A 135955-nucleotide genomic window follows, 5' to 3' on the forward strand; every position below is an offset into this window, starting at 1 on the left:
TGGATGTAAGCAATTATAGGCAACCATACGTCCTTCAACAATGAGAAAAACCCATACAGTATAGTCAGCTATAAAAACAATTCAATTGAGAAATTTTGACTCAAAAGTAGTTAAACATATGAGGATACTATGCAAGTAGGAAAGACCTCATAGGACAGAAAACAAGAGGATAATTGTGGTCACAAAAGCTACTGAACCAGGGATCTCAGAGGTAAATAAACCATGGAAATTTTAGTAGTCATCACAAATTGATTGATCATTTCAATTAGCTACTATAAAAAGAAATGATGTTGGACTTGTTTCTCATGTCTTAACAGTATGTTCCTCTTTTTATTTTCAACTATTACCAGTTGGACTGTTGGGACTCATGACAGATGATGTATACAGAGCTGCAACTGCCTACCCTTTCACACCACCTAGATCCACTCCTGCTTTTTATAGACATTCATCTTGTCAATAGTTATAACTTCAGTATTTTGTGTTAACCTCAATACTTGTTAATTTTTATTCTTGGGTTAGTCTGCCCTATGATTTGCATCTATGGAATGCTTATTATGTGTTCTTATTCCATTTTATTTTCAACAAATTGTCTGTGTTCAAAGCCAACATGTGGCTATCTGAAACAATTACATGTACAAACCCCAAAAAATAACAAAAACCATCCAGAAGAGAATAGGTAAAATCAGGAAATGTTTTTGGCTCACCTGGCCCCAAAGGTCATGTGAGCTACTTCCATCAATTTTCAATTTCTTCCAAAATTTATCTTTTTAATAAAAATCTTCTCTGACACTGTTCAATGGACAGAAACTATGCAAAGTTTGTCTGCTTCATCTGTAGAACGTCAACTATGAAGTTTGTGACTTTCGTCTAAATTGATTAACCAACATAACCACTCTTGACTAAAAATTCGTAAGGGTTCCGCGGAACCCAGTGTCTCGCCTACTTTTTCTGTTAATCGCAGGCTCAATAAAAATATTCCACTTGATACTATCTTTTGATTATAAGAAGCTTCTGTCCAAGTTTGGTAAAAATCCAGGACAGTTTATGAATCTAATAAATGTTTAAAAACTTTAAACTGCAGACTGAATGTAATGTTAACTGGAAGAAAACAAAATTTCCTTCTAGATACTAGCATTTGATCATAAACAAGCTTCTGTCCAAGTTTGGTACAAATCCAAAATAGTATAAGAAAGTTATTAAAATTTTAAAAACTTTAACCACAGAGTGAATGTGTTGTTTCCTGGTAGAAAATCCAAGTCCATTTAAAAGTAAAATGCAGAAAAAATGTATTTATTTTGTTACAAAATTTCCTTCTAGATACTAGCTTTTGATCATAAACAAGCTTCTGTCCAAGTTTGGTACAAATCCAAAATAGTATAAAAAAGTTATTAAAATTTTAAAAACTTTAACCACAGAGTGAATGTGTTGTTTCCTGGCAGAAAATCTAAGTCCATTTAAAAATAAAATAAGGAAAAAATGGATTTATTTTTTTACAAAATTTACTTCTGGATACTATCTTATGATCATAAACAAGCTTCTGTCCAAGTTTGGTACATACCCAGGATAGTTTAAGAAAGTTATTAGAATTTTAAAAACTTTAACCACAGAATGAATGTAATATTTCCCGGCAGAAAAATGTATGTTAAGGTAAAAATAAAATAAATAAATAGCTTTATTATAAATATATTACAAATCACTTTAATATACAAAAAGAAAAGGCTATCAAATATCCAAGCCAAAACAAGATGTTCCATTACAAGCTAGTGTCAGAAGACTGGATTTTTTCTTATCCTATTCTTCCAATCTTTCAAGCATCTTTCTATGTTAAGCTGATATATAAACTGTCAAGACTTGGGTAGCACATCTTCACTGTTAGGAATGGACTTAGATCAGTAGATTCATACAAAAAGTTCCATATAAAATTGTGTGTTCTTAACATTCTTCTGGTTCTAATCTTGCTAGCATGTCATCTATATGTCTGTAAAAAAAGAAGACAACTAAATGTATACTCATTATTTGACAAATAAGTGATTTTTATATTATTGTCATGGAAAATAAACATGTAGATATTCAGTACATAAAGATCTATATGAAAAAAAATATTCAAATTTTCATCATTATTTTGTGAAATTTGCTGTTTAACAGATTGAAATTATTTTCGAAAATCATATGAAATATTGGTCAGTTAAAAAACTGTATGCATAACTAAATGATTTAATTTTGTTCATTTATTTTCAAACTAAGTAATAAATTTGTGTAATGTCTTTCAATCTATTGGTTTGTTGTGTTTTTGGGTTTCTCAGCCTTGCAGTCTCATTGATGTACATTCCACATCCATTTTTTTCCAAATTTTCTAAATAATGTGAAATTTCCCATTAAGAGTTTGTTTTACCTGAGTTGTTCCTCATACTGTGCCCTCTGTTGTCGTAACATGTGTAATAACTGGTCATCAGGGTATTCTCCATCTGACTCATAAGAATCATCTGAAATAGACATTGTTCAAACATCACATCAAATTTAGTTTTATTGGATTAATTTTAAATGAGAAAATTATGAGATAGATATAAGAAGATGTTGCATGAGTGTCAATTAGACAACTCTCCATCCAAGTCACAATTTGTAAAAGTAAACCATTATAGGTCAAAGTACGGACTTCAAATTATGAGATGTTTTTATTAATGCAAAATATGACAAAAATCAAACTGTTACAATAATATGACTTTCAGTTGATTTTTTACTAGTAGAAAATTAATACTTCAAATACACATATGAATAGGCATTGCATGGATTAATTTTGCGTAATTGTCAATTATTAACAATTTTAAATGCATTCATTAAGTTTGGGATTTACAGTCTCTTAAAAGTGTAAAATTTGCTGCAGTATACAACCCCCACCCAATCAAATATTATTAATATTCTGAATTCCCATGACTGAACAAAAATATAAATTTTCAAAGATGTACATATTTTCAGCTGATTTATCCTTAAAATGTGAGTTTTTTTTTCTCTAACTACCACTACTGATATTAATGAAAGTTGATGAAACATCATAAACATTGAAATATTCTAGAGTTGCATGAAACCAAGATATTCTTCATGATGGGGAAAAGAAAGGACATATACATTTTCTGAAGATTTATTTTGTGCCAGTTCTAACTATCATTTCAAAATGTTTAATAATATAAAATATTTCTTAAACCCTTCAAGACGGGTCTTAGTTATAAAATTTGCATGCAACGCAGTCAACCCTAAAAATTATACTTGTATGTATACACAAATTATTTTGACCTTTTACCCTAAAAATAGTGCCTTAGCCTCCCCTTTCAAATTATAGCTGGACCCCAGATCAATTACCTGTGTTTTCTTTTTTCTGTTGTTGACTGTCTGCTGTAAATTTTGGGTGTCGAGGAGGAGAAGAAATCTCACTGTCAATACTGGATAACACAGTACTGGTTGATATATTGAATAACCTGTCTTTAACAACCTGGAAACAATTTAATCTAATATCATGAATCTTGTAAATTTACTAAAATATGAATGTAATTGCATACAGTAGTTGTCTTATGTTTTTGTCCTTCGGGATATTGAGTTTTAGTAGACTTTGGAAAATTTAGAACTTAATATTTTGAAAAGACAAAGGTCTATTGTTGAACACTGTATGTTTTTATCATTTGGTTGCTGTCAATGAATGTATACCCTACATGTTGTTTTTTCCCCAATATATGTTCATGCATAAACATATTGAATTAAAGGAAAGTAATATTCAAATTTGTTTTTAGTTACTATAAAGAAGCTTTAGAGCAAATATTCTTTACTTCTCTATTAAGTCCTTTGAACGTAGTTCTGTCAAATTATAGGTGTTAAATTCAAGATTTTGAAAACAATGCCTATGCATTTTAACTTAGTCTAGTGTTATCTCTAAATTCTGGGTAAAATTCAGGTCTTTGTACTTCCCTGGTTTTAGAGTTTCAAAGTTACTGTCATAATTTTCTCTCTTGAATTAATTTACTGACATGCTTTAGAATTCATCCATTCTGATGAAACTAAGATATAATACATCATATTCAGTTACTTCATTGTATGCACAAACAGCACTACTCCATAGTATTCTAAAATAAAAGAAGCATAATAAATTTGTTAATAGTTGAGTTAATCAAATATAATATCATGATAAAGTGATAATTTACCTGTCCAATGGCGTTATCCACTACAGGCTTGGAGTGTGTTGGTTTCCCTGACTTTTTCAAAATTGGAATATTTCTGTCATCCTCTTTTGGAATACTTTTGTCATCGTCTGTAATTATTTTCCTTTTCACTTTTGACTCACTTTCCTTTTGAATTTGAATTCTGACATTCTGTTTACCTTCCTTATCCACTAACTTATTACTTTTATCAGTTTCAAAAGAATCATAATCTTCATCAGTCACATGTTTCTTACTCTGTTCATCATCACATGACCTACTTGCCCTACTTTCACTTTCTACTTTCTCTTCTATATCGGGTCTTTCAGCTTGTAAAAACTTATATCTATCACTATCTATTTCTTTATCTTTTTCTGAGACTTTACTGTCAGTTTTTGTAAATTTTGAATTACTTCCTGCTGAATTTGCTTCATGGTCTCTCCTAAAATCATTCGGTGATCGTTGGTGAGTTGTATGACCTTGATGAGAACATGGCAACAAGTCACATGTTAAATGAAAATGAGGTTCTATTTCATCAGCACCTTTATGGGGAAGCATTGGACTAGCAATAGGAAATGGTTTCTCTGGATCGGCTGGCATATCATGGGAATGCTAAAATAATCCAAAAATATTTTATATAAAATACTTTCATAAATAATCTAATAAGTAATAAACTTCTCTAAGCCATTTTAAGTCTCTTTCTTTGTATAAAACTGAGAGAAAAAATAATGTCGTTTAAAAAATTCATCCATATTTATTCATTTGAACATAATGATTGAACAAAATTTAGAAACATATCAATGATCATCATAATTTTTTTAAATTTTCAATTAATTTATTTTATGACATGTGAGATCAAGTACCTGTATTTGACCTTTGGCTTGTGGAGCAGGAGTAAACTGGACAGTTCCAGATGAAAAATGTGAATCACTTGTGTATCTTACATTAGAATTTTTATATTCATCAGTTGGCAGACTTGTTTGTCCACCTCTCCCAGATAATCTTTGCTTGAATTCATCTAGCTTCTGATCGATCTCTTTCTGATATATAAAATTATTATGTCAGTTAAAATACAGTAAAATAATTTTATTCTATTAATATTTGTAAAAAGGAATAATAATTTAGATTATTACACATGAATTCTCAGCAATCTGGTCTTGACATACCATTGGTTATCAATATACAAAATTTAAAGTGGATAGTGTGTTTATCAACAAGAGCCTCCAAAAACCCTTGAAAATTATTTCAGGAGTGAAATTGACAGCTGTGGGCTTTGTTAAGATTTTTTGTTGTGTGATTAAATGATTTTAAACACACAAGGTGTTTTAAGGTGGTACCAAACACCTTGACTAAAATTAATTTGGCTTGTTTAAATTTTCATAAAATTTTGACAAAATATTTACTTTGACCCTTTGACAAAAATATAAAAATTTCAAAAAACTTGAACCACACACTTTATCGGAAAAATTTCATTGGATATATAGCAGTTTGACAAACACTAAGTTTGATCATTGAGAAGCTTAATATTTCCTTAACAATAGAACGTGAATAAAACATTCAGCTGAATTTTACAGAGTTATCTCCCAGCAGTGTTATGTACCACCTTAAATTTCAACAAGAGTGCACATGCTGAAATGTCTCGCCTACTATACTGACCATTGATTTTATTGATTGATTGATTGTTGGTTGCTTAACGTCCAGTGGCAAATATTTCGTGCATATTCAGGACGACCATTGATTTTATGTTGATAGTCCTGCATATAAAGTTTTACTACAAGTATCACAATAATATTTATGATCCAAGAAAATGAGATCAATGTCAGATAAACCAAGCCAGAAATACATGTACACTTTTAATACAATCATTCCATACACAGAATATAGATGACGTATTGCTTATAGTATAAAAGAAACAGACCAAACCATGGAAATTCTATATTGACTAATGAACCATGAAAATGAAGTCAATGTCAGATGAACCCCACCAGACAGAAATGTACACATTAAAATCATTCCATGCATCAAATATAGTTGACCTATTGCTTATAGTATCTAAGAAACGAAGTTAACCAGGAAAACTGAACATTGACCAAAGAACCATGAAAATGAGGTGAAGGTCAGATGATACCTGCCAGACAGACATATACACCTTACAATCATTCCATACACCAAATTTAGTTGACCTATTGCTTAAATTTAAGAAAAACAGACCAAAACACAAAAACTTACATTGAGCAATGAACCGTGAAAATGAGGTCAAGGTCAAATAAAACCTGACAGACTGACATGTACATCGTAAAATATTTCCATACACCAAATATAGTTGACCTACTGCATACAGTATTAGAAAAACAGACCAAAACACAAACACTTAACATTGAGCAATGACCGTGAAAATGAGGTCAAGGTAAAAAAAAAAACTGCCAGACTGAAAGTATATCGTAAAATATTTCCATACACCAAATATAGTTAATCTATTGCATACAGTATAAGAAAAACAGACCAAAACACAAAACTAAACTATAACCATTGAACCATGAAAATGACGTCAAGGTCAGATGACACCTGCCAGTTGGACATGTACACCTTACAATCATTACATACACCAAATATAGTAGACCTATTGCTTATAGTATCTGAGATATGGACTTGACCACGAAAACCTAACCTAGTTCACTGATCCATGAAATGAGGTCGAGGTCAAGTGAAAACTGTCTGACAGGCATGAGGACCTTGCAAGGTACGCATTTACCAAATATGGTTATCCTATTACTCATTATAAGAGAAAAATTAATATTACAAAAAATCTGAACTTTTTTTTCAAGTAGTCACTGAACCATGAAAACAACGTCAAGGACAAAGGACATATGACAGACGGAAACTTCATATCATAAGGCATCTATATACAAAGTATGAAGCATCCAGGTCTTCTACCTTCTTAAATATTTAACTTTTAAGAAGTTAGTTAACGCCGCCAACCTGCCGCCGGATTACTATCTTTATGTCGAGCTTTTCTGCGACAAAAGTCGCAGGCTCGACAAAAACCGACCTGTAGTGTTATTTGATTTCACTTTGAAATGAGGCAATTGTCTATATGTGTTTTATGTGTCTCATGAATCTAATACTGTACTTTTCTATGAAAAACAGACGAAATGATATTTCAACCAAAATAAAAAAGCTAATAAAAGCACTATGCTTACTGACTAACTCACTAACATGATGTTTTAATCAGATGTGGGTTAATTAACTGAACATCACTAACAAAAGAACAAAACTTAGTAATCACATAAGTGTGCTATTTTTGGGGAGGACCTTATTTTAAGAACAACCAACAGTTTACAAATTAAAAATGTCTAAAGTGAATGCTGGTATACAACATTAACCCTTCCTTATTTCATTCTCTTCTTACCTGTCCAGGTGATTTATCGTTATAACCAAATTTGACAGCAGGAGTTTTTGAAGCATTATCTCTGGCCTGTTCCACCTTCCTCTTCAGTCTCCATTGATAGAGAACATCCTCCTCAGGTCCACTAGGTTGTCTCCCTTGTGGCTTAGGAATTTGATAAGATGGCTTCTCTTGTTTATCTTTAAACAAAAGTAACATATAAGTTATTGCACTTGTCTAATGTGGAAAGGCAATATGTTTTAACTAGGGATGTCAACGAGTACTCAAGTACTCGAGTATCGCTCGGTAGTACCGAGTATCGATTACCAAAATGATACTCAACTAATCGGTTTCCTGTTAGAATGTAGTTACTTTCTTAAATTTAAACAAAAAATATTTTTATTGAGAGTGCCCCCAGGGAAATCATATATTAATCAAAATTAATAAAAATTAAAATAAGATTTGAATGTTTGCTTTTGACTGTCATTTAGAATTCCTTCAAACAGAGGTACATGTAGGATATATGAGCAAGAGCATTTTTCCAAAGCTTACACTTTAAGCTAATCTTAGTCACTCCCCCACCTTTGTACCGTCATAGCATATATTTTCATCAGCAGGACTGTAAGTTACATAACAAATTTGAGAAATCGCTATGTCCCAGAAAAAGTTTACAGGATAATATTTTTAGATAAGAACAAATTTGTTACACCCTGTGTCGACCCTCAGAAAATGATTAATTGCATCAGTAAGTTCTAATCATCACTCCTTTGTTGATCATTAAATGTGTTTTTTTACGGTTCCCAAATATTGTTGTTTCAGTAATAATTTTTGTATAGATTTTAATTCATTACTTGATTAGATTATTACCAGTTTACATAATTAGTAAATGTATGTAGTAAATACAAATGAGCTATTAATTATGGTATAAAATTCCTTGGACTATTATCTAGTCCTAGGTAACAATGTTGAGGGTTTTACGATCCCAAGACAACGACCCACAAGACACATATAATGGGTATAATTTTGTGTTTCCATTTTGTAAATATTTTACCGAGCAAGTACTCGAATATCGCTCGGTAAATCCAACAAGTAATCGAGTAGTAAATCTTCACAGAGTTGACATCCCTAGTTTTAACAGAGTAACTGATGAAAGTAACATAATAATCTCTTAATAAATGGACTGGAATATCAACATTTCAACAGACACATGGAAAAGAAAGATTATAGTTAGGATGGATGTACAAATGACAATAATAAAAAAAAATCAAAGAGCTGAAAGCTCTGAGGAAAAATGACGCCACTGTCTCTAATATTGTGATATTTTTTATGCAAGTCTTGATTTTCACATACCGTAATAAGTTTAACATTGCAACATGTCTCGTAAGCATATAATTGATATTCGTATATGTGTCTGTTTTTTCAGTACAAATGAATAGGTCAAGACTACCTGAATGATCTACAGTATCCAATTACTACTGGCTGTTTTTTTTGTATAAATAAATAGGTCAAGACTACCGGAATGATTTACAATATCCAATGACTACTGGTTGTTCTTTTGTACTAATAAAAAGGTCAAGACTATTTGAATGATCTACAATATCCAATGACTAATGGCTGTTCTTTTGTACATATAAATAAAGACTACCTGAATGATCTAAAGTATTCTAAGTAATGTGATTTTTTTGTTGCAATTACATTTTTCTAAATCAAGAATATAGACTACTAGTATCCTTTTCAAACCAAATGATTATGAAGAGCCTGTTGTTAGCAAGCTCTTATACCCCACATACTCATTAAATAAGTTACTAGTGACCTAGTTATTTCTGTTACTTGAAGCAAATTATATTTCTGTATATTTAGACAATAGTATAATATTGTTTTACTAGTTTTATTTCACCTTGAAGATTAGACAAATAGGGATTCATTCTTTAACCATATATCATAGTCAGTTAGTTTTTGATTTTGCACTACCACACCACCTTTCATGTCTTTCAGGTCAAATGTCTGTCTCCATTTAAGTTAATGACATTGAACAATCATGGTATTAAACACAATTTCAATAGTGATAATGCTGTTCTCGTGGGTCACCATATATTCAACTTGGGTAGCATTCCAGTTATTGAAATTTGTGTCAGATTAGAACAATGATCTAGATCTTTAGGAATGGATCTTATAATGCCCATTGTTATATTATAGTTCGTGTCTGTGTGAGTTACATTTTAATGTTGTGTTTTTGTTGTGTCGTTGTTCTCCTCTTATATTTGATGCGTTTCCCTCAGATTTTGTCTGTAACCCGGATTTGTTTTAAGCTCTATCGATTTATGAGTTTCGAACAGCGGTATACTACTGTTGCCTTTATTTAATATGGAGCCATAGTATGGGACCCCTACACGGTAACAAAAAAAAACAAGCTTGAAGGGATACAATGTCAAGCGGCAAAATCTATCACCAGAGATTACAAGTCAAAAGAGGATGGACGAGATACGTCTCTAAAATGCTTGCTGAACTGGAACTACAGCAAGATCTCCAGACAAGACGAACAAAGCGTTGAAGCCAGAAGTTAATATTTATGTAAAAAGTAGTTGAGGGGCTGCTTCCCGCTATTGAACCATACTGTCATTCTATAATATCATTGCGTAAGTATTTCTGTATTTGCCTTGTTATAGGTCCATGTCTTGGGTGTATTGGTCTGAGGCGAAGCGGAAGGCCAATACTACTGGCCGAGGACCAATAATAAGGCCAATACAGAAATACACGTAATAGTATCTTTATTAATTAACTACAGTGTTACAATATTTTTTTTATTTCATTTCACAAGAGATAAACATTTTTACCTTGAAGTGGAACTATCCAAATCTCAATTTCCTTTTATAAGATGCAATATGTAATGATTCGGTGCCGTGTGACTGCTGGCCGAGAACCAATAATAAGGCCAATACAGAAATACACGTAATAGAAATCGCGTAATAGTATCTTTATTAATTAACTACAGTGTTACAATATTTTTTTTATTTCATTTCACAAGAGATAAACATTTTTACCTTGAAGTGGAACTATCCAAATCTCAGTTTCTTTTTACAAGATGCAATATCTAATGATTCGGTGCCGTTTGAAGTATCTTCAGCCTTTTCTCATCTGATGAATTTTTCTACCCTTTCCAGTCACTATAAAGTGTTACAACTTTAATTTAGACACAACACATAAATAGCAATTGGAAAGGTACTGCCATTGCATGTGTAATGCAAATATATTTAAAAAAAATTTAGAACTATTTTGTCTAGCGATTGCTGATAATTGGAAGGGAAAAAGTCCAACACCATAACAAAACGGATCTATTTATCATGTATACATACCGATTGTTTACGACTGTAAGACATGTGCATAAAAGTGAAAGCTCGAATAAATATGCAAAATATAACAAAGGGATAGCTCCAAATACCATTTTATAACAAAAAACATATGGACAGGTCAAGATATCTTTTTGGTAAATAAAATAAAGTATGTAAACTGGTTCCCGTCCGACTACAACACTTTGTTCGAGTGTAGCGTGATACAAGCAGATTCCAGTTAGTATGTAAAATAGTAAATATGAAACCGAGTGCGGTAGGCGGAGGCAATAATCGACTTCCGTAAGTTCTGGTCAATGGTATCGGAAACATGCCGCTGATAGCGTCATTTTCCAAAAAATCTAGGAATCAAAGACTATATCTAAAGAACAGTGCTATTTTTTGCTGTTAATCATCTTGAGAGTTGCTGGAAGGTCTTATGAAGAAGTGGACAGTTTCATATCTTACAGGACATTCAAGATATTCAAGACAACCATAATGCTGTGTTTACTTTTTGACAAGTACTATTCAGAACTTTATGACATGAATAAATACACACCATATCATTTCTTTTCCATTCCCTTGTGTTGATTGTAGTAAGACTGTAGTGACATATTATCATAGCAGCATAGGCCAAAGTAATTAATATTTGTTTGTGGGGTACTTATTTTCCTGGATTTTGAGGTCAGAGTTGAACCCAGAATTTTAGTGTTTAGGATTCAACTAAATACAAATTTCTAACAGATTTGTATGAAGAATTTGTTAAAACCACAAAATCAAGTATGTAGGAAAAAACATACTTCCCTAAATCGGCAAAAATCTTTGTGCAGTTTTCAACAAAACCTTCAAATAGTTTAATATAATGTGTATTTACTTTTATTTGTGGGGATCAATTTCTACTGGTTTCATACTTAATGTTGATAAACTGGGTTCCCTGTGTAGCCAAAAATGAGTCTAGTAAATCCATGAATTAAAACACCTATGTGGTTGAGGTTGGTGGTGGAAGAAAATATTTAGAATTTGATATAGAAATTTAATCAGTTACAATAAATCTTACCCCATTTTCTTGCAAAAGAGGGTCTATATGGTTGCTCTTCTACACTAGATATAGTAGTGCTGAAGGACTGAGAACTACCAAGTCCATCTGTACTAACAATAGGATCTGAAGAAGCTACACTGCTGGCACTGAAATTCATTAAAAAATACAACTGGCTACTTTTAACAGTATTTCAAAAGTATCCTAATTTTATAAGTTTGCCTCTTCATTTTAGACTGCTATCAGTACCAAAAAAATGAAAATTTTATGTTTTTTTTTAATACATGTACATGTCTACTTAGCTCCAGATAAGAATTCACAAATTGGGGGTTTTACCCACCATTTTTTTACTTAATTGGGTGATAAAGTTTTTTAATTGCATTATCAATTCCAATTCACCCCTCAAGCAAATATCAAATTGGGTTTTTCACCACCAAGCTCCTTAATGTATTGGGTTTTTTCATCAACACAATATTGAATATTTAGGCATGTTATAATCACATTATATCAACCCCAGATGAGTTTCCATCTTAAATGTGTTTCTTTCTTTGTAATTGTGCTTAGCTGTTTTATTTGGTTTATTCACTGAATAGCAATTGTACGTTTAATTTGTGTCCCGTTTTAAACGTTCTGTCAGTTTTGTATTTTCTCAAAACTTATGTAAACTGCAGCTGGTGTCACTAGTTGGACAGTAACTAATTGCCTTTCTAGATCCCATATGATCACCCTACAGTTTATAGTTGGGGTAGGTGTGGCTTATATTGTTATGTAATATATGTGAAATTTAGGTGCTGTAAGAAAGTTTTGCCAGTCCTTTCACCTATTTGCCAGATCTACTTTTTAATAAAAATAAAAAGTAGTTCCCAGATTTAAGATTAACCCCAAAACCTGGAGATTTATAGGGTGGTTTAATGATGGAGACCACATTCAACTTAAATTTACAAATAATTCTGCAACATCAAGTAAATAAATGACAATGTTATACTGCACTTGCCAATAAGACAACTATCTTAAGCATCCAGAACAATTAGACCAAAACAAAGAAAGTGTCAAGCTGCATAATTTGACGTAAAAAACGGATATGTGTATTCATTCATCAACTAAAATGAAAAAAAAAATAATATATAAACTGTTTTTGTTTAATTCAATTTACATAAATCTGGGTTAAGTTGTCCCTTATCAGAACTTTTGGTTTCCGATGCTTTCCAACTTCATATCATGTCATAATTGATTTGGCCTTTCACTTTTTCCAACTGATTTCGTTTTTGACGAAACCCCGTGTTTATCGTTCTATAGCAATGTTCTCGTACCTTCAAACACGCCCGTGCGTTCAATGGACGCTTCCTAAAATCACTATCTGAGTCTTGTTATCATCATAACTTTCCCTCAGCTATCAAAAAGAAGCCGAAAACATGCTTCCATTCAATATTTTTATCGGACATTTACTTTCGTTTTAATTCATTGTATGTTATGATAAATCCCGGGCAATTCGAAAAAATATGACAGCATGTCACACGCTTATCGGATAAACGCCGAGAAGATCGAAATGTTTTCATAAACACGTGTACCTTTTGAGCAACGGAAATTCCAACACGGACACATTACAGCTACTTGATGCAGGGCTCTATTTTAAGAACGAAAGGACATTTCCAATTATAAATTATAAAAATAGATTTACGCGACGACTGTAATCAGACAAGGGTAAATAACGCAAACGATAGCGAATAAAAGCGTTAAGAACTCATGGTTTTGGCATATAATTGGGTTTTCCTTTGAATTAATTGGGTTATTGAACCCTGCAATGGGCAATTGCATTGGGTTTTTAATTATTTGTATTGCGTGATCACGCAAATACGCAGCTTATCTGGAGCTCTGGATTATAATTATAGTACATTTTATAATTAAAACTATCATGTTTGACTTAATGAAATGATAGTATGATGAAATATTTTCAACTGTTGCCAACAAAGAAACGAAAATAATAATGAGGTACATTTTTTTTTGTCAAATATAATTATTTCTTAACAAGCTTAAAATGCAGCTTTTTGTCCTGAATATGTGAAAATTAAGCAGTGTCAGCAGCCCAAAAATGTCAAATTTTTGAAAATTCTTTAAATTGTTTGATTCTTTAGGTACATGTTCTTGTAGCTAGGGCAAACATACCTGAGGTCATATACATTGCCTATTTGTTCCCTAAAAAATTTGGATTACCAAGCTAAGTGACCTTTTTCCCTTCTTCCCGGAAATTCAAAATGGAACACTGCATGATGTTAAGCCAAGACTAATTTTGGTAAATTTGGTATAACCCCAAGAATCAGTCAGATCAAAATTTAAAATAGAAGTTGCACAACTTTATATCATATGAATCTGTGCAAGTTTGGTTTCATTCTGTCAAGCCATTTTCAAGGAAATGTTGATTTAAATGGTGTGATGCAGATGGCACAAGAAGACAGAAGTGATCCCTATGTGAGGCTACAGCTTACATATCATTTAACATTAGAATGACACTCAAATTTCCTGACATAATTACAACATTTATTTTCAGACATGTATTTTTCTAGTCAAATGTTTTTATACCCTTTTTAAAAAAAAGATTATGTTTTATAATTACATGAAAATATGTAAATACTAGGGATGTTAATGAGTACTCGAGTATTCGAGTATCGCTCGGTAGTACAGAGTATCGAATATCAAAACTTTACTTGACTAATCGGTTTTCTGTTAGAATATTGCTGTCTTCTTTATATAAAATAGATCTTCTTTGAACCTCTTTCCGAAAATTAAATAGGCATCACTGATTAACTAGTAAATAAAATACATTTTGTTTCGAATGCTGTGCTAAATTATCATTAAACATGCCTAAGAAAATATGTGGGTTTTACCTAGGCTAACACTTTAAACTAAATATGTCTTATCCATTCCGTCACATCAGTTACGTTAGACCAAATATTTTCGTCTGCAAGACATTAATATACAGAGTTGCAAAACCGACTGCCCCCAATAACAGTTGACAAGAAAAATGAATGTTTCTAAATAAAATAAATCCGTTGCATCCTCTGGCGACCCTCAGTGAATAATTAAACTTCTAATCCTTCTGCCTTTGTAAACATTATACAATTATAGCCTTTGTAGGAGGTCGATACAAGGATATATTGACCTGAAAGAAGTATATTGACTGAGGACGAAGTCCGAGGTCGATATACTTCTTTGGGTCGATATATCCTGTATTGACCTCATAAATAGGCTATAATTATTATATTATTAATTTCCGACCATATTTGTATCAAAATCGTCATTTGATCTTGTTGTAATTTTATAGATATGATATTGTCTCCTAGACAATAACAACAGATTAGTTGTTATTTCATTTACTTTTTTGATGTTTTTTTTTACATGTTATGTATTTGAAGATTTTTTTTCTTCAAATAATCGATCATAGATATTTTTTTATAAAACTTTTAACAATATCATGAAATTCATTACATGACGTCACAAAGTATATCGGTTTTTAGATATTCTAAAAGTAACCGTGCAATATGCTTTTTGCTATCCGCCGTTTTCTCTCTACCTTCGAAAATATAGTTTAACATGTGACTATCCCTGAACGAATCAAATTAGTTAAAATATACGAATTAATAATATTACCAAATACTATTGTTTGATATGGTTTTTCCTTGTTATAATTTTTAAATAGGTGTTCATTAAATTATATTAATTAGATTATTATTTTTTTACTTAATTAGACTAAGTACTTGCAGGTAATGAGCTATTAATTTTGGTATGTAATTTCTTGTCCCAGATACTTATGTAGATGGTTTTTCTTCTATTGAACAACCCACAGAATGTAAAATACGTATTTTTGTGTTTCCGTTTTATAGATATATTCCCGAGCGAGTACTCCAGTATCGCTCATTACCAACGAGTACTCGATTAGTAATTGTTTACCGAGTTGACATCCCTAGTAAATACTAATAATGCTATATACTACCTATCAAGAAGTCTATCAGCTTTCTCCTGTAACAATTTAGTTGTATCATCTAATGCATGTGGAGCTAAGTCCTGAAAAATGAAAAACAATAGCAATTCAAATGATTTGTCTGTAAATTATCTACCTGTCTAACACTTACCCCTTCAGGACTAACTATTTTGCTTGCATTATGCAGGTGTTCATTTTATACAGGTTACATTACTAAATAAATTTCTTCGATGTCATGAATCATGAATCATGATAAATGATTTTAGTTTAGAAAATTTTATGGTTTGCACAGGGTAAGGTAAAGTAGTTTCAGTGTATTTTTTATGTTTCTTCAAAAATTTTATACAGCCAACCAATAATTGGTATTGTTGAACATCGACCCAAAAATAAATTAAAACGACAAACTAAAGGCTCCCTTGAGCCTGAACTGCTCACCTATTTTTTGTTGTTGCAACACATATATATCGACCAGCTAAACTGATCACTGACCATATGGCTAAGGGCTGTTCCAAAATTGATTTATATTATGGGTGGTGAAGTTCTAAAAAAGTGCCTACCCACTGTTTACAAGTCACAGAGTATAATTTTTGAAAAGTTAAAATTTCCATATATTTACCTTTAACTCTGGTTTCTTGTAACCAAATCCTTTATCATGACCTTTGTATGGGCTTATAGGAGAATGTGGGGTAAATCGTCTTGTTTTTTTAGCACCAGGGCTGTCTTCTTTTGGTGTTGAGCTGTCAGTATAGGATCTATCTGATAACCACCAAAAATCTCTTTGAGCAGAAGATGAGGCCTTCTGTCTCTCCTCACGACTCATTGGCTGTCCTGAACGGAATCTCTCAATATATCTGTAATTCAAATTTAAGGTAAAAGCAATTTATTCATATAAATTCAGATAAAAGATCATGCTTATGCAAATTGAGAAATTAAAAAACATTACTTTGTTGAGCTGTCCACATCTCTTGAAAGGCAGAATCAAACATTTGTGTTTAACAGATTTTTTACAGGAAATTTTGTTTTAAAAGAGTGTTTTCTGTTTTTGACAACTTGTATTGATGGTTTTTCTTGTCTTATTGATGTCTATCTGACATCCCCTTTTATTCATATGAAAACAGAAATTATATAAACAAAGAATATAAAAAAAAGATGTGGTATGATTGCCAATGGCAATGAGACAACTCACCACTAGAGACCAAAGGATGTAGAAGTTAACTATAGATCACCATGCAGCCTTTAACAAAGACCCATACCACATATAAAAGGCCACAAATGACAAATGTAACAATTCAAACGAGAAAATTAACGGCAAAATATGTTCACGCTTGTACATTTTTATAACACCTACTTTTGTAAAGTTGATGAACTGTCTTGTCTCATATTTCCATTCTGCGACATAAGGTTAGATTTTCTTTTGTCTGCTGGAGGATCCCTCTCTGGAAACTGCAATGTTTTCTTTAAATCACCATATCTATCTCCACTATTTTGAAATATAATGTTGTTCAAAGGGTGATCTTCATCTGTTATACTGAAATATTGAACAAACATATTCAGACTTTGCATTCATTCACCACTATATACAGGGTTCTCACTAAGATGAGTCCATGAGCCTTAAACTTATTAGAATAAGACTGGACTCATCAAAAGATGCAGCAAAATTATGTCAGCAGAGTCAAATGATTATCATTTCATTACAAAAATTGAATTGTCTTGTCGAGTTGTTCCTTATTTTCTTTTGAATAGATATAAGAAGATGTGGTATGAGTGACAATGAGACAACTCTCCATCAAAGTCAAAATTTATAAAAGTAAACCATTACAGGTCAAAGTACGGTCTTCAACACGGAGCCTTGGCTCACACCGAACAGCAAGCTATAAAGGGCCCCAAAAGAACAGACTTAAATAATGAGTAAAGAAAAGAAGGCAGTGAAATTTGGACTGGCATTGTAAAACAATTCATTTTTTACTTTAAATTATATATATGCAATGTTTAACACTTGGCAAATAAAAAAATGCCATAGAAATTTCTTACAGACAAATGGACGGGCAAACAGATAGACAGAGATAAAACAGTATACCCCTTCCTTGGGAGCAAGATATAAAAATCCTAAAAAATAAGGTAGAGATACCTGGTAGGTGATTGAGTCAATAATCACTCTTAATGGTTATTATGCTGATGGCTGTCAGTGATCAACTCTGAAATTTCTCTCACAGTGACGTATATTAAATAATTATTATATATCACTTTGCTGTGAATCAAAGCATTATCACACAAAATCTGCAGCAATTGCTCTGTTCCACAGAGATTCTCTCAACTTTTTTTCAATGAACGCTTATTGAACACTGGAATTTAACTTTGTTTCCCTAATTGAAACTTAATCTCATTCTACCGATGGAACAGGATAATAAGACTCTGCAACTGGAACCATTAAAAGTATTTTCAGTACCTCTTTTGAGAAATTAATTCTTAGAATCCTACAATATTTCCAAAGGAGGCTGTGAATTTGATGTGTCAAATACTTTAAAGTTGATATTTGTAGCTTAACATACCACATTTACGAGTAAGAGCAAGGACATGCAGCTAGGAGAATAAGAAATCCATGTATGGTGACACAACTGAGTGTTACTGTGTAAACTAGTTCATGTATATAAAAAGTCTTACTGGAGAAGTCAGTCTAGAACAAAGTAGAAAGCAAGATATATTCTATGCAATATATACATCAATGGTGTCCTCCTGAATAATTATGTAATAATGTTCTTGTATTTCAATGAATTTTAAGATGAAGCTTATTTTGATGCTTAAGTTTAATTTTTTTCTATTCTTTATCTTCTTAAGCTTCCTGTGTGTCTGTGATCATAGTTATATGCATCATTGTTCACATTTACTATACACTAAATTTACCTTAATGGCCTGTCTGTGCTTGGCCATGATTCATCAAAATGTGAGGAACCAGATTCATTCTGGTTTGCTTTTGGGGTGAATGAGTTACCTCCCTTTAAAAATAGTTCATCATTATAACTCAGTCTTTCCTCTTCATTACGTTTCCTGGTACTTGATCTAATTGGACTGATAGCTGTCTGAAAGTAAAAATACAACACAAAATATATTTTTATCAAATTATGCATTAAACTGAAACAAGTATCAACAATCACATATAGGAACTTTTATTTGATTTTCTAAGATGGAACTTTTTTATATAACAACCTGCACTTATCAATGTTAAAATAATCAGTGTTAAACTTAAAATTAAAAAATGTTAAGGATGCTGCAAAACTAAACCTTTTTTCATAGTCCTTCCCCTGAATATTTTTAATTATTTTAAAAATAACCCACTTAAAATATTTGTGTAAATAACAAAATATAGATACATAATCATGATAATTGAAAGTTCATGTCTGACAAAATAATTAGTGTAAAACTCTGAATTAATCCAAAATATTTTGTTTGCCAAAAACTTTTGATTCACACTCCTTACAAGTTACATATGAACACTATTTAAAAAAGAAATAATCATCTTAAAATGTTAATGTAAACAGCTGAATATAAATACATGCATCACTAAAAATTTATAATTTTGATTACTAGAAAATAAGTGCTAATCATGAAGTTGCAAATTTGTCTTATTTATCATTAATAGTATGAAAATAAGTTATGTCTGTTCTTAATAGGTATTTTGGCAACTTATATCTAACCGCCTCAAAGGACTCTTGCTCGCCTCATGTGTCTTTGGTTATGGAAAACAGGTCTTTCTGCAGACTAGCATGTGAAAATGAAGCTCAGCATGTCAGTCTAGTACAAAGGTTTTATATTCATATCATCATCATTAACATGTTCTGGTGCTGATATTCATGTAATACTTGCAACTGGATGCTAAACACTATGTTAAAATTCAATTGATCTATCCATCAATATTGTTATATCTTAATATAATAAACTGTTATCACAGAGATATGTCTCGCCTTTTTGTAATTTTTATAATGCAAATGTTGAAATTAAAATAGCAATACTTTAACATGTAAGTTATGCAAATATTCAAAGTCGATGAACCATGATTGAAGGTACATGGGTAAACAATCTCCATGGAATGAGATGTGCCAATGCTAATACAACTGCATACCAAATACCATTGACTAATTATAAGTTGTTCCCTTTGAACAAACCTAAACACAAACATTAACTTGTAAACTATGTAAAAGTTTCAAAGTCAATGAACTATGATTAGGGGTAGGGCTATATAATCTCCATGGAAACGATACTTGCAAATGCCAATAAATTTGCATACCAAATATCATTGACTTAACATTAGCAGTTCATCTTAAATTGATCTAATCACAAACTAATACATGTAAACTAAGCAAAAGTTTCAAAGTAAATAGACCATGACTGAGGGGGCGGGGCCAAGTTTTCTCCATGGAAATGAGATGTGCTAATGCTTATACAACTGAACACCAATTAACATTGGCCTACCACTAATGGTTCCCCTTGAACTGACCTAATTGCAAACTAATACATGTAAACTTAGCAAAATTTTCAAAGTCTATAGACCATGACTAAGGGGGCAGGGCCAAATAATCTCCATGGAAATGAGATATGCCAATGCTTATACAACTGCATACCAAATATCATTGACCTACCACTAGTGGTTCCCCATAAATTGACCTAATCACAAACTAATACATGTAAACTATGAAAAGTTTCAAAGTCAATAGACCTTGACTGAGGGGGCAGGGCCAAATAATCTCCATGGTAATGAGATGTGCCAATGCTAATACAACTGCATACCAAATATCATTGACCTACCACTAGTGGTTCACCATGAACTAGACCTAATCACAAACTAATACATTGTTGATGCTGCCGCCGCTGACGCCAGAAACAGCATACCTATGTCTCGCTTTTTGACTCCGTCAAGGCGAGACAAAAATTAGGAGATGTGGTATGATTGCCAATGAGACGACTATCCACTAAAGTTCAAATGAAGTGGATGTAAGCAATTAATGTCTTTTTGTGATATTGGGAATTTGTAGTTGATGGTAGCTTTTTGCTTGTCTCTGTTTAATTCACATTTTTTTAGACTCACACTGATATAGCTTGGCTTTTTGTAGAGACACCTGTGTTTTGTTGAAGACTGTGAGTTCACCTCAAGTGACTCAAGCTGTATTTTTTTTTGTGTTGTTGGGTCGCTGCCTAATTTACATACATCCCAATTTAAAGTATTCATGCTTTAAGTGATTATTACAAGTAAATACAAATATGATACACACTCATGCATCACTATATATACATTTAATAAACTTTATAAACAATTGCAAGAAGGTATACTAAATAAATATATATATATTATATTGATCTAACAGACATGACTGAAGTTATAGAAAATTACACAATAAGACAAAAACTCTGAACTCAAGTCCATTGCCCTGATTTAGGTCTCTACCTGCAAAATATATTACCTTAACTATTTATAACATATAAATGCTAAACAAACGCCAAGATCAATAAATGTGAATTATGAGAATAAACTGTTGACACAGAGATATGTCTTGCATTTTGTAAATTTGATGGTATGATGCAAATGTTGAAATTAAAATGGCAATATTTAAACATGTCAACTACGTAAATCATTCAAAGTCAATGAATCAATGAATCATGACTGAAGGTGCTAGCCCAAGAAATTTGAAATGCCAATGCTTAAAAAACTGCATACCAAATACCATTGACTTATCATATGTGGTTCCATTTAAACTAACATAAACACAAACTTCAACTTGTAATCTATATATGTAAAAATTTCAGAGTCAATGAACCAATGTGAGGGGGTGGGGCCATATAATTTCCATGGAAATGAGACTTGCCAATGCCAATACAACTGCATACCAAATATCATTGACTTAACATTAGTCCTTTATCCCAAACTGATCTAATCATCACATCACAAACATTAACATTGTAAATAACCCAAAACATTCAGTCAACAAACCATGACTAAAGGGAGAGCCAAAAAATCTCCATGGAAATTAGATGTGCCAATGCTTATACAACTGCATATATATACTAATTTAGTAAATATCATTGACCTACCACTAATGGTTCCCCTTAAACATGTTAAACTGACCTAATCACAAACTAATACTGTACATGTAAACTAAGCAAAAGTTTCAAAGTCAATAGACCATGACGGAGGTGGTGGAGAAAAATAATCTCCATGGAAATGAGATGTGCCAATGCTAACACAACTGCATACCAAATATCATTGACCTACAACTAGTGGTTCCCCATAAACTTGACCTTATCACAAACTAATACATTGTTGACACAGCTGCTGACAACACCATGCCTATTTAAAGTTTTGCTTTTTCAACGCGAGACAAAAATGTACATGTGGAAGCAGACAGGAAACAGACAAATACTTCAATTTTATGCCCACTTCTTCCGTTCTGCATAATTTAGAGATAATTTGTGTATCTAAATATTATATTAATAATTTACAGGAGTAATTTCAATCCTAAAAAAGTTTATTATTAGGTAAAACCTTTTGCTCATTAGACTTTCTAATCTAACTTGAGTGTCAAATGTATATTTGAAAAATTATTCCTACCTTTTTCTGGTTTTCAGAGAGATTTTTCTTTTCTGTTGGATAGTAATGTGCTTTAGGAGGTGGATCAACATAAAATGGATCTCTGTATAGTAAAAAAATAAATAATGCAAAAGTAAGTTCACTATCATTGATCTACATACTGAATACCTCAAAACAGTCATTCTAATACTTGATTTATATACTCATTTAAAAGCATAGCATATGTGATTAAAACACTTATGACATGTACATGTATGACTATTCTAAGAAGTTTGCAGCTACAAAAGTCTTGCTTTCCTATAACCTTTGTATGTCTGTACATATACATTATGTAATTATAATTAATATTTATTGTGTGTATCTCTATACCAATGTAATTTGGTTTGTTGAGAAATAAAGATATATATAAAGACAAATAATTAATTTTGTTCTAGGAAAGACCATTTACACAATGTATTACAGCTACTGGTATTCTGAGTAAGAGAGTGAACCAATAAAGCAAATCAAATATAAATTGTATGAATAGACAAATAAACAATCTATATATTATAACATGTATAAGTTAAATTATAAGCCTAATTCTAACATGACGTTCTTCAAACGCTTTGAGTACACACCCGTGGTAAAATATGAATATATTGTTTGGGCTGTTCCGATCGTACTCCCGCGTCATATGCTTTTTTATGAATGAGCTACCCGACGTCATAGAACGATGACGTAAGAATATAAGCATTTTACGGGAAAATACACGCTTGTAAACCAGAAAATCATCACAACAAGGAAACGTAAACAAACGATGCTTAAATGTGTTATATAAGCCATTTTTTGTATACATATAACAGTACAATTATCATTTAGATTCATCCAAACCTATCTAAATATGTTATTGTAAATAGTTTAAGAATGTCATTTATTCAGTTTGCTCCGGTCTTTTACGTCAATTTGATAGTGCGTTTATTTATGGGAACGGCAAAAAATGCCTTCATCTAGAGCGCTTCCATCCAAAACAATTGCCGTATTTGTCCTATTAGAATCGAAATAATTCATGGGGGCTTGAATATATCGCGATTTTACCACGGGTTGTTCCTTTATGCCGATATTTTACCCCTCGCTATCGCTCAGGGTAAAATATTTGTCATAAAGGGCCAACCCGTGGTAAAATCACGATATATTCAAGCCCCCATGAATTATTTCTTAATTATTGAATTCCACAATAACATATACATTGTCGTGCTCTATGCTTTTGCATTATTTTTAAAAATGTGTTTGTGTACAATACCTATAATATGCTATGAGGAGATTGATCTGAACAATGTAAATAACTCAACCCAGAGACAACTTGGGCCAATACTACTTTAAGTACTTGGTCACCAATAATGACAACTTATATAATTTAAGTATCAAAAGAGGTTTTGGACTATTTAAAGGATTATAAATGATTAAATGTTATATTTTACATGGAGGTATCATTTAAATGTTGCTGAATTTGCAAAACATTATCAAAATTTTGTGTTTGAATTTGAATATATACTTATCTTTATTAATTTATTATAAAAATTAATTTAAGCAAACAAATTATGAGGTTGAATTTGGTTTTTTTATTTTTGGGATTTGTTATTTACTAATTTTTTTAACCTAAAGTATATATATATGTCAATAGGTCCTTTAAAGTCAACTTGGACCATCTATAATGCTGACTCTGACAGAGTTTGGGCTATTTAAATGATAAAATTTTATATTTCACATCAAAGTTTCATTTATACCTTGCTGCATTTGCAAATGAAATGCTGTGCCAAAAATATTTGGTTTAATGTAAATTCTAATTTTAACATCATCAGGGTGGTTCGATGTTTTAAATCTTTATTTATTCATTAAACAAACTAAATCTATCCATTAACTTAATTCATTATTTTTTATTTTTGTTTATTATAATCTCATTGAATTTACCTTATAATTAAACTAAATGAATTGGAAATTATTTATCTAATGAAAAAAGATACCTATAAAATTGAGAATGGAAATGGGGAATGTGTCAAAGAGACAACAACCCGACCATAGAGCAGACAACAGCCGAAGGTCACCAATGGGTCTTCAATGCAGCGAGAAACTTGTGGTTTTTTAGAAAGGAGCCAAGACTGGCTCCCAGAATATGAACCAGCACACAATAAATTGAATTATGTGAATATGATAAAACTGTTGGGCTAAAGACGTCAAACGCTATCCGTCATAAATTACCCGAAAAATAAAACAAAAGATAGGGTATATCAGGGTAGCGACTGACGTCTGACTAAATAGAAGAATGGGGCTGAATGTGAAATACTACTTTTTGATAAATATTCCTAAAGTAATGAACATAGAGAAGTTCTCGCTCGGACACACACTCCATAATCTAGTATATTATAAGAGTATAAACCTTTGTATATTATAAGAGCATAAATCTATGTATATATTAGTGATTATTTCATTTTAAAATTGAAATATGCTTTTGACTACTAACACAGCACTTTAAAATAATTGAGGATGTAATATATATCCAGCTTAAGGAAATCTGCCAAAAAAAACAATGGTTGAGTACATATATACAGCTTTCAAACAGCAGAAATAAAAATAAATCTAGGAAGCATCATACAATTTTCAACAATAGACAGATGCAGGTCTACACAAAATGTCAAGCTCTAATTAATTGTCCTGAGTCCAAAAGTTGTGATCTTGAATTGTCTATATAAACAGTCCAAATTCTCTTTAAAGTTGATACAAGTTGTCTTTTTTCGTTGTAGACACTCATGTAATAATTCATATACAGTGGGGTATAATCAAAATGGGCATCAAAACTATCACTTTCAGTTTTTGCATTGTAGACAGACCTAGTTGTCTTATGGCCAAGTTGTCTTGCGATTGGCAGAATATCACGTATACAGATACAACACGCAAAATAAATATTTTAGAGTCACCAGTGTTTTTGACATTCTTCCTCTATAAAAGCAGTTCTCTGTAGAATTTCATGTAAAAATAAGTAAACACATAATTTTTTTCACTAGAAATGAAACATTTAATGGTTATTTTTAAGTGGTTTTGATATTTTAAGCGTTTTTGGTGTGATTTAAGATATTATTGGACAGTAGACCTAATTCCATGAATTCTTCTGTCTGAATATAGGGTATACGTATATTTCTTGATCTTCATTTCCTTTTTACTATTTTTTAGTGTGCGATATATCTACATCTATATAGCAAAAAAAAAAATAGTAAAAAGCAAATGAAGATCTAGAAATATATGTTATATAGAGACAGAAGAATTCGGTCTAATTGGACAGATGAGTGGACGTCCAACCATGAATAAGTGGTCCAAATATATATGAGTTCCTACGGTAGTCTTTCAAAAATGATCCAATTTGTAATTATCAATATCATTAAATGGGTACCAGTCAAATTGACACCTGGTCAATTAGGCACCTATAGAAAAAGCCAAATGGGCACAGTCAAATGGACACCTATTTAAAGTCATTACGGCATTTGATAGTTCAACTCGCACCTAAAACTATTTTTAAAGTTTTCTTTCCTTTTTATTTGAGAATAGTTTTTCTTTTTTTTTATATATATTTTTTTTGCAAAACTTACAATTTCAGAGGTTCATTTTGTACATCGTTAATTACCCAGCCGTCATGGCAGTGGCACATGTAATTAAGCAGAAAGAATACACAATAAACAATAATCAGTTGGCTTTCTGTTTGAAGTTTTCTCAATATTCAATTGGGTATTGACCTAAATATATGTAAAAATTTAGGCAAAAATAAATTAAAAAATTTACTGAAAAAACAGCTCAAATTAAATTCTCAAAATGATTGGGAGAAAATGCGAGATTTTTATTTACAGAATCAAGGCAAATTGGACACTTATTTTTCATTCAAGAGGTCATTTGACTATGAAAATTATTTAGATTTAAAGCACCCCCAAAAACATTTGTTAACAAAAAACAGACTCAGCAATCAATGTTTAAGAATAGAAACTGGCAGACATGAACGTTTTATCAGTGTATGTGGTAAATATGAAATATTACCTCGACATGAGAGGATATGTTTATATTAGAATTCAAATTCTATTGAAAATGAAATGCACTTTCTTCTGGAATGCCCTCTTTACAATAACCTCAGAAGAGATATGACTGATTATATAAAAAAATACCCCAGTTCAGTTAATTTAAAAAGAAATGATCTTTTTACATGGATCACGAGTAATGAAGATAGCAGTTTTTTATCTATTTTATGTGCATCCCTTGATAAAGGCCTGCAACTTAGAAAATCAGAAAATTAGTTAGATAGCAAAATTATCTCCCCTTGACCACTGACCCTTTCCTCATGCATTTGAACTATTATTTTATGTTTCTTTAATCACTATGTAATGTTTATGTTATGTTGTTATTAATGTTATGCTCTTAATGGGCCCTTTAATTTGAAAAAAAAAAATATTGTATTGTATTGTATTAATAATGTTTTGATTGGTTTTTACTTTAAAAACTTATGAACTTATATCAATTACAAACAATATAAAAAAGAAGACGTGGTATGATTGCAAATGAGACAACTCTCCACAAGAGACCAAATGACACAGATATTAACAACTATAGGTCACCGTACGGCCTTCAACAATGAGCAAAGCCCATACCTCACAGTCAGCTATAACCCGTTTGTTGTTTAAAATTTTCAGGTAGTTTTTTATCTTTCATAATTAAAATAAATGGGGAATGTGTATTTGTCCATGGGACACAGATGATGCCCCCGCTTGCATATACTGTTAAAGAGGGACATAACTCAAGAACTGTAAAAGTGACGCTACCCAAATTAGTACTTGATCTGAGTTTTGTGGTAAGAAGCATTGTGTATAAGTTTCATAACATTTGGTTGAGGCAAACTAAAGTTAGCGAGAGAAACAAAAAATTCAGCAATTTTGATATTTGTAAAGGAGCATAACTCTAGAACGGTAAAATTGACGCCACCAAAATTCAAACTTGATCTGTGTTTTGTGGTAATTAGCATTGTGTATCAGTTTCATGTCATTTGGTTGAGGCAAACTAAAGTTAGAGAACAGAAACTAATTTTGGGACATACAGACGGACAAGGGTAAAAGTTAATGCCCCCTCCGATACGGCTGGGGCATAAAAAAGTAAAGATAGGAACCATTACAGAAGCTGTTGTTTAATCCACAGATGAGGATAAAAACTACTTTAATCATTGTAATTTGAATTGGGTTTTTTTTCTGCATTTCCTGTCTACTTGTATAAAATGAATAACGTTGGCACCAATCTTGAAGCCATGTTTACTAGTAATGTGCAGTTGTCATGAAATAGACGTTCCTTTATGATATAAGTTCCAATAGGAACAGATATTACAGTCCCTTTGTTTATAACAAAGTTTCCATTGGAACTTCTCTTACGTGCAACAAATATATGTTGACACCTCGAGTGAAAATATTTAAAAATATCATGATAAATGGAATCTACGATAATTTACTTGCAAAACATAATATTAATTGCAGGGGTGCTGAAAAAACTACCTCGGATGCCAAATTAACCTGGTCATGAATTGACTAGGTGCCGAATTGACTTGAACGGGTGCCGAAGTGACTAGAATACCCATTGAATCATGAAAATTTATTTTTGTCAATTTGAGAAGTTTTTATATTTTCTCTGAAAGTGACAGACAAGTTTCAACAAGATAAAATGAAATATTTTCACATCAATAGTGTAGTGTTTGTGTTAAGAGTCAATGCTTTTAAAAGGAAATAATGCAAAATTAGATGTCTAAACCTTTTCAGAGTAGGCCTCGGCTGAGAAATCATGTCAAGTGGACTTCCAGTTTGAACATCTCTCTATTTCGCCGCCATCTGTAAACAAAGTGAGGATTTCTAAAAATTCCAAATCTAATCGTAAAACGAACAATATGTTTTTGAAATATATTTCACTAGTTCTTTATAAATGTTGTTGAAATCCCGAATAAATATTAAATTCGGCTTTTCAATACAATTTAAATGAATAAATACCAAATCTAATTCAAAATATTGGTATATATATTTGGATTTCGTTTTCTTAGACGAAGAGCATTAAAATGGCTGCGAAAGGAAAAGGCAAAACACAGGAGCAAATAGTTGCTGGTTTTCAGGAATTAAGACAACAACAAAGAGCAGTTGCTAGCAAAATATCAGAGCTAAATGTAGATTTAAAGGAACACGAGTTAGTTCTCCATAATTATTACTATAAAGCTTGTATTTTAACCACGTGTTTGGTTGAAAAGGGGGAGACAACCTTTTTTTTTTAGAAATGCCTGGAGATCATGTTTACACTTGATAGCAACTATCATCACAAAATGTGGTGTTATCTTGTTATTGACATCAAATGAAGATTTAGTTTTCTTGTCTAAAGATCTGCTTAATTCTATAGCAGTTAAGGATATGAATAAAATTGTACTACTGTAGGTGTAATACCACCATTGATTTTCCCCTATTAGTCTTTGTTAAATTTGCACTTTTCAAAAAATTGTGCAGAATTTATCTTTGTTTCAAATAAAGAAATACTTGGCATGAGTAAAGTTTGATCCTGTCCAGTACTATAGAAAAAATTTCACATAACATTTCATTGCATATAAGAAAATAACCATCACTGGAAGTTAACCAATCAAATTTTCCCCCTTTTTTAACCTGTATACAAGCTTTAGTAACCATGTAACCTCAAGTTTCCAAAATATTCTATAGAAACCCCAAATAAAAAAATAATGGTGCTTTGAAATACCCAAGATATATGTTTATGACCCAGAAATGTTTTACTGCAATGAAATGTATGATCAATTACCTACAACTGTCAAATTCAAGGGAATATTTTTTTTCGACCTATTTTCGTATGCAACCGGATGTGACGTACTATGATTTGGTGGTATTACACCTAAAGAAGACTTTTTTGTTAAATAAACTGAATGTGACTTTTTTCCTTTGTTATACTGGTTATTTCAAGCATTCCTGTCAAGTTTTGTCATAATCAGTTCAATAGTTTGAGAAAAATCTAGTATAATGTAAGACGACATCTGCAGCGATTCGAGCTAAATTTCTTCGAAAAATCCAAACCAAGCCGCATCATGATAGAATATAGTGTGGACCAATAAATGATCAAATATTTATCTCATCTGCCTACAAACAGTTGAATATGATACAAAAGATGACTTTAGGATGATAAATACTACCAATGGACCTCTTTGTCTTCCTTATAAGGTCTCTTTTGGTCCATTTATACCTCTCATTTCCTCAAAATTTCTACTTTATAGGCCAATAAATAAAAATTTTGGGGTAACTTTCACTCATTTATGATAGAAATGTTATAATAAATGATTAATTGAAGTATTCAAGCTGAATGAACTATCCGTATAAAAGTTTACTGTCTCCAAGGAGGTTTCAATAAGTCCTTACGTAAAACTTAAATTTACGCCGCGTTCCAGAGAGGGACATAAAAAGCTTCTCTTTTGGTGAATAATTTGTTGTTACTGCTTTAAAAATAATTTCATTTACTTAAAACTATATATTTATTAAAGTATTTCTTAGGAAAAATTTTCTAGTATAGCAGAATATAAGAAAGAAGGAGAAAAAGCTCCCCAAAACTCTAAGTATGGCTTATTCTGTCAACTAATATTCATGGTAAAGTCCTATTTCAAGGAAATTTTCTCATAAAATGTGTTTTGGAGACTCAATCCACTCAGAATATTTCATTATTAGTAATATTTCACTTAAATAGCAAGAAATTTTAACACATGAGAGTACTCACAAGGTCAAAGGTGCATGTACAGCTTCCTATATTAGGTGTAATACCACCATTGATTTTCCCCTATTAGTCTTTGTTAAATTTGCACTTTTCAAAAAATTGTGCAGAATTTATCTTTGTTTCAAATAAAGAAATACTTGGCATGAGTAAAGTTTGATCCTGTCCAGTACTATAGAAAAAATTTCACATAACATTTCATTGCATATAAGAAAATAACCATCACTGGAAGTTAACCAATCAAATTTTCCCCCTTTTTTAACCTGTATACAAGCTTTAGTAACCATGTAACCTCAAGTTTCCAAAATATTCTATAGAAACCCCAAATAAAAAAATAATGGTGCTTTGAAATACCCAAGATATATGTTTATGACCCAGAAATGTTTTACTGCAATGAAATGTAGGATCAATTACCTACAACTGTCAAATTCAAGGGAATATTTTTTTTCGACCTATTTTCGTATGCAACCGGATGTGACGTACTATGATTTGGTGGTATTACACCTGTAGTGAAGATAATTCAGATTCTCAATAGACAATAGACGTATTTACACTTGTATGCAAATTTGTCCGCCATTACTTAAAATCACACAAGTTCCCGTCAAATTTGACATCACAATTTTAAATATTTGACGTCATAATTAAAAATTGATTGTTGCTTGACGTCAAAAATTTATTTGGAGACCGATCTAAGATCATTCTGAGACAAAATTCAGCTAAATACGAAAAGTGTAAATACAAATATACCTTTATTCTGAACCATATTCTTATTTGGCCTCACACAGATTCTCTTATCATATTCCACTAAGGAAGAGCTATAAAGTTAAGAGTTATCACACTTCAAACCAGCATGGACATGTGCAGTGGTTAATCTAAGCTCTAGCCTTTTTTTTTTAATTCATTCCTCCTTTTAAGTTTTGCTCAGTTTACTAACACTTTTGTACATTACAGGGCGTACAAAACACCTTAATGCTATTTGTCCACCATTACTGGACTTCACAGGGTTTGACACTAACTAAATGTATGTACTAGCCTGCAGGGCTAGTGAAATTATTATTCTACTAGTCCTCTTGTCAATTCACTAGCCCTCCAAATGCTGAAGGCACTTGGACGGTCATGCCACCAGCACGATCATATCTAGGAGGGTCTGGGGCATGCCCCCCCCCCCCAGAAAATTTTGATACAAATGAAGCTAAATCCTGTGTTCTGGAGCATTTCCAGAGGGTTTTGAACATGTTTTGTTTCATGAAATTTCACTGGTTTGCTAATAAAAAATACCCAAAAAAAAAAAATATTTTCATATTTTAATCATCTACATGTATATTAAGAATGTGTTCAACTTATTTTGAAGACCCCTTTAGATCATTACTTCATCATCATCCTCATTTTAATGATCATTACTACTAGTGTCTTTAATGAAGATGGATAAGTAAGGGATCTAAAAAAACACCCACAAAAGAGGAAAGGTTTGCCCTTGCTGTTTTTTGTCATAATTCTTCATGGACTCCTTCTTTTCCCTTGTTGTTTGTCAGTTTATTTTTTTTTTGTCCTTGTTTTTTGTCACAATTCTTCATGGACTCCTTCTTTTCCCTTTTTGTATGTCAGTTTTTTTTTTTTTTTTGCAGGACAAGATTTTATTCCTAAAAATCTGCATATTTTTACCAGAGACCAAGGATTTGTATAGTATACAAATCCTTGCAGAGACCTTTAATTTTGTATATATGACAATAATTCAGTGATATTGTTTGCCTCAAATTACATTAGAAATACAGCTTTTTCCCCTGGAGAAAATTCCCAATTACTAAACAAAATGGCTTAAAATTCCTCACAATAAGTTGTACATTTTTGCCAAACAGTGATGGTATCAGTAGTAATGTATGTAAATTTCGTATTCATGTTATTATTTTGATATTATGAAAGCACTTTTGAGATCCAGGTTTCTGATTAGAATCATCACATCGTTTGTAACACACTTGGTTTTCAATGTATTAAGTACCATCATTGTTTCCGTTTCTTTCCCCTTCCTCAAAAGTACCTTTCATGTTAAAAATGTCTTGACAATCATGGCTCCAAAATGAGATGAAATTGATAATAAAGAATAGAATTTAGTGATATGTATCATTTTTACTCTTTTCAATAACTTTTTAACTTCAGAACAATGATTTTTTTTGTATGAAAGTTCTTTGTTTTAAATATTGGATGTATCTCAGCTTCTGTACCAACTCATGATTTGATAACTGGTCTGGAACTTAATGTAATGACTTTGAAGTGGGTAGTAAATTTTGGTCAAAACCTTAATTTGAAGTAACATGTACATGTCAAAGTCATTTGGGGTTGAAAAATGATTAAAATATTTCTTTTTATACCACCAAGTTCACTTTGAAAGAGTACTCTGACATCAGACATGTTCATGATGTTGTATCTCAGTCTTCTGTGATTTAAGCACATTTTTGAAATAATACATATAAATTTAAGGCAGTGGATATTCTTCTGGCTAGCTGGAAAAATAGCAAAAAATGTCTATCCTTCCGGGCACCTGGAAGAATAGCTTTTCTCTGCTATTATGCTATAAGTCTGGCCATACATAAGAATGAATAATGAATATGGCCTTCGTTAGTGGTTATTCATGTTATTGTAGCATCCAATGGAGAATGTAGTGGCAAAAAATTTATCTCGCATGCAATCACTGAGAATTGGACTATTCATTTTTTGCACATTCTCCGAGCAGACGTTACTGGTAATAAACTCAAGATAAAACGTTCTGGAAAATAGTAATAATGAATAAAAAAAAAAAAATTAAAACAGAATTATTATTGGAATAAACTTTCCATGTATCAACTTCGATTTATTTTTCTACTGGCTGTTCTATGGAACATGCTGATTCCCCGTAAATATAAACAGCTTGGCAAATGAGATAAAAAGAAGAATATCAACATCGATTGATATGCAACAAATACACTTTTGTGTAACTAATAGTTTTGACAAAAAATTGTGCAAAAAAGTTAACATTCATTCACTAAAACAAAATCAATATGCAAATAAAATCATGAAAATTACTTCATAGTATACAGCATATTCAGAATTTTTTTTATGCTAAGGGAATGGGAAGGGGGCAAAAGTGTCTCTCCTTTTTTTCTTCCTGCAAGGTTAGGAGTCAGACCACTGATTTATGGCTTCAATGGACATCTACATATGTATGATTCTTAAAGAAGATCCTGAATTTGTCATTTCCTTGAAGTTTGGTTCCAACGAAGTCATCAAATGATTTTGCACGATTTTTTTATTCAAAATGTGCGATGATTTTTAACACATAGAAAATAAGAGAAAAGGATAGGCACATGTAAACTGCCACCAAAGTAAGATTGTGTTTACGATAGCAAAAACATAATATTTTTATACGACTGCAAAAAAAAATTTTTGGATCGTATAATGGTATGATGTCGTCGTCGTCTGAAGACACACTGGTTTGCGGACAATAACTTTAATTTAAGTGAATGGATCTCTATGAAATTTTTTAAGAAGGTTCAATACCACAAAAGGAAGGTTGGGATTGATTTTGGGGATGATGGTCCCAACTGTTTAGGAATTAGGGGCCCAAAAGGGGCCCAAAACAAGCATTTTTCTAGTTTCAGGATAATAACTTGTGTATAAGTATTTCGATTGCTCAGAAATTGTACCACAATGTTTAATACCACAAGTATAAGGTTGGGATTTATTTTAGGGGTTATGGGGCCAACAGTTTAGGAATTAAGGGCCAAAAAGGGGCCAAAAACTAGCATTTTTCTTGTTTCCAGACAATAACTTGTGTGTAAGTGTATGGATCTCTCTGACATTGTACCACAAGGTTCCATATAACAAAGGAAAGGCTGTGATTGAGTTTGGGGTTAATTGCCCCAAACATGTAGGAATTAGGGGCCAAAAAAAGGCCAAAAACAAGCAATTTTCTAGTTTCCAGACAATATGGATCTCTCTGAAATTGTACTACAATGTTCCATACTACAAAGGAAAGGCTGGGATTGAGTTTTGGGGTTATTGCTCCAAGGGGGGTTTCAAAAAGTTGGGGGGGGGGGGATTTTTTTCCAATTTTTTTAAGGGATTCATATTTTTTTTTCAAATTTTTTTCAAATTTCGAATTTTTTGAAAAGTTTCAAGAAGAAATCTTCAATTGCACGGTATTGCGCAATAGATTTGAAAGATCTTTGAACACATTTATTTTGTGTCAGAAACCTATATTATGTCAAAAATTTGATCACAATCCAAATTCAGACAGTATCAAGCTTGAATATTGTGTCCAAATTTGCCCAACTGTTCAGGGTTCGACCTCTGCGGTCATATCAGGCTGCGCTCAGCAAAGCATTTTATTTTTTAATTGAGACCATAAATAAAACTTAATAAAAAAAGGATGGGTTCAAATCTCACCACTTCTCCCTCTCAGTTTCAAAAAGAGAAGTCACTTCTCCCTATGATTCTGAAGTAGTGTGAGCCCTGCCCCAACCCTGGTCTTCTATTCCCAGTCCAGGCATATATAAGTGCATGTTCATAGATCTCTGTTGTAGTAGAACTTAGAAATAATTCGTCCAAGTATATTTTTTTTTAATTGTTTTCCTGTGAATTGTTGTTATGCGTTTTGCCTCCATTGATACGTGAGTCATGGAGTAAATCAGCAATTTCAGTTTGATTTCACACTTTTTGTAATATTAGAAACACTTAACAAGTGATATAATTTGTGAAAAGACAATTAATAAATTACACTATCGTTCATGAATCACGGTACTCAGTAATTCAATAAATTACACCATCGTTCATGAATCCTGGTACTCAGTAATCCTCTCTGTTTACGTGCACACGCTAAAGTTCTGGAGTATGTCCTATAGAAATTTATTTAAAAGCAGTCACAAGTCAGGAGCCTCTGGCCTTTGTTAGTCTTGTATCATTTTTATACGACCGCAAAAAAATTTTTGTGGTCGTATATTGGTATGACGTTGGCGTAGTCGTCGTCGGCGTCCGTTGTCGTCGTCTGGCGTCGTCCGGCGTCGTCCGAAGACACATTGGTTTTCGCACTCTAACTTTAGTTTAAGTGAATGGATCTCTATGAAATTTTACCACAAGGTTCAATACCACAAAAGGAAGGTTGGGATTGATTTTGGGGGTTATGGTACTAACAGTAAAGGAATTAGGGGCCAAAAATAAGCATTTTTGTAACTTCCAGACATAACTTGTGTGTTAGTGTATGGATCTCTCTGACATTGTACCACAAGGTTCCATATCACAAAAGGAATGCTGGGATTGATTTTGGGGGTAATTGCCTCAACATTTTAGGAATTAGGGGCCAAAAAAGGGGCAAAAAACAAGCATTTTTCTAGTTTCATGACAATAACTTGTGTGTAAGTATATGGATCTTTCTGAAATTGTACTACAAGGTTCCATATCACAAAAGGAAAGCTGGAATTGAGTTTGGGGGTAATTGCCGAAACGTTTAGGAATTGGGGGCCAATAAGGGGCCAAAAATAAGCATTTTTCTAGTTTCAGGACAATAACTTGTGTGTAAGTGTATGGATCTTTCTGAAATTGTACTACAAGGTTCCATATCACAAAGGGAAAGCTGGGTTTGAGTTTGGGGGTAATTGCCCTAAATGTTTAGGAATTTGGGGCCAAAAAGGGCCCAAAAAACACATTTTTATATGCCCGTTTACGGGACGTATTATGGTATACCTCTGTCCGTCCGTCCGTCTGTCCGTCCGTCGTCAACATGTCGGACATTAACTCATAAACGCTTTAACCAATTTGCATAAAACTTTGGTGAATTGTTTATATCTATTGACGTGAGCTCCCTTTCGTTTTTTATAAATTTTGAATATTACGTTTCTGAGTTATGGGGTTTTATTCATTAAAAAAAGGGGGATTTTCCAGTTTTCGGACAATAACTCAAGAATGCTTTCACCAACTTGCAAGAAATTGTGGTGAATTGTTTATATCTATTGACATGAGCTCCCTTTTGATTTTTATAAATTTTAGATTTTACGTTTCCGAGTTACAGGGTTTTATTCATAAAAAAGGGGGATTTTCCAGTTTTCTGACAAAAACTCAAAAATGCTTTCAGCAGTTCTTATGAAACTATGGTGAATTGTTTATATCTATTTAAGTAAGCTCCCTTTAGAATTTTATAAATTTTACATTTTACATTTCTGAGTTATGGGGTTTTATTCATTAAAAGAGGGGGGATTTTCAAGTTTTCGGACAATAACTCAAAAATGCTGTCAGCAATTCTCATGAAACTTTGGTGAATTGTTTATATCTATTGATGTAAGCTCCCTTTTGATTTTCATAAATTTCTAATATGACATTGAGAATTAATTGAACTTTATTTGTTTATAGTCTGACAACAGATTTACTAAGTATTGCGCAACAGCACAGTGTATTGCACAACAGCAAGAAATCTTTAATTGAATATAAATTCAATTCATATAAACAATTTCAAGTTCTTTGACTACATTTATTCAGAAACCTGTAATATGTCAAATATTTAATTACAATCCAAATTCAGACCTGTATCAAGCTTGAATATTGTGTCCATTTTTGCCCCAACTGTTCAGGGTTGGACCTCTGCGGGCGTATCCAGCTGCGCTCAGCGAAGCAGTTTATTCTAAATTCCAGACAATAACTTGTGTTCAAGTGTATGGATCTCTCTGAAATTGTACTGCAAGGTACCATACCACAAAGTGAAGGCTGGGATTGAGTTTGGGGGTGATGAATCATTAGGGGGTTCAAAAAATTTGGGGGGGGGGGATTTTTTTTTTTCCTTTTTTTTCTTTTTTTCCTTTTTTTTTTCTTTTAAAATTTTCCTTTAAAGTTGGTTATTTCTGATTTATATTTAAAAGCAAATAATAATAATATGGTAGGAGATACACACCAAACAGGATGTGTAAATTATTATATAGTAAGTATTGTGCAATAGCAAGAAATTTTCAATTGCACAGTATTGCACAATAGCAAGAAATCTTCAATTGCACAGTATTGCGCAATAGCAAGAAATTTTCAATTGCACAGTATAGCGCAATAGCAAGAAATATTCAATAGCACAATATTGCGCATTAGCAAGAAATTGTCAATTGTACAGTATTGCGCAATAGCAAGAAATATTTAATTGCACAGTATTGTGCAAAAGAACTTCGTATACCGGTAATTGCTTATTTCTTGACCAATTTCAATGGGGTTTTATTCTTGAATTCTTGGGGTTCTATAATATGCTGAATCTAACCGTGTATTTAGTTTTTGGATTTTGGGCCCCGTTTTTAAATTGGTCCACATTGAGGTCCAAAGGGTCCAAAAATTAAACACTGTTTGATTTCATCAAAAATTGAATTATTGGGGTTCTTTGATATGCCGAATCTAACCGTGTATTTAGATTCTTAATTTCTGGTTCCATTTTCAAATTGGTCTACATTAAGGTCCAAAGGGTCCAAAATTAAACTTAGTTTGATTTTAACAAAAATTGAATTCTTAGGGTTCTTTGATATGCTGAATCTAAACATGTATTTAGATTTTTTATTATGGGCCCAGTTTTCAAGTTGGTCCAAATCGGGGTCCAAAATTAAACTTTGTTTGATTTCAACAAAAATTGAATATATGGGGTTGTTTGATATGCTGAATCTAACCATGTATTTAGATTTTTGATTTTTGGGCCCCGTTATCAACTTTGTCCACATTGAGGTCAAAAGGGTCCAAAATTAAACTTTGTTTGATTTCATCAAAAATTGAATTCTTGGGGTTCTTTGATATGCTGAATCTAATCATGTATTTAGATTTTGGATATTGGACCATAATAGGTGAATGTCCAATTTAAAATTTTTAAGTACTTAGACCACATTCATTCTGTGTCAGAAACCTATGCTGTGTCAAATATTTAATCACAATCCAAATGCAAAGCTGTATCAAGCTTGAATGTTGTGTCCATACTTGGCCCAACTGTTCAGGGTTCGACCTCTGCGGTCGTATCAAGCTGCGCCCTGCGGAGCATTTTATTAATTTTAGTTTCTTGTGTATAATTTGGAGTTTAGTATGACGTCCATTATCACTGAACTAGTATACATATTTGTTTAGGGGCCAGCTGAAGGACGCCTCCGGGTGCAGGGGTTTCTCGCTGCATTGAAGACCCATTGGTGGCCTTCGGTTGTTGTCTGCTCTATGGTCGGGTTGTTGTCTCTTTGACACATTCCCCATTTCCATTCTCAATTTTACATTCTCTCTAATTTTCTTTAGGACAACTTTAAAGATAAATCATGATCTCAAAATCTCAAAACGGCCATTGCATACACACGTTTGCAATCGGACACCTCATCCGGGATGCTTTCCACGCCACATGATACTTCTGTTGATATTGAACATTTGTGCATCCGAAAACGGATGGTCGGAAAAATAGAGATATTTAGCTATTCTTCCAGCTAGCCGGAACAAAAGACACTCAGTATATTTACATGCATTTTTTATTATTAATTGTTTTGGCTTTTAACTAGCTGTCAGTAACTGCGAGTACTCTCAAATCGTACTTTCTTGTTTATTTGACCTGTTGATACTAATTGTATTGCTTTTTTGTTATTTAATGTTAATCAGGGTTATATCTGGTCTATACACCAGCTTTGATAAGTGTTTGGTATAACTATAAATTTTCACTACGTACTATGAACATCAAAATTATTTATTTTGTAAAAATATTTCGTTTCTCTATTGGTACTGTACATGTATACCTAACAACAAAATTATTTTCATTTACCTGCGTTTAAAGTTATTGCAAATGGCTGATATTTTTGTTCGATCATATTGTTTTTCTTTAATTGTTTAACATTTCTTACCGATATATAACATGTTACTTTTATTATTCTTCCCTTAGTTTATTTATTTTGTATTTACATTGTGTCATAGGTCAAATTTATTTGTTCAGTGTATGTTCAATGGTGTTAATATGTCCTTTGATTGAGTTAAGCTATTTCAGTTGATATTTTATAGTGTGTCTTTCTATGTTGTGATGTTACACTATTTTTTCAGAAAAAGGGTGAAGGTTTGGTACCATTAAAACGTTTAAACCCGCTGCATTTGTTTGCACCTGTCCTAAGTCAGGAATCTGATTTTCAGTAGTTGTCGTTTGTTGATGTGGTTCATAAGTGTTTCTCGTTTCTTGTTTTTTATATAGATTAGACTGTAGGTTTTCCCGTTTGAATGGTTTTACACTAGTAATTTTTTGGGGCCCTTTATAGCTTACTGTTCGGTGTGAGCCAAGGCTCCGTGTTGGAAGACCGTACTGTGACCTATAATGGTTTACTTTTATAAATTTTGACTTGGATGGAGAGTTGTCTCATTGGCACTCATACCACATCTTCTTATATCTATATAGTATAAAAAATTTGATCAAAATGTATTCGATGAAAAATTTTAATATTTATTTATATTTTTTTCAGAATAGTAATAGATACATTAAAAGAAACAGAATCTAGTAGAAAATGTTTCAGGATGGTAGGAGGAGTTTTAGTAGAACATACAGTAGAAGGTGTATTACCTGCATTAACTAATCATAAAGAACAGGTGAGTATATAAATAATATAGTTCATAATTGACATTAGAGTGGTACTAGTTTGATGATATACACTGAATCAAGCTAATTTTTCTCTCGTTTCAATTACGGTAAAAATGATGTAAATATTAGAATGGCAGACATTGAGAAAATATTTGTTAAAGATATTTACCACAAATACAAATCACACTTTTGGTAAGAAATAAAAAGTGAATCACATATAAAAATAAAATTGAGAATGGAAATGGGGAATGTGTCAAAGAGACAACAACCCGACCAAAGAGCAGAAAACAGCCCAAGGCCACCAATGGGTCTTCAACAAAGCGAGAAAATCGAGCACCCAGGCTTCAGCTGGCCCATAAACAAAAATGTGTACTAGTTCAGTGAAAATGGAAGTCACACTAAACTCCGAAACATATAAATAAACTAAGATTAAAAAAAACATAATAGACTAACAAAGGCCAGAGGCTCCTGACTTGGCACATATATATATTTGCAAATTGAGTATATTGTGAATTAAATATGTCCTTAAGAACAGTGTTTATTTTCAACTCTTATTTTTTTATTTCTTTTCAGTTAAATAAAATGGTAGAAACTTTAACGAAACAGTTGGAGACGAAAGGAATAGAAATAAATAAATATAGAGAAGAATATAATTTACAAATAAAAGGAGAAGATTCAAGGGGACAAGATAAGCAAGAAAAAGATGTTAAAACAACAGGAGGTGTGTTAGTGGCAAAGGAGACATAGCCAACTATTCATTTGATTGTTCTATTTATTGATAAAAATTTTCTTATGTTTGTACAAAAGATCTAAGACAGTGCTAAATATTCTAAACAAATTAGTGATTTATGAGGTAAAAATGTGTTCAAGGCATAATTAATGTAGCTATTTTTCTGACATCTTTATTTTTCATTTGAACAAAATTTTCTTCTTTACTTATAATGTACATTTTATTATGAAAGAACAAATTCATTTAAGCTCAGAAGGTCACAGACTTCAATTGTCCATCTTGGTTTTACAATTGTAATCATTTAAAAGTATTATTGAAAGTTCATTACCTGTTATAAGATATAAACAATAAATATTATGCTCCCTTGGCTTCTATTTTAATCTTGTAACTTAGAACCTGGTAAGAACGATAAAATATTTGTCAATGATCTCTCATTAATAAATTAACTAAAAGAGCCAATTGTTGATCCGTAGTGCAATAGGAAGACAGAATAATGTGACCATTTAGGAACGATTTTCATTTTGCCCCTTCTACTCAGTTGAATTGCTAGAAGTAAGAATGTGCAGAGTCCAAAAAAATCTGTTATACAGTGTTCTTATTTATATTACAAAGCTTGCATTTGTTTCATTTTGTACCTATGCTATTTTGTTATGTTGAAATACAATGTATTGTGAATGTGTTTTGTATGAAACATTAATAAATCTATATCATTTTTTAGTTATTTGTGTGCATGAAAAATCTTAAAAGTACAGCATAAATCAAAGAATGAGCTCAATACTAAGTTCATTATTGATTGATTGATTGTTTGTTACTTGTTTAATGTCTAGTGGCAAATATTTCATGCTCATGCAGGACAGAGAACAAATTATCAATTAATACATTATGTGGTTCTAGAAGGTAGGTCGCCATGGGTGAATGGATGGAAAATTGGACTGCCACAGGAATATAAGGGTATGTAGAATAGGAATAAAAATTTTGCAATAATCACCTACAAACAAGTACTATACCTTTGATAAACTGGTTACTGTAAAGTCAATAATTAATGCATACATTTATTATTGAAAATCCTTGACCACTGGCACAAATGTGACATTTCATTTTCACATCAAATCATGTTTTTTGAGGGGATGAAGCAATTAGATTTTGAATTGGATTGATTGATGGATTGTTGGTTGCTTAACATCCAGTGGCAAATATTTCATGCATGTTCAGGATGAGAACAAATTAACAATAAATACAATAGGTAGGTGCGGTAATAGAGGTCAACTGGGTTGATGTTGGGAAAATTTGGACTGCCACTGGAAAATATATGGTATATATGATAGGGACAGAAATTTAGCCTTGCAACAGGCCATCTATGGACCCCTCAAAGAGGTGTTGCAAGGGTTCTTAACGTGCAGAGAGTGTGACACTCTCTCTACACGAGGCATCTGATTTAATGTCCCCATTCTGACCGGACGTGGCTGCGTACTTGATACATCCCTCACAGCCAAACGAACACCCCACTTTGGCAAGGGTTTTTCTGCTGGTCGGAAGAAGACCTGTAGTGACCATATTTCTATTCCCCAGTCACCCTTGGGAGTTTTGAATTGGAGATAAATATATTAAATACTTTGTTCTGAGATGACAAACTTAGCCTATCTTGTAGACCATCTAAATTTATGGCTAAACTTCACAAAGACAACAATCCTCCTGATGGATGAACAATCAATTCCTGCTGATGTTTAATGATTTTAACTTGTATTTGTCATGATTTACTACAAGCACTCTTAGATAATTAAAACCACCTCAACACGTCATTCTTTTGTAATATTGGTTATAATGTTTTGTCCTCGTTAAAGGGACTTTTTATACGGCCGCAAAAAATTTTGCGGTTGTATGTTGGTATCACGTCGTCGTTGTCAGCGTCCTCCAAAGACATTTGGTTTCCGGACAATAACTTGAGTAAATGTAAATAGAAATCTATGAAATTTAAATACAAGGTTTAAAACCACAAATGGAAGGTTGGGATTGATTTTGGGGGTTATAGTCCTAACAGTTTAGGAATTGGGGGCCAAAAAGGGGCCCAAATAAGCATTTTTATACGACCGCATAAAATTTTTTGGGATCGTATGATGTTGTCGTCGTCGTCCGAAGACACATTGATTTCCGGACAATAACTCAAGTTTAAGTGAATGGATCTCTATGAAATATTTTAAGAAGGTTCAAACTTCAATAGCATAAAAGGAAGGTTGGGATTGATTTTGGGGATGATGGTCCCAACCGTTTAGGAATTAAGGGGCCAAAAACAAGCATTTTTCTAGTTTCAGAATAATAAATTGTGTATAAGTATTTTGATTGCTCTGAAATTGTACCACAATGTTTAATACCACAAGTAAAAGGTTGGGATTCATTTTGGGGGTTATGGGGCCAACAGTGTAGGAATTAAGGGCCAAAAACAAGCATTTTTCTAGTTTCCAGACAATAACTTGTATGTTAGTGTATGGATCTTTCTGACATTGTAACACAAGGATCTATATAACAAAGGGAAGGCTGGGATTGAGTTTGGGATTAATTGCCCCAAACATGTAGGAATAAGGGGCCAAAAACAAGCATTTTTCTAGTTTCAAGCAAATAACTTGTGTTTAAGTGTATGGACCTCTCTGAAATTGTACTTCAAGGTTCCATACTACAAAGGAAAGGCTGGGATTGAGTTTTGGGGTTATTGCTCCAAGGGGGGGTTCTAAAAAGTTGGGGGGGATTTTTTTTTCCAATTTTGTTTAAGTGATTCATATTTTTTTTCAAAATTTTTCAAATTTCGAATTTTTGAAAAGTTTCAAGAAGAAATCTTCAATTGCACAGTATTGCGCAATAGATTTGTAAGATTTTTGAGCACATTTATTTTGTGTCAGAAACCTATATTATGTCAAAAATTTGATCACAATCCAAATTAGGACAGTATCAAGCTTGAATATTGTGTCCAAATTTGCCCCAACTGTTCAGGGTTCGACCTCTGCGGTCATATCAGGCTGCGCTCAGCGAAGCATTTTATTTTAGTTTCCAGACAATAAATTGTGGAACGGTGTATGGATCTCTCTGAAATTATACCACAAAAGGATGGTTAGGATTGGCTTTGGGGGGTTATGGCTCAAACTGTTTAGGAATTAGGGGCAAAAAAGGTGGAAAAACAAGGGTTTCCTGGTTAATGGACAATTTAAAAAAAAGTACAATGTTATGTTTGGATTACCTCCCTTACACTGCTTTTAAATTATGTATTAAGAAATGTTGTATTGTCTTGAGGTGATTAGCTGTCAATTTATTTTGTAGAAGTTACTATTTAAAAAGGGGGGGGGGTGAACTTTTTTTTTGGGGGGGGGGGGGTCAATTCGCAATAGCATAGTGTATTGCACAAAAGCAAAAAATTGAATATAAATTCAAATCATATAACCAATTCTATGTTCTTTGACTACAGTTATATTGTGTCAGAAACCTATTATGTGTCAAATATTTAATTACAATCCAAATTAACTAATCAGACCTGTATCAAGTCCGAATATTGTGTCCATTTTTGCCCCAACTGTTCAGGGTTGGACCTCTCCAGCTGCGCTCGGCGAAGCAATTTATTAAGTATTCGCATCCAACTATATGCAAGGGAGACAACTTTCCTTTCCAATTTTGTTATCCTGGTGGTGATGCTCTGTTGACTCGATCAAGTTAAGTTGTTGCTTCTTAAGCAAATAGTTATCTTTGGCATCTTAAATTTTTAAACTTGACTTAAGTCAACCATTTGTATAGGTTCCTTTGATCCGTATGGGAAATAAAATTTTTATATTTTTAATCAGCTAAATCTTCTCAAAAACGACATAGGCTTTTTAATCTGTACTGATTTGATGTCATAAAAGGCGCGCCGTAAGTGATAGTTCATTAATCCCACTGTACCACGAAAACAAGATGCGCTTGCCATAGCCAGAACTAACTTCTTTTCAATTTTGAAATGCAACGAATAATTCTTGCAAAAATGTTGTCAGAAGCACAGCTTAATGTCTGCCTTAGACCGAATAATCTGTCTCTTGTGTGGCTGCTTTTGTCATTTCATATTTTCTTTTTATCATTTACCTATTTATAATTTTTTTTTCTATTTTGTGTCCACACGGACACAAAAAAAAATATAAATAGCCAAATGATAAAAAGAAAATATGAAATGACAAAAGTAGCCACACAAGAGACAGATTATTCGGTCTATGTCTGCCTGAGTAGGGATAATATCGTCGGAAATAGACTACTGGGCATATACAAGTATATAAGCTCTTTAGGGACTCTACAGTTTCTTATCTTTTACCTTTTTACATCAGTATATAATTAAAGTATAAAATGCAAAACTTTCCGAATATTGGTATTAATTGAAACATTGTTCGACTTACAACTAGCGTACGAGTAGTGGAAAAAGTACCAAAACTTTTGTGATATCGTTTATGATGAAAGGTACCCATACTATTTAGCTCACCTGGCCTAAATAGCCAAGTCAGCTATTCTCATCACTTAGCATCCGTCGTCGTCCGATAACTTTAAAAAAAATCTCTGAAACTACGGGGCAAAATTTAACCAAACTTGGCCACAAATTACCATTGAGTTATCTACTAAGTAGATTAAAAATGGGCCAAAGTCTCAAATGGCCGGTTTGCAATATAGTAATGTAGTTGCAGTTACAAGAAGGTTGTAAACTTTTATGGAAATAAACTAAGTTCCCAAGTCCGGAAGAATGTGGAAAAAAATCCATAATAGCAGGTGCACTTGTTCAACCTGTGTACAATCTTTCTGTGAAGTATTAGGGATCTTGGTTGAAAACTGTAAAAGTTGAAAACTTGTACCCTCTTTTATAACTTTTGCTGAAAAAATGACTAAGTTTGAAAAAATGAGAAAAAATCCTCAAACAATTCCATAATAGCAGGTGTACAACTTCAACACATGTGCCATCGATCGTCCTGTTATGTTTCAGTGATCTGGGGTGAAAGTTGTAGGTGGAGTGGATTACACAAAACGTGTACCCTCTTTCATAAATTTTGCTGAAAAAAGAGTAAGTTCCCAAGTCTGGAAACATGAGAACTCCTCAAATAATTCCATAATAGCAGGGGCACAACTTCAACATACATATGTATGTGCGATCTTCCTGTGAAGTTCATGGATCTTGGTTGAAAACTGTAGGAAAACTAGATACAAACTTTCCCCCGCTCGCCAGCCCATCCGCCCGACATCACCATACTATAAGCCGAATTTGGACTTTGTCCAACCCAGCCGATGACCCCGCCTGCCAACCAACATGATTGACATGCAGCATAAAATAGCACATAATAAGGACAAAAAGCTACTTTTGTCTATTATCTAGAAAACAATAAGATAGATAGAAATTAATAATAAAAAAAAATCCACTAGGCAAGATCGAAAAATAAGTGGATATTGCTGAAATCTTTGGTCAACTTTTTATAAGAGTCAATGCCCTTAAATGAAATTTGTTACCAATCTATGCGTGTTTGCCTATTACCTCGAAAACAATAAAAGAAAGATAGAAACTTTAAAAAGCAAAAATGATCAGCAAGACAAGATTCGAAAATAGATCAGATTAGATGAAATTGTCATTTGTCTTCTTTTTGAATAACCCATTTTATTTTTACCCTTTTTGTGTTTTGGGCAAAAACTATATATAGAAGAAAGAAACTGGAAACAGAAAACATCAGCAATACAAAATCAACATAAAAAGATTTTAGTCATGAATTTTATGCTAGTTTAGAATGTTGGAGATTTCTATTGTTGAAGATTACTCTCAGACCTAGGTAAGCGACACACGCACTTTAGAGACTCTAGTTATCACGATATGTCAGGAACATTACCAGGGTTGCGTTCAATATCGTAGCAGCTACATAGTGCTACGTAGATTTTTGCCTACTGAACGAGTAGCTAGCCTAGCTGCTATCAATATCTATGTAGCAGCTAGGCTAGCTACACGTTCAATAGTCACAAATCTACGTAGCCCTATGAGGCCGCTACGATATTAAACGCAACCCTACTGTTGCTTTATGGGATACAAGTAGCTTTCAGTTTAATACTGTTACATGGACTATGGTGTTGGTTACCGATCCTTATTAGTTATTGATTTATATTCCCAACATTTTTAGAGACCTCGACATACTTTTGATTAATAAATTGATTGTTTGTTGCTTAACTCCAGTGGCAAATATTTCATGCATGTTCGGAATAACAAAACAATAAATTATTGGACAATAAAATAATGTTAAGAACTAATAACTTATAAAATGTCAATAAGACAGAAGTTTTCTTATCCAAGCCTAACCTTTTTAAACAAGTGTTCCTTATTTCGTAAGTGGTAATTTTATATAACTGGACTTGGATGGTAAGCATTATTTTAATTTACTGCACCCACTTCGTACTAACAATCTTTCACGAAAGCATTGCGCTAAAATGTTTTACCAGTTGATCAGTTTTAGAGGTGAATTCAAACTGCAATTGGGTAAAAAAAAGCAATTGGTATTGTGAAAGGATAAAGTCGACTTCTGAATAAGCACAGTAAAATAAAATTTTTAATGCGGATATTTATCCAACGTTTCTTATGTAGCAACACATATTCACGTGTGTTTAACAAATGTTTAATCTAGCCAGCGCACATGCACAATTATATATGACGGACTTAATAAAAACCAAACCACGTTGACTAAGAAGAATGTGATCAAAAGATTTGACGAGAAATTAGGAAGTGAATAATAGTTTCATTTTTTCTATCCCCTAAGAAAATACATTGTTCTATGATGTTCTCATGTTGTATGAGGAGGTCGAAAATGTTTAAAAGGACATTGATAATATACCATAGTAACACCATCTTCGCTAGCCAAGGGTGGCCATCAGTGAGAGGAGGGCACCGGTCACTGCCGGATAAAGCTCTTGGGTAGTAATACACAGTTGGGGAAAAACTTAAAATATGAACCTAAATATACTAGAAATAACTTGTATTTGCTATTTACTATAAATTCCAAGTTTACTATCGACAGCGGTCACTGATATGTTATATATAGAGAGAAGCTCTCTCTATATAACATGAATAATATATCAGTGTTTGCTATTTCCTATCAATTTATCAATTCCAAGTTTACTATCCACAGCGGTCACTGATATATTGTATAGAGAGCTTATAGCAAATACAACTTCAAAGTATTTCTAGTATATATATATTTATGTTCATATTTTATAATACAGAAAAACGCGAAAATAGTTGATATTGAAAGAAAACCAAAAACTAACGAATTTTGGAAAAAAGGGGAGGGCTAAAAAAATGTGTCCTGTCCTCACGTACCTATAATGGTGTTTAAATAAGGCTTAATGTTTGTGTTATGTATGTGCATATGTATGGAATCAGCATCTTCCATAGAATTGATTTTTAATAGTTTTATTGGTGAAATATAATCTCTTTTTGGTGTAACCAAGGATTTGTATAGTATTACTATACAAATCCTTGTTGTAACCATGGCAACAATCTGCAACTATTTGCCTGATACAAAATATTGCAAAACGAGGGGATGGGGTGAAAATGGTCACAAAAGTACGTCCCCAAAATTTGTTCCAAAATATATTCAATCCATTATAGTGATACCTTTTCTGAAACCATTGACATTTATCCATCAAGAGGTAAAAAAAAAATCAAGGTTTCACATATAATTCAAGATATACTTAAACAAAAATGTTGCCCAAATTTCAGTCTATAAAAAGCATCTATGACCTTGACATGACTTCAAAAAGAATGACCAGACCAAGTGTGATAAAAGTTGAACAAATGGTTCAAAAGATGACACTGACTCTGACACAAACAAATTACAACATTTCAGTTCAACAATATAGCTGCTGTTTATAGTTCAAAAGATATTTAACAGAGACTGAAATGCTGACATCTGGATAGCTTCCATCATATCATGCATAAGCTGGGTTCTTCATTTTCTTACCTTGATCTGCTATATAAATAAAAAGTGTACACGTCGAAACTTGTGTCTATCATGCTGCAATCACCATGATTGAATTTATGTTGAAAGTCTGCAATAAGGTTTTATTACAAGTACTACATAAACTTAACATTATAACAGATCCGTGTAAATGAGGCCAAGGCCAGATGAACTTTGCCAGACAGACATGTACACCTTAAAATCATACCATGTACCAAATACAGTTTACCTTTTGCTTATAGTATCTGAGAACCAGAGATAACACTGGAAACTTAATTAACATCGACAAATGAACCATGAAAATGAGGCCTAGGTCAGAACCTGCCAGTCAGACATGTACACCTAACAACCATTTCATACACCAAATACAATGACCCTATGGCTTATAGTATCTGAGAAATAGACATATCCAGAAAGACTTAACATTGTACAAGGGACAATAAAAAATGAGATCAAGGTCAAATGAAACCTACCAGTCAGACATGGACACCTTACAATCATTCCATACACCAAATATAGTTGACTGACAGTTGACCACAAAAACTAAACCTCGATCACATCAATGAAATGAGGTTGAGATCGGGTAAACCCTGTCTGACAAACATGTAGGCCTTGCAAGGATTCCATTCACTAAATATTGTATCTTATTTCTCATAAGTGAGTATTTCACATGACAAAAACTCTTAATTTATTTAAGCAGTCGCTGAACTATGAAAATGAGGTCAAGGACAAACGGAAATTTCATAACACAAGCCATCTACATTCAAGGTATGAAGCATTCAGGAGTCGGTTTCACAAAAAAAAAACAAAAAAAACAAAAAAACTTACGACTAAGATTGATCGTAAGTATACTGAACTGTTCATGACTTACGATCAATCTTAGACGTGTAAGTTTTTTTGTGAAACCGACTCTTTTATCATCTGAAATATAAGCTTTATATAAAGTTTCGCGGTCGATGGATAGTAATCCCTAGGTCTCTCATTGAGGCGAGACAAAAACACATCTAAACAGTGAACAACTAATTGGCATTGGGTTAAACATTTTCTATTCAGGAGATCAAAGTTTTCGATAATTATAAATGAGGAACCAAGGAACTATTTTGGGTAACTACTCTCCTAGAACTACATAAAAATATCAAGTCAAAATCTTCAAGCATGACGAAAAAAAAACTGTTGAAACTGATTATTTAGGTGAATTTTCTATGTCCAAAGACCATAACTCTGCACAAAATTATCAGACTGGAACAAAATTCCAACTTGATCTGTAACTTGTCACGATAAAACTATATAGTAATTATCAAATCAATATCTTCAAGAATGACAAACAAACCTACCACTAAATTCTTCAAACAATTTACCAAAGAAAAGGAAAAAAATCGAAAATGTCATTTTCTTTAAAAAAATGAGTTATTTCCCTTTGAACAGAAATCTACTAATTTTAAAATAAGTATTTCATCAAAAATTTAATTCTAGGGAAAGGGCTTTAACTGAACAAAAAGAAAAGCTAAAATCGTGAAAATTGAACTTGAACTGTAACTTGTCATGATAAATCAATAAACCAAATATCAAATCAATATTTTCAAGCATGAAGAAAAAAAGTCAGGAAAACTGATTTGCCGGACTGACAGACAGACGGATGGAGTGCAAACCTAAAGTCCCCTTCGACTTCGTTGGTAGGGGACTAATAAACACATTTATTCTCAAACCAGTTGTTGGCATGATACGGGCTATGTTCTTCTCTTGTATTTTATGATGGTATGATACTAAACCCTAACAGGAAGGATTGTGCTTGATTTTCATATGATGAAGACATAATCTTTCAATCAGTTTAATTGAGGCCTGGAGCTGGCATGTCAGTAACTGCTAGTAGTCCGTTGTTAATTTATGTTGATTATTGTCAATTTGCTTAGTTTCTTCTGTTACCTATTCTAACTGTGCGCATTGCTGTGTGTTTGTTTATTCCATATTAGCTAGAGGTATAGGGGGAGGAATGAGTTCTCACAAAACATGTTATTTTGCACCTTTCCCAAGTCAGGAACCTCTGGCCTTTGTTAGGCTTGTATTTTTAAAATTTTGGTTCATTTATATGTTTCGAAATTTAGTGTGATGTTCATTAGCTGAATTAGTATACATTATTGTTTAGGAGACCCTTTGATGGCCTTGGGCTGTTTTCTGCAGTGGCAGATCCAGAAATTTTCATAAGGGAGGGGGCCCGCTCCATTCATGCTTCAGTGGTTCCCTAAATAATCAACCAAATTTTTCCAACTGTTCTGCTCTCTGGTCAGGTTGTTGTCTCTTTGACGCATTCTCCATTTTATTTTATCTTTCTTGAGTAGGTGTATCTAACAGATTTTGTCAACTTCAAGGAGTACAACCTTTTATGACTATAGCTTAACATTTTAATAAAGTTTTTCTCCTCAGTATTCCTTATAATGACCACCTGTTCTTTGTCTAATTTAGTGATCATCACGGATGTACAAAGCTGATTTTAATTGCATAATTATTTTTTGGGGCATATGGTTAAGAAAGTGATAGGTTTGGACACCCCATCGCATTTTGTGTAGGAACAAAGTCTGGATACATTTATTAAGCTCATATTTCGTGGTTAATGGACTGTATATTTGCTTTCTTGAATAAGCTGTTTGTTGGTAGTAGACATTGTATGTTTCTTACATAATTTTTGGCAATTAATTATATAAATCTATTATCTATATTTCAAATATATCGAGTGTACTGAAACCATGTCTTTCTGGATGTCACAGCAGAAATATTCAGATCATATAAGGGTTTAACTTGCACAGATTAAATAAGAATGCAAGTGTTGTTGTGCTAAGCATATCCAACTTGTAAATCGATGTTCTACAGGAAAAACAAGAAATATGAGCCAGACAGTTCTAATAAAAAGCTCCGCAGGGGCGCAGCTTGATACGACCGCAGAGGTCGAACCCTGAACAGTTGGGGCAAGTATGGACACAACATTCAAGCTTGATACAGCACTGAATTTGGATTGTAATCAAATATTTGACACAGCATAGGTTTCTGACACATAATGAATGTGGCCTAAGAACTTAAATTTTTTTAATTTACCTATTCAAACCATATCATTATTATTTGCTTTTATATATAAATCAGAAATAACCAACTTAAAATGGAAAATTTTAAAGAAAAAAATGGAAAAAAAAATCCCCCCCCCCCCAATTTTTTGAACCCCCTTATGATTCCCCACCCCCAAACTCAATCTCAGCCTTCCCTTTGTGGTATGGTACCTTGCAGTACAATTTCAGAGAGATCCATACACTTGAACACAAGTTATTGTCTGGAAACTAGAAAAATGCTTGTTTTTTGGCCCCTTTTTGGCCCCAAATTCCTAAACGTTTAGGGCAATTACCCCCAAACTCAAACCCAGCTTTCCCTTTATGATATGGAACCTTGTAGTACAATTTCAGAAAGATCCATACACTTACACACAAGTTATTGTCCTGAAACTTGAAAAATGCTTGTATTTTTGCCCCTTTATGGCCCCTAATTCCTAAAATTTTGAGGCAATTACCCCCAAAATCAATCCCAGCCTTCCCTTTGTGGTATGGTACCTTGCAGTACAATTTCAGAGAGATCCATACACCTGAACACAAGTTATTGTCTGGAAACTAGAAAAATGCTTATTTTTGGCCCCTTATTCCTAAACGTTTTGGGCAATTACCCCTAAACTCAATTCCAGCTTTCCCTTTGTGATATGGAACCTTGTAGTAAAATTTCAAAAAGATCCATACAATTACACACAAGTTATTGTCATGAAACTAGAAAACTGCTTGTTTTTTGCCCCTTTTTGGCCCTTAATTCCTAAACGTTTAGGGCAATTACCCTCAAAATCAATCCCAGCATTCCCTTTGTGATATGGAACCTTGTGGTACAATGTCAGAGAGATCCATACTCTTACACACAAGTTATTGTCCTGAAACTAGAAAAATGCTTGTTTTTTGCCCCTTTTTGGCCCCTAATTCCTAAAATTTGGAGGCAGTTACCCCCAAAATCAATCCCAGCATTCCCTTTGTGATATGGAACCTTGTGGTACAATTTCAGAGAGATCCATACACTAACACACAAGTTATGTCTATAAATTACAAAAATGCTTATTTTTGGCCCCTAATTCCTTAACAGTTGGTACCATAACCCCAAAAATCAATCCCCACCTTCCTTTTGTGGTATTGAACCTTATGGTAAAATTTCATAAAGATCCATTCACTTAAACTAAAGTTAGAGTGCGAAAACCAATGTGTCTTCGGACGACGACGACGCCAACGTCATACCAATATACGACCGCAAATTTGTTTGCGGTCGTATAAAAAGCGCTCACATGTTACAACTTATCATTGTCAAACTGCTGACCAAATATAAAGTTATAATGTTCAGTTATTAATGGAAAAAGTGTAGCAAAAATTTCTTTCAACAAACCTAAAAATTCAAAGTATAGATACAAACATAAAGTTAGTTTCTGTCAAATTGGAAAAATGCTCCCACTTTACAACTCAGCATTGTCAACCTGCTGACCCAATACTAAGTACTGTAAATTCAGAAATTATTGCAACATTTTAAATAATGCAACAAGAGTGCACATGCTGAAATGTCTCGCCTTCTTTACTAATCTATGATATTATGTTGATAGTCCTAAATACATAGCTTTACTACAAGTAACACATAAACTTAACATGATCCAAGAAAATGAGGTCAAAGTCAGATAAACCAAACGAGAAATACATGTACACCTTACAATCATTGAATAAACCAAACATAGTTGACCTATTGCTTATTGTTTCTAAGAAACAGTCTTAAACAAGAAAACTTAACATTGACCAATGAACCATGAAAATAAGGTCAAGGTCAGTTGAACCATGCCAGACAGACATGTACACCTTACAATCAATTTAGGCATTAAATATAGTTGACCTATTGCTTATAGTATCTAAGAAACAAACTTAACCATGAAAACGTTACATTGACCAATGAACCATGAAAATGAGGTCAAGGTCAGATGATACCTGCCAGACAGACATATACACCTTACAATCCTTCCATACATCAAATATAATTGATCTATTGTTTATAGTTGAAGAAAAACAGACCAAAACACAAAAACTTAACACTGAGAAATGAACCCTGAAAATGAGGTCAAGGTCAAATAAAAATTGTGAGACTGACATGTACATCATAAAATATTTCCATACACCATTTATAGTTAACCTATTGCATATAGTATTAGAAAATAAGACCAAAACTAAAAAACTTAACTTTGACCACTGAACCATGAAAATGAGGTCAAGGTCAGATGACACCTACCAGTTGGACATGTACACCTTACAATCATTCCATATACCAAATATATATAGTAGACCTACTGCTTATAGTATCTGATATATGGACTTGAACACGAAAACTTAACCTTGTTCACTGATTCATGAAATGAGGTCGAGGTCAAATGAAAATTGTCTGATGAGCATGAGGACCTTGCAAGGTACGCACATACCAAATATAGTTATATATCCTATTACTCATAATAAGAAAGAAATTAACATTACAAAAAATGTTGACTTTTTTTTCAAGTAGTCACTGAACCATAAAAATGAGATCAAGGACAATGGACATATGACCGACGGAAACTTAGTAACATAAGGCATCTATATACAAAGTATGAAGCATCCAGGTCTTCTAGCTTCTAAAATATAAAGCTTTTAAGAAGTTAGCTAACGCCGACAGATCACTATCCCTATGTCGAGCTTTCTGCGACAAAAGTCGCAGGCTCGACAAAAAATGGAACAGTAGGAGGCTCCCATGATTAAATACTAGCATTCATAATTTCTGTAGCGATTTTCCTTCATACCATTTTTGGAAAAAAATGAAAACAACACGTTATAAATTTCATTATCGGAAACACTTTGGAATTGCATTAATTAGATATAACATTTTTGCAATTAGTCAAGAATGCGCAATAATAATAATAATTTTCTGAATTTACAGTAATTCTGTTTGATAGTTTCTGAGAAAAGTGTGACTGAAATATTTGTTTGACAAACAGACAGACAGACAGACAAGGTGAATGCAATATAACCATCAGTTCAGTTTGAACAGGTCAACAATTCATGCAGAGTTATATTTATACATGCTTATCCATATTCTCATAAAAGACATATAAAGTAAGAGAATGATAACATTTTTTTATTTACAGAAACTTCAACTTGTAAACAGTGAATTTCAATATCAACACATCATAGATATATAATTAAACAAACAATAAAAAGCCAACACAGACAATAGAAGGCCACACCAACTGGATTTTGCACCTGGAATTTTCTGGCATAATTTTTGTGTAAAATACATATATGGGACAACAAAAATTTGCCATTAGAATTCATTTTCCCATATCAACTTGTGAAAAAAACTTTACTACTGGCTCTATTATATATATATACTGACAGTTAATATAAAAAAATTGTAACTTATCAAAATCCGATTTTTATAAATATGAATCCCATTACATGCACTATGAACAAAGCACCGGTTCAGAATATTTTCATGAAACGGTCACTCATATGCCATTTTTTTTAATTCCAAAAATCAAAACCAACCTGGCTTTAACAAAATAAAGAAGTTGCAATATTAAAAACATCATCATTAATATCGTTATTCAATACACATGCAATAATCTTTCAGTGGAAAAATCCAGCTTCATGAGAAGTCTATCAAATTAAATTCACAAAAAGATGTACATGTATCAAATTGATAAAACAAAGCTTACTGTAATGAGCAGTGATAAGTTGCATTAAGTGTTTCATTACAATAGCTATAGGTGTAATACCACCAAATCATAGTACGTCACATCCGGTTGCATACAAAAATAGGTCTAAAAAAAATATTCCCTTGAATTTGACAGTTGTAGGTAATTGATCCTACATTTCATTGCAGTAAAACATTTCTGAGTCATAAACATATATCTTGGGTATTTCCAAGCACCATTATTTCTTTTTTTGGGGTTTCTATAGAATATTTTGGAAACTTGAGGTTACATGGTTACTAAAGCTTGTACACAGGTTAAAAAAGGGGGGAAATTTGATTGGTTAACTTCCAGTGATGGTTATTTTCTTATATGCAATGAAATGGTACGTGAATTTTTTTCTATAGTACTGGACAGGATAAAACTTTACTCATGCCAAGTATTTCTTTATTTGAAACAAAGATAAATTCTGCACAATTTTTTGAAAAGTGCAAATTTAACAAAGACTAATAGGGGAAAATCAATGGTGGTATTACACCTATAGAGATCTTATATCATGAATTCATTTGACATTTCCACAGGTTCACACTTCAAGTTAAAAAGAGTTATTCCCCTTTTATATATATATGCTTATAGGAGACATTTTTAGGTAGTTTGTATAGCTTTTTTTTTTTTGCATTTCATTAACATGATTAATCTTTTTATTCTCAGTGTGTTATTTCTCAGACCTACATTTGTACTCTTGTTTATACAAAATTACAAAATAGCATTTTTTTTTACCTTTTACTTTATCATGTTTATATAGAGTTATTCTAAAGAACAACAAAATTAAACAATACATTTTCCCAATTTTCCATACACACAAAATTATTCCTAAATAACAAGGAGGAAACTCAGGAAAAAAAAAACAAAAACAACTTGATCATGTTAATATGGATAAATGTATACTACTTTGTTTAAAAAGTACATGCATGACATGTATCAAAAAAATAAAAATGATAAAAATGTTTTATTTTACACTACATGTTAAGATTGGAACATTGAAACAATTTAATTAAAACCTAAATTTGAAATAGCTGCTGGTACTAAATTTTTACATAGGCTATCTGTTAAAATTACAAAATTAATTTAAACATGCTTAGATTTTAGTATTTTCTGAGATGTTAATTGAAAATTTTATCATAGTTTAGCACATTTAGTATAGATTTATAATCAAACAACTCATAAAATGCACTGTTTATATTTCTTCATTTAACATTAAATAACAATATAAATGATAAAGTAATGTGCATACATTTGGCAAAATAAAAGGAAAACTAAAATTGTGAAAAAAGTCAAAAGAGCAACATGTACATGTATCATGTGAGGCTGATTACATCTTACATGTCTTAACTGCATGTATTTTCAGTTTTGAAATTGCCAAATTTAATCATGTTTACAGATATGTTGAAAAATCCTGTAGCAGAAAATATAAAGGAATCCTGGTACACAAGCCCAAAGACGTGGATTAAAATCCTGTGTTATGAAAAAGTGAATACAGTGACTTTGAAATAATACAGTTAAAAATTAACCACAAGGTGATTCAATTATAAGAACTCTTGCTGGTGATAAGTGAATCACTTTGAATCATAAGTCTGGTATTTGGTATGATAAAATTCTGACTGGTGGCCAACCCTACTGCCCATTATCTAATATAATATGTTAACTGAATTTACAGCATCATGATCATACATGTACATGATGTAGGTAAAAAAGAGATTTAACACAAGCACCAGCATTCCATGTAATAAAAAACAAAACAAAAATCCATTGATCTTATAACCTTCAATACTGTTAACCAACTTATTTATGGGAAAACTTTATTTACGCGTTTAGCCCTTATAGCTTACTTCATGGAGATTTAACCTGATGTAGTTAAATAAGGAAAGATCCAAATTTTAGATATTGGTGATGATTTATGATTTTTTTTTCTACTCGCGAAAGTAAGTTGGTTTACAGTCATGACAGTATGTATAATACCAGATTGTTAATTATTCCCTATTTACAACAATAATTATCTTTCCGTCTGTTCCCGATTCTACATGAGCATTTGAAAATAACCTATTTAACCAGTCCGCATCAACAATAGTTTCTTCTGTAGTTATTTCTTCACCCCCTAAAATACTATCTTCAACGTTTACTACTTCAGCAATTATAGTTTCTTCTTCTTTGGAGACGGGAATGTTCTCTGCTGAAATATGTTCCTGCTCAGGTTCTTCTGAAACTACCTCAGCTATCATGTCTCCTTCATGCTCAACAGCATGAGCATCTAGTTTGGCTTGACTGGTAAAAACTTGACGACAGATGCTACAAATATACAAGCAGCTAAACTCCCTTTTATCCATTAATTCATCCAGGCTTTCAACAGTCTTGACAGTAGGCATAACTTGTTTGGTGTAGTACACGTTTGGCTTAATTTGACAGGCATTCAGCTTCTTGTGGCGTTGGAGTGAATTAAGTCTTGGGAAACACTTCTGACATAAATCACATTGATAAGGCATATCACCGGTATGCATGCGCATGTGATCGTTTAGAGCTTTTTGAGTGGCGAACATTTTAGAGCATTGATCACAAGGGATAGACTTGACTTGCTCATGTCTTGCTAAGTGACGAGTTAAATAGTACAGCAAAGCAAAGGATTTTCCACAAAATGTGCATTCGTGCTTTTTAAATGATGAATGGATCTCTTCATGGATCTTCATGTAACCTTCTTGAGCAAACCCTTTTCCACATGTGCTACACACAAATGGTTTTTCCTTCGTGTGTGTTCTTTCATGGATACGTAGTAAGCATGGCTTGGTGAATTTCTTTTCACAATAACTACAATGATGTCTGGGTTTGGCTAAGCCCTCGGCAGTGTGATTTTCTTTGATGTGACGAGAAAGGTATATGTCACGGGAGTATTTCTTACCGCATGTTTTGCATTCGTGATTCCTTGATGTAGCAGGATCAGTATGGGTCAGAATGTGACGCTGCAAGTTAATCTTCTGATGAAAATTTCTTCCGCATGTTTCACAAACAAACTTTTTGGGATTTGAGTGCAGTCTCTCATGAGCATTTAGGTATTTAACTGACGAATAACATTTTCCACACTGCAAACATTTAAATGGTTTCAATCCAATATTTTCTCGCTGTTTCTTCCCAGGTTTCGGAATAGGTGTATTCTGATGGCGCTGCACATGTATCTTCAAGTAACACTTCAAAGCAAATTTTTTATGACAAACATGACATTCGTAATCCTTTGTCTTAGTGTGAAGAAATTCATGATTAATTCTATTCATTCTCTGAGAGAATTTCTTCCCACAAATTCTGCATTCATAGCACTTTCCTTTAACATGACGTTCCATATGTTTCTGCAGGTAGAGTCGTTTGGAGAAAACTTTTCCGCATTGACTGCAAAGGTGGTGTTCAGGTTCTGGAAATATCCCCATTTTCTCATTTCGTTCTTTTTCATGTAACATTTTATGTCTGACAAGATAAGAACTAAGGGCAAAGGCTTTCCCACATTCGTCACAAATCTTGGTCTTCACTCCAGAATGTAATACTCTATGTTTTTCCATGTTAGATTTAGAGACAAATCCTTTGCCACATACATCACAAGGAAAAGGTCTTTCTCCAGTATGTTTAACCTTGTGTCGAAGCAAGTGACTCGGTTTTGTGAAGACCTTTTGACAATCCCCACAAGGGTAAGTCCTTCCAATTTTTTTACGTCCTCTTTTAACTGCAGGCTTAAAGTCTATATCTTCATCCCCATCATTGGGTTTATAATCTTCATCTCGGTCATCATCATCAGATTCTTCATTATAAACTGCTTTTACTGATGGAGTATTAACTTCACCTACATGTACGATTTCAGGGGTTATATTCATATCTTCTGGAGTCTCAGCGGTATCTTCTACTGTTGATGACATAGTTACTCCTTCTTCAATGGTCACTGGACCTACAGTCTCTCCTGGTTCCAAGTCACTCACCTCCACCTTACAAATCTTAGCTGGCTTATTTGATCCAACTTTAGTGCTGACTGATGGCTCCAACATTTCATCATAAACAGAAAGTTCTACTTCCGTTTTTACATGCTGCATATTTTCCTCTTCATAATCTATTGGTTCCTGCTTTATACTAGCTTCTAATATAATGCTATTATCATTAGATGGAGACCATGCTCTTTTCTCCCTTCTGTTTCTTCTCGGTCTTCCTCTTTCTTCATTATCAGTCTGACTGTCAGATATGGAATCTTCATTCTGTTCATGCATTCTCTTTTGTACAGATTTTTTGTTCTTAACTGACCCAGTTGCCTGCTTGACCCCTTTCTTTTCAATGGCTGTATTAACCTTTCTCTCAGCAAACAATTTTTTCCTTGCCTCCTTTATATCAGTAGGGATCTTATCAGGCTTGCTTGCTTTATTTTCACTGTTTTCCACATTTGTAGCAAGACTTTTCCTCGGTCTACCCCTTTTTCTCTGCCCATCCCCTCCAGCAGACATCTCTGATTTATTGTCTTTTGTTTTATCAACTTCATCACTACCTACATTTTTCTCTCCATTAACTTTCGGATCTTTTTTGCTTTTTTTCTCATCACTTTCAATGACATCTGTAGGCTTTCTAGCACTTCTTTGTGGTCTTCTTCCAGGGAGAGATTTTGGTGATTGTACATCTTTAGTTTCAACTTTTGTGTCGGTCTTGGTTGATAACATTTGCAAATCATGCTGTGTTTTTAAATGTTTTGACAGAATAGCTGGTAATGAAAATGTTTTCTTACAAACAGGACACGCATGTTTATCTATTATTGAGGATCTTCTGGTATACTTTAGCAGATAAGAATTCTGTACAGACATTTTGACTTCTCTTAATTAGCTTTAAACGGAACCTTTCCTCTCAATAAGTTGTATCCTCTCTGCAAATATAAAAAAAACAGTGCTAAATAAGTGTTCTGTGTAAAGTTTTGTGAACATTTTAAGTTTTCATCTAAGTCTTATTTTCTTTGAAAACTGTGACTCATTCCACAAAAAATTTTCTGACAAAAAAAAAATAAAAATAAACTAGACAAAGTGATGCCCCCGCACTCCACATGCACTCTAAAGTAACTGTATTATAACAAAGTCAATGTAGGACTTTTGTAGGATATTATTGTGTCTGTGAGACACAAATGATGCCCCAGCAGATGCAATTGCAAAGTGTTATTTTAAAATACACAAAGTTGAGCATGGGAGCACATAGGTCTATAGTTCACTGTAGGAGGAGTTATCGGGAAACGCACCTCTTATGCAAACTATACTCCAAAAATGACAAAGTTCAACTATCTCCCAAAAGAGCAAATATTAATAAAAATCAAAACCCTGACCACATGCACACCTTCAATCAATATGTACAAACAGCCAGCAAAGTAAAAACTTCCTATATATATATATAGCTAGCATTCAAACTGTAGTAGGAGTTATCCGGAAACGCTATGCACCTCTAATGCAAGTAAATACTCCAAAAAATAACAAAGTTCAACTATCTCCCAAAAGAGCAAATATCAATAAAAATCAAAACCATGACCACATGCACACCTTCAATATATGTACCAACGGCCAGCAAAGTGAAAACTTCCTAGCATTCAAACTGTAGGAGGAGTTATATGTGGAATAGCTATATACCCGTAATGGGACGGACAGGGGTAAAACAATATGCCCCCAACTTTCAGTTGCGATGGCATAAAAATACTTGTACATCATGAACATTTCAGTATCACTTTACATGCTTTAGATCAATTATTGTCGTAAGATTTTTTGTGAAAAGAACCCTAGACCTATAAAAATACTATTGATGCTTTATATGACTTCAGTGGCAGATCAATGGTCATGCTTAAGTGATTCCCTATATAAACAACCAAATTTTTCCCACAAATGGGGAGCAAGGGCCCCCTGGATCCGCCTATGGACTTCCCATTTGAGTTATTTTTTGTACAAGTTATAACAACCATTCACAAATTTCTACAGGTATATATCTATAAGTGTATGTGATGAAAAATTAATTGTTGTAACTCTTCTGACTAATACTAGTTTAAGTTTCATATTGCCAGGTGAGCAGTAATTACAATTCATAGAAAAGGATTTCTGTAAAACAGTGATACTTTTTTGCTTGTTGAGCATAGTTTCGAGATATTGCTTTTTACAAAATGTACATGTGAAAAAAGGGACACCGTACCATGAGAAGACAGTCAAAAAGCAGACAACACCTAGTGTGGCCAAAATTTTAAGGCATCTTGGACTGTTATAATTAACATGATTAAATAGCAGAAAACAATTAGTTTAGATCCACGATTGATTGATTGATTGTTGGTTGCTTAATGTCCAGTGGCAAACATTTCATGCATGTCCAGGACAAGAACAAAATAACAATAAATACAATAGGGGCTGTAATAGAGGCCGTCCGGGATGAAGGTCAGGGAAATTTGGACTGCCACAGAAAAAAGGGGGTATATTGGATAGGGACAGAAATTTAGCCTTGCAACAGGAAACCTACGGACCTCAAAGAGTTGCTGCAAGGGTTTTTAATGTGCAAAGAGCATGGCATTCTCTTTACGCAAGGCATCAGATTTAATGTCCCTATTCTGACCGGAAGTGGCTGCACACTTGTACATCCAACACAGCCAAACGGATGCCCCATTTTGGCGAGGGTTGAACTGCTGGTTGGGAGAAGACCAATGGTGACCATATTTCTTTACCCCAGTTACCCTTGGAGGGTTAGATCTTTGATGAAATACACATATTTTGACAAAATAAAGCAGAAAAATGACATCAAGTTTTGATTATTTTTAAACTTTTGTCATAAAATCATATTTGTGCTTACAGAGCTCCAGATAAGCTGCGTATTTGCGTGATCACGCAATACAAATGATTAAAAACCCAATGCAATTGCCCATTGCAGGGTTCAATAACCCAATTAATTCAAAGGAAAACCCAATTATATGCTAAAAACATGGGTTCTTAACGCTTTTATTCGCTATCGTTTGCGTTATTTACCCTTATCTAATTACAATCGTCACGTAAATCTATTTTTATAATATTTATAATTGGAAATTTCCTTTCGTTCTAAAAATAGAGCCCTGCATCAAGTAGCTGAAATGGGTCCCTGTTAGAATTTCTGTTGCTCAAAAGGTACACGTGTTTATGAAAACATTTCGATCTTCTCGGCGTTTATCCAATTAGCGTTTGTCATGGTTTCATATTTTTTTCGAATTGCTCGGGACTTATCGTAACATACAATGAATTAAAAAGAAAGTAAATGAACGGGGAAAATATTGAATAGAAGCATGTTTTCAACTTCTTTTTGATAGCTGAGGACAAGATATGATCATAACAAGACTCAGCTAGTGTTTTATGAAGCGTCCGTCGAACGCACGGGCGTGTTTGCGTACCTTAACGAGAACATTGCTAGAACGATAAACACGGGGTTTCTTCAAGAACGAAATCAGTTGGAAAAGTGAAAGGCCAAATTAATTATGACATGATATGTAGTTGGAAAGCATCGGAAACCAAAAGTTCTAGTAAGGGACAACTTAACCCAGATTTATGTTAATTAAATTAAACAAAAACATTCAGGTATAATTTTAGGTTATATATTATTTTTCGAGTCATTTTTAGTTGATGAGTGAATACACATATCCGTTTTTTTACGTCAATGCAGCTTGACACTTTCTTTATTTTGGTCTAATTGTTCTGTATGCTTAAGATAGCTGTCTTATTGGCAAGAGTTATTTATTTATTTGATGTTGCAGAATTATTTGTAAATTGAGGTTGAATGTGGTGTCTGTAATTAAACCACCCTTTAAACCTGGTCAAGGTTTTGGGGTATATCTTAAATCTGGGAACTACTATTTTTATTAAAAAGTAGATCTGGCAAGTAGGTGAAAGGACTGGCAAAACTTTCTTACAGCACCTAAATTTCACATATATTGCATAAAATTTTAACACTAAGCCACACCTACCCCAAATAAACTGTAGGATATCATATGGGATCTAGAAAGGTAATTAGTTACTGTCCAACTAGTGATACCAGCTGCAGTTTATATAAGTTGCGAGAAAATACAAAACTGGCAGAACGTTTAAAACGGGACACAAATCAAACGTACAATTGCTCGTCAGTGAATAAACCAAACAAAACAGCTAGCACATATACAAAGAAAGAAACATATTAAAGATGGAAAAACATCTTGGGTTGATATAATGTGATTATAACATGCCTAAATATTCAATATTGTGTTGATGAAAAAACCCAATACATTAAGGAGCTTGGTGGTGAAAAACCCAATTTGATATTTGCTTGAGGGGTGAATCGGAATTGATAATGCAATTAAAAAACTCTATCACCCAATTACATAAAAAAATGATGGGTAAAAACCCCAATTTGTGAATTCTTATCTGGAGCTCTGCTGCTTAGTTGATACATTTTAAAATCTTGATGCATCTTTGGACACCAGTTTTGAAAATGATGAGTCTAGGACTCATGGACTAATCTTAGTGACTGACATGACTGAGAACCCTGCATGTATGAGTAAATTCAAGGATTTTCTTTTAAAAGAAAGTATACATGTATGTATATTTCTAACTATGTTTTCATGTTTTATAATTAAAATAAGCCATTCAGTTATATGGTCCAGGGACACAGTTATCCTCCTTTTTCGTTGTCTACAGATATAGTCCCTTGTGTGGAATGTGTGGACAGTGATAAAGTTGCAATTTTTTTTTAATGCACCTTCCAAATTTATTTCTTTAAATTTTATTCTGACATACAATAGTATGATAGTAAGCATGGTAAGTAGGGGGTGAAATAACATGTTAATAAAATGCTCCGCTGGGCGCAGCTTGATACGACCGCAGAGGAAACTAGAAAAATGCTTGTTTTTTTGCCCCTTTTTGGTCCCAAATTCCTCAACGTTTAGGGCAATTACCCCCAAACTCAAACCCAGCTTTCTCTTTGTGATATGGAACCTTGTAGTACAATTTCATAAAGATCCATACACTTACACAAAAGTTATTGTCCTGAAACTAGAAAAATGCTTGTTTTTTTGCCCCTTTTTGGTCCCTAATTCCTAAAATTTTGAGGCAATTACCCCCAAAATCAATCCCAGCCTTCTCTTCGTGGTATGGTACCTTGCAGTACAATTTCAGAGAGATCCATACACTTGAACACAAGTTATTGTCTGGAAACTAGAAAAATGCTTATTTCTGGCCCCTTATTCCTAAACGATTTCAGCAATTACCCCCAAACTCAATTCCAGCTTTCCCTTTGTGATATGGAACCTTGTAGTACAATTTCAAAAAGATCCATACACTTACACACAAGTTATTGTCATGAAACTAGAAAAATGCTTGTTTTTTGCCCCTTTTTTGGCCCCTAATTCCTAAAATTTGCAGGTAATTACCCCCAAAATCAATCCCAGCATTCCCTTTGTGATATGGAACCTTGTGGTACAATGTCAGAGAGATCCATACACTAACACAAAAGTTATGTCTGGAAGTTACAAAAATGCTTATTTTTGGCCCCTTTTTGGCCCCTAATTCCTTAACTGTTGGTACCATAACCCCCAAAATCAATCCCAACCTTCCTTTTGTGGTATTGAACCTTATGGTAAAATTTCATAGAGATCCATACACTTAAACTAAAGTTAGAGTGCGAAAACCAATGTGTATTCGGACGACAACGACGTCATACCAATATACGACCGCAATTTTGCGGTCGTATAAAAAATTGGGTGATGAATTTTAAGGTATTAAAAGTAGTGATTTGACCCAGTTGAAAAATGCCAGAAATCAGTATGTCTGAAGCTGTCAAACTAATTTGTCCTAAAAGTGGTACACTACACTATAAATATCATTAATTTAGATAGACCAGGTGCAATTTTTAGGATTTTCCCCTTTCCAGTGGAAAAACCTTGATTTTGTTCTGATTATTTTTTTTCTTCTGCCACTCTTTGATGTTGAGATTTTTTTATGTTTTGCAAGAAAAGGTTTTTGCACATGTATGATATCGAATAATAAATACCCTTTAGCAGTTGACCCTGTGTTACCTGTACACTTTCTCCTGTGAGAGTTATCTCCCTGTACACTGTTTTTCTTGTTACATATATGTCTACTCCTTTGCAACCTTATAAGTAATAAGAAAAAAAAAATATTTCCAAATTGCTCATTATTTCCTCAGGACATTGCAGGATGTTCTGTTAAATTATGACCAAAGCGATACAGAGACTCCATATGAAAGTTATTACCAATTCTGTATTTGACATAGTTATATATAAATATTACTCATAAACTGTTAGTTATAGAGACCTACATCGTAGGGTAATGTGATTTGATGTCCTTGGTCCACCAAAAAAAAATTTGAGGTCAAGGTCATGATCTAAATTTTTAATTTTGATTGTTTTTGCTTTTCCTCACAAACCGTTATGAATAATGACAAAAATGTTTACCAAGTTGTTCGTTGCGACATGTAGTTACTATAAAATTTTGGTCAAAAAGTATCATGCTTTTGAATAGAAGTTTTCTCCCTTGGAAAGTTCAAAATAAGTTATATGGTAATATAACTTATGAACCATACATACATGTAGTAGAACCCTAGGGTATATTGATTTGAGATTCTTCCTTTAAGGCCTTGAAATTGAGGTCAAGGTCAAATGTGAATTAAGCGTTCAAAATTTTGATCTTTGCCATAACTTCATACTGGTGAACATGGTGAATGATAAAGCCATAGGATCTTTGGTATTAGGTTTGGAGATTTAAACTGGAAGTGACCATTAATAAACTGGAAGTAGCAATTTTTTTTCTTTCATGGAAAATACCTAGAAACAATATATTTTTTATTCAGCATGCATAAACCTATCATTAAGACCTGATGTGACCCTCTGCAAACCAGAAATAGCTAATTATCTCTCTTACTGTCTTATTTCAGGCAAAAATACATCGAAACCATAAATTTTTTGAATCAGTGTGAATATCATAAGTTATCATATACCTGAAGACTGAAGTGACATGTTCTTAACCTGAAGTTGCAAATTATCTCCCTTATTTCAGGCAAAAGTATATAAAAACCATATGAAAAAACCTATGATTTGATGCAAGTGGTAACTTTGAGTAAACCTGAAGTGACTTCTTATCAATGATATAGATATTCCATGATCGGAAGACCTTCAGTTGTTTTTAGTTTTTAATTCTAATTTGAATTCATTGTCTACAACAAATGCACTATGAAATAACTGTGTTCCATGCACATACATGTAGCTACGTTTACGTCAAAACGCACGGGCGTGCACATAAAAATTTGAAGAAATTTTTTTAGGTACCTTTTGGTCATATAGATCTGCAACTGTTAATTGGTTCTTATACATCCTCGGCTTTCAAATATTCGGCTTTGAGCGTTCCTGATGAAGGTAAATCCAGAAAAGCGCTTCAGATGAATGAAATTAATAACATGTTGTTTTCATTTTTTACAGCACTGGGTCGATACCTCTGCTGGTGGACTATCAGTCCCTGAGAGTATCATCAGTTCAGTAGTCAGAACTTCGGTACTGACAAGATTTATAAAAAACCTTTCTAAAATTGTCCGTTTATAAATTTTAAAATTATAAAGAAACTTAGGTTTAAACTCCCTCAGGCATGGTTGACCTGAGTGAATTTGGCTATTTTTTTATGTACTTTTTGGTCACCCTTTATAGCTTGCTGTTCGGTGTGAGCCAATGCTCCGTGTTGAAGGCCGTACCTTGACCTATAATGGTTTACTTTTATAAATTGTAACTTGCATGGAGAGTTGTCTCATTGGCACTCATACCACATCTTCCTATATCTATATAGCTCTGCAACTGTGTCGGTTCTTATACATCCTCGGCTTTCAAATATTCGGCTTTGAGTGTTCCTGGAGAAGGTAAATCCAGAAAAAGCGCTTCGGACGCATGAAATTAATAAAGTGTTGTTTTCATATGTAATATTATATATTTGTTCATTTTCTGTCAAAGTCTGAATTTAATGTGAATTCTACTGTTAAAATTCATTATCTGCTGAGATACGATGTGGCTTGCATTTTTATATTACAGTTTGATCAATATTTATTTTTACGTTACACCTTACCATCTATGAAAATTAATTAGGACATGTGTCCATTAATGAAATTTGAGTGTAAAAAGTGAGTAAATAATTAGATAACATGGATAAGGTCAAAAAATGAATAGAACGACAACATTGAAATGGAGACTTACTTTTCTATACTATCTCTATAAATTTTAAATTTTTTGTCAATTGATTGTTTACCCCACATCTCCTTTCCAAATTTTTTTTCAAAACTGGTTTGGACATTTTTCTCTCAAATAAACATGATAAATGACCATTAGATTCCAAATCAACACAATGTATAAATCTAACATAAAAAAAACCCAAATTAGACTCTAAAAAAGAAGGGAAAGATACCATAGGGATATTCACTCATCAGTTGAAAACAAACTGACAATACCATGGCAAAAAAAACGAAAAACTATGAAAAGGCAAACAACAGTATACAAAACAAAAGACTGTCACGGACCCCACTAAAAAACGGGGGGTGATCTCAGATGGTCCGGAAGGGTAAGCAAATTCTGCTCCACGTGTGGCACCCGTCGTGTTGGTGATGTAAGTACAAAACCAGTGATAAGTCTATTTCGGATGATCACATTCGAGGAAAAGAGGACGGGATTGTGGTAATATCAACAATTGAAACATATCCATCGTCATTAGCAATCTTTGAAACAGATATTTCATAATGGTCAACCTACTTGTGAAGTTGACCGTAAAATTTTCAAAGGGATGATTTCCACCTCATACTCTTGTTCAGTATAGCTTCCTTGTAAGCAGCATGCAACCATCTATCAAGGAAATGATGATAGGAAATGCAAGCTCTGGAATATCTTATCAACTGGGAGGTATATACTCCATATGCAGATGCTGCTAGATTGTTGCTACATAGAAAAGAAAAGTTCACAATTGCAAGCTGAAATCATAAATTTAATTTGTCGTAACTCTTTGTTTTGAACCCACCAAGTATGTTGCTACTGATGAGTTTTTAATGACAGATATTTGTATCTCTTTCTCAATAACGCAAGAACTTCCAGGCGGTTTCACCCATACCAGGAGGTCTTCTGCCCTGGATCAGCGTAGAGGACCTCAAACCCTTCAATGTCTCAGGTTCGGGCGTGAAAATGGCCTAGCTACATGTACGCCACTGTGTTCTTGGGCCATGTAAAACATTAGTCCAAATAATTATGATGTCTTATAGTTATAAGACGTCACAGCAAAACTAGATTTTAGACTCATAATTAGTTTGACTAGTAAAACTAGTATCATCTTTCTTTAATTTCAAGGATCAAATGACTTTGATAATCAAACCAAAGAATTATTATTTTAATATCACTTGCTATGAATTTCAAGAGAGCTTTTTTCATATCAGAAATTTTATTGTTTGAAGTGTAGTAAGGAAATAGATACTAAGATAGTTATGTACATCCTTGAGGTAAAATAAAAATTTCCTATTCGAGTTCTTAGGGACTTGTCCTTATTTCAAAGTGTTATCACTGGTTTTTGGTCATGCACTGAGTCGTTGATGACCCAAGAGGAAGAACCGAAGAAAATGGTTAGAACTTTTTGCCATTTCTCTAAACGCTGAGTTTTGTGTATTGTAGTCATTGATAGATAACATTATAGTAAACGCGGTCCAAGCAATTTTATTGAAGCCGAAGGAAAGTTGATTTTTCTTTTATCGAAAAGAATGGTTTTTTGACGTCTCATGCCAAACGCCGCCATGACAGAGACAAACGGACAATGACCGACGCGCCCATGATGTTCTTCACATAACTGTTTTTGTCTGTTTCTTTTTTTGTACCGTTGTAATCCGAAATGTTAAAATAAAATAAGTAATCAATAGAATGATAAATATTACCATAAATTAAAGCTGTGTAATGAATTAAGTATATTCTTAGGCAACATCCACTGCGTCCTTCCCAAAATCAGAACGAGGCCAGATCATCTGTGCGTTTGAATGAAGGGAGTTACATTTCCTTGACTTCTTCCCGCAAACATTTAAAAGCGCTTGTATGTCGAAATTTTTGTTCTTTTATTTTATTTATTTTTAAAGTTAAGTTAAGTTCTATTTTTTTTTATAATTTAATCTTTCAATTATTGACCGTGCGAGACCGTCATGGGTAGCCAAGATCGTTAAACACCCCCTAGTAGGCTTGAGTTTATTTTCAAAGGTTTGTTTGCATCTATATAAAGGGGACGACCATTTGGTAAATATTTAAGCGAAGATTCAGAGAGGCGATTGCCGCATGGGTCCCCGCTTGGGTCTTTGTTAGCAGACCAAATTATTGAAAGTTTACCAAAATTTGAGGTCTGCCGGGCTTTAATTTTTTTTAGTTTTTTATTATCCGGCACATGCATCTTCAGTCTATATATTTCATCAGATTTAAAGTTGCTCATACTCTTTTTTTTTTAATGCTAGTTAATGAATTTCAATTTCTTTGCTTTTAAATATCAAATTTTATCACGATTTTTACCTATAGATATCAGTCTAAATTTTCTTAGTGCTTATTCATTTTTTTTAGTAGAGTACACTTTTATCATACATTTTTGTACTTCAAATTTGCTTAAACATGTTAAACTAATTTAAGTCATGCACATATGAATGCCAATTTTGTGTATGTAATGTATGTTGTTATTATTAGAATTGAGAATGCCGGGAAACGGAGAATGTGTCAAAGAGACTACACCCCGCCGACCAAAGAGCAGAAAACATCCCAACGCCACCAATGGGTCTTAAACGCAGAGAGAAAATCCCGCACCTGAGGAGAGCTTCAGCTGGGAAAAGTTTGTTTTTATGTTCGTTCGAAAGCTCTCTCGAGTTTGTGTTAAATAATTTTATAAATGCCGAATATCAAAATAAAATTTTCTTATTATTCTTATCTTATTCTTATTATTCATTTCCACTTTGAGGGTGAGTCTCGTTTTTGTTTTGCAGCTTTACTTTTCATTTTCTGTTCTTACCAGGCCAGAATATTGATTTTCACCTAGCCCGAATATTAAATGGTCCCTTTAATCAGGCATAGGCCAATATCAAAGCTACTATAGTTTGTCTCGGTGGACCATCGCAGCATTTTATTGATACACCTCTGGTGTCAAGTTAGCTCTGGACTTAGTTCAATACGATATACATGTTTTTCGTTTGTTCTGAGGACTTCATGCTTCCGATATTCACTTCAAATAGGTTATATAGTAATCTCCGATCGAAATGGAAGGGCGAAATAACACTTTTCAATCAGTAGCCAATACTTTTTAATTAGCGGTGAAGCTCGTATATGCAGGTATTCTGGACCAGCTACATCATATAAGCTCATTCAAAACTTTACCCTTCTATCTTTTAAATCGAGAAAGCATCCATTTCGTGTAATAAGTAGTTACAGATGACATATGAATTGCTGATTGGCTTTTTACTTCATGACATCATTTTGACTGAAAAATATCATGAAAATGACAAGTTCTATGCCACATTGTCAGACCGCAATAGAGGCATTTAATTGAAAAACGAGTAAAACATTACAGGTCCCGTTTATTATTTTTTTTCTGGTTAATCTGCTTTGAGCAAGAAAAATTACTGAAAACGATAGTTTCGCCCGGTCTTCATTCGTCATGTTCGGACGTTGCAATTCAAAACAAATATTTCCCCCAGCTTGTTTTTTTTTAGTTGGCTGGATCACCCCGCTACGTTGGTTCCTGAATAGGGTCCAACTATAGGATGAACTTCAATTCTGGGCTGAACCACAGTGATTGCAAATACTAGTAACATGTTAAATTTCTTACAAAACACTTGCTCCAAGCACGAACACTTTAAATTTATTATTGTGCATCATTTCAATCCAAATATGAGTTGAAAAGTGATTGATTATTGCCAGTCCTTCCTATTTGAGCCTTATAGTTTATTTTGACAGACTTGCATATTAAACTGCTTGACGAACTCGAGTGATCATTTAATGGTTTCTTTTCATGTTGATGTACACATAATTACATTTGCACATATTTCTAAGATTAGAATTATAATTAAACGTTTTCATATAGTTTTGCTCATGAAAATTTATCAGTCGTCCCAAAAGTTGTTTCGCGTAATGGTGATTCTGTTGAGTAGTCTTACGTCTGGTAACGTGGTAGCATGGTCGCCTCGAGTGCGGGTTGTCGTGCGTTCGATTCCAGTCCTGGTCAAACCAAAGACTTGAAAATTAGTATGTGTTACTTCTCTTACTTATTCTCTGCCAAACCAAGATTTAGAGCCAACACTGGACATCTCGGAGTCAGAATTCTAGTAATGTATCCGGATAGGGTGACATGTCTTCCTGTGGACTGCTACCTTTTGAACTACCACATCAAAAATCCGCCTTAGCATGTCGATCTTAATTGTACAAAGCAGGGTTAATATTCATATCACATTAACGTGTTCTCGTGCTGATACGCATGTAATATCTGTCACTGGACGTTAAACTCCAACCCTTACCCATCATCATCTTACGTCTCATAAGAAGAAGTTAAATAATTATTTTTGAAGAAATAATGTGAGTGTTCTTTTTATGCATTTAAATTCCTGTTATTTCCCTGTTAGCTGCTGAAACGACTAAGCTTATATAAAGCGGCCAATGTTTATGTCTCAGCTGCATTTTCTTGTTTCTTAAAAGATTTATTTGAGATGTGCAGCTAATATAACATCACCGGTAAACCACGGCTGTTATTGCTAATTAGTATTGACGATAAGTGTAGCATCGTTAGTACAAGGTCACTAAATATGGTCGTCTCTACAATTGTTTTTCGCAAGGTAATGCATTGTTTGCTTAACTCTGCAAAAAAAAAAGCTTATCAATTTTCCAATTGTGAATTTTCCATTTATATATTGCAACCTTCCAGCATCACCTGCTTAATGATATATGTACACCCGACACCACCACGAATATCCGATGAACTTAATTTTGTTAACTATAGAGTACATAGCTGTCATGTAAATAAGGTCTAATGCCGTGTGAAAACAGCAGTCAGAATCATGTAAAACATCGAAAAAAACATTGACTTTTAAAAATGTATGCTCTCTTTTTTAATTAACCTTTTCTTTTTGAACTAAAATGCAACTGAATACGATATCGTTCAGGTGATAAACACAACTGAGCTTGTGCTTCCAAGCAAGATTTCTTTGATAGAGGGTCACATCTTACCAAATTAAGGTTCCTAATGATAAAATCGACATCATTACTATACGAAGTTTTACCATCAACACGAATTTCCTAGCCTTTTTTTGGATATCCGTCACACACGATATGTAATTTTTTGTATCCTTTCATTAGTTCGTTGATTACACACGTATAGCACCGTATAAGATTTATTTGCCTTTTGTATAACACGATAGATGTCACTATTGTAGCAAGAATAATTTACCCTTTCGGAGGACCGGAGTTCTTTAGTTTATTAGTGGGATTTGCTCAATGAAACAGCAACCCAACATCACAAAAGACATCTGAACGATGTTAACGGTAATCTTAAACTTAAAGTGCGGCGTGAACCTTTACTCCTGGTTGAAAGCCACACGTTGCCATTACGGTATATCATTTCTTTCCATTATCTACACGTAAGCAGTTCAATAATAGACGACTGTCTGTATAAGATACAAAGCTTATCTCATCACCGAGTCTACAAAAGTTGTAAAACAACTATCAAAGATCTTTTTTCAACTCGAAATTGAAATAAATTTCTTATCAGGCCTATAGCGCTTGGAAAGAATCGCATAGCCTTGTGTTTTAAAATTTGAAATACCGACTGCAATTTTTCAAAAGTTCTGGGAGGGTCGCCCTTTTTTGTGCGTATACGAAATAAGTTATGTAGTCAAGAGATGATGGATTAAACATTCCAAATATAGAAATTAACCTGTTTTATACAAAAAAGTTAGTTAGTCTAGCAGGAAAGTAATTAATCCTTAATCTTGCCATATTTGTAGCATATTCATAAATTACTATAGGGCTTGGTTGCAGAGTAATCTTCATAGTGATCGACGACCGTAGGGAGCCACAGACTAGCACAAGATCTACATGTGAGTGAGTGACGGGTTATATACGTTGTTCGCTTTTTAAGTATATGTGCATTTTGTCAGTAAAAGCAGCATGTTTTGTTTGTAAAATCACCTTGTGATCGTTTTATTTGCATAATAATTTGTCAGTTAATTGATAAAGCAGCATGTAAAAGTTGATAAGTTACTTGTTAACGCAACATGTGATAGTTTTATCAGTCACTCGATAAAGCAGCATGTGAAAGTTGTTAGGTTACTCGTTAACGCAACATATGATGGTTTAATTAGTTATAAAGCAGCATGTGATAGTTAATAAGTTACCCGTTTACGCAACATGTGATAGTTTTATCAGTTACTCAGAAAAGCAGCATGTGATAGTTGATAAATTACTCGATAAAGCACCTTGTGATAGTTGATAAGTTACCCGTTTACGCAAAATGCGATAGTTTTATCAGTTACTCAATAAAGCAGCATGTGATAGTTCATCAAGTAACTTGTTAACGAAGTTTGTGATATTTGTTCAATTACTCGATCAAGTAGCATGCGAAAGTTTATGTTACTCGATAAGCAGCATTGGATAGTTTATCCGTCACCCAATCATCATGTGCCAGTTTTATCATTTATTTGCTCCAGCATCAAGACAGTTGTGATAATTTGGTCAGTGAAAGCGGCATGTGATGGTTTTTTTCAGACTGATACTCAATATTTTTTACCAGATATTTGCTCAAACATTATGTGATAGTAATCACACATCGAACAAAAAAAAAAAACCAATATACATACACTCCCTACCTAGCTTCCCTATTTTGAAATAAACGTAAACATTTTAAGACATTCAGGTTTATGCCCCATAGCAGTATAGGTTTGAGATATATTAAAACAAACTCAGTAATAGATAAACATATATTTTATCATAAACATTAAAAAGGGACGAGAAATACAAATTAATATGAAATGAAAATAGATATATGATGCAAACATGTTTGATTGAAGAGAAAAACAATGTAAAGTTGAGTAAGATTTCGGAAAAAGGTGACTATTTAAAAATAACTTTGTATACCAAACAAATCTTGATACTACATCGGGTGAAAAAAATCGTTAAGTTCATTCTCTGATTGAAGAAAAATCTTGCTGAATAACACTATTGATTTCTCATTTACAAAAGTATGATTGAACGAGTATCTAGCATCCAAATAATTAATTTACCGACGTTGTAGTAGGGGGTTCACCTGGCTTATGGGAGATAAAATCAGTAAAGTGTTTGTAATAGACAGTTTCATTGATAACTATTCAGCATTCTTGTGATTCAGATTTTAAATGATCTGTGTTTATAAGAAGGTTAGAATATATGTTTGAAATGGTTTGACACAAACGTACCAGTGATTTTCAGAGTTATGTCCCTTAGCTACGCATATCAAGTGAAATCATCTATAAATCAATAGCGAACAACAAATTAAGAAACTCGTCCAATATAACAGGAAGAACCAATGGTAAAAACTACAACAGCAAGCACTGATATATAATGAGATAATAACATTTTAATGGTATTTGCAAACGAAGTGTAATTTGAAAAATAAAACAACAAAAATATGTAACTATTTTACAATGAAATGATTTGAGAATGTGCAGAAATCATAAGGAAAAAGTTTCTTTGTTATTTTTTCGTCTCATAACAGAAAAATGATTGATGGTCAGTGATATTTGGAGTATTAAAATCAAATATTTCAGGCACGAATCACTTTATCATGTTTAAGTGGTTGGAATTTTTCGGCAGCGATTTTTCGTGCTTGTGAGGAAGACAAAAAATTGCTTTTTTAAATCAATTTGAAAGTAAAGATAGGATGTTTTTAAAATCAGTTTCATTATTGATGCAATCCTTGCATAGAACTATGTTTAAAAAGTTAACTACGTTTTTTATTATAAATGATAAACAGATACATTTTAATGATACACCAAAGAAATGCAATAAAAAATCTACGAAGTTAATGCTATGTACAGAATATATACAGATGAGTTTTCTATTTTCTAACTTCACGAAATGAAGCACGTGTCATTTGATTCTGCTCCCAACAGATTCAATCCCCATTCAATAGGCGCTTCTTGAAGGTCACTCACGCAGATGTTTGTAGCGTTTGGTGAGGCAACGGTATTGTTAGCTGCAGGTAGGGTGCCATTGTTGGAACCAGATCCACCTATCCATTGGTAAAATCCTCTGTCGTTGTTAAATACAGTGCCAACAAGTATATCATCATTGATATCTAAAAAGGACAAACAAAGTATATCATCATTGATATCTAAAAAGGACAAACAGTTATATATTAATCACAATTTGATTGCAATTCAGACCGTTTCCACGCTTCCCTTACAATGATCCAAAAACACTCCGTTCTACTTTCTGTTTTAACTACTATTAAATAAACCAATGAAATTTCTGCCTTCAAGTTTTTTGAAGGTGTGCATCATTACAGCAAAACTCGGAGGACCCTGAAAGATTGTTTAATCAGAAAGTAGAACGGATCGTTGGCAGATATTTGTAAGCAAAGCGTGGACAAAGAAGCTGTATGTTAATCAAATTGTATAAATCACATTCTTCGCGATATACAAACGATAATATAGATTTTCTAAAAGGGAGTTCTAGGAAGCTCCACTTAAAATAAGGGGTTTCCAGACTTAATTTTGTAGATGTTTTACGTGATTTTTTTTTTATTTCGATAAAAGGCAAGGCTCTAGATCCCTTATCGTCCAGTATTAATTTACCTTGAATCTGTCTGATTTTCTGAAAATACTCATCAACTTCGTTGGTACCGGCCTCCTGAAATTATATAGTAAAATTGCTAGTAATATAAAAAGGCAAAGAAAATGTTCACAAGGCGAAAAAGATATATACGAGAAGTCGTTGGCATCGAAAGCAAAAACCATGCAAAACAGTTTGGTATTCTGTGAAAATTTAAAGTTTAATCTAAACGAACAGTATCAAACCTAAGGGTGGCAATTTCATTTCACTTTCAAAAAGTGGGGGACTATGTTTTTGTTTTTGCCCCTCCCCTTTTTGACAAAAACTTTTGAATATAGAAAATGAAAACGAAAGAGGACACTGACTAACTTCTAGACTATTAGAATATAGAACACGTTTATTCACTTGTCACTTTCAAAAGTTTGCCCCTCCCCCTACTTTTCAGTCTACTCCTACGCCACTGGTATATGTAAATACACACTTAAATACATGTTGTTTTCCGTATTGTGATAATCATCTTGGTTTCATACTATGTAACAAGAAAAGACAGACGATACTGAGCACTTTACTCTTTAATAACATTAAATCAATGTCAATAGGATGATTTATTTAAGTGTCTAGACTGTACAGTTTAAACTAATAAGGCTCTGATTCCCCCAGGCAAAGTTGACCTTAGATGGATTTGGTCATTATTTTTAGAACCTTTTTGGTCATATAGCTCTTCAGCTGTTTCGTTTCTTAAACATCTTTGGCTTTTAAATATTCGACTTTGAGCGTTCCGGATGAAGTTAAGTCCAGAAAAGCGCTTCGGATGTATGCAATATAAAAAGTGTTGTTTTCATTTTTTATAACGTTTTTCTAAAAGTTTTGTTTAACAGATCTTATTCACCATGCAGTGCAAACAAGTGTCTTCATTGAAAAAGTGTCATAGTTTGTAAATAAATGGCATACTGTTTGGCAAAAAATTGGCATCTATAGTTTCAATATTGATTTTCAGACATCCATTAATTTACTTTTTATGTAAATGAAAAGAGACGTGGGATACACCAATGCGACAGCAATCTAATATGGACAAAAATGAATGAAATAACAGGTCAACATATGGTCTCCAGTGATAGCTATAGTTGTCTGTACTATATATATAAATAAGGAGATGTGGTATGATTACCATGCAATGATACAACTATCCACCAAAATTCAAATGAAGTGGATGTAAGCAATATTAGGCAACCGTACGGCCCTCAACAATGAGAAAAACCCATACCGTATAGTGGGCTATAAAAGGCCCCGACATGAAAAATATGAAACAATTCAAATGAGAAAAACTAACGGCCTAATTTTTACAAAACAATTTACGAAAAACAAACAAGACAGACATGAACCAACGACAACTACTGCACTACAGTCTGCTCACTTGGGACAGGCACATAAAGAATGTGGCGGGGTGAAACATGTTTGAAGGCGCCAATCCTCCCCTAACCTGGGACAGTGGTGTGACCATTTTTCTAAGGGTTGGGATATTGAATATGAAGTTTAAAAACGCAAGACCATAAACATTTGACCGGACATGAACAGTTATTTAGGAATCGATAGCAGTGTCAATTAAATGTGACTACAAAATTTCAAGGGTAGACAAATCTAAATGTCTGACGAAATGTAAAATAAAATGCTTTTTGGGAATTTGAAAATTGTTTGTGGATCTATGTAGGCGTTTACATCATTAATTCAACATGTTTAAAGTAGGAACTTAATACGCCTCTTATTCATAGATCTGATAGCTAAGAAGAAAAATTATTATGAAGTTTTCGCAGTACTAGGCAACACGCATAAACATTTAGTTTTCAAATTTAAAATGCTGTTTTATATATTTCAAATCAATATTACTTTTAATAATAGATGAAATAAAAACATAAAGCACGACGTTAGCATCACTTTAAAAGTTATTTTGATATCGACAAATATATTTGAGTTAATCATCATTGTAGATAAGAACCATATATATATACAAAATGTATCCATTTCACAATTAAAAAAAACAGTACTTTAATTTTGTTAAGCGGTATGGAATGTTTGAATGATAACTCAATTGATATACCAATTCTTTTGAAAAGTTGAAGGACGTATTTCAATAAGTGAAGGAGCCCCTAGAGCTGAGTCAGATAAAGATTCAGGTTTTTGTTATCTGAAACAAAAAAAAGATTTCTAATTATGAGTTTGAATGTTCCTTTGGTATCTTTCGACTCTCTATTCTAAAGTTTGAACAGTAATCTTGCCTGTTTAAAAAAATGTAAAGCAATATACCTTTGTTTAAAATCAAAGATGACAATTGGATCCTCGCAACTATTGTAAAAATACTCTTTTGTCAACACTTGGTAAACTATTTTCCTCCTTACTGCATAAGCCTTTGCGAATATAAATTACTCGAAGGTAACGTTACATGAACGGAACATTCTTTCGAGATATACAGAAGTTGTATGATAATGCATTGAATGCAAAATCACCTACGAATTCACAATTACATGGGTCCGACAATCCTTTGCGAACTGGGAATAAGACCGGGAAAAACTCTTTCCATCTCTCGTATTAGTTATTTTTGAAATAGAAATAATATAGTATTGAATTCTTTTCATCTGAAATCTTTATGTAAGGTAAATATATATAATAACTATATATATTTATATAGGCTGATGATACTGTTATATTTTTACAACAGGTTTTATTTATACAGTCTATGTCGGATGAATATGCAATATAATGTAAATATTGGCATTTGAAAATCATTATTAATAAGACTTTTCTAAAGAAAATATTTCAGATGGATTGACATTGCTTTTGAGCAAAATGAAACAGTGAAGGAATACAAATATTTAAGATTTTGTTCAGGTAAAGTGGATCATTTCCTTCCACAATGATATACTAAAAGGAACATGCAAAGAAAGATATGTATGGTATTCTGAGAATAGATTTGTTTTTTTATAGGTTATTTGAAAAGATTGAAACGGCATCAGAAGTAATTGACTTCGATAACTTAGATTATTAGAATAGGTGCATTGTAAGTTTTGATCTATGCTATTTGCATCTTACTGCCAACTGTAAGTTAAGTAGTCTATTCAGAAGTTGGCACACGAGAAGAATTATAAATGGTAAATAAGTCGTCTCATAGTTTGATAAATTGCTTTTAATTTACTAAAACAATTATTTGAAACAAAGTGGATAATGTGAATGAAAACTATTTTAGATTTTCAATGTCAAATATTTGGCATATAGGAATAATTGAAAAGTCGACAAATGGGTGGTAAAAGTGATCATAAATTAAAAAAAATATGCTTTTATTTTACCATATAATTTTTTATATAACCATGTATTTTGTTTCCAATTTTATTCGTTGAAGTAATCACTTGACAGTTGAGACGAAAATATGGAATGAATCTGCAACAAATGAAAGAAAATACAACATCTGTGAATCAAATGACATCGGTGACGAATACCACTACATTATGCCTAGTACTGTTCAAATAGTGATATAATTTTTTCCAACTGATTATTATTGTTCAAACCTAAATACCTAAAAACGCGGTAGATTATTTAATTCTTCAAACAACGTTGTACTTGAAAACTTTAGATTAAGGAAATATATAACCACAAAAGGTAGTCATCCAAGCTATTTCTTTGGTTTTTGTACATTATTCACAAATGTATGTAGTATATGTATTGTATTATACCCCGCGGTAAAGTTAATTCAGTTATTTGATTAAATTGAATAGAAATTTATATATAGAAGAAGTGGATATATATGAAACTGGAGCCCCATGATATATGAAAGGTGTAAGAAAGTGTTGTCTTTTATTTGATTGACGTAACATTATTTGCAGTTTAGATCTGCCTTTACCTAAACGTTTACATTCACACATAACATAACAGTTAAAGCTTAGCACGAGAACGAGAGAAAGTAGACTAGTCTGGAAAGGGTACACAATTTATCGATATGAATGCCGTTAATTTGTTCAAAAGTTCAACCACACTGTATCAGTTTATAATAGTTCTGTTAAAGTTATAGAACAGAAAAAAAGTTGGATATGAAATTTTCCAAGGGCTGTTATTTCTGTGAAAAGTAGGTCAACTAGAACGAAACTCGATCCGTAAGTCATCATTATAGTTACACTAATGTTCAAAGCAAAATAAAAAATGTCCGGACAACTGTTTAATTTCAAAAGCACTGACGTGCGGACGAAGAAAACACTATATGCACTGACCACTAACACTTATGCAAACTGGAAAGGGGTGATAGAAATGAACACTACTGATACACAACTATAGATATGGCCATCAATGTGGATTAGGCATTAGTTGTGAATCGCAATCTTTTTGCCACACAAACAAGATATGTCAGATACATACTTAGAAAATGACATGTAAACATTAACTGCGAGTAAAGTTAGCAGGTGATATTTGCATGAATATCATTACAAAATACGAACTTACCGGCTCTACAACTGTCCAGTTTACGTCGAAATAGCTATCAAAGAAACAAGTCTTCTCTCCAGCTAATATAATCCATCCTTCAAAACATGAGTCCTGCAGTCCATCTGAAATAAAATCGTAGTCTACAAAATTTTCCAAAATGACACATATTAGAATACGAAAGTAGGAGATACGCAAGCTTTTATATCAAAATATAATATTTTTTTGCATTTATTTCAATATTATTAGTTAACATATGTATCATTATATACTTAAAAACCCACGTTGCGAGTTTTCTCCTAGTATCGGAATTCATACTTCATAAGTGTTATTTTCATTTTGGAATAGTCTTAATAGGACGAAGCTTCCGTTCCATGGGATGCTTATCTTGTCAACACACTATGTTTCTCTCCGTTTTGAGGTTATGTGTATCTGCTTATACCAGACGTGTCACGCTTCATCTTTTTTTGGTAAAGTTTCTATCTATTGTTTGTAAAGTTTACTTTAAAATTTTAATTTCTGACATATACTCCAAAAGTGATGTGATCTGTTTTTTCTATGTGGTATATTTGGCGTTTCTTATAATATTTATGCAACAACCATGTTTCTTCTGCTAGCGATCTTCAACAAATTAAAATTTATCAACAATCATTGTTTGAATTTCCAATTATAATATTTTGGAGCACAATCGTTACGATATTAATCTTTAATAACTATTTCGTCTTTTGTAGGGTTTAATGTTAAGAAATGATTTATATTTTTTGTCTTTTCTAACAAAACCACAAGCGAAGCAGAAGAAGGTTGTCACATAAACACTAGTTGTGCGTATGCCAGTCATGTGTAATATTCGTTTTATTTCAAATTATGTTTTAAAAAAGTAAATAAAATGTTTTAGCACAGCTTACACATAGTTAAGTATTTAAAAAAATCCTACAACAATATCAATAAGTCCTACTTTTTATATATGATGGACATTGTCAGTGTTTTCATGGTATTTTTCAAATAATACAACGTAACGTTTTAAGCAATCGTATAATTATTGAGACAGCATTTACAAGCGCTGCCATATGTGTACATATTTATGAACAGGGGCGTAGCTACCTCCTTAATGAAGTGGAATCACAAACTAAAGGGCGAGGGTTCTGGGGCCGCCTTATTCCCCCAGGAGGTCCAGGGCAAAGCCCTGGTAGGGGGACTAGGGAGGCAAAGCCCCCAAAAGCTCCGCATATATAGCGTTTCAAAACAATCCCAACCGTAATAAAACTTGGTCATCTTTGTTGTGTTTTTTTTAGGGCAACTATTTGTTCAACTTCGAATCGAATGAAATAAACATTGTCGTTTTCGTTTTTTGTACGCTGTGAGAGCTTTTAAAATCACGGAGATTTGTTCCATATGCTAGTATTTGTATTGAGCAAATTAGATGTATAAAAAACAAACAATAGACATAAACACAATTCTATATGTGGAGTTTCTGTTAGCATAAACATCATTGGATACCAAATACTTGGTGGACACATACTCCAATATACTGCTTAACATATGTATTTAGATGTTTTAAAATTTTTGTGGTTAAACTCTACAAGAGAGAGATAGGAATTTCTAATTTTACGCAGTTAAGAATTCTCGATGTTGAAATTAATGAACTTTTTCAGAGGGAATGGTACTTTGATGACGATCTTTTATGATCTGCGTTTGTTAATTATCCAGCTAATTAATATACTCGGACAGAAAATTCATTATAAAATTGAATAACCAAATAGTCCAGTAAAACGAGTTAGAATTAACAATCTATCTAAATGCCTTCACAATCAACTATTCGAATAGCCGGCCCATATAGAAACTATTTCGAATTATCGAATCTATATACAAGATGGTTTATTTTGTAAAATAGATAAAAACGTAATGCATGTACTGGAAAATGTGTACTTTTTTTTATAATGACAGCAGTTCCAACTTCTCAACTGCAAGTATACGGAAACTATTGATTGATTGAATGGTTATTAATGTCCCGTAGCAAATATTACATGCACACCAGGACGAGAATACGTTGACGTGATGTTGTCAAGACCTACATACTTGGTCAGTTTTGAACTAGTTCACAAAGTAACTGTAATTTTCCCCGGATCGATACGAGTTGAAGAGTCTTCGTTCTAGTAATTTGTGTGCTTTGGGGCGAAGCGAAAAATAATAATTTTCAATTTTTTTGTTAACCCTAAAGGGATGATGTTTTTTTTTGCACCCAAGGCGAATATACGTTATGGTGGTGGTACCAGCAACTATGTACTAGGTGGTATTTTCTAAATAATGCCCGTAATATAAAAAGTTCCGCTAAGTTTACACCAGTTGTATGTATTTATCGTACATATACATGTCTTAAAGGATTAAAAATTTTGCTGCATGTGTATTCCTCTTGCTTTTATTCTTTGCGTAGTTTTTAAAATTCATACATAGAAAGATCAATTCCTATATGTTAATTTTGTCCCTCTCTCTCTCTCTCTCTCTGTTTTTTTTTGTGTGAAAATGACGTGGATGCACGTGCTGTCGTGCCTCCGAGTAGCTACGCCCCTGATGAAGAACAATGCAAGATTTGTTTTTAAAAATATCCGATACATTTAAAAAAAAAAGTAATTTCCCTTTAAAGTGTAGATACATGAGTAAATAGTCTATAGAACTTACTACCAAGAGAGCTTGTTGTACTTCCCGAGGTACAATTTGCACATTTCTTCTGAAGTATAAAATGTATCATCATCATCAACAGTATTCCCACTATATATCCAACCAGCATTGCAGCAAGGACGTCTCTTTGTCGTATGTTCTTCTTCTTAGGATCATTTGTTTTGCTTGGATCCTCTAAAGAACGTGACGTTTCTCCGACTTTCTTAGTGCCCATCATTCTCCTTTAAAACTTTTTAAAAATGTTCTAAAAGATTTCTGTTCAAAGAATAAATTATTCAAAGAAATCAATTATAAAGAGTAGAATTACATTACACAATCAATTTCTTTCCAATCTTGTCTATAAAAGGTTTGTAAAATCAGTAGAGTGTAATAAGATTTTAAAACATATGATCTCTGTATACTAGAATATTCTAGTTAAACAAAAATTAAAGTTAAAACAAATGCACAAATATCTTTAGTTTTCCATAATGGAAATCAACAAAAAAAATGATACAACATATCTTTTACAGTAAATGCGTTTCCTTAAACAATGATACAGCTAATGCATATTTGCAAATATTGTAAAATTTACACTTCACAATCGATCTTATCCTATATAGTACTATGTTCACTTAGACTTGTACAGAGAGACAATGCACAATCTAATGATACCAAATAAGGATAAAGTTATATATATATACTTGTGAAACCAAGTTTAATCCCCCATTTTCTACACAAGGAAATGCCTGTACCATGTCAGGAATATGACAGTTGTTTTCCATTCGTTTGATGTGTTTGAGCTTTTGATTTTTCCATTTGATAAAGGACTTTCTGTTTTGAATTTTCCTTCGAGTTCGGTATTTTTGCTATTTTACTTTCTATTACCATCTTACATTTTTAATATTTAATATACCATATTAGAATGAATAGATTAAAAAAGTCTTACGTTTCAGATGTTTCGTATATAAATTTGTGCGTTTATGAAAATTGAAAAATTAGCACATTTTCATAATAAAACATTAAACATATGATTTCATTCCTAAAAGTAAACAACAATATAAAAATGACACACATGTATCTAGAATGAATGTTAATGATACAATGATTATAAATATAATTTTGATAACTAGCTTCAAGGTTTTTTTTTTTTCAATTATGTACAACAACAATATATTTCACTTTTGTGCAGGATCATCAGTTTCTATCAAATGGAATCTGCTCATAGTTACTGTCTGTCAATGTATCTCTGTTATGTCCTGTGTTTCCTTCATCTGCTTGCCCTGAAACAACACCATATACATTAACATACATATATATAATTAATCCTAATAGTAATTGCTAACTCTCACAAAACATTCAAATTAACGTTCGCTCAAGGGATTTTTGCAATTTTGAAAGACCTACTTTATAACAGGACTATTTAAATACACCTCATCGCGGTTTGTCCACCATTTCTGGCTGTCATAGACTTTCCCGTAAAATTTTGATGTCATAGCATAAAATGTCTGACGCAACAATGCAAAAATGATTGTTGTATGACGTCAATAGTTCAAGCTTAAAAAATTCTCGGGTCAAGTGTCGCAGATTACGAAATAACGATAAGGTTTACTGCCCTTTTTGCCTTTCAATTTTTAAGGTCATTATATCATGTCTTTTACTTCTATGAATTAAACTTTCTTAAATGTAAATAAAGAAGGTATTCTATTTAAATATAAATAAGATAAGTCATACTTATATTTGCAATAACCATTCCAACTTCTTCATAGAACTGGGTATCAATTCGTCTTCTGGCTACAGTACTATTCAGACTAAAAATAATATATCAAATCATATTAATATAACATAAACATATTTTCAATAACATTGATATCTTACAGGATCAAACTCAAACATCGAGCGGGATGATGATTTCAATGTAGAAGCCGTACTTAACTGGAAAATATTGAGTCTTGGATCACTTTCTGAAGCATTTGAAGTCTTTTTTTGTGCATGCGAGTAACACAACCTATAGTTTTGTTCAAAAGTTTATTTCTGAATTGATTTTTCCATTTCGTTATTGCGCCATTTTCATTTGGCTATCGTGTTTTATGTCCTTCATCGACCAATGATCACTGATTACCATTTGATATCTTCTATTCTCTGTACGACATAGAACGATTTACAGCTAATCACGTAGTCAATTTTTACATACACTTGGCTTTCAATTCTTTTCTTTTTTAAGTTTTAGCATTCTTGATCAAGGTAAATCCAGAAAAGCTTTTCAGACACACCCCACATTTATAAAGTCTTATTGTCATATTTATCGTCAAACTTTAGCCCTTGAGGGTTGATATTTTTGTATTATTTTCTTGAAAATACGTTCAATTGATTGTATTTTATTAATTATTTCTCAAAGGTGGATTTTCCTCCTGCAAGTTTTTAATGCTAAATTTATTACAGAACACATAGGTCATTTTTTGGTAAATGGTGTTCAGTTTGCGTCATATAAAGGGTTTTAAACGATAGATTTGTCGCCATTTCACATCCGACATATGATACTGATAAAGGATATTAGTTATAATAAATTGTTAATTAATATTTGTATAAATCACTCCTTGATTAACTGACTTTTGGCGTTGTTGTACAATCTTTATTTTTTCATTTTGTTTTACTATTTTAGTTTTCATATTAACAGTGCAACAACTTTATAAGAATGACCGTCAAATATTAACCAGACGTTTTCCCTTTACATTTTATTGAATTCAGATTTATTCTTTTATTATCAAATATTTGTGTAATGGCATAATTTGCTATATGATTAACAATATTATACCCTTTGACTTAATGATACTTCAGTGTTGGAGAGTATATTTCAAAATCCACAGATTAAGCGATACAGCAGATAACGCTTTTGGTGCAAGACCTGCTGACAGTGTTTTCATCCTAATCGTCTTACGAGATTTGGACATTGGTAAACTACTGTGGCATTATTTCATCCCGTTTTTGGTGCGATTCGTGTTGCTAGATATTTAGTTTTCTGTTAATTATTTTGTGGATGGCTATTGTTTCATGCTCTTTTTCCTTTTGTCATTGTGTTGTCTGTTTCTTTTGACTTATGTGTTTTGATTGTCCCATTAGTATCTTTTTCCCCTTTTCGATTTACGAGATTTGAACATAGGTTAATAACAGTCGCCTTAATTTATAAATACTTTTCAGATCTCGCTTTCAATGTGTGAGCATTGTTTGATACGGTATTACTTATATCAATTTTTCGGATTTCTATTATAACGATATTATATAGTTGCGTGATTTTTTTTATACTGACTTGTAACTGCACATACTGTTATACCGTATCATTACACTAATCGAGACCAAAAAGGAGCGGATATAGATCATGTTCATGTGCCTGTTTCAATTCGGAACATCTTCAGTGGTTGTCGTTATAACATTAAAAGTACTAATTTTAATGCACAGAATGTATTCTGACAATTAACGTCTCTTCAGTGACGATCTGAGCCAAATATTTGAAAATTCAATTGAAGCTATAGCTTCAAATAGTAAATTTATTAATAATGCCAAATATTTGATAGTTTGTGTTAAACTGCATAAACTGACATATTGTTTTGTCACAGTATGTTCATCTCTTGATGTCTTTTTATGTCATTGGGATGGTGCTCCCGACATGTACACATATCTCTTTTATCTTTTGTAATTGCTTTCATATCCTAATTATTTTTATCTTTGACATATAGTTAGTTACCTCTTCTTGATTTGCCAGAATTTGTCTTTTGTACCTATAAATTAAGTAAACTATTTCTTAAAATACTAAATTGTACAATACAGAACAGTCACAAACAAATTTTTCGGTATTCACTACAATTTGATTAAACTTCACAGATTAGGTAATGACTAATAATTTCATTCCAATAGTTAAATGATAAAGAAAAATAGAAATTATAATTCTACAAAGAGAGATATTGGTATTGGAATTTCTATTTATTAAATGTATTTACTATAATTCAATGAAAATTTCTCAATCCAATCAGAAATTACCATTTCTTTGTACTTTTTGAATTCCAGGTGCGATTGTTAAGTTGACGCAATTCATTGGAATGATTTCAATTTCACATTTTTAAGTGAAATTTTTTAATTTAAAAATGCGTTCTCATATGATTTGGTATAATGATACGATGTTATAATTTCTGTAATTATGTAAAAGTTTTCCATTTTATATACATATCATACATTTAATGTAATATTGTGCTCTATAGTATTGAGAAATGAGTCTTAAACTATCAACTTGAATTGAATTACGATATTTTTCATTTCTATTTCATAAGAGTATATTCGCAACATATAGTTTTGTGCAATCAATCAATAATAAGACAATAATTCTATATCGATATGGTAGCGCAGGGTGCGAATGACACAAAAGTTTGTTGAAATGTAGCATTAAACAGCAACAGACGAATTGAAAAATCAGGTATCTAATGAAAGTTATTCGTAGTTATGTTCGTATAAAATATTTCTAATATATCGATAAAGAAATACGATTTAATAGGAACTGAAGAGACAGCAGAGAAAAACAGATTTTTTCCTGTCTCATATTCAAAAATAGTAACGCTAAAACTTACCCATGCTCCCAAAACTTTGAAATCATAAGCAATTTTGGTCGAAATTCCTAACACTCCAACGATTCAGACCACTGGGAAGATTAATCTAAACAAACTTCCAATATGTGAAAAGGTCAATCTTTTGCTGTTGGCAACTTAAGATAAATTTGATCTTTAATTAAGAAGGCAAATATACCACTTATTACTGAATGAAGATATCCTGTTAAGTTTCATTCTAATCATAAATAAACTGTAGAAACTACTGTGCTATAAACGCTTGTGACAGACAAACAGTGAGTAAAGAGTTTGTGTGTGCCATATTTTGTTGGGGAAAACTCTTGGAAATAGAAAAGCAAATCAAATTAGCCTCTCATTGCCGGACGAATCCATGGACTTGCTTACTGATATTAAAATACCGAAAAAAATATAAGGAGAAGTAATAGCACAGTTCCAACAATGGAAAATACTTCAACAACACAACACAAATATCATATGACCATCAGGAAATTACTTAGACACTTTCGGTTTGCAACATGGATTGTGATTTTGCATTTGACATGTCTTATGTAGAGAAAATGCGCGTCTGGTGTACTAAATTACAAGCATTGTTTATTTCATAAATCAGTGTTTACATACCCTTGGTTGCTCTGCATATTGTTATGATCAGTCCTGCTATGAAAATTCCTGATGCTATTATCAGTGAGAGTATTAACACTTTGCGCACTGTGTTATCTAATAAAGAAATACATATAGAAATAAGAAGATGTGGTATGAGTGCCAATGAGACAACACTCCATCCAAGTCACAATGTGTAAAAAGTTAACAATTATAGGTCAAAGTACGGCCTTCAACACCGAGCCTTGGCTCACACCGAACAGAAAGCTATAAAGGGCCCCAAATGACTAGTGTAAAACAATTCAAACAGGAAAACCAACGGTCTAGTCTATATAAAAAACGAGAAACGAGAAACACTTATGAACCACATCAACAAATGACAACCACTGAACAACAGGTTCCTGACTTAGGACAGGTGCAAACAAATGCAGCGGGTTTAAACGTTTAAACAGGCACCAACCTTCGTCCTAACATGAAATAGTAGTGTAACATTACAACATAGAAAGACACACTATAAAATATATATTGAAATGGCTTAACTCGACCAAAAAGACATATCAACAAAAACAAGTAAACATACACTGAACGAATAAATTTGATCTATGGCACAATATAAATACAATATTAATAAAAAAGGGGATGTAAAACAATGTCAAAAAGACAACTATAACCTGGGACAAAATGGCGTTAAATAAAATAGCGTACACATGTAAATTTAAATATAATAGTTTTGTTGTTAGGAGTATGGAAATATTTTGTCGACTTTAGTTTTTCATCTGAGCATTTTCAATTTTATTGTAGCAACATCGAAGCAACATATTAATATGGAATATAAACTAGTATCTCCAAGTTGCTACAGTGTTATGAGGTTTGCGTTTCTAACATTCCCATTAATGATTCCCTATACAGAGGTTTGCTACCTAGAAGGAAGCTACAGTCATTGAATGGCGTGAATTAACCACTTACAGTTATACCATACACTAAAACACAATACATAATGCACCAATACACCTTACAGAATTACACAATACACTATTCCCCATACACATACTAAATTTGAACTATTTAAATTATACACACAGTGTAACGTGTTTGAGGTAATTGAAAATTTCAATATACATTTATTCTAAAATGAACTTAAAATAAACTATAAAACATTCCTCATGCATCATACACAATTACAACCATACCAGTACACTTTTTTTATAAGGAAGTTTACACAACTCTTGAAAAGACACAACACTCTAAAAGTTGAGGCATCCTCTTCGCAAGTTTTAACTCACGCCACTATGATTTGTTTAAACGTTGTTGAATATCTCTGCAATAGATGACGATGATATGATGTTCAATAATCGTAGAAACAATCACTCCTCTTCTTCTACCCCTCTTTTGTTTTTACATCACATGAGTTCATTCCGGTATTTAAAGAAGTTTGTGTTGGCGAATCAATAGGTTTGTCTATTAAGAAATTTAAACTGTTGGTTTGTATTTTTGTGTCTGTGGTTGAACAACACACGCCACAATAACCATATTAATTAAGAACAGACAATAAGAAATTGTTCTTTTGTTTGACATTATAAAATATAGTCATTTACAAAAGCAAATCAAAGAACGACTAGGAATTAAAAAGAGTACAAGCAAATTGTATGTTGCTTATGCAGTCACATGTCGAAAATGTAAAAATGTAGGATAACAAACTTTCCAAAACATCAATCATATACTCACCATTTTCTTTAAAAGTATGAGATGTTGAGAAGTCTGCAGTTTTCACAGTAAAGCGGTATATAGATGTTTCTACATCACATCCTGGTTTCAGATGAAGTGTTGCAATCTTTGCTTTAACTGGAACTTCAGTGTTATGCATATTTACATAATGAGTAGTTGGACTGACATTTGGTCTTTGACGTTCCGATGAATGTAACAATTTTCCATTTTTATACCAATTAATTGCCGGATTTTCATCAAAAGAATAAAAATGGACACTAAGTACACATTCTGCTTTTGAATTATCTTTTACAATAGAGCTGTTTACTATAACGGGTGGCCCTGAAATGAATAAGTAGGTTGTTGCATTGAAGTTGTCATGATGCATACTTAAGTCAATTATTGACGCCTGACAGAAAACAGTTATCTTAGAAAGGTTCGGGGATCTAAGATTTATCGATATCAAATACAAAAGGTCATAAAATGCCATTTTCTTATAGCACACTATAAGAGCTAATTTTTCATATTTTATTCTAAAGTATATCGTCTACTTTTCTTTCTTTTTACACAAAATTGGTTTTCTCTTATATAATCTATACAAAATCTGACAATTTTGCACAACCTGTAAATTGAAAAAAGCTCCATGACCCAAAGTCTTCATCATATTTTTAACATTATCATGATATAAACTAATTTTAGCAAAGCATTAAAAACCTATCGTTTTTTTTAATCCAGACCCCTTTCCCATCTGCCTTAAGATTGACAATTTATATATTAGAAATCTTCGTTAACCTGGCACATTAAGAAAAACAGTTGAATTAAAAACAGTTGTGTTCTTCCTTGAATCAGTTACGGTGCATGTGTAGTTCCCTATGTCTTCATATGTACAGAAAGGTATTTGGATAGACGTCTGTTTCCTTGATGAAAATCCATCACGTTGGCCTATTTCTACATCATTATAATGGTGAATCCACTTTCCAAAGTGAAAAACGTCTGGTAAGTTTTCGTCTTGACAGACGAGTTTTATCTCTGAATTACTTTCACACACGTCCTTTTCATATGATACATTATGTCCTTTGTCTGAAATTACAAAGACAGAACAAACCGAAATTGTCAGATGAAAAGTCCAGAGCCCACTTCAGAATAGAATTTTAATATACAAATATAAATGGAGATACTCCAAATGGAGATTATCAAAATAAAAAAAGGCAGATTACCAGACAAATATTCAATTGATGAAAATCAAATCATATAACAAATTCTGAAATTTTTATGCTTTTGTGCGCCTTTTGCGTTTTATGAAAAACATTTTTTTTTAATCTTATTAGGTTATCAATATTATATGAGATCAACACGTAAGCAGTCGTAAATAATTTTAAATATCTGGCCGACTTATTGCTTTTGTTATCAAGGGATTGGAAAACGAATTTAAATCATGTTTTTGTCTGTTTTGTTCACGTTTACTTTGATTTTTCATTCGATGTGGATAAAGTCTAAGAAATATTTAAAAAGAATTTACTTCATAAACTTTCACATGTATATTTTGTAATAATACGCATTTGAACCTGACTTTAATCTTATTTCTTTTATATTATTAAAGGTACTCCTATTTCTGTATTTTTCAAAACCTTTTTTCAGTCTGGTGACGAGTCTTTTGTAGACCAAACGCGCGTCTCGAGTACAAAATTTCAGTCCTGGAATCTATGATGAGTTTATTGAAGAACATTACACTGAACGATTATTTTATGGTGAAAACATTTTCCTTTTAAACATTGGAGGAGTTCTGTTTCTGCCTGTAGAACAAGGAGTTGGCGTCTACTATTGTGTAAATAAATATTCTTACACACTTTTGTTCAGACGTTTGAGTGATTTGGAGTACACCATATACAATAAATTCAATATTGTTGTTATTTTCTTGTAATATGCACAATTGTCATTGCACCGAGTGAATAACAATTCCCCAGAATCGTTATGGTTTTGTAAAATTTATTGTAATAAGTCATTTTATAAACTCTAAAACGTAAACGCTTCAATTTTATTGTTTAAGAAGATGTTCCGTTGAATTTTATTTCCGATAAGTTAAATCCAAATAATAAATGTTGAAATCACATTGTACGATTTTATGGTTAGACCTATAAGAAAGCAAAAACCGAAGTACTCTGTGTACAATTGGGTGATTCTTTGTCAATGTTTTCCTTCTTATGCTTGGATTATTATCTGGTATACTTGATAACTTGTAAACACTTACAAGGAACTATGTGAATCTGCAGTATTGACTCGCTTTCAGATTGATTGGAATTGCATCTACATTTAGTGCCATCATCCTTTATGTCGGCAATAAATTCAGTTCTAATAGATGCAGCATCGTTTACAATATCCTGTTTCATACTTGTTATATTATCACATGATAAGTCCAGATTACTCAGTTCTGATTGGGTGATATCGTAACATGTCATAGATGCCAGTTTACCATCTATAAATTGTTCATCCATTTTCAAAATTCGTGACATTTTGAAAATTACACCTGCAAAAAATGTTTCATTTAAAAAATTGAGCGTAAAGTATGAATTAGAATATATATGCTCAATGCGTTTTGCGAAAATATTAAAGGTCCATTCGATTCTAAATGAATGGGAAGGATATTTCATGATAACATCTGCAATAGTAATATTTGTCAATTCAAATACGGACAATGTCAAAATTGAACCTCGGTCCATCATACTAGCAGTGAACAACATAAGCGCCCATGCAAATGGCGTTTTGTCAAATAAAAAATGGTTGGAGAGAAGAAAACGGCATAGCCATCTATCGTTCATTCCGTTTTTTCTTTACTGAACTATATTCATACAGTCAAAATGCAAAAAAAAAAAAAAAAAAAAAACCAGAGGAAGATATACATGAACAGTATTTCTCCTTGTAAATTTATTCATAATTATACATGTTAGTGTTTTCCTATAATATACCTTTCATATCAAAGTAAAATTTCTCGGTAAAGATATCATTTGAAACAACCATTCCATAAATAGTACTTGACAGGCAATCCACAAGAAGAATGTTTGCTTGCTGTTTAGTGGTTGGTTTGTCTTTCCTTTCAGGACCGTTACTGTTTAATATGCTTTGTCGAAATTCAATCTGTTTGTTGCTTTCCCACAATGACTTTATTTCTATTTTTGGGAAGCTCTCAAACGTTGCAATAAGCATGCAACGTGTGTTGTTTACTTGTTTACTGTGAATTTTCTTCAGAGCGATTGGTCCTGTAATTAAACGAATGAAGATAGAATTCGATACAATGTACAACAAGTTAAAGATGAATAATGCGCTTTCGTTGCAATGTTAAAAAGCTTTTTAATGACAGTCTTTTTTTGAATGCCAGAAGGAGATATCTTAAATCACTCTCCTTATGTTTTTGAGAATTTTGCAGAATTTGAATTGATTTGTATTACTAACCCGACCGACGACATTTCTATTACGACGAACACCTTTTTTTCATTTATTGGTTTCATTATTATTCTAACAAATAACGTTGAGGATTAACATGGGCAACTCTTTTGTAGATGACTAACTACTTATGCTACATGTTTTTTGTTTTTATTCAGTATATAACGCAGTAAAAGTTTTGAAAAAAATAAAGATGGCATACTATTTTCATTATAGTGGATTTTACCTTTTGGACAGATATTTCATCCAAATCAGACATACAAAAATGAGAAGATGTGGTATGATTGTCAAATAAGACATCTTTTCACCAGTGAGCAACATATTTGTTTTCTTAATAACTAAAGAAAATTCATTGCATTTCATGTGCTGAGTTTAGAAATTAAAAAGGTTTATTGTAAAAACACAATTTTCACAGCACTTTCTTTATCGTTTAAATATCATGTATATAGGCCAAATGTGGACATACGCATTTTTATGTTTAAAACTTAATAAAAGTTTTCAGTTTGTAGAAAATATTGATACGTACCTTCTACTTTTAACTCTGTCGATGCATTTGCTACAACAGTATCATTTTTTCTTTCATCAACCACTGTGCAATAGTATGTCCCCATTTCTACGTAAGTGCTATTGCTGACTGTTAACACGGTTGTGGTATTTGAGCTAATTGATCCTTTAAGCTTTTTCTCTTCTTTTTCTTTCTTATATTGCCAGTTTCCAAATGCAAAGGGGTATTGCAAACCAGGTACAAGGCATGTCAGTGTTGTTGTGTTTCCAAAGACAACTTTGTAAAATGGCGATAACTCGAATGCTGGGTCATCTTCAAAAAAGATTGAGCATGTCGTAATATAAAATGTAGCTCATTCGCAATATTATTATCTTTTAGATATTTTGTTCCATTACTGAATGATTGAGTTCCTTTGTATTTATTTTCATATTCAACGTGCAAACAACTTTGAACAGTGCTTGGCCTTTCTAGCAGTTTATCACTTGCACAATTGAAGATAGCTTGTCTAAAATAAATATCCAATAATTTTTTTTTCGGTGAGGTTTGTGTTTATCGTAGCATAACATTCTTACTACCTATCATCTGCCTATATTTCTTGAAAGGTTGTTGTCGTTTTTTTAAGATTCTATATTCACGTGTTATTTTACTTAATTACACGCGTAGATAATAAAGATAATCAGATCGTGCTCGTTTATAGTTTTTAACCTGCGTGATTACAAAAAAACAAAATCGTACAAAAACAGATTTGTACTTATTTTTCCTTGAAATAAATATAATATATATTGGTTATACTTACATCGGTTGATAACCAGTTGAATATCAGAGCTCACATTGATGCTCATATCCTTCGACTGAGCTATGCATGTGCATTTTGTTCTGTACTTGTCTATATCAATTGTAACATTCAGATAAAGGCAAGTAACATTGTTAATTTGTTGTGATACGTATTCTCCATGACACTGAAAGGATAGATTAGTTCTAGGACTGTCTACTTTTCCAAAACAACACTTGAAATCTATGCTCTCTCCATCAACATACGGTCCAGGTGGTGATATTGTGGTAAAATTGTCTGTATTATATAAGTAGAAATAGAATAAAATATGATAATGTTTATTTTAGTTTCAATTAGTTCGGAGTTTTCAACAAAACTCAATATACATTATCATGTTTTTTACGCTTTGCTAAGACTCTTTTTTTATAGATTTGAAATTTGAACTGACTCTTTATCGAAAAAAAAAATATATACACTAGCATAAAACAAGAAGTTCCTAAAAGGGTTTACTTCAGATGATATTTACAACACGTTTCAAATTACCGTTGGAAGTTCATTATCTGACTTCAGGCGCTGATTATATAAACATATCTAAAGAGAACATTTAAATATCTCTTCCTTATATTGGATACCTCAATTTCATATGACCCTTTCTTAAAACTGATCTAAAAACAATTACAAGATGATATCCATCGGAGAGTGTTAGTCAAATATGACTTATTAGAAGTTCGGAAGATTCACTAGAGTGTTTCAAAACGTAGTCACTAATAAGTTTGCAAAAATATCGAAATATTTAACTTTTCTTCATTATATACTTGTTTATTATTTTTAATCCTCAACTGAAATCTTATTAAAAAAAAACTGTTTCTTTTATATAATTTCAACTCTTCCATTGTGTTGTCTATTTGTATTTGACTTATGGTTTTTTTTATTTCCCTTTCGTATCTTCTCCCTCTTTTATGAGGAAAGACGACAAACACCATTACTTAACAAATCTCCATCTCAAACTGATTGATCGAATGACAGTCTTTTTCTCTTAATTGGTATAGTGTCTTAAATTTCTAGTATAATTCTGCGATAGATCCCCAGCGCTCACTATGTAAAATTCAGGAGATGTGGTATTATTTTCCGTCAATGAGCTCGAGACAACTATACATAGTTAAAACGACAGTGTAACAACGAAACGTAAGAGCATTGACTACTGGGTAAAATTTAGGTAATACATAACGTATGAGGCGTGAATAATAGGACACGATTAGCTTGTCGAGGCACCTGGCTTCACTGCGTTTATATGGGTATCATGCCACTCCAAATGGTTTTGAACCCATATTTGTGGAGATCATGTCTTTCCGATGGTTTTGCACTCATATTTGTTTGATTGAACCTTGACCTATGGACTATGAATATCAGTATACTATCTCTATATCTAAGTCGATCTTTAATCAGATGATAATTTTAATCCTGGTTTCTATAATGAGTTTATCTCAATGATAGTATTTTCATCAAAACAAAACACTTGATTCATATTTAATACTTGTGTAAATATTTCATAACTAACGCAAACCTGAGTATATAATCGGGTAGAATGTTGTTTCCTGTTTATAGTTATTTTGTGATTGAATAACTACACATGTACAAACTGTATTCACCATGTGCGAGTCCATTCTCAATGAAAGGTAATATTCTACGACTTTGTCTAACTTCATTTTCTCCCTTCCGTTTTCACCATTACAAGAAAATATCATTCTTGGAACTGGATTCCCTCCAGTTGAACTACAAGTAAGGTTAACCTCCTGTGTAAGGTAGAATGGACCTTCCGGTTCAATGGTGGGTTTACCGGGAAAATCTGTCAATACATACATTATAAAATCAAACAAGTCTAAATTGAAACAACGCTCAAACCTATGATTGCGTTGGATAAAAACCGCAATTTTTATACGTGTGCAGGCAAGATAAATTTCTTGGTAGAGGGGTCTAAATACAGCACAAACAACATTTTCCAAAAGACCAAATGAGTGAAAAAGTATATTTTAACAGAACGCATTTGACTAGCAGGTCGAACAACTGATGTTATTAAACCCTTCTGACTGCCATTGGCGATTGCCAAAAAACAAATCACAAGATGTAACAAAATAGATCTAATCATTAATTTATTACCAGACAGAAAACAATAAACTTGCGGAAAAGATGGTATACCGCAAACATGAGGTGCAAAAATTAGTACACCATATCCGGATTTCGACAATTAATGTCTCTTCAGTGATGTTAGGAATCTAAACGATATTTGGAAGGCCATATTATTTACCTCAATTTAGGATAGACTCTTGAATTTTGAAAGAGTAAAAATAGGATGAACGGATCATATAAATCCGAAGGCAAATATAATACAAGCCCAAACGAAAAAATATAAACAAGTCTAAATTGAAAACAACGTTCAAACCTATGATTGCGTTGGATAAAAACCGCATTATAAAATCAAATACACACGCACACACATTGTCGTTAGGTCTTTAGATAATAACTCTTCGAGCGTTGTTTTCAAGCCCGAACTTCAAGTCAGAACAAATAGTGGTATGATGGCCAATGAGACAACTCTCCACAAGAGACCAAATGACACAGAAATTAACAACTATAGGTCACCGTACGGCCTTCAACAATTAGCAAAGCCCATACCGCATAACACATAGAAAGTAAAGCGACAATATAAAGTTACTGTTGGGGTTTTAAGTGCCTCGTTTATTTCAATGTCTAATCAATCCAATTATTCCGATTCAAATCAACTGTATTTCAGATTGTATAATTAAGCATCGCCGCGATATAGCCTTTTTGTGCTGATGCGGCGTAGAGCAACAAACAATCAATCAATCAATCATATAATTAAGCAAATACTTGCTGACATTTTAGTAATTCAAAATTTAGTTAAGCATTCAAAGATACTTTGAAAGAAAATACAATTGCAATAAGTCACGGTTACTGATAGCTGACAAAGTATTGAAATGACGTAGAAGTCACCAACTATAGGTCACCCATACCCTTATAGTAAGATATGAAAGGCCCCGACATGAGAAATGTAAACTTCTTTAAACGGGAAAACTTATGGCCTATTTTATGTACAAAACAATAAACGAAAAAAAGTATGAAACACAGCAATACACGAAAACCACTGGATTGCAGGTTACTGACTTCTGACATACTCAATATGGCTGGGTTCAACATGTTTGCAGGCGCTCAACCCTCCCCTAAACTAAGACAATTGAGTAACAGCACATCATAAGAACAAACTATAAACATGAGTTGAATAGGGCTAAATTCATTTGGTAGATACAAAGCAAAAACAACCACCAAAAACACTGAAGACTAAAAGTACAATACTCGCAGTTACAGTGGCTAGTTAAAAGCCAACAACAACTAATTAGAAAATCATGTATCCAAGATAAACATATCAATTAATACACATCCAATGGATTTAGTGTAAAGACATTCAGAGAAAACCATAATATTGTCTAATGCCAAAATAAAGATATCACTAGAATATCCATAGTTGTATATCAATGATATTTAGTTGTGTTAAAATTTATTGATAACAAAATCAATATTTATACCGATAAAAACAATAATTACAGATAAATTGATATCATTTTGTATTCAATAAGGGTTTGAGGCAGTGTTCTGTTATAAGTTAACATTTGAATGAGGAAAATCAAACTTTGACTTATGTTTTATCTACATTTAACAGTTCAGTATACGCTGGCCACTTCCTCAGACAAACAAACCTTTTTTTGAATGTGTTTATAACATATTTGATTTTTCTAATGACACATTAATTCTGGTCATAAGTTGTTGCAAGTTCATCCAAAAAGAAAACAGATTACAAACTAACTTAACTTCATCATTCTTTTGAGCTAAGAATATCGGTTAGAGCACACAATAAATAGAAATGAAACATCTGTGTTTATTTCAATTTTGCATATTTCTGTTTGCAAATATCGGTTTTAATGTGCTTTGAAATAGCACTTAACAGGACCCAAACTTTGGACTTCCTGTCACTAATTATTGTTTTTGAGTGAAAACATAATTTTAACAGTAACCTTTTTCATAGGGTCAATTAGATATTAGTATTTTAATTTTGAATCCTTCTTTCACCCTGAATGCATCATTTTAACATATTCGATTTATAAAATGTATTATAATGTTAGAATGAAACTCCTTACGCATTTAAGTATCTATATAACCTTGGCTTTAATGTTTTTGAGTTTTAGCGTTCCTAATGAATGTCAACCTTCAAGAATTACATAGTTTACACTAAATTGATCAATATTCGGTGAAATAATACATTTACTTACCTGATATTCGGATGGTGGTGGTTTTATTGATGACGTTTTGTGAAGACGACCGATAAGTACAGATCATTTGTCGCTGATCCGTAACATCAACATCGTACACATTAAGGGTGTACGTGCATTGAGTTGAATTACACGAAAACACATATCTTCTTCTGTACACAAATATTTCATTATCACATATTCCACTGAATAATTTTTCAGCATGCCCAAAAAATAGCAGAACACTTCCAGTTTCATTACATGGTCTAACAGAACACGTAATTGTAAGGTTATTTCCTGTCGGAACCAAGGTGCCATTGTTTGGTGACAAATCAAGCTCATGCTGTTCCAAGCCTACAATGGTACGCCAAATTAAATTCATATGAAAAAAGTACATTTGGCCAAATTAATAGAACAATAAGTTGTATTTATTCAATGCAGCTGCATACCTAGTATCACTGACTTAATATAAGAGGCCTATGTGAAACTTAAACAAGAACGCAAAGCAATAATTTCAACTAAATTAACCTTAATTGAAAGAACGTGGATAATATTATTCTTTCATTGACATGAGATGTGTTAATTCTAAAAGAGCTGTACTAATACTATGTAATGGGAGATTTTCTTAAGGAGATAACCATTTTCCTCGGAGTTCAGTATTTTTGTGATTTAACTTTTTGCTAGTTTCACGATTTCTATAAAATTGTGAAAAAATTACGGATTTCAATTTTATCTTTAAGGAAGACTAGAAAAACGTGAAAATAAAACATGTTGAACAGCTTTATTCTTTGAAATCTCAAAATGTAACCTCCACGGAAATAAACCACTTTTAAGTATCTTCACTAATGGTTTTTTTATAATTGTCATAATCACGAACTTCAACATAATAACTTAAAAGGTATGTAGCCAACTTTTAAGTACAGAAGTACTTAAAATAAATAATCACAATGGAAATAATATAATGAATGCTATCGCTATGGCATATTAAAAATCATTGACCAATCATTTAGAAACAAGTCTGTTAAACTGATCTTGCTTCATGCTGTAACAATGAAATATATGCAGTTCTAATAAAAGGGGAGTTTGAATATTCACCAGTTACAAAAGATTTGATAAAACTTGCCTTATCATATACCTTGATGTTAAGCGTTTTGAATAAAACTAACCTTATAAAAAACTATTGACCTAATTGACTGTGGAACATGTATAGTGCATCAGACAAACATTTAAATTTTTTTATTATATAAACCTTGAATTGATTGAATTGGCCATCTGATATAACAAATGGATTTTCAACTAAAGTCAATTTATTCATTACTCACCTTTGATTACGATAACTGTAAGTATAATTAACCTCATAACCATTTTTTTGTATGTATAATAAACTGTGCTTGATCAGTTAAAGTCTGCAGTTTTGATCATGCATGTAAATTTTTATGTTAATATATTCCCATCCCGGAAATAATAATAACACATTAATAATATGATTCAATTACCAATAGGAAAACTCTATATCAGGTTCAATTACATAAGGAAACTAGGGCAAACGGAAACGAGCAAGCACCAAAATGTCCTTTGCTTTTATTTCCTCAATTTAATTTTGTATTTCCTGTATTTTTTTTTCTTAATTTTTTTTTATTTTCACAAATTAATGTGCATGAGAAATTTGAAAAATCTCATCATCTGTATACCATCTCTTATAATTTGGAGACAATTCAAGCTTTTCACTTTTTTCTTCTTCAAATACTCATATGCATTGTTGAACAGAATATCTTTTGTTGAATGATTTTTGTCATTTCGTGAATTTGGTGGTTATGATGTATCTTTGAACGATAACTTTTTACACTTGGGTGATTGAGACCTTAGCATATTGTATAAAATTGAAGATCGTATGTTGACCGTAAAATGTATTTTGGTGTTTTAAGGTTGTTGTGATGCCGTACTCGTCTCATTTGCATAACCCACGTCTCTTTTTTTTTCGTGAACTATTTTCAAAATTAAAAATTACGTCGTAGTCATTAAAATGTCAATGGGCAAAACGTGACCCCTGCATCTTTGACCTTACAGGGTTATTGTGCCCGCTTGACATTTTTTTAAGCATTCGTCTCCATTGTTTTGGCTATTATTCAACCCTACCTTCAGAAATATATTAGTTTTATCATTTATCACATTTTCTGAACCGTGATCTGAAAATGATTCCCATTAAGATATTCATCCCGTTGTCCAACGCACTGACGTTTTTGTTACGCACAATAAATGCGCATATGTTGTATCAAACCAATTAATAATTTGACAGAAAGAGAATAATTGGAATCAAGCGTGTAAGAGATAATGAACAGTAGTATATTGAGGTCAGCTAAAATATAAAACTTTCATTTAAAAATTTAATGCTTCTTTTTGTTTTTTTCTGAAAATAAAAGCGTTGATCAAAGCACACGAATTACACCAATGGTACCAATTTAACTGCACCATTTGCGCATTTTGGACAGTTAACGTTTCTTCTGTGATGATTAAAGCCAAAACATTTGAAATGATATATGAAAACGGATACTAAAATGTTCGCAAGATCAACGTAACGCTTTTACAACCCTATAAAGTTACATAATGAAACAATAAGTACCCTTGTATTCATATCATACTTAATTTGTATTTTAACGAGAAATTGTTTACTACATTGTATATACTGTATGTACAATGAACTAAAAAACGTTTTTGTTGGCGTCTTCGTTTGATTTATTTGTATGTTTGTTTGGATTTTTTAGTCAGTTGTGTTGTATGTCTGTGATGTATGACTGCACACTTTTGGCTGATGGATCACATTTATTGTCTTATTAACCTATCATATATATAAAAAAGGAGATGTGACATGATTGCCAATGAGACAACTATCCACCAAAGTTAGAACAAGCAATTATAGGCAACCGTGCGGCTTTCAACAATGCGAAAACCCCCAAAACTATAGTCGGCTATAAAAAACCCGACATGAAAAATATGCAACAGTTCAATCGAGAAAACTAACGGACTAATTTATAACAAAACAGTTTGCGAAAAATACATATTACATATATCAATGTCTGTTTCGGTTGCTCACCCAATTCCGTCAACATAACGTAAAATAAACAATTGTCATACAAATCAGAGGTTTAGATATCTATAAACCAGGTGTAGCCCACAATTTTCTTCGGAAAATGCCTGTACCAAGTCATGAATATGACAGTTGTTTTCCCTTCGTTCCGTTGGTTGATAAAGTCTAACGTTTGATTTTGTCAGTTTTCATGGACTTTCCCTTTTTGAATTAACTTTGGAGTTCGGTATTTTTGTTAATCCTTTTTTCTTATTATTACATTTTAATGCTTAACAACAAATTTAGAGATAAAATAAGCTTTAAGTTTTATTTTCCTCTTCAACATCTTTTGCAGAGCAATTTTGTGTAGTTGTGGATGTTACGTTTTACTGGGATATTAATCATCGCCGTAAAACACATTTTGATTGTTGCTAGGCAATCAAAACGATGGAATCTACATTGAATATCTATAAACAGCCATAAATGTTAAGGGAAATGGAAGTTGTGCATGTGATCGGATGCTCAATACGACCATAATGTTGTGAAAGTCCATTATAAACATTCCAACTACCTTGCTATTAAAAGTTGACTATGGGAAACAAATATGTGATTTCCGTGCACAAAACACGTGTTTCTGGTATAGACTTGTTCAGATATGCTCGTGACAAAGAGTTTAAAAAGCCAAAATATAAAACGTATGGGAGCACTTAAAAACAAAATAGACCTATTTCGTTACCACATATTACATTAAACCTTTACTAAATTCTTCCATAGATATAAAGATTTGGTTTGGAATTTTGGCTGTACATGTAGAAAACTTATTTCAAACGGGATAGCACATCCTTTTTATACGGAGATGTTGTTTACCGAGCCCGAACATTTAGATACGGTCAGGGCAAACTTATCGATCCTTCAAATAAACTTATTCTAAAAGGTTACCAATTCTTCACTGTAATAAAATCTTTGAATATTGTTTTTATTCTTATATTTATTGGTTTTGTTATCAGTAAATTTAAATCAAACTTAATATCATTTTTATATGCATATGCACATTCATGGCTCTACAAACTTGTCAATGCCTATATCTTGGCATTGCACAAGGTCCTGTATTTTTTTCTGACGTCTTTACACTAAATCCATTGGATTTTAGATGTGAACTGACTGATATTTTAGTCTTAGATGCATGATTTTTTCATTAGTTGTTAATGGCTATGACCTATAATGGTTTACTTTTACAAATTGTGACTTGGATGGAGAGTTGTCTCATTGGCACTCATACCACATCTTCTTATATCAATGAACTAGCTGTCAGTAACTGCGAGTACTCACAGATCTGTACTTAGTGTTTTTTGTTGTTATGGAATGTATAAATACCCTGCCACTTCCACTTTGTTAGATGTTTTTCTGCTTTGTATCGATCTGATGAGATAAGCCCTTTTCAACTGATTTTGATAGTTTGTTCTTATGTTGTACTGTTACACCACTGTCTCAGGCTTGAGGAGGGTTATGCGCCAACAAACTAGTTTAACCCCGCCGCATTCTGTAATTCAGTGGTTGTTATTTGTTGCTGTTTATCATTTTTGTTTTTCGTTCATTAATTTGTACATAAATCAGGCCGTTAGTTTTCTCGTTTGAATTGTTTTACATTTTTCATTTCGGAGCCTTTTATAGCTGACTATGCGGTATGGGTTTTGCTCATTGTTGAAAGCCGCACGATGACATATAGTTGTGTAAACTTCTATGAAGAGTTGTTTCATTGGCAATCATACCACATCTTCTTATTCTTTTATTTTTACACTAAACAGAACAGCCGAATTTAGTTGAAGATGTTTGACATTTCTTTTTAGTAAACGAAGCCCCTGTTCAATATTAAATATGTCAGTTAAATTTTGTTTCCGATTTTTTTATAAGTGAAGTGAGGGGATACTTTGACCTTATAGAACCATTATTGAGAGTGCATGACTTATACTTTCCTTAACATTTTTTTGGAATGTGGTCAACTATTAGATGGAGGATTTTCATAGTAAGACAATAAAATCATGGCGTTTGTGTTATCATCCATAGATGCCTTGTATAGTTATGGAAAATCTATTGAATACTCAAAGAATCCTCTGTCCAAATAAGTTAAATGACAGACAACAAATGTTTGCAGTACACATCAGATACTTCACCATGTTCAAAGGTTATCTAAATTATTAAAAAAAATGAATTTAAAAATAACAGACTTATAATTTTTAATCTAGATATCAGCTTTCTATTCCTTGCTCGATAATTTCTAGGGATGTCAACTCGGTGAACAATTATTAATCGAGTACTCGTTGGTTTTATCGATCGATACTCGAGTACTCGCTCGGGAATATAGCTACAATACGGAAACACAAAAATACGTTTTTACATTCTGTGGTGTGTTCTTCAACGGACGAAAAACCATCTCCATAAGTATCTGGGACAAGGAAGTACACACCATAATTAATAGCTCATTACCTACAAATACTAATTAAGTAAATAACAATAATCTTATCAAGATAATTTAATGACCACCTATTTAAAATTTATAACAAGGAAACCCATATCAAGCAGTAGTATTTGGTAACCGTTACGAAAACACATTTAATGTTTACAAAGGCGCAAGGATTAGATGTTTAACTATTCACTAAGGGTCACAGGAGAGGATGCAACGAATTTGTTTTATTTGGAATAAATTTTTTTGTCAACTATTATTGGGGACAGTCGGTTTTGTAACATCAACACGCAGTCATTTTTTTCCTATTTATTATTCATTTTGCTTCAACTTCATAGTATGTTTAGGCGCTTGTTTAGTTTAAATTGTTTTATCTAAGGAGGTCCTGCAATATTAACAACCCTCCATTATTTAAATTCAGCTCATCCATAAATCATTATGGACCTCCTGAAATATTTCAAAACATCCATATTTCGATTTTAGGATATCCGTTAATATTTACCGCCATATTCCGTTTAACTGCAACACCTAAACTCGCATTTGTTCAGAAGAATGACTTATTTTACTCATATACCCATCCCCGTCCACTAGATGAAAACATGAATAATGAAAACAAGGGTCAATAGATTTAACTGGTTTGGAACTTTTGTTGAACCTGTAGAAAACTTATTTCAAACGGGATAGCACATATTAATTTTTACGGAGATGTTGTTTACCGATCCCGGAAATTTAGATACGATCCGGGTAAACTTATCGATCCTTTAAATAAAATTATTCTTAAAGGTTACCAATTCAACACTGAAGTTGGATCTTTGAATATTGTTATATTGGTATTGATATTGATTTTGTTATCAGGAAAATTAAATCAAACTAAATATTTGTTTTATACACGCAGACAAGGCAGCAAATAATGTAGTGGTGGTGTGACGCATATACTACACGGAAGTTCTCCAAAACGAAATTACAAATTCATCTACATTCAGGTCCGTACGCTCCACAGAGAGTCAAATTGTAAACAAGCATATCACTGCCACCACCCAGCTTAAGGCCTCTTCCGAACATTTGAAAGTCCCTACTATGTACTGGTTACCTAAATTGCACAAAAAAACATTTAAATTCCGTTTCATCTCCGCATCTAGTAAGTGTTCTACTACTAATCTATCAGTGCTTCTAACTACCTCCCTTACTACTATCAAAGAACTTGTTATTAACTTTTGTAATAAAGCTTATGAAAATAATGGTATTAATTATTTTTGGAGTGTTAAAAATTCTTTATAGGTTTTAGATAAAATACATGCTTTTGATGGTCCTTTTAATTCTGTTGACAGTTATGATTTTTCTACTCTCTATACTACACTTCCACACAATCTTATCAAGAAAAAGTTTTCATATTTAATTAAATGGTCTTTTGAAAAATCTCATTACAAATTTATTTGCTGTAACTCGTTTAAAGCCTTTTTTTGTAACGAAAAAGGAAAGTATGCTAGATACACTTACTGGAAATGTGAAGATATGATTGAAGCTTTAAATTTTCTCCTGGACAACATATATGTACGTTTCGGCGATAGAGTGTATCGACAAGTAGTAGGTATTCCTATGGGCACTAACTGCGCCCCTTTAATAGCAGATTTATTCCTGTATTGCTATGAATCTCAGTTTATGACCAAACTCAGTAAAGACACGTCATTGTTACATTTGGTTGATACATTCAACAATATATTCCGTTATCTAGATGATATTTTTTCGTTAAATAATCCAGAGTTCTCTAAATATACTACCGAAATTTACCCAATAGAACTTACTTTAACTAAATCTAACATAAACAGCAGTAGTTGTCCTTTTCTGGATTTGGACATTTCAATCTCTAAAGGAAAACTTCATACGAAAATTTACGACAAAAGAGACGATTTTTCATTCCCTATTGTTAATTTTCCTTTTTTAGACGGCGATGTTCCTTTGGCTCCATCATACGGTGTATATATATATATCCCAACTCGTTCGTTATGCCCGTGTATGTAGTGATGTCATAGATTTTAACGAACGTAATCAATGCATCACTGGTAAATTATTAAATCAAGGATTTCGTTACCATAAATTACGTAAAACTTTTGCTAAGTTCTTTCATAGATACAAAGATTTGATTAGTACATTTGGCTGTACTTGTAGAAAACTGATTAAAAACGGTATCTCAAATCCTAAATTTTACGGTAATATTGTACTTAAAGCGCGGAAATCACTATGTGATCCGTGTAAACTCATCGAACCTTTAAACAAACTTATTAGTAAAGGTTATCTTACCAATGTTGTAATTAGATCTTTGAATATAGTTTACATAGGCACTAATATCGATTTTGTCATCAGCAAATTAAAACATAACTAAATTTGTATTTTTTTCAAGTGGGATGTATAAAGACACACCCACGTTCGTTTAGATCTATAAAGAGGTTAAACTCCTAACTATCCTACTGTCTGTCGATACATTTATTTTTGGCATTGCACTAGTCATGTCTTCTTTGACTGTCCATGACGTTAACATTCTAAATCCCTGGGATGTGTTTTAGTTGATTTTAGTCTCTGATGCATGATTTTTTATTATTAATTGTTTTGGCTTTTAACTAGCTGTCAGTAACTGCGAGTACTCTCAAATCGTACTTTCTTGTTTATTTGACCTGTTGATACTAATTGTATTGCTTTTTTGTTATTTAATGTTATTCAGGGTTATATCTGGTCTATATACCAGCTTTGATAAGTGTTTGGTATAACTTTAAATTTTCACTTCGTACTATGAACATCAAAATTATTTATTTTGTAAAAATATTTCCTTTCTCTATTGGTACTGTACACGTATACCTAACAACAAAATTATTTTCATTTACCTGTGTTTACAGTTATTGCAAATGGATGGTATTTTTGTTCGAGCATATTGTTTTTCTTTAATTGTTTAACATTTCTTACCGATATAACATGTTACTTTTATTATTTTTCCCTTAGTTTATTTATTTTGTATTTACATTGTGTCATAGGTCAAATTTATTTGTTCAGTGTATGTTCAATGGTGTTAATATATCCTTTGATTGAGTTAAGCTATTTCAGTTGATATTTTATAGTGTGTCTTTCTATGTTGTGATGTTACACTATTGTTTCAGAAAAAGGGCGAAGGTTTGGTACCATTAAAACGTTTAAACCCGCTGCATTTGTTTGCACCTGTCATAAGTCAGGAATCTGATGTTCAGTAGTTGTCGTTTGTTGATGTGGTTCATAAGTGTTTCTCGTTTCTCGGTTTTTATATAGATTAGACCGTTGGTTTTCCCGTTTGAATGGTTTTACACTAGTAATTTTTTGGGGCCCTTTGTAGCTTACTGTTGGGTGTGAGCCAAGGCTCCGTGTTGAAGACCGTACTGTGACCTATAATTGTTTACTTTTATAAATTTTGACTTGGATGGAGAGTTGTCTCATTGGCACTCATACCACATCTTCTTATATCTATATCCACATTCATAGCTCTACAATCGGTCGATACCTGTATATTGGTATTGCACAAGGTCATGTTTTTCTCTGACTCTAAATGACATCTTTACAATATATTGATGGGATTTTGGATGTGTACTGATTGATATTTTAGTCTTAGATGCATGATTTTATTATTAGTTGTTATTGGCTTTGAACTAGTTTTCAGTAACTGCGAGTACTCTCAGGTCTGAACCTATTGTCTTTTTGTTGTGAAAATGTATAAGTTCCCTGCCACGTCCACTCTGTGTTTTTGTTTGATGTATTTCTGCTTTGTATCCATCTGATTAGTTAAGCTCTTTTCAACTGATTTTTGTAGTTCTTTTGTGGTCTGTTACACCACTGTCCAGGTTAGTGGAGGGTTGGCGCCTTCAAACTAGTTTAATCCCGACACATTCTGTATGAGCATGTCCCAAATCAGGAGCCTGTAAAAATTCAGTGGTTGTCATTTGTTGCTGTATATCATGATTGTTTTTCATTCTTTATTTTGTACATAAATCAGGCCGTTAGTTTTCTCATTTGAATTTGTTTACATTTGTAATTTCGGGAACTTTTTTATCCGACTATGCGTAGTTGGTCGACTCATTGTTGAAGATCGTATGGTGACCTATAGTTGTTAATTTCTGTGTCATTTGGCCTCTTGTGAAGAGTTGTCTCATTGGCAATCATATCACATCTTCTTCAAAAAGTTTTTCTTTTTATAAATTTTGTACATGTACAATAAAAGCATTTCATTAAGACATACATATACTTCGGTAGTATGATTAACATAAACTAGCTATAACCACTATTACTCGTTTTGTTTTATGGATTTTTGTTTTGATATTGAAGTAAGACGAGAAAATTAAACTTCCATTTGTTGTTTGTATATTCTGAAAAGGAGATAATACACAAAAGTCAAATCTATTATATTTTTATTTTTCCAAATATGCATGTATCACAAGTAAATCTTTTAGATGTAATATAGTTTTAATCAATGATGTAAAAATTAAACAAAACATGCTTTGATAATAAAGAATATTTTTGTTCACAGGTGGTTTTCATGATAGCGCTCCTTGATTGTTAAATCTATATGACACCAGATCTTAAGTATTTATTATACAATTCACAGGTATGTATCATATTATTTTTTTACCTTAGATACCATTTATAAAACAAAATAATTTCATAACATATTGGAAACATTTTGAATGTCATTTTATTTCTTGTTTTATAATAGTAACAATGAACCAAACTTCATATGAATAGTATGTAAAGTAAGTACAGAGCACAACCATTTTGAAGTCACTGTACGCTACTGTATATGTATTTATGTACGGCATAATTTAATTTTATGATATCCTTATATACTATATAGAGATTTTGTGATTGATTATAAAGTTTGAAGTGGTCACTGCTCAATGCAGTACATGACAAACATTGTGTTTGTTTCATTGTGTTAAATAAGATAAGTGTACATTATTGCATGTGCTCAATTATGTTCACATGGTTTTAAAATAGCTGGAGCATTTTAGCAGATTTATTTTTAAAGTGTTTTTTTTTAACCAAGTGCAATATAACATATTATATCATATTAAAATCAAGACAGTAAGGCTTTGCTGATGTGATAATGTTTACTGCATATAAATTATTCATACAAAAATTAGTACTAGATTACATTTGAAAAAAATAAATAATTAAGATTTGATAAATGCATGTTTCAATATATATATATTTCTTGAATATATAAAACAATCAAATATCAATAAATGTAAATTTCCTTTATATTCTAAAGAAACTAATTTGAAGAAACAGCCTATAAAAAATGACATTTATTCCAGGATAGGAACAAAAATAATTGGAGTTATCTCTCTTTGCTTACACAGATTGAATGGAAAATCCCTATGCTGTAATATTTTAGGAAAGGGTCTTTGCAAAGTTGAAACAGGCAACCAATAAAATTGCTTAGTGTTTTGATATAGGTGAAGGTAATAAGTTATTGATTATTTAGAAACAATACATGGAAATCAAATTTCATTTTTTTCTGACGTAGCTAGATAAGGTACAAACACTCTTTTTTAAATGTTGTTGATGAAGTTGAAACCAGCTTACTTAAATTAATACTTATATATAAAACCCCAATTTCATGTCAAAGAACACAAAAAACGGTTTAATTCATCATTTTCAGAAAGGAGTAATTGCAACTGAGGTCATGAGATTAATACTTTTCAAATATCGACTTAATATAATTATTTAACTAAATTTTAAACTGGTTGTATTCGTATATGTGTTAATATTTCGTCTTCTAATTTTCTTAGAATTATCACCATTATCAAATGCAAAATGTTGTGAACCTATGTAGTTTACCTCAGACTCATCATACACATTTGTAAAGTACATGAGACATTTTATATATAAGCTATTTAATTGTATTATTAAAAAATACAATAAGCACTTCTCTTTCTCCTTTACTGGATCATCAGTGTGGACATTGTTTTTATGGCTACCATTTATCAGAGCAGCCTATCTTTACCATCATGCTGTTAAATTCGCACTAGCAAACAGTTCTTCTTTCATGATCTTTAAAATGGTTTAAGATTTTGTAAGTTCATTACATACGAAATTCTGTATACTAAAAATGTTAATTTTATAAACAATGTAAACACAAATACACAAACATTTTAATCTTTGTTTGGTGGAAATAAAACAATATGGTTGAACATGTCTTGCACATTTAACAGTTCGTTTTCTCAAACAAATAGTATAACTTCTTCAAACTTGCAAATGTTATAAAATTCCTATCGCTATGCCGCTATGCACATGACGCAAATCACATCAATTTCTTTTGGTATTTGGTACCAAAAGACAAATAATATTTTAATAAGATGTTCACTTTGGCTGGTACAGACAGACCATGTACAATTGAATGGAAAAAAAAACTTTTTTTGTTTACGTTATCGTCAAATTTCATATCTACACATTCTTTTATTGGCGTCTTTGTTAAATTTATTTGTATGTATGTTTGAAGTTTTTAGTAAGTTGTGTTGTATGTCTGTGATGTATGTTTACACAGTTTTGGATTCTGGATCCCAATTATTGTCACATAAACATATCTAGTTCTTCATAAAACTGGCTATCAATTCGTCGTTCCACAACAGCATTACTAGTATTCAGGCTGAAAAATCATATAGCAGTAGATATCAGGGTAAACAAGTTTTTGCTGTCTTTAGTTTCTTATAAGATTAAACTTAAACATGTATCAAAGGGACGATGATTTAAATGTTTAAGTCGTACGCCTGATTCACTTGCAAGTTTACTGAGTCTTAAAGCACCATTTTAGGCATAAGTGTTTTTCGCCGGTTTAACATCTACAGTTTTGCGTAAAGTGTTTTTGTTGCATGCATTTCTTCATTGCTTTTGGTTGTTGTTGTCCATTTCCCTCATTGACTTACCTTTTATGATTATCATTTAATATCTTAAGCTTCTAATCTCATTTGTAAATAGTAATATTCTCAATTCAACAACACAAGGAAGAAATTAATAATAAAACTGAATTTATGATACTTTCCTTCTCAAATGTGATAATAAAAATACTTTTTTCATATATCAAACATACAATGGTTCTATTTCACAAATAATATCGATATTTTAGGTACAAAAATTCTCGAAAGCATTTGTAATTGAAACAGACAAAGGTTTTCCTATTTGGATTGTTTTACACTAGTCATTTTGGTGATCTTTATAGCTTGCTGTTCGGTGTGAGCCAAGGCTCCGTGTTGAAGGCCGTACTTTGACCTATAATTGTTAACTTTTTATAGATTGTATATTGGATTGAGAGTTGTCTCATTAGCACTCATACCACATCTTCTTATTTATAAGGATTTAAAATGCAAAAAGCATGATCTTGAAATACTTTGTGTTCATCCTTGATATAGCGTTACCTTTTTCTTTTGAACCGGAATTTCTTTTTTCTTCCTCAATGAAAAATAGATTAGTTATAAAACAGTTTGCTCTCTGCTTTGAAGTCACACACACACACATATATATATATATATATATATCATGTTATACAATACAATTTTTACCATGCGCACAAAAAGACAATTTTTAATAAATTCACGGGATTAAGAAAAATAATTGCTAAGAAACTGCAAAGAAAAGATCGTGATACTGAACATTTCATTTCGATTCATAAATTTTGATTTCATTACAGTTTCTCCTCCAGTCGTCAAAATGCAACACTCGTTGTCAGTTTAAAATTCTATAATCAACTTTCGTGGTATGAAATAAGAAATCGTTAATAAGATTTAAAAAACTAAGTGGAAATTTCAAATTCAAAAATGTGGTAACATTTGGTGTCCCTAAGATAATACATACTTTTCTTTTGAGTTACAGAAAGAGCTTAGATTTCCGAAAATAAAGAACAAACACGAAAAAGAAGACATTCAAGCAAATGATTCTTTGCAATTATTCTTTAGTAAACAAAAGACGATAAATCTATATTTTTGAGGTAGTGCATGTTAGTTATGAGCGGCTTAGTTTATTCACAAATAAACATAAGACGGTAATCGACGAATTGAAATATTCTCAAAAATATCCGTCGTTTACATATTATAAAAAAAGTTTTCAAAGATTTCGATAAACTCACTAATCGAAAACAAACTGACAACGTCATGACAAAAAAACCCCGAAAAAACGCCGAAAAGACAAACAGTACACACAACCAAAAAAGAAAACTAAAGTCAGTGTAACACGAACCCCACCAAAAACCGGGGGTGATCTCAGGTGATCCGGAAGGATATGTAGATCCTGCTCCACATGCGGCACCTGTCATGTTGCTCGAGGAAGAACAAATCAGTCTAATTCAGTAGATCACATTCGAGGAAGAGTATGCTTACGACAATTTGAACGTATCCGTCTTCATCTGTGAAACAGATATTCCATAACGAGCAACCAACTCGTGATGGCGTCCGTAAACTTTGCGAAGGAATGATTTCATCTTTATCACTTGGTACTCTTGGTTCAATAGCTTCCTTGGAAGCAGCAACCCTCTATCAAGGAAATCATAATCATGATAAAGTAGTACGATAAAAGGTAAAACACAAAAAAACGGGTTTCTTGACATGAAAGCATGTCATGCATGATTATTTCTGCATTTCTTGTATACAAATAAAAGCAAATCCTAAATATAAATAATCGTATACAAAGCTGCCACTATTATAAAGGAAATCGGTCAGGATTCCTACCAGTACTTTGGTTTAACAAACTTCCGATATGTAGAAACGTTAAGTCCATGTTGTGCTATAGGAAACTAAAATTATTAATCTTGAGTGAAGCCTTTTCTAACGAGTTTTTATAGTGTGTTTCGTGTTTTGGTGTTACACAATTGTAACAGATAAAGGGATGGTGTTGCGCTCATAAACGTGTTTAACCCCATGAAATTATTCATTTGTGTCTGTCCCAAGTCAGGAGCTTGTTATTCAGTGGTTGTAGTTGGTTGCTGTTTGTCATGTTTTTGGTTTTCACTTTTCACATTATGTTATGTCTTTTTTTGTAATAGCTTATCATACGATATACATTTTGCTCATTGTTAAAGGCCGTACAGTGACCTATACATGTTAAGATCTTCGTACTTTGGTCTCCGGTGGATTGTTGACTTATTGCTACTCATACCAAATCTCTTTGTTTCTATAATCATTAAGAAATGAGATAGATGACTATTCATCACTGAATGCAGGTATTCTGTCAAGTTTCTGTGTAACAAACAAAACACCATATCCACAAAGGTAAAAAACGAACAGACAAACTACAGTCCACAAAACATTTCAATTCGTCATATGGTTTTCAAATTTGCCCTTGGTATCTTCTCGGTCTTTTTTATTACTCAATACAACACAATAAAATATCTATACCCTTCGGTTTGAAAAACAAATTGTGATTTTACATACCTTTGGTTGCTCTATACAATACTATGATCAGGCCTGCTATAACAATTCCTGTTGCTTATAACAGTGAAACTATTAACACTGTGAGAACTGTTTTATCTAGTTAAGAAATACATACGAAAATTTTATGGAGCAAAATCTATAATATTGGTTGATAATAATCAATAATCTATTGGAAGATATAACTGACTATCTTTTGTATTTCACCTAAAAAATGTTTAATGCAGTGTCATATTAATACGTAAAAAGCAAAAACATTTGGACCCTAAGAATTTTAAGAATCATCCTTAAAAAGGTTTATATAACTATGCTAATATCAATACGAAATTCCGTTGAGTGATTAAAAATGTATAACATACTAGAAGATGCCCGCGAAATCGCGGTACAATTGGGCAGGGGGAGGGGGGGGGGGGGGGTTCCACATATAAAGGGGAAGGGGTTCAGACGTCGGGTGCCTGTGTTTACACATAAAAAGGGGGGGTGATCACTTCGACACGTTCAACGCTCATTTCATTTGTGGACAGTTCGACACCTGAGTAAAAAGAGTGGATGTCGTTTAATTTAGCAAAATGATGCACTTACAATACAATACAGGATCCTTATAGGCCTAACTGTCCTATTTTTGGATTTCGCGGGCAGTACGTCGACTAAGCATGCGCGAAAGCGTATAAGACACGGATCGATAACGGTCTCCGAATTTAGATATTTTCTCAAAAATTGGCGTTTTCTGTGGAAAAAAGATTGTTTCAAAAACAAATTTAGGAAGATCAAAACACTACATTTTTACGTCATATCACAAATATTTCCGACTTTGTATGGTTTCAGAGGAGTTGCGGCTCAATGAAATCGGTCTCTTCCTTTAGTAGTATAGATTCCCTTGACGCTGTCAGTTTCTCTTCGACTTATGAGTTTTAAATGTCCCATTGGTATCTGCCGTCTTTATTTTTTTTGCATAAAATATCAGCTGAGAATGGATTAGTTAATCTGCTTACCCTTTTGCAGTTCATAAGATCGTTCGAGGTATTTTGGTGGGTTTTGTGTTGCCCAGTTTTAAGTTATCGATGTTGCGTTTTGTATACTGTTGTTAAAGTACCGATCGTTTTTTCTTCTCCGATTTTTTCCCACAGCATTGTCAATTCGTTTTTCGACTTACGAGTTTGATTATCCCTTTGGTATCTTTCGCTTCTCTTTTAAATTCAGTTGAAACTTAAATATATAGATTATATCATGGCATATCACATCAGAGGCAACAGTAGTTTACCGATGTTCAAATCTCGTAAATCCATTCAGAATTTACAAATTAAGATAAATAAAATCTTGAGGGAATGTGATATGTAAAACGCCATACGATGGAGCAGAGAGTGTGTTACAGCTGCGACATTGGGAGATAACAACAATAATGATGTACGAAACTTTCATATAATCAATATTTTAAAATTGAATTAGAAAGATAGAGATAGGAAGTGAGAATAATTGTTTCTTGAGTTAGTCTTTGACGATATCTGGTATAATTATTTTTATTTATTATTAAAACGTGATCAAAAATGTTGTGGAGTGAATAAACGCGTAAAAAATTGGAATAAAATACTATTTTAGAATCAACAAATCAAGGGTCAATTATTTTGGTTATTATGTTGACTACATCTATCGCATTGAACTTTCTTCAACAGATACCCTTATATCTGATTCAAATCTTGATTTGTACTTACAAATTACAAGTTATGATCGGCAGAGAGCCTATCCTGACTCATGTTACTGCGAAAGAGACGAAGTAAATTATCCAACTGTGAACTTATATATCTTTGGTGAGTTTTTTATTCTAATGAAGAAAAATTTAGTCCAAACATGCATACGACATAATTATTTCTTATTGCTACATTTTTCGATGGTTTGTGTTTTTAATCAGGATTTACTTTACATAATATTGTTCATTACAAGGAAGCCATTAAAGTTATTGATCTTAAAGCAAAGTCGAAATAGGTTTGCCAATATTTTACGTTCTCCATCAGGATTTCGGTTGAACTTTGTGGAATATCTAGGTCCAAGATGGCTACAAATATGGGTTATTTGACGTAAAAACAAGTATTCTGTCCTCTTTGCTTTCTTTCTGACATTACTTGATATCATCTCGGTATTTGAAGATATTTGTGATGCTGAACCTGTCGATTTCTGTGGACTTTGCTTGTGTTTTCGTTTTTTTTTTTTATCTTAACCCAAGTGAATTCCCACAAAATGCGTATGTTGTTGAAAATCGCGATTTTATTATACATTGTCAAATTTCGACAGCAAACTCAAAGAACAACAAATATTTGTGAAAAAGGACAAAGAAAAATAACAAAAATACCGAACTCCAAGGGAAATTCAAAACGGAAAGTCCTTTATAAAATGGCAAAATCAAAAACTCCAACACATTAACGAATGGAAAACAACTGTCATATGTCATATATAGACACGCACGTTGCTTATGTGGTCAACAGTAGAAAATTTTGAAATGCAACCATCATAGACTCGCCACTCTTTTCAAAAGTATGAGATGTTGAGAAATGGTCTTTTTTCACAGTAAGGCGGTATATAGACGTATCCACATCACATCCTGGTTTCAGATGAAGTGTTGCAATCTTTGCTTTCACTGGAACTTCAACGTCATGCATATTTACAAAATTAGTAGTTGGACTGACCTTTGGTCTTTGACGTTCTGATGAATGTATCAATATTCCATTTTTATACCAAATAATTGCTGGATTTTCATCAAAAGAGTAAAATTGGACACTATGTAGACATTCTGTTTTTGAATGGTCTTCTTCAATAAAGCTGTTTACAATAACGGGTGGCCCTGAAATAATTAATTTTTAAGTGGGTTAATGCATTAAAGTTGTCATGAAGCATAATTAGGTCAATTATTGACGCCTGACATAAAACAGTAATCTTTGCAAGTTTCGGCGATCTATATAATTAAAAAAAGAAATAAGAAAATACAAAGACAAAAGGTCAATGACTGAAGACATAAAATTTTCTGCGTTGAAATTGTCTTTCTGGAATGTTCCTTTAAAGCTAGTTCTCTTTATGAAAATCATTCATTTTTTTTAAAGTACACTTTCTTGGTAATTATCTTTATAATGCTATTAATTATTGTGATGTTTAAATATTATGTGTGCATATATATACTATATATGGAATTATTTATTTTCGTCAGTACCAATTTATTTGTGAAATGACAAAAAAAAGTAATTTCGTGGATATACGATTTACAAAAGCTTGCTTATAAGCCTATATAAAATGTGTACTTCGTTTAACATTTACAAATGTGGCTTTTGTGGTTTCAGAACTTTAGATACCAGTATAATCGTCTGCTCTGTAATTTTACCGAAAGTGTCCTATTCCCGATTGTGATATTTTTACTGAGTATGAGTTAGAATGACGGTTGATGCAAGCATATCAAGAGACGCTTTCTCTGTCAACCTACACAGCCTTACTTCTTATGGAGTTCATGCGGTTCCCTCATTTTGGTTTGTTACCTTCATTTGTCTCTTAGTAAGATTTACGAGATTTGAACATCGGTAAACTACTGTCGCCTTGATTTACTTGTACCCACAAAATCCACAAAAACTTGTATTCTGCGAATAATATTGAATCCCAAGTATATTCTGACTTACTACTGTAAATTCAGAAATTATATATAATTCATTATGAATTTATTATTGCGATTTTTAAAGAAAGGACAAAAATGCAAGATTAGTTATTGTGATTTCAGGAAAATTTGCCTACAGACTTATGCATCGGATATTAAAAATAATTAATAACACAATAAAGATAATAATAATAATAATAATAATAATAATGATAATAATAATCAAAATGATAAAAATAAATATTTTCAATGCAATTGTTCTTTTTATTCACCCAAAATTGATTTTCCGTGGTATAATCGTTACAAAATCTGACAATTACTATTGTAATTGCAACCTGTTGATTGAAAAAGGCGCCATGACCCATAGTCTTCATCGTGTTTGTAACATTATCCTGATATAAACTACATTTTAGCACAGTATTAAAAAAATCATCGTTTTGTTTTAAATTTAGACCCCTTCCCCCATCTACCTTAAGATTGACAATTTATATATTAAAATCTTCGTTAACCTGGCACACTAAGAAAAACGGTTGAATTAAAAACAGTTGTGTTCTTCCTTGAATCAGTTACGCTGCATGTGTAGTTCCCAATATCTTCATATGTACAAAAAGGTATTTTGATAGAAGTCTTTTTCCCTGATGACAATCTATCTAACTGACGTATTACTTCATCATTATAATGGTGAATCCACTTTCCAAAGTGAAAAACGTCTGGTAATTGTTTGTCTTGAATGATGAGTTCTATCTCTGAATTACTTTCACACACTTTCTTTTCTTGTGTTACGTTATGTCCTTTGTCTGAAATTAAAATTACAGAGACAGAACAAACCAAAATTGTCAGATGAAAAATCCAGAGCCCACTTCAGAATAGAATTATAAATGGAGAAATTCCGAATTGAGATTATCAAAATAAAAAAAGGAAGCCAATCAGACAAACATTCAATTGATGAAAATCCAATCATATAACAAATTCTGTTAACGAAAAAAAATCATTATTTTTTTAATGCTTTTGTGCGCCTTTTGCGTTTTATCAAAATGTTTTATTTTTTTTTTATCTTATAAGGTTATCAATATTCATATGAGATCAACACTTGTATAAGCAGTAGTAAATGATTTTAAAAATCTGGCCGAATTATTTCGTTTGTTATCAAAGGATCGTAAAACGAATTTAAATCATGATTTTTCCGGTTTTGTTCACGTTTACTTTGATTTTTTGTTCTATATGGAAAAAAATCTAAGAAATATTTAAAAAGAATTTACCACATAAACTTTCACATGTATATTTTGCAGTAATACGTATTTGAATCTGACCTTATATCTTATTTCTTTTACATTATTAAAGGAACTCATATTGCTGTATTTTTCAAAACCTTTTTTCAGTCTGGTGATGAGTCTTTTGTAGACGAAACGCGAGTCTCGAGTACAAAATTTCAGTCCTGGAATCTATGATGAGTTTATTGAAGAACATTACACTGAACGATTATTTTATGTGGAAAATATTTTCCTTCTTAACATTGGAGGAGTTCTGTTTCTCCCTGTAGAACAAGGAGGTGGCGTCTGCTATTGTGTAAATAAATATTCTTACACACTTTTGTTCAGACTTTGGAGATTTAGAGTACATCATATGCAAGAAATGCAATATTGTTGTTATTTTCTTATATGTCCAATTGTCCCTGCAGCGAATGAATAACAATTCCCCTGAAATTTATTGTAATAGGTCATTTTATAAACTTTAAAATGTAAACGCTTCAATTTTATTGTTTAAGAAGATGGTTTGTTGTATTTTATTGCCGATAAATTAAATTAAAATAATAAATGTTCAAATCACATTGTACAATTTTATGGTTAGACCTATAAGAAAGCAAAAACCGAATTACTCTGTGTACAATTGGGTGATTCTTTGTCAATGTTTTTTTTTTGTTATGCTTGGATTATTATTTGGTATACTTGATAACTTGTAAACACTTACAAGGAACTATGTGAATCTGCAGCATTGACTCGCTTTCAGATTGATTGGAATGACATCTACATTAAGTGCCATCATCCTTCATGTCGGCAATAAATACAATTCTAATAAATGCAGCATCGTTTACAACATCCTGTTTCATACTTGTTATATTATCACATGATAAATCCAGATTACTCAGTTCTGATTGGGTGATATCGTAACATGTCATTGATGCCAGTTTACCATCTATTAACTGTTCATCCATTTTCAACGTTCGTGACATTTTGAAAATTACACCTGCAAAAAATGTTTCATTTAAAAATTGAGCGTAAGGTATGAATTAGAATATATATGCTGAATGTATTTTGTGAAAATATTTATTGTATAATCGATTCTAAATGAATGGGAAGGATAATACATGATAACATCTGCAATAGTAATATTTGTCAATTCAAATACGGACAATGTCAAAATTGAAACTCGGTCCATCATACTAGCAGTGATCAACATTAGCGTACATGCAAATGGCGTTTTGTCAAATAAAAAATGGTTTGAGAGAAGAAAACGGTAAAGCCATTTATCTTTCATTCCGTTTGTTTCATTGCTGAACTATATTCATACAGTCAAAATGCAAAAACCAAAGGAAGATATACATGAACAGTATTTCTCCTTGTAAATTTATTTATAATTATACATGTTAGTGTTTTCCTATAATATACCTTGCATATCAAAGTAAAATTTCTCGGTACAGAAATTATTTGAAACAACCATTCCATAAATAGTACTTGACAGGCAATCCACAACATGAATGTTTGCTTGCTGTTTAGTGGTTGGTTTGTCTTTCCTTTCAGGACCGTTACTATTTAATATGCTATGTCGAAATTCAGTCTTTTTGTTGCTTTCCTACAATGACTTTATTCTTATATCTGGGAAGCTCTCAAACGTTGCAATAAGCATGCAAAGTGTGTTGTTTACTTGTTTACTGTGAAATTTCTTCAGAGTGATTGGTCCTGTAATCAAACGAATGTAGATAGAATTGGATACAATGCATAACAAGTTCGAGATGAAGAATGCGCTTTCGTTTCAATGTGAAAAAGCATCATATTGACAGTCTTTTTCCGAATTTAATAAGGACATATCTAAAATTACTCTCCTTATGTTTGAGAATAAATAGAATGATTTATATTACTAACCCGACCGACGACATTTCTATTACGACGAACACCTTTTTTCCATTTATTGCTTTCATTATGATTCTGACAAATGACGTTGAGGATTAATATGTGCAACTTTTTCCTAGATAACTAATTATTTATGCTACATGTCTTTTGTTTTTTTTTCTTTCAGTATATAACGCTATCAAAGTTTTGAAAAAAATAAAGATGGCATACAATTTTCATTATAGTGGACCTTACCTTTGGGACAAATATTTCAACCAAATCAGATGTGGTATGATTGTCAAATATGACATCTTTTCACCAGTTTGTTTTCTTAATACCTAAAGAATATTTCATGTGCTGAGTTTAGAAATTTGTCAGGTTTGTTGTAAAAACACAATTTTAGAGCACTTTCTTTATTGTTTAAATACTTGTTTAAAGGCCAAATGTGGACGTATATATTTTTATGTTTTAAACTTAATAAAAGTTTTCCGTTTGAAGAAAATATTAGTACGTGCCTTCTACTTGTAACTCTGTCGATGCGTTTGCTACAATGATACCATGTTTCCTTTCATCAACGACTGTGCAAAAGTATGACCCCATTTCTGCGTAAGAGCTATTGCTGACTGTTAATACCGTTGTGATATTTAAGCTGATTGATCCTATAAGCATTTTCTCTTCTTTTCCATTCTTGAATTGCCAGTTTCCAAAGGCAAAGGGGTATTGTAAAACAGGTACATGGCATTTCAGTGTTGTTGCGTTGTCAAAGACAACTTTGTAAAATGGTGATAACTCGAATGCCGGGTCATCTTAAAAAAAGATAAGGCATGTCGTAATATAAAATGTAGCTCATTTGCAATATTTCTGCATTAACTATCTTTTCAGATATTTTTTCCAATACTGACTGATTGCAAAATGCAAACAACTATGAACAGTTCTTGGCTTTTCTAGCAGTTTATCACGTGCAAAATTGAAGATAGCTTATCTAAAAAATATATATAAGGTTGTTTTTTTTACGAGCTTTGTGATTTTCGTAGCATGCTTAAAATTATTCCTACCTAAAACATGTCATCTGCCTATATTTCTTAAAAGGTCGTTGTCGGTTTTTTAAAGATTTTATTCTACGTAATAACACGCGTGGATATTACAAATAATCAGATCGCGCTCTTTATAGATTTTAACCTGCTTGATTACAGAATATCAAAATCGTACAAAAATAGATTTGTACCCCAAGACAGTATATTCAATTGCCAAACATTTTAGTAGTTTATCTTACCTTGAAATGAATATTAAATGTATTGGTTATACTTACATCGGTTAATAACCAGTTGAAGCTCAGGGCTCACATTGATTCTCATATCCTTTGCCTGAGCTGTACACGTGCATTTTGTTCTGTGTTTGTCTATATCAATTGTAACATTCAGATTAAGACAAGTAACATTGTTAATTTGTACTGATACGTATTCTCCATGACACTGAAAGGATATATTAGTTTTAGGACTGTCTACTTTTCCAATACAAGACTTGAATTCAATACTTTTACCATCAACATATGGCCCAGGTGGTGATATTGTGGTAAAATTGTCTGTTTGAATAGAAATGATAATGTTTATTCTTGTTTTAATCGGTTAGGTTTATACAACTAAAACTCAATATTTAATATCATGTATTTATACGCTTAGCTCAGACTCTCTGTAATAAAATTGGCTTTTTAACTTAACTTGAAATTTGAAATGACTCTTTATCGAACAAATTCATATACAAACTAGCTAAAACAATAAATTCAGAAAATTAGGTATACATCAGATTAAATTTACAACACGTTTAAAATTACGTTGAAAGTGCTTCATCTGACTACAGGTGCAGATTATTTAGACATATCTAAAGATAATATTCCAATCTTTTCTTCTTTATATTGGATACCTAAATTTCATATGATCCTTTTAAGATTCTTCCAACTGATCTTAATACAGTTACAAAGGTGTTCTTTACCGGCGGAGTCAGTCAAATATGAGTGTTTAGCAGTTTAGAAGATTTACTAGAGTGTTTAAAACGCAATCACTAAACTTTTACAAAAATATCGAAACGATCGACTTTTCTTCACTTTATAATCTTTTATTTTTTATGTTATGTTTAGTTATGTTGCATTCAATCAGGGTTGGTGACAGTGTTTTGTCATACCTTAACAAAATTTGAATAAGGACAACCAAACTTTGACTTTTGTTTTATCTATATTTGATAGTTCAGTATACGCTGGCCACTTCCAAAGACAAACAAACCTTGGTTTGGAAGTGCATATATCTTATTCGATTTTCCTAATGACAAATTAATCTTATCTAATAACAAATTAATTTTGGTCTAGAGCTGTTGCAAAATATTAAAACAACATGTTATTAATTTCATGCGTCCTTCTGGATTTACCTTCAACAGGAACGCTCAAAGTCGAACATTTGAAAGCCAATGATGTACAAGAACCGAAACAGTTGAAGAACTATATAACCAAAAAGAGCATAAAAAATAGCCAAATCCATCTAAGGTCAACATTGTCTGAGGGAGTTGAAACCATGGTTTCTTTATAATTTCAAAAGGTTTGTTATAAATCATGTCAGTACCGAAGTACTGACTACTGAGCTGCAAGTTCTTCCAAAAAGAAAGCACATTATAAACTTATCTAACTTCATCAATCTTTTGAGCTATGAATAGGGTGAATTATATTATTCGTATTTTAATTTTGAATCGTCTAGGCATAATATTCATTTTCATCTTTAACGCATCAATTTACATATTGAATTTATAAAATGTACTTGTAAAAATGAATCTCCTCATAGTGGAGCGGCGAATGTTGAAAAATACGCTTAGTTAACGAGTTTAAATTACCTAAATACCTCATGGAATTTTGATATCTTAATATGTCTATCGATTATTCATCTTCAGAAAAATATTTTTCAGAAACGTCAAATGTGGTACCAATGACGTTAAAACGACCTTAACAGACGTTACCCAATATTCAATGAAGACCCCACTGCTATTTCGATAGATAAATCTCATGATTAACCACTTTCTAAACATGAAGTGGTAATATGGTTACTCATGAACTTCATACATTATAAGGGCAGTTTAAATTAGTCCTATATTTTAAGCACAGAGCATCTGAAAATTGTGGGGGGAAAAACACAAAAAAATCACTGTTTTACACCTAGCATTATTTGCACTTTCAATAAATGTGTATTTTAAAGGTACAACCGTAAACCCGTCGTATAATACTTCAATCGACCCGATTTACTTTTTAAAGAAAATTATTGATAAGAGATATAATTTGTTAAACATCTGCATTTTTCAGAATTTCAATTCCGGATATTTGTTACACATGAACCGACACTGTTCTGGTTTCTAGTTATAAGCCCACATTGGGCAATTTTGCGATGGTCATTTGTAGTTATTATGACGCGTATTTCTTATTTACTTTAGAATTTCCGAAGTTTTGCGATTTATTTATTTTATTAGGTATTGTTGCTTAGTCGTGTTTGTTGAATTTAACAATGAAAGTGACAATCATTGTAGGGTGCGTTTGATTATCAGGTGTGTTCGATCTTTTGAATAATCAGGTAAAAGGACCATTACACTGGTTCGTTAAAACTGATTCTGTCCGATGTCAAGAAAAGATGCTCTGAAGTTGGAGTTGACAAATACATAACATGCAATATTATATTTGCTAACATTTTGAGTATAGCAAGAGATTCTAGAAAAAAAGTCTGGTAAATGCAGCAGCAGTGAGACGTGATGATTTATTTATTAATTTCAATGAATTCTGTAATTATACAGAAACTGATTTCATCACATTTAGGTATCACAGGTCTTGCTTTAAAATCTAAATAGAATTTGAAATCAGTATAGCGCGGCTGAAAAGGAAGCACCAGATATGAAGCCAGATTTATCCAATTCTTTGTTAATTGAAAGTAATGTTGACCCTCTCGATACATCAAAGTGTATAATTTACAAGAAAATGTCTCATAAAAAGTGAAAACATTACAAGTACATACCATGCGGTAGATTATCAAAAATGATGGTGCTGTTAGAGCAGGCGACGCTGATATCATATACCGAAGAGAGAATGAGAATTTGCTCAAAAACACATTTGATCATGCTGCATGTTTGACCACATGTTTGCCATAATGACCAACATACGCTGATAAATCTACGTAGGATTTGGCGTTTGAAAGGGTAGTTAAAGTTATAGACAAAGACCTTATTCGTGACAAAAAAGTATTGTTATTTTATCAATGTCTTCTTTACCAAATAACATTAGTTAAGACCTATTGTAGCTACTTTAAACTCAAGGGTAAGCTTACGAAGCACTACATGAATGCCATAGTGTTCTTTTCTCAACAAGGACAAGGTAAATCAAATATTTGCAAGCGACATTTATATTAGCGACGCCTTTGAAGCCGAGAATAACATCAAAAGCAAAATCGGAAATTGTTCAAAAGCTGACAGCCGGTGGTTTTATCAGCTGTCCGACTTTACGTTGTAATCATGAAGAGGCATATACAGCAATGATTTTACATGCTTTTTACGCTGATGCTATGTTTGGTAATGTTATCAAATCAGATGATACTGATGTTCTTGTTCTGGCTGTCCATTTCTACATGTTCTACCAGATGCTTAAAGTTACAGTTCAGTATAACTTACGATCAAGTTTAGTCGTAAGATTTTTGTTAAAAGAGTCGTAGGTGGCTTGTTGCAAGGCTAAAATTTATCAAATATACCCTCATATTCCAGTGGCTGTCAAACTTTTCCCGACCTTCATCCCGGACGGCCTCTGTTAGAGGACCGACCTATTGTATTTATTGTAAATGTGTTCTCATCCTGAACTTGCATGAAATATTTGCCACTGGGCGTTTAGCAACCAACAATCAATCTTTCTTGCACAGATCTGTGTTTGTCAAAAAGAAGGTAGTTGTAACAATGTTCAGGCCATATCAACTGATATAGCAGATGAAACATATGAAATATCATGAACATTATTTATAGAAAATATTTTCTAATTAAATTGGGGTGTTGCTCGTTTATGTCGTATGTGAATTTTAATTTTCTATATGATTTTGTAGACGTTTCATTTTGTATATGAAAACGATTATGTCTTACTTTTTGAATTTGTAATAAATCCCGCTTACATTCATTACAGTAACGTCGAATGAAAGTTAATCATAGCTTTCACTTCAATAACTCATGCTTCTTGCATTATCTGACCAACTATCGTGTTTTGAGACTAACAGTGGGAATTTATTTCAAGAAAACTCAGTGACATGTCGAATCCTGGAAAACTGAGACGAAATCTGTACTGCAAATGTTGTTGGATTTTATCAACAATGTATTTCTGATACTCTACTAATATCTGTTATTCTCAGATGTATACATATCTTTTCCAGAAATGCTATTTATAGAGGTTGTAGATCAAGGTCATTCTGTTGAAGTTATTTATTAGTCCTTGAAATTTCCATCAAACGTGCTTCCTTCGAAAAAATTAGATAATACGTTATTCTGACGTCATGTGCAAATACGAAACGCATCTAAATTGGAACTTAAGCATTGATAAATAATACTACTTGTATAATTCATTGAATGGATGATTGTTTTTGAAAATATCTGCGGTTTGTTTACCAAGATGACAATAGGATTTTTTTTATGTGATGATCTTTGACCTTGATTTAAGGCATGATGGTACCAGCTTTTATATTTACAACATATATTTTAAAAAAAGTACATGATTTTAGCTTTCCAATAAGTTATTATAATGCCATGAGGTGTGTAGGTAATTTTAATTTCTAAAATTGTCCTCTCCGCCGCTCCACTATTAAGTATACAAGTATTTATTTGACCTTGGATTTAACTTTTTTAAATTAATCAACGCAAATCTTCAAGAATTTCATATACTAAATTGACCAATATTCGATGAAGTAGTACATATACTTACCTGATATTCTGATGGTGGTGATTTTCTTGATGACTTTTTGTGACGACGAAAGATAAGTACAGATCATTTGTCGCTGGTCAGTGACACCAACATCGTACACATTCAGCTTGTACATGCACTCAGTTGAATTACACGAAAACACATATCTTCTTCTGTATGCAAATATTTCACCTTTGCATATTCCACTGAATAAATTTTTAGCATGCACAAAAAATAGCAGAACACTTCCAGTCTCATTACATGGTCTAACGAAACACGTAAATGTAAGGTTACTTCCGGTCGGAACTAAGGTGCCGTTGTTTGGTTACAAATCTAGCTCATGCTGTTCAATACCTAAAATAGCACACCAACTTTAATTTATATATAAAAAGTACCTTTGTCAAAGTTAATAGAACAATAAGTTGTATTCATTTCAATACTGCTCCATACCTAGTAAGTGGTGTATGTGAAACTTAAACAAGAATGATGATCAACCTTTTCAACTTAATTACCCATTACTGAGAGGACATGGATAATATTATTGATTGACATGAGATTTGTTAATGTTAATAGAGCTGTATTTCTAATACTATGTTAAGGGAAATTTTCTCAAGGAGATTACTGTTGCTAGATACACGATTTCGATAAATACGTCAAACCATTCTCACTGAAACTTCAAACTTTGTTGAGGATAGTAATTAGAAATAAGAAAAATTGGAAAATAAAACATGTTGAACAGATTTGTTCTTTGAAAAATCAAAATTTAACATCCACGGAAATAAACCACTTAAATATTTGTACTAGTCGTTACATTTTAAATTATCCTTATTACAAAATTTAATGGCTATGAAGATTTGTAGTCAGTTTTAGAGTTCCGAATTAAATAATCATAACAGAAATGATATGAACTAAGTGCTATCGCTATTGTATATAACATATCATTCACTAAACATTTAGAAATATGTCTGTTGATCAAACAAAAAAAAAATATTAATGTCAGGAGTTCATAACAAAGGGAGCAAGCTTTAATAAATTTTAACAATTAACTATGCAAAAATGTTACAATCAAGTGATCAAGACTAATTAAAAGAAGTTTGAATAATCTCCACTTACAAAAGATGTGAAAAAACTTATCATATACCTGGATGTAGGTTTTTCGAAAAAAAAACCTAACCTTCTCGAAAATAACAACTGTTGACCCCATTCACTCTGGAAAGACATATAGCGAACTAAACATAGATTATTCCTAACTAACCTGTGATGAAAATAGCTGTTAGTATAATTAATCTCATAACCGTTTGTGCTTTGTATGAAAAACTGTGTCGGATCAGGTAAGGTCTGCAATTTTAATCATGCATGTAAATGTTCATGTTAATATGTTCCCATCCCGGAGATAATTATAATGCGTTAATATTTTGTTTTAATTGCCAAAAGATGAAATTGTATGTCAGTTTCAACTACATAAGGAAATTAGGACAAACGGAACCGACCAAGCACAAAAGTGCACTTTGCTTTTATTTCCTCAATTCAATCTAGTATTTCTTGTATTTGATTTTGATTTTTCCCCAATTCATGTGCATGAGAAAATAGGAAAATAATTGTCTGATTCTTAATAATCTTAACATATGTATACTACTTCTAATAATTTTGAGACAATTGGCCCGAGAACACAGTTATTTCGTAGTGCATTTCTTTTAGACAATAAATTCAAATTAAAAAAATCGCACCTGCTCTATCTCAAAAAGATTTTTACAGTGTAGTGTACTACTATTGATACAAATAATATCAAAATTATAGATACTTCTACCGGCTCTAACTCAAAATATTGACTATTCTGTGTTAAGGGGGGCTAAAATTCAGTTTGACAGCTTCAGACATTTTAATTTTTGACCTTTTTTAACTGGACCAAATCACTACTTAACATAAAGATTCAGCATCCAAATTTTTTTAACATGTAATTTCATCCCCTTACTTAATATTTCATGCATAAAATATCAAGAAATACATTGGTAAAGTGTATCCAAAAAAAATGCAAGTTATACACTGTTCACACTAGGGACTATATTCGTAGACAACGAAAACCAAGGACGATAACTGTGTCCTTGGACCTAATAGGATAGAAAGACTTGATCAATTTTAATAAAACTTTGCATGACCTAAGCTTAGGAAATTATAAGATAGTTGGCCAAGTTTCATGGCCATAGGATATATATTATAGAAACTAGGGCCATTTTAATATTGAAATTTGGATGTTTATTTTTGACGTTTAAATCAAATATTTTCAACTGTCAAGATTTTGGCCTTAAAAATTTAAATATTGCAAAAATTTGCTTTTTAAATACTCTTGAATATAATATAATAAGTATTAAAAGCAACGGAACACTCATTTGATTTATCAGATTTATTACAGCTATTCAAAAGTCAAATTTATATGAGCCTGTGCCTGAAAATAGAGATTTTCGAATTAAGGGAAGCCTTACATAAACATGCATTTTTTTCAACCAATTTGAAGTTTTTGAAGTTTTTTAACCATACATTATTCTTCCATATATATTAAATGTACTTTAAATGTAAAGAAAAGTTACAAAAAACATACCTCATGAGTATAAAATGGTCTTAGGCCATGTAAGACTGAGAATTATTTAGAGTCTATTTTGGCCGTAGCCAATATTTACATATAAAAATGCACACAGAGGCTTTAAGAAATGAAAATTTGTTACTTTTAGCTCATTTCTATGCTAAGATGTCATGATACAAGAAGTCTAATTGCAAAAGGACTCTTGAATTTAACTTTTTTTGGCAGACAGTATGGTCTGATGACCAGTTTTTCACTTTTCAATGGAAAACTTGCATGTAGTTTTAGTCTCAATTGGCATATATTTGAACCACTTATTATCCTAAAGAAGAAAATTATGGTAGCATATGAAATGAATAGGGTGTACTGATCATTGTAAAGTGTTTTTTTTACAGATTAAGTGAAATATTTGTGATGGACTACAGATTTTATGTACAATGCTCTTCACATTTCACATACATCAAACAGGCCGTTTAACCAGGGACATAAATACAAATATTCTGCACATTTTTTCTGTGATAATCTACTTTTCTCTAGATTCAGAGTTCACAAATGGTTAATTAAATTTGATTTAAGCATAGAAACACAAATATCAGGAACATAAAAAGCTGTCAGATAGAAAGTCAGCATGGCTCTTAGGCATAAAATGGAAACTGCTTTAAAATGCTTATTTTAGCCGTATAATGACAAAATGGGACATTTTAACAGAATTTCTGTCAAACAAAGATGTAAATCCTTTACTTTTATTGAGTTTGACAAATTGAAACCAGCAAACCATTCAGGAAAGTTGCCAAAGTACAAAATCTACATTTACGGAATTCATCTCTTAGGCCCGAGAACACAGTTATTTCGTAGTGCATTTCTTTTAGACAATAAATTCAAATTTAAAAAAATCGCACCTGCTCTATCTCAAAAAGATTTTTACAGTGTAGTGTACTACTATTGATACAAATAATATCAAAATTATAGAAACTTCTACCAGCTCTAACTCAAAATATTGACTATTCTGTGTTAAGGGGAGCTAAAATTCAGTTTGACAGCTTCAGACATTTTAATTTTTGACCTTTTTTAACTGGACCAAATCACTACTTAACATAAAGATTCAACACCCAAATTTTTTTAACATGTAATTTCATCCCCTTACTTAATATTTCATGCATAAAATATCAAGAAATACATTGGTAAAGTGTATCCAAAAAAAATGCAAGTTATACACTGTTCACACTAGGGACTATATTCGTAGACAACGAAAACCAAGGACGATAACTGTGTCCTTGGACCTAATAGGATAAAAAGACTTGATCAATTTTGATAAAACTTTGCATGACCTAAGCTTAGGAAATTATAAGATAGTTGGCCAAGTTTCATGGCCATAGGATATATATTATAGAAACTAGGGCCATTTTAATATTGAAATTTGGATGTTTATTTTTGACGTTTAAATCAAATATTTTCAACTGTCAAGATTTTGGCCTTAAAAATTTAAATATTGCAAAAATTTGCTTTTTAAATACTCTTGAATATAATATAATAAGTATTAAAAGCAACGGAACACTCATTTGATTTATCAGATTTATTACAGCTATTCAAAAGTCAAATTTATATGAGCCTGTGCCTGAAAATAGAGGTTTTCGAATTAAGGGAAGCCTTACATAAACATGCATTTTTTTCAACCAATTTGAAGTTTTTGAAGTTTTTTAACCATACATTATTCTTCCATATATATTAAATGTACTTTAAATGTAAAGAAAAGTTACAAAAAACATACCTCATGAGTATAAAATGGTCTTAGGCCATGTAAGACTGAGAATTATTTAGAGTCTATTTTGGCCGTAGCCAATATTTACATATAAAAATGCACACAGAGGCTTTAAGAAATGAAAATTTGTTACTTTTAGCTCATTTCTATGCTAAGATGTCATGATACAAGAAGTCTAATTGCAAAAGGACTCTTGAATTCAACTTTTTTTGGCAGACAGTATGGTCTGATGACCAGTTTTTCACTTTTCAATGGAAAACTTGCATGTAGTTTTAGTCTCAATTGGCATATATTTGAACCACTTATTATCCTAAAGAAGAAAATTATGGTAGCATATGAAATGAATAGGGTGTACTGATCATTGTAAAGTGTTTTTTTTACAGATTAAGTGAAATATTTGTGATGGACTACAGATTTTATGTACAATGCTCTTCACATTTCACATACATCAAACAGGCCGTTTAACCAGGGACATAAATACAAATATTCTGCACATTTTTTCTGTGATAATCTACTTTTCTCTAGATTCAGAGTTCACAAATGGTTAATTAAATTTGATTTAAGCATAGAAACACAAATATCAGGAACATAAAAAGCTGTCAGATAGAAAGTCAGCATGGCTCTTAGGCATAAAATGGAAACTGCTTTAAAATGCTTATTTTAGCCGTATAATGACAAAATGGGACATTTTAACAGAATTTCTGTCAAACAAAGATGTTAATCCTTTACTTTTATTGAGTTTGACAAATTGAAACCAGCAAACCATTCAGGAAAGTTGCCAAAGTACAAAATCTACATTTACGGAATTCATCTCTTAGGCCCGAGAACACAGTTATTTCGTAGTGCATTTCTTTTAGACAATAAATTCAAATTTAAAAAAATCGCACCTGCTCTATCTCAAAAAGATTTTTACAGTGTAGTGTACTACTATTGATACAAATAATATCAAAATTATAGAAACTTCTACCAGCTCTAACTCAAAATATTGACTATTCTGTGTTAAGGGGAGCTAAAATTCAGTTTGACAGCTTCAGACATTTTAATTTTTGACCTTTTTTAACTGGACCAAATCACTACTTAGCATAAAGATTCAACACCCAAATTTTTTTAACATGTAATTTCATCCCTTTACTTAATATTTCATGCATAAAATATCAAGAAATACATTGGTAAAGTGTATCCAAAAAAAAATGCAAGTTATACACTGTTCACACTAGGGACTATATTCGTAGACAACGAAAACCAAGGACGATAACTGTGTCCTTGGACCTAATAGGATAAAAAGACTTGATCAATTTTGATAAAACTTTGCATGACCTAAGCTTAGGAAATTATAAGATAGTTGGCCAAGTTTCATGGCCATAGGATATATATTATAGAAACTAGGGCCATTTTAATATTGAAATTTGGATGTTTATTTTTGACGTTTAAATCAAATATTTTCAACTGTCAAGATTTTGGCCTTAAAAATTTAAATATTGCAAAAATTTGCTTTTTAAATACTCTTGAATATAATATAATAAGTATTAAAAGCAACGGAACACTCATTTGATTTATCAGATTTATTACAGCTATTCAAAAGTCAAATTTATATGAGCCTGTGCCTGAAAATAGAGGTTTTCGAATTAAGGGAAGCCTTACATAAACATGCATTTTTTTCAACCAATTTGAAGTTTTTGAAGTTTTTTAACCATACATTATTCTTCCATATATATTAAATGTACTTTAAATGTAAAGAAAAGTTACAAAAAACATACCTCATGAGTATAAAATGGTCTTAGGCCATGTAAGACTGAGAATTATTTAGAGTCTATTTTGGCCGTAGCCAATATTTACATATAAAAATGCACACAGAGGCTTTAAGAAATGAAAATTTGTTACTTTTAGCTCATTTCTATGCTAAGATGTCATGATACAAGAAGTCTAATTGCAAAAGGACTCTTGAATTCAACTTTTTTTGGCAGACAGTATGGTCTGATGACCAGTTTTTCACTTTTCAATGGAAAACTTGCATGTAGTTTTAGTCTCAATTGGCATATATTTGAACCACTTATTATCCTAAAGAAGAAAATTATGGTAGCATATGAAATGAATAGGGTGTACTGATCATTGTAAAGTGTTTTTTTTACAGATTAAGTGAAATATTTGTGATGGACTACAGATTTTATGTACAATGCTCTTCACATTTCACATACATCAAACAGGCCGTTTAACCAGGGACATAAATACAAATATTCTGCACATTTTTTCTGTGATAATCTACTTTTCTCTAGATTCAGAGTTCACAAATGGTTAATTAAATTTGATTTAAGCATAGAAACACAAATATCAGGAACATAAAAAGCTGTCAGATAGAAAGTCAGCATGGCTCTTAGGCATAAAATGGAAACTGCTTTAAAATGCTTATTTTAGCCGTATAATGACAAAATGGGACATTTTAACAGAATTTCTGTCAAACAAAGATGTTAATCCTTTACTTTTATTGAGTTTGACAAATTGAAACCAGCAAACCATTCAGGAAAGTTGCCAAAGTACAAAATCTACATTTACGGAATTCATCTCTTAGGCCCGAGAACACAGTTATTTCGTAGTGCATTTCTTTTAGACAATAAATTCAAATTTAAAAAAATCGCACCTGCTCTATCTCAAAAAGATTTTTACAGTGTAGTGTACTACTATTGATACAAATAATATCAAAATTATAGAAACTTCTACCAGCTCTAACTCAAAATATTGACTATTCTGTGTTAAGGGGAGCTAAAATTCAGTTTGACAGCTTCAGACATTTTAATTTTTGACCTTTTTTAACTGGACCAAATCACTACTTAGCATAAAGATTCAACACCCAAATTTTTTTAACATGTAATTTCATCCCTTTACTTAATATTTCATGCATAAAATATCAAGAAATACATTGGTAAAGTGTATCCAAAAAAAAATGCAAGTTATACACTGTTCACACTAGGGACTATATTCGTAGACAACGAAAACCAAAGGACGATAACTGTGTCCTTGGACCAATTCAAGCTTTTTGTCTTTTGTTCTTCTTCAAATATTTTTTTATGGAGAGCATGAACGTTTATTTGTACATGTTACGTTTTATTGGAACATTTAACATCACTTTAAAATACCTCGTGATTGTTTATTGACATACTTAAATATTATTATTGTCATTTGTATTTGTTTTGGCAAACCTTTAATATTATATGAATGAAATTAATACAAAAAATGGTTAAGTTTGTCATTAGAAATGAGAATAATAGACAATTCTTCTTGTGAATGGAATCATAGTCTCTAGTATTTATTGACGAAACACCAGTGCCTCCACGTATATTACGTTCTTATAGGTCCATTAAGTTATTTCCTTTGTTGAGGTGGAAAATTGGGGTGTTTCAGTTCTTGAAGGAACCCGTTCAACTCAGCCAAATGTCCCAAGACAGAAATATCTCGTCAGTTGATATCTTTTGTTGAATGATTTTTGTCATTTCTGGAATTTTGTGGTAATGACGTATCTTCGAAAGATAACTTTTTAAACTCGGGATGAGTGAGACCTTAGCATATTGTATAATATTGAAGATCGTATGTTGACCGTTTGATGCATTTTGGTGCTTTGATGTTGTTGTGACCCATCTCATTTGCGTAAACCAACGTCTCCTTTTATTAGTGAACTGTTTTCAAAGTTTGAAATACATCAAAGTCCTTAAAATGTTTATGGGCAAAACAGGATCCTTGCATCTTTGACCTAACAGTGTCATTGTGCCTGCTTTACATTTTTCATGCATTCATCTGTATTGTTATGGATATTATCTTACCCTATCTTCAGAAATATATTAGTTTTATCATTTACCGCATTGTCTGAGTCGTAATATGAAAAGTATCCAAATTAAGATATTCATCCCCTTTTCCAACGTACTCACGTTTATGCTATGCACAACAAACGCACAAATGTCTTTAACCAAATAATTTGACTGAAAGAGAATATTTGGAATCAAGCGTATAAGAGATAAGGAACACAAAAGTAGTATATTGATATCAGCTCAAATATAAAACATTTATTTAAGAATTGAATGCTCCTTTCTGTAGTTTTATTGGAAAATGTTCTTCGGAAAATGTCTGTACCAAGCAAGGAATATGACATTTGTTTTCCTTTTATTCCGTTAGTTGACAAGGTATAACGTTTGATTTTGTTGGTTTTCATGGACTTCCCCTTTTTGAATTTACCTTTAATGTCGGTTTTTTTGTTAATGATTGTTTTCTTATAATTACATTTAAATGATAAACAAGAAACTTCGAAATAATTTAAGCTTTTGTTTTTTCAATTTTTCATCTTTTGCAGAGCATGTTTGTGTAATTGTGGATGTTACGTATACGTTTTATTGAAATATCAAACATCACTATGAAACGCAATGTGATTGTTGCCAGGATTAAAACGATAGATTTTCATTAAATATATATGTAATGTTATAATTTATTTATAAACATCCAAAAACTTGAAGCAAATAAATGAGATTATATCCAAGGGGAAAAAAAAGAGTTGTGCATGTGATCGGATGCTCAATACGACCATAGTAATGTTTTGAAAGTACATTATAAACATTCGAATTAACTTGACAATAACTGTTGGCTACGTGAAACAATTGTATGATTTCCTTGCACAAAACACGTGTTTATGGAATAGCCTTGTTCTGATATACTCGTGACAAAAATTTTAAAAAGCCCAAAATATTAAATA

General features: G+C 32.3%; 4 protein-coding genes and 1 long non-coding RNA gene across 6 annotated transcripts; 1 reads left to right on the forward strand and 4 right to left on the reverse strand.

Annotated features, from left to right (window-relative positions):
* Positions 1–1654: 1654 nt before the first annotated feature.
* On the reverse strand, positions 1655–28371 carry LOC127702446 (uncharacterized). The gene is made up of 13 exons (XM_052206647.1): positions 28284–28371; positions 22503–22584; positions 18806–18981; positions 17253–17432; positions 16521–16755; positions 15917–15987; positions 11950–12077; positions 7591–7766; positions 5045–5221; positions 4188–4793; positions 3355–3484; positions 2393–2483; positions 1655–1978 (listed from the first exon to the last, which is right to left on the reverse strand). The coding sequence occupies exons 1-13, from the start codon at positions 28313–28315 to the stop codon at positions 1933–1935; spliced, it is 2130 nt and encodes a 709-aa protein (XP_052062607.1). The 5' UTR covers positions 28316–28371; the 3' UTR covers positions 1655–1932.
* A 199-nt stretch (positions 28372–28570) lies between these two features.
* Positions 28571–41290, forward strand: LOC127702447 (prefoldin subunit 2-like). The gene is made up of 3 exons (XM_052206648.1): positions 28571–28706; positions 39728–39851; positions 40417–41290. Exons 1-3 carry the CDS (start codon positions 28582–28584, stop codon positions 40588–40590), a joined length of 423 nt encoding a protein of 140 aa, XP_052062608.1. The 5' UTR covers positions 28571–28581; the 3' UTR covers positions 40591–41290.
* Positions 41291–54741: 13451 nt separating this feature from the next.
* Positions 54742–55369, reverse strand: LOC127702449 (uncharacterized). The gene is made up of 2 exons (XR_007982432.1): positions 55103–55369; positions 54742–54972 (listed from the first exon to the last, which is right to left on the reverse strand). It is a non-coding gene; the product is annotated as an uncharacterized LOC127702449 (long non-coding RNA).
* A 1173-nt stretch (positions 55370–56542) lies between these two features.
* LOC127702448 (zinc finger protein 184-like) lies at positions 56543–69376 on the reverse strand. The gene is made up of 2 exons (XM_052206649.1): positions 69299–69376; positions 56543–60251 (listed from the first exon to the last, which is right to left on the reverse strand). Exon 2 carries the CDS (start codon positions 60190–60192, stop codon positions 57349–57351), a length of 2844 nt encoding a protein of 947 aa, XP_052062609.1. The 5' UTR covers positions 60193–60251; positions 69299–69376; the 3' UTR covers positions 56543–57348.
* Positions 69377–74339: 4963 nt separating this feature from the next.
* LOC127702452 (uncharacterized) lies at positions 74340–100674 on the reverse strand. Of its 2 annotated transcripts, none has more exons than XM_052206655.1 (16): positions 100571–100674; positions 99270–99602; positions 96491–96772; positions 94951–95223; positions 94176–94466; positions 93175–93465; positions 92460–92735; positions 91004–91291; positions 90233–90553; positions 88529–88624; positions 87040–87073; positions 85032–85108; positions 83322–84580; positions 80667–80770; positions 76208–76262; positions 74340–75708 (listed from the first exon to the last, which is right to left on the reverse strand). In XM_052206655.1, exons 1-13 carry the CDS (start codon positions 100611–100613, stop codon positions 84495–84497), a joined length of 2691 nt encoding a protein of 896 aa, XP_052062615.1. In that variant the 5' UTR covers positions 100614–100674; the 3' UTR covers positions 74340–75708; positions 76208–76262; positions 80667–80770; positions 83322–84494. The 2 variants fall into 2 exon arrangements, with proteins under 2 accessions (XP_052062615.1, XP_052062616.1); XM_052206656.1 differs by lacking the exon at positions 74340–75708 and adding an exon at positions 75725–75744.
* Between the last annotated feature and the right edge of the window lie 35281 nt (positions 100675–135955).

Source organism: Mytilus californianus, unplaced genomic scaffold, assembly GCF_021869535.1.
Source record: "Mytilus californianus isolate M0D057914Y unplaced genomic scaffold, xbMytCali1.0.p SCAF_5, whole genome shotgun sequence".
In the NCBI taxonomy this organism is placed as follows: domain Eukaryota; kingdom Metazoa; phylum Mollusca; class Bivalvia; order Mytilida; family Mytilidae; genus Mytilus; species Mytilus californianus.

Bases quoted from the DNA above. Each gene is read 5' to 3' on its own strand.
- LOC127702446 (XM_052206647.1), bottom strand. From the start codon at position 28,315: ATGATTTCTCAGCCGAGGCCTACTCTGAAAAG. The intron at 5,222-7,590 runs GTAAGAAGAGAA...TTTATATATCAG, and splicing joins ACGATAAATCACCTGGACAG to AAAGAGATCGATCAGAAGCT. The intron at 2,484-3,354 runs GTAATTGATCTG...TGTCTATTTCAG, and splicing joins ACAGAAAAAAGAAAACACAG to ATGATTCTTATGAGTCAGAT.
- LOC127702447 (XM_052206648.1), top strand. From the start codon at position 28,582: ATGGCTGCGAAAGGAAAAGGCAAAACACAGGAGCAAATAGTTGCTGGT. The intron at 28,707-39,727 runs GTTAGTTCTCCA...TATTTTTTTCAG, and splicing joins GTAGATTTAAAGGAACACGA to AATAGTAATAGATACATTAA. The intron at 39,852-40,416 runs GTGAGTATATAA...ATTTCTTTTCAG, and splicing joins TAACTAATCATAAAGAACAG to TTAAATAAAATGGTAGAAAC.
- LOC127702448 (XM_052206649.1), bottom strand. From the start codon at position 60,192: ATGTCTGTACAGAATTCTTATCTGCTAAAGTATACCAGAAGATCCTCA.
- LOC127702452 (XM_052206655.1), bottom strand. From the start codon at position 100,613: ATGGTTATGAGGTTAATTATACTTACAGTTATCGTAATCAAAG. The intron at 93,466-94,175 runs GTACGTATCAAT...GTTTAATTACAG, and splicing joins GACAGAGTTAAAAGTAGAAG to GACCAATCGCTCTGAAGAAA. The intron at 84,581-85,031 runs GTATGACTTATC...GTGTTGTTTCAG, and splicing joins AATGGTTATTGCAAATATAA to GGCAAGCAGATGAAGGAAAC.